The sequence below is a fragment of the Molothrus ater genome, chromosome Z (genome assembly GCF_012460135.2).
Source record: "Molothrus ater isolate BHLD 08-10-18 breed brown headed cowbird chromosome Z, BPBGC_Mater_1.1, whole genome shotgun sequence".
NCBI lineage: Eukaryota > Metazoa > Chordata > Aves > Passeriformes > Icteridae > Molothrus > Molothrus ater.
In genome coordinates this window covers 49,931,607-50,075,785 of record NC_050511.2, presented here as the reverse complement: position 1 = coordinate 50,075,785, position 144,179 = coordinate 49,931,607, and the positions used below count along the sequence as shown (strand labels likewise).

Sequence of the window (144,179 nt, the reverse complement as noted above, 5' to 3'; positions counted from 1 at the left end):
TTCCAATTACAATGGAAGTTTTAGAAGGAAGTGAATGAAAATAACTACTCTAGCATTCTTTAGATAGTCTGCATTATTTAGAAAAAAAATACATTGAGCTATTTGTTTTATTTAAAAATAATAAGATTCCAGAGAAAGGAAAACCAAAACCAGTAGCATCAGCAAAGAAAAAAAAAAAAACCAAACCAAAAAAAAACCAGGGAGCTGGATGTAAGCCTAGCTGAAGTTAAATAAACAGTATAACCTAGCCTTTGTTTACAATCCTGGAAGACTGAACATAAGATAATGCAATGTGTGTAATAATCGTTAAAGAGTTTCATAAAATAATGGGTTTGGAATAAAAAGATAATATAAGGGTAGAAGTATGATAAACCCATGGAGATCAATTAGCTCTGCACTTGAACTTTTGAATGCAATGAATACTTTATCGAATTTGGGACTGCACTGGATAACTCAAAATATTCCATATGTATTCATATGGAATACATCTTCCATATGTATTCATATGTATTCCATATGTCTCTGTGCTATGTTATACTCCAAAAATCATTACTGTCTCTTTAAGGCCTGTCGGCTGGAAAGGGAATTGTGGCACTCGGAAATGCCAGGACCTTTTTTAAGGTCAGGGTAGCTCAGGCAGGAGCTCTCTTGCCTTTATCTTTCATTCTTGTCGGGAAGCTGGGATGGTGCAAGGCACAAGCCTGTTTTTCCTCCTTCTGGGCTCCCGAGCAGATTGCTTCGGGCAGATCTCCAAGCAGCAGCCCAAGAGGCCGAACTTCGCAATCCTGAACTCCTGAATCAGGCAGATTCCACAATCCCTCTCCACAGCCAGGAGCTGGGGCTGTTCAGGGCCAGGCCATCGTCCCTCAGTGCTCAGTGGGACCATTCCATTCCCCTGCAGAACACCAGCAGCTCGGAATCACTGCCAGCCAAGGGAGAGGCCTCAGAGAGGCTTGAACTGCACATTGGATGAGTTCTTCTGTTCCTGACTTCCAGACGTCAGAGCCTCTCTGTCAGTTCATCAACAGAGAGACTGGCAGACAACAGCCACCACCAGAGAGACTGAAGGGGCATTTCCCTGGTTTTGGACTCCAGCTTTTCTTTTTGTTTGGTCCTGGTTCCCTCTTGTTTGGGGGAAGTGGGAGTTTTTGTCATCACAGTGGTCTCTCCTTATTGGTAAAAAAGGGAATGGTTAAAAATGAAAGGGATGGTAACTCATTTTGGAGTGTCTTCCCCTTAAATTGTGTTAAACCCAGACAGGCATCCACTGTACCCTAAGAGCCCAGAAATATTTAACATATTTTCCATATTATTACCCACTTGAATCCCTGCAATGCTTTGTGGTGTTGTGTATGTTGGATGTTTAGACCATTGCTGCTGCTTCCTTGTGACTGGCAGAGAGGTCACTTCCAGATCCACAAGTGACACAGCTCCCACTTGCTCATCACCTTCTTGGAGGCAACATTTCATAAATGGATAATGGAGTGGTGGTTGTCTTCAGGGCTGGATCATGATCCTTACAAAGCCAACAGATGCTACACCACCCACCTGGGTATGAGATGTGATTTTGGGCTGTGTCTTGTACGTGAAACATCTGACAGTGGTTTTTTACATGGGTAAACCATGGTAAATCCAGTGCAAAGAGAGAGGCTTTCTGCACTACATCACACAGAAGCCTTTGGTGTTTCTGGGGTTGCTTTTACTTTTCTGGCAAGCAGTGATACCAGTTGTGGGATCAGACTCCCCTGTGCTCAATTTCCTACTCAAGCAAAGACACTTTTGGCACTCTGACCAAAGGAAAGTCCCAGCCTGGGAGTACACACAGCCAGAGGTGGAAATGGAACAAGTCCTTGGCAAATTATGTTGCCCATCTTGAAAAAACTGGGAATAAAAAAACCGACAAAACCAAAACCCCCTAAGAATTCAACAGTTGCAACAGTTTCCAAGAAGCTGTGCCTCATTACTGCTGACCAGTGCTGGATGCTGAGGCTGTCAATCACATACTTTTTCTTGCAAAAGTCACTGCCATCAAGGCATGTTACCTGTTGTGGTGTCAGCATGACATCAGTCCAACACCACCACCATGGCCCCAAGTGCTAATGGTTACACCAATATTACGCCATTACTAATTAAATTGTGCAACAGGCCAGGAGCACAGGCCTCACATCCTTCAACAGAGGCTCATGTGGATGGGTGCCCTCCAGCCATTTCTGTACTGGAAGGGAATCAGTGGCCTCATGCAAAGGACTCTCTTAATTGAGTGGCTACAGTCAGGGACACTAGAAGGCAAGTAAAGCATATGCCAGTTGATCTGTTCCTTTTGTCTCCCCAGATCTTTCAACTGTCACTCTATCCAACCTGCTGCATCAGACATCATTCCAAAACACAAAATCCTGAAAAAAAGCCTCAGGACACCTAGATTAGAAGAAAACACCCTCAACAACTTTTGGTACTATGTAGTGACTTCCCTTCTCTTTATTTTACAGTTGCTAACCCTGCAGCAATTGCTTTATTCACATTTTTAAGCTTTTTTTTTACCACTGTGAACAGTGGAAACCTTGTAAAAAGGCATTTCCTGGGGCTTCATTCATGTTCGTTCATTCAGTGTAGCCTCAAGCAAACAGCTGCATGAGACAGAGGACAAACAAGGGAAATACAACTCAATTTGATTAAAAAAAACACACAGGAAAAAACCCAATAGTAATATAAAATACTTATTTTTCTTCTCATTTTCAATTTGAATTTTGGAGTACATTTATTAACCACTTTTTCCCACTGCTGCATATCGTTATGAAGGCTACAATGGCAGCAGCAATGCATAGTCTGTGAAATTCAAGAAACAACTTCATGAGCAGAGATGGGCTCAGAGCTGTGTACAGTGCTCGAGAAAAGGTGCAAAACTTACCATTTGTGATGATGGGCAGTCAGCTCAGGATCATAGTACCACAGAGTTCGTCTGGTGAAATTACATCAATCTAACCAAATCCATTTCTTACTGTGTCAAAACAGATATAACACTTTTGTCAGATATTTAACTTTTCCAAATGGATTTGGATCTAAAACAAGCCCTAAAAGACGTGTAGTGTCAGTGGGGATTCTTTTTTTTTTTTTAATGTGATCTAGGAATTGCTGAATTTTCTGAAATTATTTCTTACCGACTCTGTAGAGTTTTTACCACAAGCTGCAGGACTGAGATGACACTGACATCTCCTGATTTTTAGGTGCCCCTATTAGTTTGTATTCAGTGTGAGACAGTCAGGATGTGAATCAATGAAGTGGTGTAGTTCACTTGTGAAAAAAAGGACATTTTTTGAAATGTTGAATTTGGTGGTAAATTTTTCTAAAAGCTTAGGCTTACACAAGGACTGTCATGATTGTTTTATTACTCAATGCCAGGTTTGCTATTCCCTTTGTCCATTTGATCTTAATGAGACCCACACTGCAAAACCGTCGTGCTGTCTCTAGGGAATACATAAAACCTTGCATGTTTATTTAATGTCAGTTACTTCAAGACCACTTAGGATGAGGAGAAAGAAGAAGGCTTGATTCCTGCATATTCAAAAGTAAAGCCATATACAAGCTGTGTTATGAGATTAAGGGAATACTTGGAATTAATTACTTTCTGCCTTACTTTGAGAATATTATATGCTGGTCTTGAGGAGTGCTGCTGATGTCATCTGCCATGAAAGCACAGCTGGAGCACAGCGTGAAGGCAGCAAATCCCTGAGACAGAATCACACTCTTGGTATTTCAGACACGGCCACGTGTGGTTTTCTGGCAACTGGGCTGTCTTACAGAAAGGAAGTTTGTTTGGAAGCAGAAACACAGATCTGCCTGTACAGGTAGGAGGGATTCCTGCTCAAAGGCAGGGTGGCCCTCAGAGCCAGCGTGGCACAGCCATGCACTGGCTCCCACACACTCAATCAAGCCATGGCCTTTGGGGTCTGTCTGCACCTGCACGCTGACTGCAGCATAAAAAACAATGAACATTTCTCACTTCTGTGCTACAGAGATGTCTCTGTACCCAAGCAGGACAGAGGTACCAACATAGAACAACAGATTGAGAGCAGCAAAGAGGTGAGGAATGATGGTCCCAGTTTAGCAAGAGGAAGGAAAGGTGTGGGCTGAAATGATATCACTCCAAGTCCTGCATGTTGCCTTGAACCTCAGGCTAGGAATCTGAGCTCTGAATGATGGTAAATTCCCCACCTGGCATGTAAATCCTAAGCCAAGAACCCTCTGTGCCAGGGTAGATCCTAACAGAGGCGTAGAGAGAAATACCTTGTTGAAATGAGGGCTAGCTGTACTCTGAATTTTCATGGTTTAAAACTTGGAAAAGGAAAGTCAGGCAGAGCTTAGTATAAATCAGAATGAATTAGGCTGTACATTTAATCAGGGCAAAATTACAAGTGTAAGTGCACAGCAGTTTTCTACAGTGCTGCCTCACATCTTGTTGATGAGCAGCATACACCCTTCCACTAGCTCCCTTTTCTTATGACACTGCTGTATCCTGAGTCACTGTCTTGAGTCCCATCTTCTTAAGACTGGACTTCCTCTAACCTCAGTGCAATAAAGAAACCTTTGCCTAGGAGTCTATTAGTAATGTAGCGGTCTTTTCAGAAGTGGAGGCCATTTCCTCCTGCTTCAGCCCTTTATCTTCTAGATCTTGGGCTAAGCATTCTCTATACTGTAATGTGAAATGCTGTTAAATTAATGATATTGCAGATATCTTTACTCATTTTGATAGAGTTATGCTTTCTCTTTCCCCATTACTTCATAAAAGAGCAGCATATCATCTGTATTGACAGCTCAGTAAAGGCAATGTCATCTTTCAATTGATATTTGGCTGCACTGTGAATTGTTCTGCTCTTTTCTCTTTCTTTTCCTGCACAGCTGGAAATTAATTCCTTTTCGGTCCTTTGGGATGAGGTGAAGAGTGGAGAGAGAAAAAAAACCAAAACTGGCAAGGACAGCGCTTGTTCTAGATAAAGTGGAATAAGCTGAAGTTAAACAAGGCAGTGTCTCCTCCTCAGGGTTAAGCTGACAGTTGGGTCAATGCTGGATTTGTGGAGCAGCAGCTAAAATGTGGGGAGCATAAACTAGAAATGTTCAGCAGTTTGGTGAGAAGGGGGTTGGCTGCTGACCAAAGGTTTGGGCATAGGGCTGTGAAGTGCCCACACGACCTCCTTGGCCTAAAATGGAGGACAGAGAGAAACACCCTGGTGTTTCAGACAAGCTGTGGCTGACCCCTCGTTTGCACTCACTGGAGGTGGTGAAGCCTGGGTGTAGTAACGCAGCCACCTCCCTCCCTCCCTCCCTCCCTGGGAACAGGGTAAAAATTACAGCTCGTAAAAGGCATTTGACACAACTGCAAAGGATGAGAACACAGACTTGAAGCGGAGCTGAGATGCACAGGGCTCCTCCTGAAGCACAGCTTGATGCGGCAGAGGAGCTCCGAGCGTGACTCAGAGCCGGCTCCTCCCCGTCAGGGCTGCGGGACGGCTCGGCAGGCCGCGATCGGCTGAGTCACCAGCTCCCCTGCCTTCATGAAGCTCCGAGGGGAAGAAATTAAATCAGACCACGAATCCAGTGAGGTTTTATTGGGGTTTTGCTTTTGGAAAGTATGCTGTGGGTTTCTGTTGGGCCTGAAGTTTTTCCACAAGCCATCTCAGCAGCTTCCCTGCCTACCTCTCCAGCCCACTCATTCACATATACTAGCTTGAATGTGTATTCTGCTACCAGCTCAGAAAACATAAAGCTTCCAATTAAGATTTTAAACTTACAAGCAGCAGAAGCAAAACCAGAAAAACAGACGTACTGGCTTAATTACCCTGAAGCTATTTAGAGTAATGTTAAGTGACACCAGTTGTGAAGATTCCCAAAGGTTAACCACACACCTCCTAATTGCTTTGAAATTCTCCACTGTTCTTGCAAGAGAATTCACAACTGCGAGGGCTGGTACAGAGAAGTCTGAGGAGCCACAAAGAATGAAAGGCAGGCTAACAAAATGGGGAAAACCTGTAGCTTGTTCAAGGCGGGACATGGTTATTAACAGGAAATCCCTAAGGTTCCATAAAGCCCAAAAAATACTAACTCAAACTTTGAAATGAAAACCAATGCAATGTTTTCTTCTGTTTGGCAGCATACAACATGCTAATTAGGACACATCCTCCTACATGTAAATACTCATAATATTCATTAGAAGTTAATAGGAAAATGCATTACAGCTCTTTGTTCTTTCAGCAGCTCCTTACATTGGGAGCATTTCCTTGCAGTGAGTACTTGTTCTTGAATGCCAGCCTTGGTCTGTGTATGATGCTTCCTTAGGCTGATGTGTAGAAATGGCACAAAAAGAAAAGAAAAATAGCAGAATGTAAGCAAGACTCAAACACAGAGGCTGGGTTTTGCCCCGTCTGCCCTGTCTGGGCTATTCCAAGCAGTGAAAGGAGAACTAGAAAGTTTAGAAGTAATACATTGTCCATTCTTCTTATTTACAGGGGTTCTATATTGATTTAATTGTTTAGGTATAAATACCCTCCAAGCAACACTGGCCCAGCATTCCACGTGGACAAAACCTACAGAAAAGAGGGAGAAAGAGCCAGAAGTTACAGCTGCTAGTCTTTAGATTCACTTCAATGCAAAACCCTTCAATGGTCAAAGAGAAGGGGTTGTCAGTGAAATCTTGAAAGGGACTGAGATTCTCACTTGAGTTGAACATATTGCACCATACAATGCTTTCTTGTCCTTTGATACAAGTTTTTTCTCTTTGTAATAACTCCATTCATTCATATTTAACTTTACTGTGTCATTCATAATTTCATCTATATTCGCACAATTACTTTTTCCTGAACATGCTTACTTGCCCTTTTTTCCCAGAGCTCTCCAGCAAGCCGCTGTCTTTCAAGCAGAACAACATATCAACAAGCCAATACAGCCATAAAATGATAGCCATAACTTAGAAGAAATCTGGCAGTCACTGGTAAGCCTCTGATAGCTGTCCCCTAAATGCCAGTCTAGTAGGAAAGGATAGGTATTTGCTTCTGTGAGCCATGCGTGACTGCCACATCACTTATTTAGGGCGTAAAGAAGAATATTGGCACTGCACTACTGAATGTAAAAATTACACAATGTGATGTTTTGGGTTTTTTTATTCTTCAAATCTTAAAATCCTCTCTGCATTTGCAAAAGTGCTTTGGACCTATGATTCCACAGCTATTTCAGTTCCTGTATCATCATCCAAAGTAGCAGTTTAACAGGTTAAACTGTTCAGCTGTCACAAAGCATAAAAAAGTGGCATCACCCATGTGTGTGTGCAAGGATATATTTTTCTATCACCAATGACATTTCCAGTTTGCTGTCACTGTCTGAGTGCCTCTGGATTCACTCCCAGTAGAGGGCAGAAATCAACATGAGGTTCACCAGGCACAAATTTGATATTCTCAGGTTTTGCCAGAGATGCTCAGCAAAGATGTGCCCAGCCCAAAATTTTGCATCCAAAGGAGATTTGAGAGAGTTTGTTGTCACATGTGGTGCTAAATTCAATATTCACTGAAGTAGCAGTGCTCTCATGAAAAGTTCTTTATCCAAACATCACCAGCTTTTGAGCATTGCAGTTTGAACTTGATTCCTGTCATTCAGGTCTCTCTCAGCTGTAGAGTTCCTTGTTTCCAGAGAAGTGAAAAGCCTTTTTTTTTTTAAGCACTTTTTGCAGGTAATGTATTTTTAAGTTCTTAGATATAATGCCATTATATGGTCTGTATAGCATACTGTTCAATGCTTCCTTTCAGGAGTATGGTACTTGTAGCATCTAGATCCTAACAAGTCAGAAAACAAAGAGGGAGTTACATTTCAGAAAATAGTGTCTGTGCAAAGCAAGTACTGCAGGGGCCCAAGCCTTTTTCATTCAAACTATACTTCCAGAAAGCAAAGTTAAAATACATATGTGAGAAACTCCAGATTGGGAATGACCTGTATTTCAAAGCCATTCTTCTTCCTTTCCTTTTCCCATGAGAACCATTCCCCATATATCTTGCTTTCATCTCCTGCCTACTGGTGGTGACCCTGTCACTCTTGCACCAGAAAAATATAAAAGGCCCACAGAAGGTGTTTTTTCTACCTCTAAGGACTACTGATGATCTCAGAGAAGCCCAAGATCCTCACAAGGCAGCAAATTCTCTCACCCTGTTCCCTGAAACATATTTCTTCTTTAATCTCGTTTAAAAATATGCACAAAAAGTAACACATAACTTGCATCCCCTCAAAAAAACCTGAGTCTGTAAGTAAATTATATTTCTAAAAATTATCACAATTTTCTAAATGTTTGGTTGTTATCCTTAATATTGCATAAAATCTAGAAAATCACTGTGGCTCTTGATTTTACCTTCTCTGTGATCTCAGTCTTGCAGACTTCATTTCACAAGAACGCTCTCTTGTTTAGGCTTGGCAAAATATGAGATGAAAAATTAACCTCTGCATTTGCTCTGCAACACTAATTTGGTGAAATTCTTAACTGCATCTCTTTACCTGTGGTAATGGTGGCTGATGAAGAATACCAATAGCTGAATACCTTCAGCAGCTGAGGTAAGGAACGGTCTTCAAACAGGAAGGAAAAGAAAAAAACCCCTAAAACATGTCTAAACTAAGAAGAGAAATGAACATTTTTCTGCTCTATATGATAAACTGGGTTCCTCAGTTAAAATGAGGAATAAAACACCCTTCAATAAAAATTCTTACTTCTTTATATTTTGCAATAGTTTTTTCTTATTTGCACACACCTAGTCACTGTGTATCAGATCAGCAGTCACAATCCTCACCTGTAAACTGTGCTTCAACAAGACATTTTGGAAGGAAAACAGGGAGAGAGGTTCTTCTTCAGTTCTGTTTCTATGTCTAAAAGCTTATTTCTGACAAGCTTGATTGGCAGTGGTGTTCAAGCTGAGAACTGACTCTTCTGAAATACTTTGCAGATGTGTTTCTGGGGGCAGCTGCTGTTTGGAAAGAGAGGCAGGGAAGTCAGTGCTCGCTCACACCACACACCCTCCACCCTTATCAGTGGCTTATAGATCTCGGTGACTGTGTCTTCCAATTTTACCAGGAAAACCATAGTCAGAGGTGAGTGTGGAAGAACACTTTGCCCACATTGGCTCACCTGGTTTAGCCTGCCTGTCTGCACAGTTGAGAGCAAGGGTCCAAGGCTGCAGCTGAAAACATCTCTGCCCTGATATTAAAGGCCACAGAAACCTCACTGGCAGAGGAACTGATACCTAATGTGAGCTGAGCTGTTGATGTCTTAGATACACAAGACTTCCTTTTGTGGTGCGAAGACTCATGCTGCAATGCAGCTCTGTGTGTAGGAAGTGCACTGTGGCCCTGTAATAACCATAAGCAATTGCTTGGTCATACATCATTTTGCAAATAAAAGCCATTTTTGTTCTCCAGTGGCAGTAAGTTAATGAGATGGCAGGTGATTTACCAGATGATGCTATCACATTTGGAAACTTGAAATGTCTTACAGAATCAGAGAAAATTTACTAGTTTCATGGAATGGTGCTGAAGGAGGGAGTTGTATGACATTATGTGTCTCTGTCCCTTCCTGCCTTCCTTCCTTCCTGCCTTCCTGCCTTCCTTCCTTCCGCCACTTCCACCACTTCCTTCTGCCACTTCCTTCCGCCACTTCCTTCCTTCTGCCACTTTCTTCCGCCACTTCCTTCTGCCACTGCCTTCCACCACTTCCACCACTTCCTTCCTCTTGTTTAATATATGAGATTTTATGTGCTTAATATTCTCCATAGTTAAACTGGTCTGTCCAAACCCGCACGAGTTCTGCTGCCTGCTCCTCTTGCTTCTCTGCTCCTTCTGATGTATTTCACCCTTTAGGCTTTTATTTGAACACAGGGCTGGACCCACGGCAGCCTCCACTCGAGCAGGACTGCCTGCCAGGCTCTGGGAGACTTCCATCAGGGGTTATTTGCAAAGGAGCAGCCTTTGTTCCATGGTGGAGGAGCAAGAGAGCGCCTACCTCCTCAGGCAATCAGCATGGCAGTAATGACAGTTGTAAGAGTGAGCTTTTTACAGGGCTACAGAGATTTTTAGTAGGGACAGGCCTGATGACAGCAACCTCAAGATGTCTGAAATACCACAGGGATCCTCTAATGGGATACAGGAATGCCTTTATCCTCATTGACTGGCTACAACTGGAAAGACATATGATTTTAATTTTAGCTAGCTCTGCACCATTTCAGAGAGATATTTACAAGAGTATAAATAGACAGAATAGCTCTGCAGGCCAGGTCATTGAAGCACCCCAGAGCATAACCCCCTGCCCCCAATGCCACAATACAGGGCCTACAATAACACCTGATGGAATAGACAAAAACAACCACTGAATGGTTTCATGCTTAATACATGCAATTTCATTTATTTTTTCCTGTCTGAGTACATTTGTGCCTCTCTGCTGAACAGCCAGGGGAAGATAAATGCTGGACTAAGATAAATGCTGGACTAGTCATCCACAAGGGGTTTTTTATTACAAAAGCATGTAAGCTGCCTTCCCCTCTAATAATTATATTGTATTCTATAATGGATATTTTGTTTGGTGGGGTTTTTTGTTTGTTTGTTTGTTTAATTATATATATATTTTTTAGCAGGTGTTCTTTTAGGATTGGTATGGAATTGCAACACCATGATTATACTGAAGGAGATAGCTGAAATAGTATTCATGTTTCATGTGACAAAGAAATGATAGACTGTTTTGAGGAAGGTGGCCCTACTAGTGCAAACCTGAAGGTTTCTGAGTACAGTAATGACAGAAGAGAAGCAGAAAGTAAGACAGTAGCATTAAAAGGATCCAATTAGGAGCAGATTAGTCTTATTGCATTAGCAGAGCAACTACAGAAGAGTGTCTGCAGGTCTAGAAAACCCCCCAGGAATAGTTTGTCATTGGTGTACCTCCTGATGTCCAGAGCAGAAAGGATGCCTTATGCTTTGTGAATTAGTCCTGCTAGCGAGAATCAAGGCACAAAAGGCAAAGCATCTAAGTCCCATGAGACATTTTTCAGACTTTTTAAAATTTTATTTTTTTAACTGGCTGTGTTTTGTCTATGTAGCTGAAATCTACAAAACCAATAAATACCATTTTTAAATAACATGTTGAAAGCACTGGTCAGCTCCCTCACTGTAGGACTTTCCGGTTTTTCAGTCATGGCTGATACATCTGATAGTGTAAATATGATATGACTTTCTTGATAGAAACAAAACACTCTTTAAAAAAAAAAAACAAACTTTTTTTTTTAAATCTGACACTGGAGAAACCCAGAGCTTCGGGGAGAAGACAAGGCTCAGTCTGAAAGCTCACATTGGAGCTGGACACTAGGGAACTTTGCCTCTGGCTGATATGTTGCTGTTTGGAACGACATTTAATTGTCCTTAAATTTTATTATGAAAAATATCTTGAAACTGTGAGGGCAGAAAAAGAGCACAGCAGGAGGACATGTGGCTCATACATCCTCTCAGTAGTCTGGCATTCTGCAAAATTGCAAGCAAACAAGGGATAAGAGGATTTTATTGGTCTTGAATTGCAAAGATCTCCTTTTATATCCCCCTAACCAGACTTGCCAGCACACTGTTCTACCTTTCCTTATCCTTCTTTTACTCCTTGTCCCTGGAAAGAAGAGTAAAAGAACCATCTATCAACCCTTTGATGCTTTTTCAGCAAAATGCCACCCCATCCCCAAATTGGCCACTGCAGCAAAACTTGTCCTAATGCTGTTGGTCACTGCTTTCTGTTATATGAGGAGGTCCTGAGTCTCCATGCAGTACCTAGAGAGGATGACATGAAGATTGTACCTACTTTGACGACTTGTCTGGCAGGGCTCTTACCATCCAACATTCCCACTTTTGCTGGTGCAAGTGGGGCAGTTGTGCTGCTCCAGTGCAGGCAGGGTTGTGAGTTGAGTGACATTACAGGCATAAAAGTTCTCAGGCCCTGCAGTGAGAGAGGTCACAGTACTTCAGACAGGTCAGCTAAGTTTAAAACCCTAAGGGAAATCTTACCTTGTAGAGACTGAGAGGGATAAATAATGAATGGCTGTAACTTACCTAGATACAGGTAGTGTGTAGTGTCATATCTGTCTGTACAAAGCAGGGAACAATACTTGTATTTATATATACTTGAACAATACAAAGCAACAACATACTCTTTGGCATGTGATGTCATGTCTTAACTCAGAGTTGTAACCCTGTGGGAAGGATCTCTGTGGGAAGTTTGGTTATGCTTTTGTTTTGTTTGAACCTGGAGATTGTGCATGTGCTGCCTTGTGCACACTGGTACATATGTGCGCATTCAGAAGCACACTTGTGTTCCCAGGAATGCTGTGACTTGTCCACTAGAGCTGGGGAATCCCAGGCCACTCCCAGTAACCCCATTCAGCAGGCAACAAGTAAGTGCCCAAGTGATATCAGAGAATTTGCTTCCTGGAAGTACTGGGTTACTTTCACTTCACAACTAGTCAAATTTACCTTCCTGAAGCCCTACTGGAAAAGTCAACAGAGTGTCAGGGCTTTGTTAGCTTGCATTCTTCCAAAGGATTATTTGGCAAAGCACAGCACCAAGCTGGTAGCTGCCTCCCTGAGCCCATCAATATGGAATATCAAACAGGAAAAGATAACTGAGGTTGACTCAACACAGTGTTCTATTTGCCATATTAGTAATGCTATAGTGAAGACAATATTCTGTCTCAACTGTTAAATTGCTTTATTATCTGAACACCAACCACTGCTAAAAACCCAATGACAAAGTCACTTTTGGCTTTGACCACTCAAAACTGTCAACTTTAGCCACAGCACTCCCATACAAAGGACACCCAGAAATGAGGTACAATCATCAAGATATCCAGAGAATATCTTTGCCTTTGTATCAGGTAATGGTTCCCTGGGTCCTGCAGAGTCCTGCAGTATTTAATGGTGGATTGCCAGAGGAAAGCACTGGGTAAAAAGCAACAAAATTATGAGGAGAAGTCGCTTTTGCATGATCCTTCCTCAGTGCCTGATCACAAAGCTACAGGGCCCTCAGAGTCCCTTCTGATGGCCATCCCTGAAAGCCTTACAAAGGAATTTAATTGTCCAAGACAGGAAGCACACAGATCTTGAAGACAGAGAACAATTACTTGCACTGGCAAAAATCTCCATTGTAACCATTGAAAAGTAACTCAGGAGTCAACACAGTGGTGCAGGGTCTCATAAGAATGTAAGAGAATAAACTCACCAGATAGTCAGGTGCTGAAGCAGTGGAAGCACAAAGAGGAGACCAGGAACAGCCATCACCCATGAGAACAATGCCACCAAAGTATGGCAGGTCTGGGTCAAAGCAAGGGGGGCAGCAGTAAATCCCAGTGTAGTTTTGGACACAGTAATTCCTGAAGATATTAAGAAGGAAAACCTGCTGTAGGGATGTATTATCTACACAAGAGCATTGTTTATAAATAAACAAGATATTTGCAGCTTAGTGAAGTAGAAGCTGTACAGTGAAAATTGGAATTCAGTTAGATAAGAGACCTTAGATGCACTGAGCACTGTACCCATGAGGTTTCTTAGGGAGAAAATGGGATTATTTTTTTCCACGGGCTATGTAGATAGCACCTAGTACGCTGAGGCTTGGTGACAGAGCAACAAGAAGAGCTGCCCAGCTACCCAACTGACTACAGAATAAAACCATATTGGTGAGGATTAGCACAAACCAAAAACTGGGATAAACACAAACAGATTCTTCCTAGGAAAAAAAACAGGAGGAACTTATTAAATACAGTCACTTCTGACAACACAGATCAATAATAATAATGATGAGACAATGAAAAACCTCCTCTCATCTGGAAAAATGTTCTTCTGACCTTAGGTTCACTACATGCTGAACTTCTCACCAGCGGGTACACTGAGACCCCTGCTCCCCTTCAGAAAAAAAAAAGATGCAATGGTAAATAGAATAGTCATCTTTCTTCATATTTTGAAGTTTCTAGGAATTTAATTACTAAGTTTCAAGTCCTTTTGTATGTAAAATTGTATTTCCTGGCTATTTTTTCATTAAATATTAGTATTCAATAACTGTAATCATTCTGTTCTGTTCTCCAATTATCTTTTCCAGTAAAGATGTTTCAAAGTCAATTCTTTAGAAATTAATCATAGAGTATTTCTGGGACAACCAAAATTAGGTTTATCAGTGAAATAACAAAAGTGTCACTGCTTAAATTATGGCTGAAATTAAGATTAATTTGCAAGTTGTGAAGGTCAGGGCTGTACAGCAAAATTAAGCGTGCCACTGCAAAGCAGATCCACATTAAGTTTACAAGAGCAGACTTTTAGTCTTATATTTTGCAATGAAAAATTAAAGATTTTGTATCTCTGTCTCTAGAGCAAGCATAAATTTAGGAAGAGAGTTCAGGCAGAAGCACTCAGCATGCCAGTCAATAGACTTCACAGAACAAGATCTTAGGTCTTACCATAACAAAATTAGGAACTAGAATAAGAACTCCATTTGAAAGGTATAGCATTAAGTTTATAGAAGAAGAGAGCCTGCCAAATAAACATAGTACAAAGCTGCATCATCTTAAGAGAGGAACTGCAGAAAATGAAGCAACCTATAAAGCAAATAGTAATATTTAAAGCAGAAAAGGCAAGGCAAGGGAAAGCAAAAAGAAAAAAAGAAGAGAAGAGAAGAGAAGAGAAGAGAAGAGAAGAGAAGAGAAGAGAAGAGAAGAGAAGAGAAGAGAAGAGAAGAGAAGAGAAGAGAAGAGAAGAGAAGAGAAGAGAAGAGAAGAGAAGAAGAAAAAAAAAAAAAGAAGAAAAAGGAAGAAAAAGGAAGAAAAAGGAAGAAAGAAAAAAAGGGGGGGCAGGGGCTGGGGAGGGAGAAAAGCTTACAATCAGGCAGAGAGCTTTTAAAAAATAAGGAGTTAGAAGCCAAAGTAAAATCTGTACCATTGCTCCAAAATAAAACAAAGCAAAATAAACCCTTCATCGTTCACAGTCTGTAAGAGTTAAAAAGCTTTCAAAAGGAACACATTGCATTTAAAAAATGGAAAGGTTACTCAAGTGAAAACAACAGGAAAGTTTTGAAAAGGGATTGGGGCAAATTGACAAGTGACAAGTCTGTCAGTTGGCTCTATAGTGCATATGGAGGTGCTCCAGAACATCCCTACAAAAAGCAGATATGTTCCCACTCCTCTCCTCAAAAAATTTAGGACAGTAGATTTTTCCTCTAGCGTCTCTGAGAAACTTCTCAGTCCTCTGTTTTTCAATCACATAAGGGTTAAGATAAAGGTTCTATTCAGTGAAGCTGAAGTAAGGGGGGATATTCATTCATGAATTCATTGTATTCTGCTCTGTCCTAACTCTCTCTACCCTTGTAAAAGCCCCTCTCCCTGTGTTTTATTGCCCCCTTTAAGTACTGGAAGGTGCTATAAGGTCTTCCTGGAGCCTTCTCATCTCCAGGCTAAACATCTCTGACCCTCTGAGTCTCTCCTCATAGCAGAGGTCCTCCATTTCTCTACTAACCTTGGTGACCTCCACTGAGCTCACTCAAACAGATCCATGTCCTCTCTGTGCTGGGACCCCCAAGCTGGATGCAGGGTTCCAGGTGGGCTCTCACCAGAGCAGAGCAGAGGGGCAGAATCCCCTCCCTCCCCTGCTGCCCACACTGCTCTGGATGCAGCCCAGGACACGTTTGGCTCTCTGGGCTGGGAGTGCCCATGGCTGGGTCATGCCCAGCCTCTCATCCACAAGAATCCCCAAATGTTTCTTCACAGGGCTGCTCTCAATGAATTCTTGTCCTAGTTTGTACTTATGTCTCGGATTACCCTGAAGACAATCCTTCAAGTAGAAGAGGTAGAAACTTTATTCTACAGGATGCCACTTCAATTAATGCAATACTTAGCTTAAGATTTATTTTTTAATTTACTAGAGTGATATTAAAAGAACAATGGCAGCAATAAGGAGCAAGCAGGAAATCCATGACAGTAGATTCTGCTTCCAAAAGACAGAAATACAAATTTCATTAGGCATCACTGTGTTATGTCTGAGTCTATGTCTCCCGTTAGTCCAGATACATTAAAGAACAATCAGAATTGCAACAGTAAAGATATCACGGGAAGCCAGCATCACAGGTTAAAAGTTTGGGCTGAAATGTATAAGTGATCTATAGAAAAATCTATGCCAAACTCCTTTTGACTAGTCCTCAAAGCACATTAAGAGTAAATTGTTTTTTAGTATCATATGTTTAAATTTGCATTTCCATTTGAGTTATATAAAACAAAGAAGTTCTAAGAAAGCTACAAAAATTAAGGTGTGGCAGTTTCCAAGATAGTGAATTTATGTCTGAGAATGAGCTGTTTGCCATGTGAAATCCAGGAAAGTAAAAACTCACAAAGTGACAAAACTCTCTTTTTAAAACATATCTGGGACACATGGATTATTCCCATGGATTACTGTGGAGCACCAAATGGGAACACTGTGTGCTCCCCATAAAGAACTCCCTACACCACCTCTCTAGATCTTAAAGCAGTACTGCAGTCAGATGGCAATGTCTGCCTCAGTAAGGAGACAAAACTTGCTCTTGGTGAAGTATATCCTCAGTAGCAGAAAAAGCTACACAGCTTAATAATCAAAAAAAGGGGAAAAATTCCCCAAAGGGCTGGATCTAGTGTTTGCTTCATGTTTCCTAAAGCTGTCTTCCGACTCCAAAGCAAACATGATTAAGATGGCTATGATGTGTCTGCATGCAATTGCAGAGCAAACTGCTCTTAGTTTGTTCTCTGCCAATCTGTGACTTCCAAAGGTTACCTTACATTTATATTTAGCTAAGACATGGAAGCTCTGTTGCAACAGGATTTACATACTCTCAATAACTCTGCAAGCAATTATGTTCTTTGCCATGTGACTCAGTAGGTTAAAAGCACAGGTTTTTCTTATTCCTGAAGCCCATTTTTTTCTCTCATAGCAAAAGGAAAAATTTTAACTCTTTATCAATTGAAGCTGATCCTTATTATATAACTAATGCCTTTATTAAGCAAAATACTTTTTTTTTGTTAGTGTTGTTTATTCCCCTCTTAACATAGGAAATGTGGATTGAATCTTCAGAGTAATTTTTTCTGATACTGAGGGAAAACTTCCATCTAGGGATTAGAATGGAAGGGCTGTATATCCAATTTCATGCAGAGCCCACCATTACAGTTTGCATCTAGTATCCGCTTGAGTCCAGACAACAACAAAAGGGGGTTTTTGCTGTAGAAGTTATTTCTGTTGAAAAGGTTTGTGCCATACACACAGGGAAGAGAATTTGGATGGAACATATTTTTATTTTCTGAAAACTACCACCCCTTTTTTTTTTTTTTTCTTTTTTCTTTCACAAAAGCATCCCATGTGACTGGAACTCTGGTTTTGAGCTTTTAGGACTAAATGGGAAGCGGAGATATAGTCTAGAATATATTAGTCATGAAGCTGCTCAATTGTGGATTGTGAGTATTGCTGAAGTTGTTATTTCCATACTAACAGTCTTCTCAGCACTCTTTCTCTAAAGCATTTCTTAGATATAGGCTGCAGTTCTAAGGTACCTCAGACTGGGCAAGACTTTAAATTAATATTGGATGAAGAGGACACAGGGAGCTAGGGGGATTTGGACTTCTAACAGGAAGAAGAAACTAAATTTACTCAGAAACTTCCCATGTTGAAATTCTGGAATTCTCCTACAGTTTTCTTTATCTTTTGAGTGACTTCAAGATGGCGATATGAAGATAGAGAAGGGAATTGTTTCCATTAGACAGGAACAATTTGTGCTTCCAGACAGTTTAGTCTTATAGAAAAGCCCAATAAGGAAGGATTTATTTTGTCCTAGCCCAATTGCAGAGACTAAGAGACTCTGTTAGGCATCCGTATATTTAACTGCTTTTCCAAACAGATCTCAAATGTATTAAGGCTGCAGATTACTCCAGACCATATAGAAATAGCTGCTGAAGTCAGATGGAAACTTGCTGCATTCACAGGTTTCCAACTGCTCCATGTCCTCATGGAATGATGAAGCAGCAGGACATTAAATGGCATGAAAAGTATTTGTGGAACTGTGATTTGTTACACTTGTTACCTCTGACCTACTCATAATTCATGCTGAAGGCACAGAATTCACTCTTACCCATGACCCTTTCCTGTGGTAAGAGTCTTTAACCTGTATTGCACTTGGATGCATGACTTATTTTCCCAGTACATCAAAAATATTGTTGACCAGATGCAAAATATTGGAATATCACAGTTCCTGAACAGCATCACATCCTTTACTGAGGAATCTCTAATCCAGAGATTATGCCATCCTTTCCTTGCTTGGAATGTGTCTTTGCTCTGAACATGAAAGAATGTCAACTCCATTCCTCCCTGCTGTATTCCTGGTCTGAACTTAGGCTCATGTCAGGATGCTTTAGTGTCAAAATTATTATTTTTCATTGGCTTTCATTCTATCCAGCACTCACAAGCCACCCAGGGTAACTGAGAAGGAGCTACCTTCAATTATTTTTTCTACTTTGCTGCACAATAGGTGCTCTGAGGAACATGCTGTTATTCTTAGGGATGGTGCTGTGCAGGACTAAGAGTTGGGCCTGATGATCCTTGTGGGTCCTTTCCAACTCATATTGGAATATATTCCAACATATTCTGTGACATTGTGATTTTGTTGCTTTGTTCATTAAATCAATCAAATTAATACCAAAGTGGCTGTATCATTGAGACAAACAATATCCAGAGACACAGACTTTTAAGTTCTTTGTGTGTGAAAGAGTTTGGGCTTGTTTTCATGTTATTGGTTCTGAGAATACTGAGAAAACTTTTGCTGATGTACATGCTCTAAAGATACTTACCATCTTAGCCGATGAAAGGAAAAAAAAGATGACTTCTTTGCTGGAGGAAAATGACTTATGTTGTAAAGGACATACAGCATTCTGCTGAGTGAAAAGCTTCTTTGTGCTAACAACTGGCAGCCTCTTCCTAACCTTCCCAGTCTTTGATCAACTAAAGAAAGTATTGCTAAGGCACATGAGCAGTTTTCATATTTTCCTAGTGTCTTGGAATCCTCTTTTAATTCATTGGTGGCACAAAGTTTCCTTGCAAATCTGTTGTGCAGAAGCTGCTGAGGTCATGCCAGTACATCAGAAACAGTTCTGCATGCATGCAATAGGCAGAGCTTGGCTCTTTGGGCTGAAGATTGAGGCAGAAAGAAAGGAATGGCTTGTTTCTTCATGGGATGAGCCAGAGACATAAAATTACCCTGTGTACACATTATATTCAGTGCAGGGCCATGAGTGACAAAGAGGGGGCTCTTGTGGTGTTATCTGAATGAAGAACAAGCAGAAGGCTTCTTTATATGCATTCTGTTTTCAAACCATAAGGTGATTTTCCTTTAAGAATCTGGGTTCTGGAAGATACAAGCAGAGGCTGAAAAATTCAGACTATTTTCTGTTCTAAACAAGAGTTTCCTTCCGCTACTGACTGATTAAATACAATGGCAAAATACAGCAACCCAGCTGTTTGGAGTTCTAAGGATTGGAAGGATTTAATTAATTTTGGGATAGTCAGTTATACAAGTGCAACGTATAAGTGATAATTAGTTGGTGAAGCAGTGAAGCAAAGCAGGAGGAGTTGCCTTTCTTTCTCTCTCTGCTGATAATCTTCCACAAAATGAAAAGATTCAAGGCTGAGGAAATGTCCATTACAGAATGTGCTCACCTTTCCTTGCAATACTGTGTTTGTCCCACTAAAGCCAATTGGTGGTTTGGCAGTGTTTAAGTGTTGGAAATACAAATGCTTGCAATGGCAGCTCTGCCTGTTGCTTCAGCACAAGCAGAGCTTTCAGTCCTAAGTGCGACCCCATTTTTCCCTCAGGGTCTGCTGTCTGTATTACAAGCTGACAGAGGAAAAATATCCATCAAGCAGAACCACCTCCCACAGAAGTCCACATGTTCACCACATGTTATCCTGCCTCACCCTTTGAAGACTCTGCTGGGAGCATCTGTAAATGTTTCCTCTCCATATAGGAGGAGGCAGTGAATTCTCACTTCCTTGAGTCAAACCCTGCAAACTCCGCAAGAATTTCAACCTGCTACTGACTTAGACCTCCAGTGTTAAGCAGCACCAGTGGAAGAGCTGCAATAACCTTTCTCCAAAATTATGGACCTTGTTACAAATACTATTGTGTTAGTAAGGAGTTAGCTGACATGGTGCACTGAAGTGATCACAAGATGAATATGAGAAGCTGACCATCACATCCTACACACGTTCACCTGTTCTGTGAATTTACAAAAAAAACTGCTCAGAAATGCCACATTGCAAAATGGATGGGAAAAGGAGTGGGATGGATACAAAAGAGCTGCATCCATGACAAGAGTGCTCTATAACCTAGCTGGCTGAAAGTCAGTGGAGGAGAGCCTTAGGAGCCATCATGAAGTTATAGCAACTCACCTGTCAGTGACTTGTGGCAAAGAAATCAGGAAGTGCATTTATGACAGTGTCCTCCAGGAGAATAAGCACTCTTCCATTGATTCCGGCAGAGGAATGCAGACAACGTAGTCAACTAACTATAACTGCAATTTAAGTCTTACTTGGATCTGATACTATTTTATAACCAGAAAATGAGTCTGTCATGTGAATGAGGAGGAGTTACAGGACTCCCCACAGTGACAGTAAATTGATGTGTGCTGCTGCCACAAGATAAATATATTCAGCCTACTGTCAGGTGCATAAATAAGAAGAGGACCTGAAGAAGTAGCTTGCATGTGTTATTCTGATCGTTGTCTGCACTTTAGCTTTTCCCAGAGGCCCTTGAAAGCATTCAGGATCTTAGCTCTGGATATGTGTAGCTCAGGCAACTTGAGGATGCATGAGGACCCCTTCAAGAAACTACTAGATGCTGACCACATGAAAAAGGTATGATCACAGGTCACAGCCATGGTATAACATCTGCCTTCCATCACTTGGCCAGAAACACTGGCAATTTTAGGGTGGTTAGTTTTGCATATATCCTACCAAAGAAACATCTATGTGGAATGCATGCACACAGGCAGCCATACAAACACAGGCTGCTGAGACCAGCTGAATGAATGAGTTCAACAAGGCCGAGTGCCAAGTCCTGGTCTTGGGTCACAACAACCCCCTAGAGTGCTACAGGCTGGGGAAAGAGTGGTTGGAAAGTGGCTCAGCAGAGAAGGACCAGGGGCTCCTGGTTGGCACATGAGCCAGCAGTGTGCCCAGGAGGCCAAGAAGGACAATGGCATCCTGGCCTGTACCAAGAACAGTGTGGCCAGCAGGAGCAGGGCAGTGACTGTCCCTCTGTAATTGACACCAGTGAAGTCACACCTTAAGTCTTGTCACCAGTTTTGGGACCCTCACTGCTGAAAAGACACTGAGGTGCTGGAGTGTGTCCAGTGAACAGCAATGGAGATGAGAAAGGGTCTGGAGCACAGGTCTGATGAGAAGTGGCTGAGGGAGTTGGGGCTGTTTAACTTGGAGAAAAAGATGCTTGAAAGAGACCTTATCACCCTCTACAACCATCTGAATGGAGCACGTCACCAGGTTGGTCTCTTCTCCCAGGTAACAAGTGACAGTGCAAGAGGAAATGGCTTCAAGTTACAACACATTTAGAATGGATGTTAGGAAAAATTTCTTCACTGAAAGAGTTGCAAGGCATCAGGTTGCCCAGGAAAATGGTGAAGTCACCATCCCTGGAAGTGTTTAAAAAATGTGTGGTAATGGTGCTGGAGGACATGGTTTAGTGGTGAACATGATGGTGGTTCTACCTTTACAGCTGGATGATTTTAGAGATCTTTTCCCACCTTAATGATTCTATGACCTAGCCCTTCTTTTATGACCATTCCTGAGAAGCTGGGCACTGTGACACAACGTGACAATGAGTTGTACCTAGGGACATTTGTGCTGTCAAAAGTGTAGAGGCAGTTTCCATACTTACACAGGATTAGTATTGTCAGTGCACACTGACACTGTCCATCCATGACAGCAGGCAAGCTTCTCTAGGACCAAAAGAGCCAATAACAAAGATTTCTTCAAGCTATTTTGGAAGCTTTGAAAGCCAGTGATTTGTTTTGCATATATCTAAAGTGGGCTAAGTGGATGTATCTAGTCTGTACAGGGCTAAGCCTCTATCCAAACTGTTCACAAAACTTTCCATCCATTGCTCCTTTTACTTCATGGAGTGCAGCATTTGCAGAAAACTTTTCAGATTAGATATAGTTCACAACTTGTTTCTAGACATCATGGTTCTTGCAATCCCAGTTTGGAGCATTTTGACAGTAATTTTATGTTTTCAGCATGTTAGAGGGATGTCTTTTTTTCCCTCAGGCATCATTGCTGAGCTCTGCCATAGTTTCTTTTAAGTTGTGGATGTCACATATCCTTAGCATTAGTGCTACAACTTTTTTGACTGTTGCTCTGTTGTTTTTCATCTTCTCAATGCAGCTTGTATTGCTGACATTTCTATTAGAGTGATATTAATGATATCTTGGCTAAGTTCCCACATTTCACTGGAAATTGTATTAAGGTGGAACTAACTCTGTTTGGAAGTCCCATGTCTTTTATTTTATTTATTTTATGTGTTGTTCCACCCAAATCTGAGGATGTTTGCTTTCAGTTCAGCCATTTCTTCTCTTGCAGATTGTCACTTGGGAGAAGGCTCTGCATTTACCCACTTCACTGTAGTTTCTGCTTCAATCATTAGTTCTTCACTTACTTCTTTTGCTTTGCATTTGCCTGCTCTGTCTGCTTCCTCAGGCACCTCACTCCCCCACCTGGAGTTTTCCAGTGAGCTTTGCAAGAGTTTCCATTGTGGTTTTTTTCTTTCCTGAGAAGTTCTCCACATCTCTCTGTTTCTCCAGTTCTTGCTCACTAGATTGATATCCAGTTGTTCCACATACAGTTTGATGTCTGCTGTATCTGGATAATGTCAATTATTCTTCCAGTGTGCCTTTTCTCCTTTCTCTCAATCCATTCCTCAGTAAAGAAGGAGCTTCTTGCAGCACTGTCTTTCTTTTCCAGTACATGTTCTGCCTTATATTACTGCATCTACTCTGCATTTTCCATGATCTGACTTTTCTTTGCAGGAGCCTAGCTGCAGTGTCAGCTCAGCCCTCTCTCCCATGCAACACTCCTTAAAATAAAATCATGTATTTCTGAGAACGGACTGTTCCTCTTACTGTGACTGTAGGAACAAAAGTGCAACATGATCTTCTTCGTCACAGAAATTATAATGCTTTCTGGCTGAAGGACAGGAGTCTGTTTCTGCTTTGTGGGTCCTCCTGCCAGTGTTATTTGTGCTGAGTAGTGTCTTGCTCAGCTGATTCTGTTCTTGAAATCAAAACAGGAACCTCAGAATGAGGAAGAGCAAAGGGATTGGTCCTAGTGTTATACATTTATTACTAAAGATTTTGCTTGAAGTGCTGGACAATCTTCACAAACTTCAAAAAAAAAAAAAAAAAAGACCAAAAACACTACCCCAGAACCAGAGCATTAGGAAACCGTTCCATTAGGAACTCAGCAGGAAGGTGAAAAGTTTAATCAAGTGAAAAACAGGGTAATAGACAGCCGTTGGAGATTGTGGTGTAGATGTATTTGTACAAAAATATTAATGAAGTACGTTGTCAAAGACATAATACCTCTAACTCAGCCATATGTAAACAGGCACAGTTTCAGATGAGTAAACCAAACTTCACCCACTTAAACTCTGACTTCTTCCTCGTGTGTGTCTGTACACAGAATCTGCATTTGAGAAAGGAGGGGTTTTATTGGTGCATGTTTTGATACATATCAATCATTTTTAAAGCAATTTTTATTTTCTCTAATCAGAGCAGGGCAAATTTTGGACAAGTCTAGTTTCTTCTTTCTGGCACTTGGGAGCTCCCCAAGTTTTCGATTGCTAGCTCTGACAGCAATTACATGGACAGCTTTGAGCAAATCACTATATTCCCTCATTCCTTAATGGATAATGCACCTCTTCCCTGTCTCCCACTCGCTACTTATTTAGAGTGAAAGCTTTAGAAAGTATGAATATCTGTTCATATCTGGCACAATACAGTCCTGATCCCCTCGGGTGGAGCCTCAGAGGCAGGAGAGATGCTGCTGCAGTAGAAAGAGTTTCCAGATGCACCAGCAAAGGACTAAGATGCAGTGAAAGGTAAGCAAGCAGGTGAGCAAGAAACACAAGCATTTTAGTAGCCATGACTCACAGGAGCTTTCATGCTCACTCTTGCTCACTAACAGCACAAGGCAAGAGCTACTCAGTCTAAGATTAAACAAAAGAGCTGAGATGTGTAATTCTTGGTAGGTTTGGGTTTTTGTTTTTTTCAACATAGACACAAGCTTTTTAACACTGCTATGGTTTGGTCTTGTTTACGTGTTTATAGCTACGGCTCCCCCACTCCTAATGATAAATGATCCCTTCTCCCAAGGTCAGTACTAGTGGCTTTTGTCAGAGCACACCTCTCAAAGACACAAGAAGGTGGTATTGTGTGTAAACAACACTGGAGGACTTTTATTACAAGAGATATTCAGTATGACAGAGGTGTTTATTAGACCTTACTTAGAAGTCTCTTTCATAGTAAACTGACTGGCAATTTGAAGTAGATGCAGATAAAGGGGGTCAGTGTACTTTGAAAGAAAAAGACCCAAATGAGAAGGAGGAATGTGTGTCCTTTGGCATGTACATTTCTGCTTCCAGCAGTTACCTCAACCCTTGAAAGGCAGCCTACCTCTTCTCACTGAAATGTTCAGATACACAAACCATGTATTGATCAAATCTTAACATGAAATCTAAAATCAGTCATGCCTATAGGGCAAAACAAGTCTTTTACTGCTGGCAGGAGAGATTTATGGCATCACCAATGACTCCAGTTTTAACAAAAATGAAAGAGAAATATGCTTGCTTTTAAAACATTTTTCTTAGGTGAGGTCTTCAGATATGGTCTAAACTTATTTTTTAAAAAAGCACAAGTTATATGTTTTTCCCCCACACTGCTGTAGCGTATACATGACTGGAGAGCACCACAATTCTTGGACTAAATGGAAATTTTGACTGATAATGTTGTTTGCAAAAGGAAACAATAAAACATATGGGATAATATTGAAGACAAAAAGCATTTTACTGTTTATTATTATTATTATTATTATGCCATACATTTGGTTTTGCCAACTTCAGTTTTCTTGCTTTTTAATAAATTTTTGCTCTAGAATCTCAGAACATTACACAGCCTTCCAACATTTCTGCTCTATACCCAGTCTTTTTACTCCATGTGATTCAACTAAAGGCATCTCCTTAACACAGTTTTCCTTAATGTGAGCAGCACACTGGCAGTGGTGGAGTTAGAAGAGGGTTTGATAGCCAGGTTTGCATCTTTGGTGTTGTCCCCAGCACCAAGCTATCCATAGGCTAAGTGCTTCATGGACCAGAGGAGGAGGAATGTTCAGAGTTAGCCTGCTTTCAGATTTGCTGCACAGTGGAAGGGGAACTTTATGGGTCACAGCTGTGCTTATTTGATGGTTTCCTGGCTTTTTATAGTTCTGCCACCTGTGAGCTACCAAGTCTGCCATTGCACAGTGGTGGGTGAAGCTTCTACAGAGTGGCTCCAAGCTGTGACATGAGCATTTTAAAATCCCAGCACAGGATTTGTTTTGCTCTTGGAGATCGGCTGCCTTTTGTCATGGAGGTCCCTGTTTTTCCCCCACGTTCTGTGTCCCTGCACCACACGTCCTGTGTTCTGTATCGCTGAGAGTCAGGCCTGCCATTTCCACTGCCAGCTGGCAAAGCAGGGCAGTCTGGTGGCTGTGATGTCATCAAGGAGCTCCAGTTCATGTCCCTTTTGTCATCATGGCAGTTTGCACAGAGCTGGAAGTGGGCAGCACAGACTGAGACCAGGACAATGTCCGTGTCAGTAAGAATGCGTAGCAAGACGTGGTAAGTAGTAAGACACTCTATGCCAATGTATCTTTTATGTTATTTAGAACTCCAAGCCAGGAGTCACATGCTTTCAACAGCTAAAGATGTATGGAGTGGCCATGCACCAACTGCATTTTTGTTGTTTGCTTTAAACTATAGTACTTGTGGGTTCCAGTTAAACTGATGTTTCACTCTTCTGGAGACTGTCAAAGCCTGGTTTCTGCCTTAAGGAGTTTACAAATCCCTAGAGTTACTTTGACCAAGTTTTGCATTGATGCATTTAAATGGAACATTTGAAATGAGAATATGTATTTTTTGACTGGAGTTACTAATTTCAGAGTTTTCAAGGCTCCCCTCTTTATTCCATATTCTGAGGGACTGCCCTCTTGAAACCTCTGACCCTGGCATGCTCCAAAAATCCTGGGAGCTGTTCAGGACTGCAGTAGGTGCCCAGCTTACAGATGGGTCCCAGAGCTGCACATGCCACCCTTCTCCTCCTTTCTCCTCCCTCCAGCCTAACCTCCACTACTCCATGTGGATGAGAGTTTCTCAGGATGATGACGTTTTAGGAAACAGATATTTTTTTACAGGCAGCCGTTCACTATCCACCTCCAGATAAAATAATCCTCCTCCAGATAAAATCCATATGTGGGTAGAAGAGAAGCAGATTCACTGCTCTTGGAGGCAGAGTGGAAACTAGAATGGGATGGTACAGACACAGAGAGTTATGTTCTCATCATGCCAATGATGCTGAAAGGAGCTTTTCCTGCTCTGCACAGGCAGCATATTTACTATGAGAGATAACCTATTTCTTGTACTCAGAGAGTATTTTGTACTTCCAGCAATGTAAAGCCAATAAATTTTTGGCATAACAAAGCCCAAGCTCCTGACTCAGTAGGGAGCAGAACAGGGAAGTCCTGCTGCCTTTTATTCTCAGGCTTCATCCCAGGGAGCACGAGTATTTGTTCTGCTGAATAGGCAGTGTGAGGAGGTTTGCAATTTGAGGAGCAGCACTGTGCGCAGTCCTCGCTTGAATGACTGACCAAAAGAGCATCTGGAAACCACCAGTCCTGAGTCACAAGAAGCACATAGCTTCAGGCTTCCTGTGAATGTGCTAAAATACAAGGCCGTATTCCTATTTTGAATATGAGGGATATTTTCCAGTCACACTCCTTTCAGGTACTAAGGGAACTCACAGGCCAAGCTACCTAGGCATACAGTGGTGTGGACACTTTCATATAAAAGCCCCTTAAATTACATTGGCCCTTTATTGACACTAAGACCTTGATTTTGACCCCAAACATTAACTCATCATTGCCTACATGACCTCTGTACTTTGTGGTAGTTACTGATTTCTGGAGTTCACACATGTTATGCATGTGGCTGTGTGAATGACTTCATGGTCTTCTTCTTATTAGGTACTACATCTCCAAAAAATGTAAACTTTCGCTTACTGCAGTAGGTAAAAGCTTGGCTGAATCATACTAGGCACAAAGAATGGGTCACAATTCAAAAAGGAAAAAGACAATAATAGGGTCCAGAACAGTTTTTCTGAGAATATATTCTTTAATATGACAAATTTAAAAGCTATTCTCGCAAAGTTCAGGAAGGCATAATAAGCCATGGTACTCAAAAGGCTTACTTAGCACATTGTACAGATTGTTATTCAAAATTTAGAGAATGTACACAATGCCAGTCCTCTCAAAAATATTTTTTTTAAATCATTTTGCATCCGTATTTTTCCGATCTCGCACACAATAGGTAACTTCTCTTATTCGTGCTTACAGAATCACATAAGCTCACCTTATCTGAGTCGCAAGAAGATTCACTACCATGCAAGAGTGTTCACCCTTGTCTAGGAAGAGCCCAGAGAAGTGGATTTCACTTGACTCATCCAGCTGCTCATAGTCCTCAAACACTCCTTAAAGAGAAAAATGATAGATTCTTTCCAGTCAAATAAAGGGAATTCTTCTTTTTTGTCATTGCAATTTTCAGAGACATGTATTTTTTACTATGTGTCAGAAAGTAAGACGCATTTCTGGCATGATGGATCAGTGACTCAAAGTGGTACCTGGGGGATTTTTTCTGAAAAGAAGGATTATTTCTGCTTTTTCTGTCTTATTTTTTTCAGGCTATGAATCTTGTCCAATAGATGCCAGCCAAATGGAAAGAGGCACAGTGATATTGCTGTTTCCAGTGATTCAAACCTTACTCCACCTGAGTCAGAAATAATTTCTTTGACCAAGAGATTGGGTCAAATCCATGGCTTAATCGGTTCTTCCCAATTAGAACAAGTTCAACAGACAGCAGTTTGAACAGGGCAGATTTGTGAAGCCTCGATGTTACATAGCTCAAGAAAGTGGCCACAAGTGTGTGCAGTTCAGCAGTAAGGCTCCCAGAATATAGAGACAAACAAGCTTGCACCCTGACCCATTTCTTCCCGTTCAACCTCAACATTTTGCAACTTTTTTTTTTGAGAGGTTTCGCTGAGAAGGAAAAACTCCAAATTTCAATATATCTGTGTAACTGCTAAAGACCAAATTTCTGGTTGAGCAATTTAATAATGTGGAGTTTTAATCCATTTCCCTGTAGGGCAAATGCAGTACATATTAACCTTCACAGGGCACATGCATCTACCTCAAAGAAAGAAAATGTCTTTGTTTTCAGATTTCATGCACAGCTTATGATCTGGAGACTGAATTTTGGCCCAGAATCTTCTGCGGACAGGTTCCAGAACAATTTGAAGATATCAGTCTCAGGTGGTATATTGAAGATTTCCTATTGCATTTGATTATTGCATCCACTTAACAATCATTCAAATGGTGCATGTTCTTCATTAATTATAAAATAATTATAAAATAATTATAAAATAATTTTTAAACATCTTCATAAAAATTACCATTATTCTGCTGATGTTAAGCTCAAATATTCAATTACAAGTTTGACTCCTGACTCCTATGAGGAAAAAAATTAATATCCATGTTAATCACTCACTGTTAACTTTCTGGTTGTTAATTCAATCCCAAAACTAGTGAATACCTTCATCTATTCTACTCTGTTGAATAGTAGTAGTGGGTAAAACCATACAGCATGGCCTGTTTCTAATTATCCTCTCATGTTTCCTCCTAATGAACAAAAAATCTCCATTTGGTACGTTGCCTGTTAACCTCTGCAGAGGTCAGTGCCTCGTTCCTGTAATGCAGCACACTTTTTTCCCTTCCATTTTGACACAGTTATTACTTTCTGGAAGGCAGGATGTTTCTTGTTCAGACTGATGCACAATCAAGCTGGCCCTTTTCACTCAATATATTACGTACTTGTGTACTTGAAGGCTCAGGGAAAAGTAATTAAGTCTGACCACAAGTGCAATAGCTGCCACAGAGGTTGCCTTGGCTACTCATCCTCTGTGTGCAAAACTGATGACTGATAAAACATGTTTTCTATAAAAATATATACATGCTCTTGGCTTGAAGATCTTAAGCCATGTTAGAGCAAGGACTTGAAATCAAATATTGCTAATCCTGAACAACCTGATAGCCATTATTACCATCAACAAAACTATAGGTATCAGCAACCCATATTCTTCTGCCTACCAAACAGCTTATTTCTGTCATGGTATGAAAACCCCAGTTCTGTGACAGGAAATTTGAACCAATATACTCTATTGCCAATTAACAAGCTGTTAGTTACCAGCTGTGCACTGAGAAATAAATAAACGAACACATAGAGGAACATCTCAGCTCTGTGCCTGACATCTCTCCTCCTCCCTTTTTACTCCCTTTGTTACACTCAGCCCCTTCTGACATGTGGGTGATGACTCAGGGGACTTGGTTGTTGTTCCTTTACTTTTGCTTTTCTCATTCCTGACTTCACTGCCCCAGTAGAGGGTCCTCACAGGCTGTATGCCCTCCTGAGCCTCCTCCCTGCCCCTCCTGGGTGACTCTTTGTTCTGTGCTGCTTGAGAGGCTCTTGAAGGGAAAAATTAAAAGCCAAAATCTGATGGGGCCCCAGGTTTGTTTTATGGCACAGAGCTGGAGCTATTTTTTGTTTCTCCCAGTGCTAAGGAGGTCACCATCAGGGCAAGTATGTCTCCGAAGAGTTACTATGGAAATTACCATGCACTTTGAACACCTTTTTCCTACTGAAAGAAAGGAGAGCTGTGCATCTAGAAATCTTGGGAAATCACAGGGAAAGCCAGACAAAATCTGTCAGCTGGTCAAAAAAGTAGATGTGCCACCAAAAAAGGTGTGGTCATCTTTTGAAAATATGGGGTTAGACTTCCATCAGGTTTAAAGTGGCTTTAGTTGATGAGGTCAGGGACTCTGTCCCCCTACTTTGCTGGCATTAAACAAATGGCTTTCTACTTGTTTTCCATTGAAGTCCTTACTCTGCCTGCCTGGTGAAAGAAACACAAAAGAACTACAAGAACAATTGCAAACAAATGCTGCAAATACTGCATGTGGGATTGTAAACACAAGCAGTGATTCAGCCCTAAATGGCAAAGGGAGTAGCAGGCAACCAGGCCTTCAATTATTAACTAACAAGGCTGGACTGACCCCAAGGTTCTCCTCTGTGCTGGTGAAGCAGAGCAGGGGCATTTCACCGAGTGCACAGCACCAGCGTGATTGGGAAAGCAGTGCGGTGGCAGCCAGCCATTAGAGCACTCCTAAGGGTGCAGCAGCTGGATTACACAGGCTTTGCTCCTGGGGAGCTGAGAAAAACCTTCAGATATCTTGATCATCCTATCTTGCTCTCTCTAGGCGGGGAACAGAATCCAAGCCTACACATCTCTTTCCATCTGCGGTGCCCCAGAGTGTCCTCTCCCCGTATTCCAGAAAGACACAGAAGGGTGTCCTGCAGCTTCCTTGTGTGCCAACACCTACAGGATGGGTGTTAGATAATCCTAACAGTGTCTGTGGAACAAGTAATAAGATGGTGTGAATGCCATTCTTATAGCTGGAGATTATTTCCTGTCCTTTAGTGTCCCTGAGACATGATGCTGAAGTTCAGGAGAAGTTAACCTCACAGAGCATCTCAGGAAAAACCTGGGATGTTCTTCTTAGAGAAATGGAGTGCCTTCAAAAATGGGCTTCTGGCTCTATTATCTGGTATCCATGTCTCCTGCCTTCATGCTAGGGAGGGTTGACATGAGAATTTCCCCCTGCCACCTGACCTCTGCTTCTTTCTTGCTGTGGCCCTGCCCCAAAAAGCAGTATGAGAGATAACTAATCTCTACCAATACCATCAGGGGTTCGAAGGAGCTGGGGGAGCAGAGGAAGCAGAGGAGCCCCAGAGAAGAGAAGAACTTGCTTCCAAGGGTCTTGTGAGCAGTCTGCATCCACACTTGTCTACTTCCATTTTTTCCCTCCTGTTTGTTCTTCATTGTTTTTTGGGTTTTTATTCATTTTACTCTAAGTTTAGCTTTCTTAATAAGTGCAACACAAATGAATTGAAATGGAAGTAAAATGAGAGACCTGGGGTCACTTCTGATACTAGGGATTGGAGTCTTTCCAGCCTCTCAAAAACAGGTGTATAGCAAAAGCCCTGCTCTGACAGAAATCCTTTACTCACTGCTATATTCTAATATTCTAGATTTTTTTTTCTTTATGCCTTTTGGTCTGTTCAGACATGAGGATCAGTGATGAGCCACAAAGGATAGAAATATGTTTGTCACCTAACTACAACAGGCCTTTTTGTGACAAAAAGTGTCTGCAGAGCCACAGTGAAGATAGAGCCAGTGTTGGAGTAGAGTATTGAAGTGGAGGGAAAGTTTACAGAGGAGCTGTGTAAGCCAGAAAAATTAAACTTCCTGTGGTAACATACACATGAAGTGGGCTCCTAGACTGTTCATTAATTAAGCTTGGAGACCGGAAAGATTATTGCAATAGGAATTATGTTTAATAAGGAGGCATCTGCTCGGGAGGAAAAGTGTATTTCCTAGTGCCTGACATTGTTCCTGTATTTGCACATATCTGGAAGGAATTTCTCCCTACATACCTACAGCTATGATTTTCTTTTGTCCTACATATCCATCACAGGATAACCCTGTTGACTATAATGGAGTGTCACCTGGAATGCATTTTCCTGTGCCTTGGAAGAAAGAATATATTGTGCATGGATCGTGCATACATTATTTAAATTGAAGAACTACGAAAAACAGCATGAAATGTATTCATCAGCTTGACTGACAGAGGTGTTGCACACCTGCAGGTCAGTGGAAAGTGGGGACAGAGGCATCTCCTCTTTTGCATTCTGAGGAATTCTGAGGTTAGTGAAGGTTTTTAATGGTGGTGCAATCAAATCATTATAAGCAAAAAGCTACAAAATCAAATTCAGAACAATGAATGCATCAGTTCATTAATGGAACAGTTCCAGCCATCTGGTATTCATATGTTCTACACTGGGGCTGCTATTGTGCAGACATAAATGACCCAATCTTACCTTCCAGCAAGAGCTTTCATTAACTAAATATATCCAAATTCTTTATTGTTCAGCTAGTATTACAGGTCCTATCCTGTGTTTTGGAAAGGCTGGGTTTTGGGGTATTTTGTTCAGTTTTGGTCAGTTAAATCTTCAGTCCCACACTATTTCCTCTTTGAGTTTGTGTGTGTGTTACCCATCTCATTGTGGACATGGCAACTCTTGGAAAACTTTTAGTGACTTCTGCTGCTGAAGCTCTAGAAAAGACAGAAGGGGTCAATTATTATTTCAGTAAAAATAAAAACATTAAGAAACTAGTAAGAAATACTGTCTCTTGAAGGAAAAATTCTAATGTAGCACTGAGTTTTTCACTTGGCATTATTTACTTTTTCAAATGATAGCTCCAGCAGCTTTTCAAAGCCCACAGAATCCCAGAATGGGTAAGATTGGAAAGAACCACAGCAGGTCATGTGGTGCAACCTCTTTGGTCAAGGAGAGTCATCCCAGAGCACATAACATGGGATTGTGTCCAGACACTTCTTGAATATCTCCAGTGAAGGAGAGCCCACAACTTCTCTGAACAGGTTGCTTCAGTTCTCAGTCAGCTACAGAGTAAAGAAATTCTTCATGTTCAGGTGGAAATTCCTGAGCAACAGTTTCTGTACATTGCCTCTTGTCCTAGTCCTTGGTACCACTGGCACCACCAAGAAGAGCCTGGCTCCCTCCTCTTGGCACTGTGCCTTCAGATATTTATAGATGTTGAAGAGGTCCCCTCTCAGTTGTCAGTCCTTGAGGCTGAACAGGCCCAGCTCCCTCATCATTTCCTTGTACAAGAGATGTTCCAGCCCCGTTGTTGTCCTCTGGACAACATTCCAGGAGCTCCATATAAGACCTGGCATTTAACCAGACCAAACTGGTGTGCAAAGTTATATACAGTACAGAGGCATGGCACTCAATTTATTGGTGTAAAAATATCATCCAGTTCAAAATGAAAGGGCACAGACAGGATAAATTACGGATTTTAGATGCTGTCTATTGACTAAGGATCGCTGTTGGAGTAGGATTTTATATTCATTGGACCTTGAGTTATAGCCAAAGGGGCAGGTGCTGGAGCAATGGACCCAACAACTGCTGCTGCACTTGCTGAAGGTAAAGCTTTCCTTGTTTTCCCTGTATCTGCATTTGCCTCCTCATTAGAAGAGGGATTTCAGCCATTTTGTGGCAGACCAGAGCCTTGTGCTTGATGAAAAGACAAATCAGAACATTCATTATCTAGTCATCCCTTAACACCCTACAAACAAAGATTTTTTCAACAGCTTGGAAAGAGAAGGCCAAATGAGTAGCAGTGTTCAGGCAGCATAAATGAAGAGCTCCTCTGAAACAGCAGTGGTGACTCAGCCCCAGGCTCCAACACAGGAGTTCCATAGAGCTGAAGAACACGTGGAGGTGTCAATGCTGCAGCCATCCCATGGGAGATGCCTGCCCAGCCTCCCCCCAGCTTCCCTCCATGGAGCCTGCAGCCATCCCTGAGCCCATGCTTACCACAAAGCCAAAGCTCTTCCTCATTGTCTCGCCTCCCTTACCACAGTGGAACGACAACCAACAGCTTCCTGGCCTCCCATCCAGGAGCCTCCTGGCACCCTTCTGCCCCCATGCATGACCCAGACAAACCCCATATATGCTTCACACAGCCATCAGCTCTCTTTGATGCATCTCATGGCACGTGATCCATAAGACTCCTAAGAGTAACACAGAGGTTTATGGTTCTCTATGAGTTGTTACTGGATCACTCACTAATGCACTGAACTCCTTTGCATCTCTGGCCATAACTACCTGAAGCATCTTGCAAACCCTAGTCCAGTCATCTCAAGGCAACATGGATGATGAAAGTGCCAGGACAAACCCAAACCTTCTTTCACGAAGAGCCCTGAGCCCTGGTCACTTGGACAGACACTGCTCTTATTTCTTGTGCAGGCATTGTCTAAACAGCCTGATCTGACCTAGATTTTGCCAGAGAGGCTATGACAATCAATCACCTCCTCTGCTTTTGTGGCTATATTCCTAATCCTCAACATGCTCAGGCACCTATGGGCATCCATTTTTCCTTCAATCCTGGCCTTGCAATCCTGCTGTTAGGGGTTGGGCATGGGCAGAAATCCATGAAGAGCCAAAGCTTGGCTTCCAGGAGCACTATGATCACATTCACTTTTCAGCAATCTGCTACTCTTCAGAAGGATTAGGATATCCTCAGGTCTGGATAACAGGAGGCTGAACTGGGGAGAGACAGAGTTTCCATGGAAAAAGCTGCTCTTTTGCCTTGAGACTTAGAGGTTTTAGAGGAGTTTGTGGCTCATAGAATGTCATGCACTGCTGTTGCATCATAGCAGCAGCTCCGAGGAGACTGAACCAAGGCAGAAGCACTGCCACAGAACAAAGATGACATGGATAGGAATGCTTTCTTTCTGTGAGACTTCTGATGTGTCTGAAGTATCTCTGGAAAACAGCATGTTTTCTAACTGTAGGTAATATCATTTGCTCAGTTTTCTAGCTCTAGGTAATGTTATTTCCTCTTCATCCTGTTCTGAACAGAGATCCCCAGCATGTGAGCATTGCGCTTCAGAGAGTATGTACATAACAAATGAGCAAAAAGTCAAACTCCAGAGAGTGCTTTATTCTTTGTGAATTGTTGGAGCTGTTCTTTGTAATGTACACATGCTTTAGCAATCTGGGACTCCCACAAATGGTGGGACTGTAAAAAACAAAAGCTGATCAATAAAAAGTGACTATACTGTTCAAGTGTCTAGTTATTCCTATCTCAGATAGAGCTGAAGCATGCCATTTTTTTTCCACAGGAATTAGTAGTGATCTCATCAAATGTTTCGTTCAAAGCACTGAAAATTGCACTGAAAATTTCAGCACATTTCCAATCCAAAATGAAATTATCCACTGCTACCCACACCAGAGTATGCTGCATAGAGAAGTGACAGAGTGAAGAGAGATCTCAAGTGTAAATTCACAGAATTTTTTTTAAATTAAAAAGACCAGAGGTACTTTCCAGGCCCAGACCAAAGAGGAATTAGATGTTTAACTTTTCTGGGTTTGTATGACTAATCTTGCAGCCACTCAATTGAAACTTTATGAATGCTGAGAATGAAATATAAGTATATCAATGTCTGCACATGTTAAGCATACTTATGATTTGAATCAATTCACTAAATTGAGCACATGGAACTTACATGGTTTGTTCTGGAAACAGAAGTTTTTCCAGACTGAAGGATGTGAAAACTACTTCCCTATCTAATGCAATTCAGTACATCTGTGTGTGATTACATAAACACGTCTCAGACCACAGAGCAACACAGCCAAGTCTCATAGCAGTTACATTCATTAAACATCAGACCACGTGATCTTCCCTGGACCTTCAATATTTGCCTGTTTGTAAGATTTACTGAATATTCCCTATATCTTCTATTTAGACCAAGAGTGGCTGACTGAGAATTAATGATATTATCCTTGAATAAACGACAAGTCAATGTTTCAGGGCTGAGCAAGCATGCCTGAAGTCACTAACAGAAAACAAAATAACTGAAAGAACATTGCTGCTTTAACTACATCAGTTCACTTGAACTGGACTCAAAAATAGTTTTCTATAAAATGTTTGCAATCATTTTACCTTCATGAAATTCCATCTCATGCTCATTTTCCCATGAGCTCGGGATGCTATTTTCTGCTATTTTCTTTCAGGGGTCAGTAGCTAGAGTTGCTGCAGAGGACATCCTAACCAGCACTTTTTGAGTAACCATAGGGATGCTAAACAGTGGTGATTTCCAATGTGCAGATGTAGTAGCTCTTAGCAGCAAGTACTGTCCTACTGAAAAAGACTCCTGCATGCCTGAGGTTGTAAGTCCCACCCACAGAGATGTAAATCTTGTCAGATTACCCTTTGCTCGAAGCTTTGATTGCTTTCAAGTTAATCTTGGCTCTTATAGTGGTATCTGGGCAACTGGCTGAGGACAGAACAGATTCTGTAGACATGTACAGCCAGTTTGTGTCCCAAAAAGATGAGTCAATCTGGTTTATAATGAAGCTACAGCAGATACACTGCCACAAGACTGGAATAATCAATTCTGCATTCTGAAGATCTGCTTTCTAATCAGTGACTCATGTATGTCATCCCTTTTCTGCCATCAGGAGAGGACACATGCAGTTTAAGCACATTGTTTCATGACTGGAGTTGTCCAGCCCAGATGTGGCCTGTGCATAGGTGAGAAAACTACTAAAACCTGTCACCATAATTGGTGTATAGAGGCTAAACAATCTATTAGAGCTTGTAATAGAACATGCTTTTTGGTCACCTCTTGCAAACACTTGGTAGCTTGCTTTGAACAGGTAGAAGATGAAATCTAGCACATTCCAAAGTTAATAGCCTGCTGAGTACTTAACAAAACTTTTCAGCATGTTCAAGTCTAGTTTCAGAGCAAAATTACAATGCTGAGTACAAAAACAAGGTCTGTGTGGTGACAACTTCCTACAGAGAAAGCATCTCCCCAGCCATGACAGCAAGAGACCTGCTCTCACTGGTGCCAAAACCTTTGTTAATAACCATACCTGTGGTGCAGCAGATATTGCCAGTAGCTATAGCAGACAGTGTCATCACTTTGTTGATGCCACACAAGCAAACATCAGAGAATTGTCTCTGCTGCTTTCTGGTTCCTTAAGAAATACGAGTGCTTTTAGTGGTCTTGGTGCTTCATGATAGGCTTTTGTGCTGCTGGAGGCACTGATGGCTTGCATAGCTGTAGGTAACCTCCCTAGAAATCTCACTACAGGGGTTAGAAATGCTTAGCCATTTCAGCTACTGAACTCTAAGTGTTGTGCAACATTTGCCTTTTCACTTGATGAAAGTACATGCAAAAGTGGCCTCTAGAATGAATAAATCCAATGAAATCTGGCTATTGCACACTAAAAACTTATGGAGGGCAGGAGGTGAGGAAGAAGAAGAAATTTGAACCTGGTTTTGTATAATAAAATAGTTCTTCTAATCTGGAAAAGTATCTGTTGTGCAACCCTGTCCCTTTCCAAGGACGAGTGCTTGGTGAACCTGTAAATTGACTATTCCTTGACTGGGGCTCCCAAACGCCTCTTGACCACATCGGCAGGAGACTCGAAAGTTTCACAGGACGAGAACTGTGGCTGTTCCAGAAACACCTGCATTCCACCGCCGCGCAGCCCCAACCCCACCGCACGTGCCCGAGGCAGCCTCCGCGGCCGTCGCGGAGCGAGTGCGCAGGCCGGGCACGCGTGAGCTCCGCGGGCCGGGCGGGGCGGGCACACCTGGGCCCCGCCCGCGGAGGCGCGCAGGCGGAGCGGGGGCGGAGGGAGGCCGTCCCGTCCCGTCCCGTCCCGTCCCGTCCCGTCCCGTCCCGTCCCCTCCCCTCCCCTCCCCTCTCCGTCCCGTCCCGTCCCGTCCCGTCCCTCTCCGCTCCGCTCCGCTCCGCTCTCCTCTGCTCTGTCCCGTCCCTCCCCGTCCCTCTCCGCTCTCCTCTGCTCTGTCCCGTCCCTCCCCGTCCCACCCCTCATTCCTCCCTCCTTCTCTCCCCTCCTCCCTCCCTCCCTGCCTCCCTCTGTGTGCGCCGGCGGCGGCGGCGCCGCGCTCCCTCCAGCCGCGCCCGCGCAGCCCCCGCAGGTAAGCGCAGCGCGGCGCGGCGCGGCGGGCCCGGGGGCGGAGCGGGGCGGGGGGTCCCACCATTCTCGCCCGCGGAAAGGTGCCCACTTCCCATTCCCCGAGGGCTCTGTGCCCACGGCGCTCTTCGCCTGCTCTCTTTGCCTGTTTCGCTCGTGTTTCCGAACCTGCTCCCGTCCCGCGGCGCGCAGTGGCGTGCCGGGCGGCGCGACTTGTCGGGGTGCTCTCCGGCGAAGGGCTCCTGCGGGGTGGGCTCGAATGAGTTCGAGGCGTCGGGTCAGGCTGCTATTCCTGCTGGGCTAGCGTCTCCGGGGCTGGCGTGGAATAAGTGATGGGCACTTGTTTGATTAAGGAACACTAACAGGACTTACTTAGGGGCTGCCCTCATATTTTTATATTTTTCTTTTTTTCCTTTTTTTTTTTTTTTCCTTTCCTTTCGTCCCCCCTTCCACCCCGAAATCTCTTTGGATTTATTTATACAAAATTAAGGCAGTGGAAAAAGTCCTAGATAAAAAATGGTTGCCACCTCTCTCTCCTGACTTCAGTCCTTCGGACGAAGAGCCTGCTCAAGTCCGATGGGAGTAGTGTCTGTGTATCCATGATGTTTACAAAGGTAAAGGACGGGGAGAAGATGAATGACAAGCACAAGGGTGTGATTTATTAGAGAAAGACCGGGAGCGGGGGGGAGCAGGAGGGAAGCTAGAGGACAAAAGCCGTTAGCAAACTGAAGTGAGAAGACAGAGGTGGAACCAGAGGGACCAAGTTTTTTCCTCTCACTTCTTTCCTATGTTCTTTTAAAATAGCTCCACAGTGGGAACGATACCTGCTTCCTATGGAAATATGTGCAAAGTTTTCATTATCACAGAAATGTTGGAATGTCTAAATTTCATTTTCTTGGGGATATCTCTGTGAAACAAACTCACACCTTCACAGATTGCAGTTGTCTGTGAATGTTAGAAGCTGCCTAAATCCCCCCTTTCTTCTTTTTTTTTTTCCCCATCCTTATTTGCTCCAGGTTTAGGTTGGTTTTCTGTGCATTTTTTTCTTAATTGTTGTTGTTTGCTTGTTTGGTTGGGTTTTTGTTTGGTTGGGGTTTTTTTGAAGTTTCAAGGCAAAATAACTTGGGGGAGACCCTGAAGGCAACTTGTTTTCTCGAAGTGTGGGGGAATTGTTTTAGCAATGTTTAGCAAAATTGTTTTAGCAGCAATGCTTTTGCTGCCAAGAACTGCTGCAACTCTTATCTTTTCAAAGAAAGTTTTTGCATGCTAGTTCAGGTTTGCAGTGTTGTACCATTTGGTCTAAAATGAATCACTTTCAGGTCTGAGAGTCATGTTTCAATTTGGCGGCCAGGGCTGTGTGCCGTGCAGCCTGTTACTCTTGTGTGAGGATGGCTATACAGCAGCACTAAAATAATATTTCTGGCAATTTCAGCAGTGGACTGAAGCAATACTGTTTGTGCACAGGCGTAAGTGAAGCTCTGCCCTGCAGCTTGCTATTACTGGCTCTAGGCGTGCCGCGTGTTTTTCCTTAACTGATATGGGCTCGGACTTACAAAGCAACTTGATAGGCCTGTGTTTTACTGTTGTTTTTATTAAATATTAACCACACAAAATTAAATGCTGTTCTGCTCCAGAATAGCTTGACTCTGTCTCATCCTGTACAATTGTTCATGAATGGTGATTGTTTTCCTTTTTCTACGGCAAATAACTAAGGAAATGTTTCTTAGGAATACTGGGAAGCACTGCTGCATGATCAGTGTGGAGCTGTCTCTATCACTCCCTATTACAGACTGCAGTAGTTAGACCCTTGGCTGTTATAAACCTTGTTCTGAGAACTTAGCAGTAGCGGTGCTGGTTGAAGAGAGGAAAACATTGGCTGGTGTCTGCTTTCTCTTCCTTTGCTCTTCAAAACAAATATTGAGGGTCAAAAGGTTAAACAGCTTTTGAGATGAACCACATGGAAAATGCAAAATTAAAGTAATGCTACACTGCATACCCAGCTTTAATATGTGAACTCCACGTGTGAGTAACGGACAATCTTATCACTGTGAGCAAAAATACTTTATGGTCATGTGGTTTTAATCAGTAGCTCTGGAAGATAGTAGCTAAAATATAACTCCTTCTTTGCTTAAAAATGGGAAAAAATAAAAATCTGACTTTAACTTGGTCTTATAGTGTTACACAGTTAAACTATTTGGGGAATCCAGGAGAGGTTGATGAAGAAAGTGCTTTGCTCTGCTTTGTACTTGCATGGGATTCACTTTGATATCACTGTGATGAGCTCTTAATAACACGTTAATGAATAGTTTGCTGTTTCTCAGTGGCCTATCCATATTGAGCTTGCTCTGTCTCATATTCAGAGGTTTAAATTAAAAGGCAAGTAATTCTTCTGAGCACTTTATTCCTTTGGGAGACCACCAAAGGAATACTCCCTTTGAATACCCAGCAGTTTGAGCACTCTTAGAGGTGAGCTGCCTTCTCCAGATGTCAGAAGAGCTGGCTTTGAGCACCTCTAGGTGGTGACCTGCCAGCACTTACTGAGCACTCTTGCTGTGTATCTGGTTTTTTGTATCATATGGATGCAGAGAAAATTGAATGCAGCTCTTTTGCCATCAGGGCTGAGTGGGGAACCCTTCAGAGGCCATTACTTATGGTCTTGGTAATGCTCAAGGATATGTGGAAGAATTTGAGAGTGGTAACCAGTACTGTATGGCAATTGTCCTTTTCACTGCTATTTCCCTCACAAAATTAGAATTTGCTACACAAATGCCATTTCCTCCCTTTCAGAAAGAAAAGTGCATGTAATTTAAGGGACACTTAAATTCAGCTTAAATCCATCTAAGTGGGATATTTGAAGAGCTCCTGCTACACATAAAGCCAAGAGAAAGATGCATTCAACTGTTTTACTGAAAGAAGAATAGAGCAATCAATATTTGATCCTTCCAGCATCTTTAGTTACTGGATTAGTTCTTTATATGTTGTGCATTTCACTACTTCATCTTTCACAATGGGCTGTATTATTTTTTCTGTCACTTTAGTAGGGTGAAAAGAAACCCAACTTTTGAGAAAAGAAAGTGTGTCTTTTCTTTTTCCATCTTCCCATGTCCTTTTCTTTAAGATTGCTTTCAGTTTAGGTATATGGTCCTCATTTGTTGCCTTAGGAGTTTTGATAATTTGAAGGGAGAACACTGCTCTCCAGAAATGTTTGATCATGAGGGACTTGAGGCAGTAGTGGCTTCAGCTGGCAGGGGTTATGTAGCATCTGATGTGTTTTTGACTTTTCCAGATGTCACAAGGTGATACCGTAGAGATGTGGCACTCCTCAGCAGTGCTGCATGAGGGCTGAACTTACACACTTCATGTTTTCTCCCCTGTGTTTTTCTTCATAGCTAAAGCAGAAGCTTAAGACTTCATCCATGGCCCATAAATGTCAATGGCAAAATCTGTAGTGGCACTGAATTACTTTGGATCATGTGCAAGGCTGATGGGTTGCTTTGACAGAAATACAAAAGTATTCCCAGGGCAGAAGAAAGTTCTGTCAAGGAAATGAGAGCTGCTGTTCTACTTACATGTCAGGGAACTTGAATTTTGGTTTTCTCCGTTTATGTTTTCAAGCTTAGATTTTAACATGTAGAAGCATTGCCTGTGCTTTCTTGCACTTTCATAGATGTATTGATATATGTGATGGTGAACATCTGAATGTCTGGTACCTTGGTTTGATTTTTGTTGAAAGTAGGGGAGAATTCTAAGAAGGGCCTGTCTTTGTGTACCCAGACCTCTCCTTCTCATCTCCATTGGTGTTTCTTGACTGCCTGACACACTTTCTGTACTCCCAAGCTGATTAACAGCACACCTGGCTTGCAAAATCTTGGTAATTGCTTGGATGAATGTTGCATTCTAGGGTCAATTTTCATTTTTAAATGGCTGGTGTCTCTAATTGTTGAAATACTGTTTCTATTTGTACAACATTGAGCAACCAGAAAAGAAAAGGGCTTATGTGCTCGTGCTGGTTTGGGTAGTATATGTGTGTCCCCATCTCACATGGCAACTCAGGTGACCGTGGTATTTCTCTTATAAACTCTTGACAAACACCTTTGAGGTTGTTAAGGCATTGTATTTCTCTACAGAGGAACAATAGCCTAGCTTGGATTAGTGCAAAGTGTCCAGAATTTCCCGATAGGCACAGCCTGGAATAGTTTGTGGATCATGTTTTTTTCAGTCCTGTCCTGATTTCCTACTGGATCTGGGTCCTTCTTGACCCAGATACTGTAGGCAGTTAGGTTAGTGCACTTAAAGAGGAGAGCACTGGTGCCTTTTCCTCAGAATAAAGATGTATTTCTTCTTAAAAAGAAAGTGAATCTTCTCCCTTTGCTTCTGGCAGGCAAAAGCAGCCACAGACTTGCGGGGCTGCTGTGGTTCAAGGCATCTGGGTAAGGCATGCCTGCCCCTGCCAGCAGCACAGCCAGAGAGGGGGAGCCACATCCCTCCTCCTCAAGCCACTCCCAGGATAAATAGCCTGGACAGGGTTCTGGCCTGGGGTGTGTGCAGAGTGTTTTGCTTTCCAAGTGCCTTGAAGATTTGTGCTCCTGCACTCTTTGATGGATAATGGCCTGGCTGCTGGGGAAACAGGAGCAAAGGGTTGTGCCTTACTGTTTCCCACTCATGCATTGCAATGTGGTCTGCTGCTGAAATGATGGTAGGCAGTGTGGATCAGTGGCACAAGAAATGCCTTCAGTTGCAGAAGTGGGGAGGCTGGATCTCTTTTAGAAGGAAAAGTATTTTGGGAGTACAGATACTATGATGCAGAGAACTATATGTAGACTTCTGTGCCAACTGAATTACCTTTATTTTAGACTTACTTAACTTGAGAGGAATTGGAACTACCTTTTTTTTTTTTTTGGCTTCCATGTGATATACTCTAGATAAAATTCAGAGGTCCTCTTATTTTCTTTTTAAAAATACAAAGGTGATAAATATGAGAGACCAATATTATCTCTCTGGTTTTGCTTCTTAGTGTGACTAAGAGGCAAACACCTCCTGAAGTAGATTTTTGAAACTGCTGAAAAAAAAGTCTGCGAGTTTGATAGTCACATATGATAATTCTTAGTTCAGTGTGGGCCTCATGTTGCCAAATTACAAACCATTCTGGCTTTTCTGTAGGAATTTACATGCCACAGTGACCTTTGGAGTAGGATGAATTTAACAGGCACTAAATGCAATACATCCATTTCTTTGCCAGCTAGAAAATGTATTGCATATTGCAGTGCTTGCAGGAGCAAGCCTGAAAGCATTGGATTGACATCAAAGGCAAGATCTTTCTGTACAGAATGCTGGAGATTGTGAGAGGGGTAAAAATCTGGCAAAGGAAATGCATACTGTTTTTCATTGCAAGCCCCTTTCCCTCCCTCCTCCATCTTTTTAGGGTGTGTATGGCAGATATGAAATGGTGCTGGTACATTATTTATGGGAGCAGAAGTTTTCCTTAGAAGTATTTTTGCCATTTGAGGAGGATTGTTTTCATCCTCCTCACCCAAAATATAGCTAAAATAGTATCCATTTTTTATTTAGAAGAAGTTAGCTACAGCAATAAATGTTGGATGAGTATTGAATGTTTGCAGCATAGAGAAATTTGTATCTTCTTTGAGTAAGTGGGTGATTATTTAATAGCAGTGAGCTGAACATGAGCTCTAGCAAAGACTTACTGGAATCCAAGCAGAGAAGAGAGATGCTGTACAGGTCACACCTGTTTTTAAGGTGGTAATACTTCAGGTTGGTGTTTGTAGGAAAGGAGAAAGGCTGATAAACTCTCAAGCTTTCATAGCTACACAGCTTTTGAGTGTGGCAAGTGTTGTTTTGTCTACTCTGAAGGGGTTTTGATAAAGGGACTGTAGTTGCTGGATTTCATTAAGTGTTTAGTCTTTGATAGTGCAGTCTGTTTCTGACCTGTTGTGGTTGTCAGATCTGCCAAACAATGTCCTTGAGCTGCTGCTGGTGACAGGGCAAGGGAGCTGGGATGGTATTGCAGAGCTGCAATGTGAGAAGGACAGCCAGCCTCACCCAGCCAGGATGTGGGTGTCAGGGTGGGTGTCACGCCTCACACAGCCAGGGTGCTTGTGCAGAAGAAAACTCAAGTTTGCTTGCTGCTCAATTCTGAATCAGCGTTGCTGGTGTCAAGTGAGGTGGAAGGGCTGAAGGAGGGGTGGAAGGCTCTGGGGGTGCCACCAGTGCAACATTCACTGTCCCTTCAGCTCAAAGCACAGAAACCCAGGGGGTGTTGAGCACCCCTACCTTCCTGCTGCTTTGGATCAAGGACAAACAAATTGTCAGTCGCACCTGCTGCTGCTGCCAGCTGGATGGCTGGTGGCAGAACACCTCGGGGGAGGAGTTCAGGTTAGTACCTCAAGCCAGTGGCAGTGTCAGGAAAAGGTCACCTTGCCCCTAGATGTTGCCTTGCACTGGGAGGGACTGTGGTGGTCGTTATTGTGGTCTGTTTTTTTTTGGTTTGTGTGTCTACCTTAGGTGTTCACTGACTCTCCTGGTGGGATCTGTTTTCTCATGGCTACTGTGGTTTTTTTTACAATCTCTTACTGCAACAGTTGTGTCGCTTCTTGGGCCCTGGAGCTTTCAAGGTTTTGTGGTTGTGTTACTATTTTCACAGTTACTTGTAACCAAATATGAAGTAGCAAAGGGTGGCAGTGTGTATGTGTGCCTGACTCCAGACACTTCCGAGCTCTTTCATTGATACTCCAGCTAATATAAGTCAATTGTGTGCTTTTGTGCATAATTGAGTTGTTGTTTCAATGCCTATTGTGATAGGTGTGTTTTCAGTGATTGTCTGTAGGGACTGGATCAGTATTTCAGTGATTGTAGGGACTGGATCAGTATTTTACAAGATATGTACAGTCCTCATATGAGTTGCAGTGGAAGGGGTTTCATGTGGTTGTGAAGCTGTAATGTAGAATGTAAAGTGGAAATTTGGCTACCTTGCCTAAGGTTGTGCTTATAGGAGTAAACTTCATAGCGTGTTTCTGTACTTGCATGCTAACTTTGAATATATAAAACTAATTATTGAAGTAAAAAGCACTTGGGAAATTGGGAGGGGAATGTTAGATACAGAAGCATAAATTCAGACTGATAATGGTCAGTTTGTCAATCCCAAAGGAGAGTAAAGTGCAGCAAGGTCTGTATTGCTACTCTGTTGCAAGTCAGTGACTATTGCACTTGGAAGGTGTCTTTGCAAAAGTGTACACAGCCCTGCTAAAGTGTTGTATGTTGTACTGGCAAATTATTAGTACAAGAGAATAACCTGAACATTTCCTGCATCCATCTGAGAATGTCTACAGGAATTTCTGTCTTGTCAGGATGAATCAGCCAGCTAGTAAGAGCATGATGTCCTGTGTGCCTCAGTGACACTGGGATGTACTAGGAGTGGTGTTTGAGCATATGTTAACCATCCATGTAAGCATTAGATTTGGTAGAGGAGCAAAGACTGGGCTATCAGTGAAGAAGTCATTGGGATTTTCAGCTGTGGCTCCCTGTTTGTTGTTCCATTCCTGCAGACACAAGTCCAATGCATCAATAGGTCATTGCCCCTTCATTCCTCTTGCCAAGGAAATGGAATTCCCAAATTGTTTTCCTGAGATACTGCAGCAGGACAAACAACTTCAGGGAAATGGATGTGTGGATAGGTACCCAGCATTCAAGGAGTATCATCCTGAATGTGACTTGTACTTGAAATGTCTATATTATAAATGTCTATTGAGTTTGTTGGTCTTTCTGTCTTTCCTTTTCCTTTCTATCCCACCCAAAGATGTGTCATATGTGGAGAGCAATTCTGTGGAAATGAGCCACGTATCTTTGAGCTGCCCTGGGCATGGTTTCTGCATAGGGCTTTGAGAGCTAGCAACATTTCAGGATTGTTTTGCTCCTCCTAAATATTTTGATGGAACTGCTGAAAACTTTACCTCAGAGCAGTGTATTTCCCTGTACAGAAACCTTGCAAAAAAAAGAAGACTTTTCTGAATTATTGTTTGCACCCCTAGTGTTTTAGCTTTCTTGTTTACAGTAGTTACAGTGTCCTATTTCCATGCTAGTGGGACTGGAAACTGACTGAGACTTCAGGGTATTATTATAATCAGAACAATCCTGCTATTAATGAATGAATTAAAAATGGGTCTTTAGAATTATTCAATTTTGCAAAGAGTTTATAGGAATAGCATAGGTTAATGCCTGCTTCTCCAAGAAGTACAGTGTGTTTTTGTTTCCTGCCGTGGATTGCCTAAGTTTCACATGCAAAAGCATCCTAGGAGGTTCAGCCTAGAGGAAAAAAATTCAGTGGGAGATGTGCAAGCTGATGACAATCTGATGACAGGAGGGAATTATAAGATTTTAGAAAACATAAATGTCTTAAAAATAATGTGCCTGAGCAAAGGCTTATGCCATGGTCCTGCATATTTCCATCCCCAACATCTCTTCCACAAAGTTTCTTGCCATCAGTTGCACAGATTTTTATGACCAACTTCTGTTTGAGAGACTTGCTTACAGCTTTTTCAGTTCTTCTTTCTAAATTGTTCCTAATATGCTATAAATATTAGGAGGGGATCTCTGTGGGGATCTTTGGTGTAATTTTTGTGTGAAAACAGTTACTTTTTCCCCCAGAAGAGCGGCACAAAAGTGCGGGAAGAGCTTTGGCAAAGAAGCCACACTGTGCTCCTTTGTGCTTCATGTGAGAAAGGGGGGAGGGAAATACTGAGTTTTCTTGGAGCTCCCAAGATGAGGTAACATTTCCTAATTGGTAGGAAACCCGAACGTGCACTCGCCATGCATCTGCCTCTTGCAATTGCTCCAGTAGTCATTCTGTGCTCTGTGTATTTCTCTGACTGTTCCTCTTGTGGTTTGATTAACTTTCTTCCCAAGACCCTGCAAGTGTCATCTCCTGCTTGTATTAGCTGTGTCTCCACTAGAGGGGGGTGCCAGTGTTGCTGCAGTGGGAAATTTTGAGGATTTGGTAAGTTACGGTGCTTTACTCTTCCTTCTCACCTGGCAGTGTTGCCTGTTGGGTTAAGTGGAGTATTCTTGGAAGAAGGCTGCTGCAAGACTGAAGGCAGCAGCTGACTAAGTAGTAGATATTGGGCTTCTCCAAAACACTGTACTGGCAGCATGCCATAGTGCATTTTTGTATAGAATTATAGAAGGATTTGGGTTGGAAGGGACCTTAATGGTCAGGTAGGTCCCAGGCCCCTGCCACAGATAGGAACACTTTCCACTAGACCAGGTTGCTCAAAGACCTGTGCAGCATAACCTTGAACAGTTCCAGGGATTGAGGTATCCACAGCTTCTCTGGGCAGCCTGTTCCCGTGTCTCATTACTCTCACACTAAATAATTTATTCCAAATATTAATTTATGCATACCCTCTTTCTTGGTCAATTACCCCCTGTCCTATCACTACATACCCTTGTCCCTTTCCAGCTTTTTTGGTGAGCCCTCTTTAGGTACTGGAAGGTGCTATAAGAACCTTGACTTCTCCAGGCTGAACAACCCCACTCTCTCAGCATGTCTTCATAAGAGAGGTGCTTCAGCCTTCTCATCATTTCTATGGTCCTCTCTGAACTTGCTCTTTCTTCTGTTAAGAGATCCAGAGCTGGATGCAGCACTCCAGGCAGGATCTCCTGAGAGGGGAGTATAAGGTTGGCTGACCAAAGAGAGGCCACTCAGTACTGGGAGGCTGAAAATCAGACCCAGCATGACTAAGTGTGTCAGGGATGAGAGTAGCTGTGCATGGGCCTCTGGCGTTGGTGTCATGGACACAGCTGGTGTGTGCAATTGTGGCATGCCTAAAAAGTCTGGTTTGTGGGTGGATTTCAGTACGTTCTCCTTTTGTGGCCTGGATCCCTTGAACTTCTTAGTTTATTTGTGTGGTCACAAAAAAAGTCTTAGTGGTTCCCAAGTAATGCTTTATGGCTTATGCTTTTGTTACAAAACTGTCTGAAGCAGGCTTTGAAGTGTGCATTGTTTAAAGTTTGTACCCATGCTAATGTGCACCAAGATCCAATGGAAGAGCTGGAGGCAAACTACTAGTTAGTTCTTATTTTCTTTTTCCTTTAAGAATAATCCATTGATATTCAGTTGTGCTTTTGTCCAATAGGATTGGGTTTTTTGCATTTCTTACTCTTTAACAAAGATGCAAAAGGAGTTTATCTAAAAAGTGGTGAGACAGACTAGATAGTGCTCGGACACTAACATTTCGGTCATCATATGTGTTAGAAAATAGGATTTTTTGGTTTTGTTCTGTTTTTACATCAACTCCATTCTGCCTCCTGGCTTTCTATTTTCACTTGAATTTGTGGCATCTCCCAAATATTCTGATTGAATATTTGTTGTTTCTGTTGGGCATTGTATATATTGAGGACTTAGTCAGAGAAGCAAAATAATCACTGAAGTATGGTGTGAATTTACAACAGCCTACTTAATTCATGTGACCTCTTGCAAGCACTAAGAGCCTGTCTGCTAAACACAACTCAGAGCTAATCCAAGTCAATTTTTAAAGTGAATTAGTCAAGCTGTGAGCTAATCCTCTGTGTTTACCTGCTTGTTCAGATAGCCAGAAGCCTAAGTTGCTTTAAACTTCACTTGATAATGGAAAGGGGAAGGGTCAGAGGAAAGGTGATGAAGTCTTGGTGTTTTCTTCGTATCTCTCCCTTCAGGGCATATTTCAATTGTGCTTTACATTTATAAATCTTGAATTCATAGAATGATCAGCATAAGCTACCCAAGGCCAAAACCCAGTACTCTGCTGCAGTTCTCTACTAAGCATCCCTGACAGAGCCTGCTGCTGCTCCCAGGGTATTTTGCAAAGTCTGTTACTTCTTGATCATCCATAACAACTATTCCACAAAAAATCCGACCAGTTAAGATGGTATACTGTAAGCAGCAGGGACTATGATGCAGACTGTGAGGACTAGGAAGCCCTGTTGACCTCTGCCAAGAAATTAATAACCAGCCCCAATTTTACAGCAGGGACTCACAAATTCTGGGTGTATTGTTCTGAGGACACCAGATACTTGCATGATGGACAAGAAGTAATTCCCTTTCATTCGTCAACATCAGGATTTTTGTTGTCTTGAGCTACTGGGTTTGCTCCCCCGCCATTTTGACAAGATCAAAGGTAAGATCTTATTTCTGGGTCATTGCTGTCTATCAGATAAGTTTGTTTGTGGCCTTGGGAAAGAGCAGTGACATGAGAATAGGGAATTTAAATCCTGTCATTAAGATAATTCTTTCTTATTGTTAATTCTAAGCTCTTTCAAACTTCATTCAGGTTAACTTTGCAAAATACAGCACTGCAGAAAGTGTCTGGAGAGCAGTCAGTTGAACCAATGCAGATGTTGCATAAATATTTCTGAAGGAGCATGACTGTTATTTCTGGTTTGAGGGGTTGATAAATAGTTCCTGTGTCTGCACTGGTGGTGGCCTGAACCATGTTAAGCTATTGCCTTAGAGTCTCTAATGTTGTTGTGAGTGAGTGGAATAGTTGGCAAATTTCTGCTTCAGATAAACTAAACTAAACTCCTGTTTTTGTATCATTGGTCATGGCACATGTAGATCTATACTGAGGTGGTGCCTTTGTAATTTGGGATTTGAGGTTTGGCATGCTTAATTGTGAACTTCCTTGGCTTCAGCTTTTCCAAATTATTGTATTTTGTGGTGGTTTATTCTGCCTGAAGATTGAACATCTGTTTTGTGGATGTGGGGTTAAAAGGAAGTATTTGTTTTAAGGCTGGCCCCCCTCAAAGCTGCTTAGAGAATTGTGACACTTTGTTATCATCCAGATGTTTTTTTTTATCTAGCAAAAGGATATTGCCTGAATGTTTAAATACAAACTTGTTTCAGAAGAGTACCAGCCTTCTGCTACTTTTCTGAGTTTAAAACAAAAGGTGGAGTTTACAAATGGAGTCTCTGTTGCTGATCCATGAAGTGTTGAATTTGTTATTTCTTCTTGGAAAAAATATTAAAATTCTTTTTAGAAGTTTTTTAGGAGATTAAGTTCTTGTGCTTTTTCTGCTGAGAAGTCATAGTTTGGAGAAAAGTATCCTGATTTCTGATATAGCTAGAATCATAATCATATAATGGCTTGGAAGGGACCTTAATCATCTAGTTCCATGCCCTCTGCTATGGACAGGGGCACTTTCCCTAGACAAGGTTGCTCAAAGCCCCATCCATCCTGACCTTAAACACTTCCAGAGATGGAGCATCCACAGTTTCTATGTGCAACCTGTGCCAGTGTCTCACCACCCTCACAGGAGAGGATTTCTTCCTAATATATGACCTAAATATATGACTACGCTCTTTCAGTTGGAATCCATTCCCTCTCCTCCTGTCTCTACATGCTCTTCTAAAAAGTCCCTCTATCTTTCTTGAAGACTCTCTTCAGGTCCTTGTAGGCTGCAATTAGGTCACCCTGCAGCCTTCTCTTTTCCCAGCTGAACAATCCCAATTCCCTCAGCCTTTTCCTATAGGAGAGGTACTCCATCCCTCTCAACATCTCCTCTGGACAGAGTCTATCAGGTCCATGTCCTTCCTGTGCTAGGAACCCCAAAGCTGGATGCAGGGTTCCAGGTGGAGCAGAATCCCCTCCCTCCCCTGCTGCCCACACTGCTTTGGATGCAGCCCAGGACACATTTGGGTTTCTGGGCTGGGAGTGCCCATGGCTGGGTCATGTCCAGCCTCTCACCCAGGAGCACCCCCCAGTCCTGCTCACAGGGCTGCTCTCCATTCGTTCATCCCCCAGCCTGTGCTGATATTGGGAGTGTCCTGACCCAGGTGCAGCACCTGTTCTTGGTCTTGTTAAACCTCATGAGATTCCCATGACCCCACTTCTCAAACTTTTCCGGGTCCCTCTGGATGATATCTATCTGCAAATTTGCTGAGGGTGCACTCTATCCTTCTGGCTATGTCATTAATAAAGCTGATTCAAAAGCCTTTGTCCACTGTTATCTTCTTTAATTATATTAATTAATAAGCAAAATAATAATGACAATATATTTTGAGAGAAATTCTGTCCACTACCTTTGCAATTCCAGTGCTCAGAATAATTTTAATGAGCATCTCCTTGCTCTGTCACTCTTTTTCTCCCTCTCTTTTTATTTTTTTTTCTTTCTAATAACAGAAGAGACAGAAGAGGACAAAAGCATGCACCATACTTTCTTTTATACACACATGTGCACATAGTGCTGGCAACAGTTAATAATGTATCTTAGATTATGAGCTATCTATGGTTACTTTGAACTTTTCTGCCTCTTCATTAACTAGTTCAAATTTCATGTCTGTCAGTAGAAATAAACAATTTCAAAAGAGTTTCAGAAACTGTTTTGAAATTACTTCTTTTAGGAGTACTTGGTACTATAGATGTCAATATGATGAAAGTGTATATTTTGAAAATACAGTCACATGACAGCAACTTCATTGTGGTTGTGCTATGAGAGACCATCCATATTGTAGTGACTTGTTTTCATAAGCCTAAGCAGGCATTATTCTCCTGGAGTTGGTGTCTAGCTGTATTTTTCCTGTTTATTTTCTTGTGATTCTGGAAGTTTAAAGTAGTGAGATAATGTTGAAATCAGATGATTGCATGAATTATCACTCTGGAATCTTCCTAGTTCTTTAAGTCTCTTTTACTTGAAATGCAAAAATTAAAAATTCACTTTCAGGAATATCTTCCTGTTCTGGTATTTACCAATTAAAAAAAAACACTGTGGAGCTGCTTCTTCATTTCTTGAAGATGGTGCTTTAAAGCAATTTTTGTATGTCTGTGTGTTTGGTGTGATTATTTTTACACTGACCTGTTCATTGTGTTGAAGAAGCTCCTAATACTTCCCAAGAGATGTGCATCTACCAGCCAGCATCCCTTGCATTAAGGCAGATGCTTACTTTTCCCCCAGGGAGTGGGAAGAGGTTCTCCAGCCTTAATGAGTGGCAAAGGAACAATCATCTCTAAGCAATTCCTAACAAGCAAACACTTATGGAAGTCATTAGGAGAAGCTAGATAATGACTGAAATAGTTCTAGGGGTGCTGGATAGTAATGGGAAGGCAGACTGATGTGTTGGCTTTAAAGGGCAAACTGCAGGAAAATGAGAAAACTGAGGAAGCCATACAGAACTATTTTTGAGTTCTCACACAGTTCTGCTTTTCAGAGAAGTACGAGGCTTCAATATAAGATGAGGTATCATTCTGGGTTGAAAAAACAGCAACAAAATGCTCCCCAAGAGATGGGTGTGGAATAGATACAATATGGAAATAATCAGGAAGGGAGGTTTAGCAAGTGAGAGAATTGCACATAATGGTGCAAACTGACCTAGGTCAGGGAAGTATGGAAAGGATTCTGGAAAAGGACAACTTCATAAAATAAGTGAAAGTTTTGTCTGACTGCGAATGAGAATAAGTGCCTCAATCTGCAGCAGAGAAAAAGGTATCCTGTGTTCAGCAAGGAAAAGGCATATGATTCAGTTTTTGGGAGCACAGTCATGGCAGTTCTAGCAAAAAAAAGTTTAGATGTTACACTCCTAATTTTCTATTGTCTCATTTCCTGGATTTTGGTTAATTTCTCTTCATCAGTATGCAGAAAAAATTGGCTAATCTGCAGGATTGGCCTGCTGCTGATGTGAATCCAGTTTGTATCATTACTGGAATGACTTAGGGTGAATGTGTTCATGACTTCATATGTTACAATGCCATATCCTATGGGTTTGTCCTTTCAAAGGATGCTTTCTGTCACTTAATAAAATGTGACATTTTATTTTCCCTCCAAAAACCCCAAAATAACAAAATACACAATACTAAGACAAAAACAATTCCTGAAAGAATTAACATCTTGTAATTTTGGGAATAATCTACTCACTTAAGATCATCTGGATGTCCTTTCTGGGGCGGGACCTCAGAGCACATAGAGGAGAAGGGTAGACATGTGTAGTTTAATTACAGACTCTTGAGCTGTCTGCCCTTTGGTGGAACCCCTGTCGTGACTGTGGTCAGTCTGCTTTTGTCATCCTCAGAAGGGGTATGAGGCAAATTAGAGTGGCATATGGAAAAGATTACCCTGCAAGGTAAAGGCTTGAGGATATTGTTCTATCTACTGGTTTGTTTGGCTATTTTCATTGAAAATCTGGGAAGAGAGGTTTCTGTCCTTTTATATATTCAGATTGCTCTTCTGCTTTTATTTGGGGATGTGGGCAGGCTCTCTAACCTTGCCCTGGTGGGGTCATTGTGAAGGTGCCTTTGCTGAACCACGTTCTTTGTGACAGCAGATGATCTCTCTGAGGGAGTGCAACTGCATGATGATACTATTTTATTGTTGTAAATTAATTCAGTGCATGATAAATTGTTAAGGTGATCGATCATCTCCCTAATCTTAGCATGGGGAAAGAGGACAGTTTCAGACCACCTTCCCTCTACAGAGTTCATGAAACTAGCTTGGTTAAGGAGGCTCCACCTGGGACATCTTTGCTGAACTTGCAGGCTCTATTCTATCATGGGAAGCCTTAGGAGCAATCTTGCAGTGCTTGTATTATTGAAGCCAGAACAATGATCTTCCCCAGATTAGCCACAGAGCTTCTATTCAAAAAGGTTTGAATGACATAATTATTTTTTTCTTGTTTGAAGCACAGACTGCACTGTGAATGCAAATGGATTCAATTTGAGAGCCTCTGTTGTAACCTTGTGTTGTGGAAGAGCCCACTGAATCTAAGGGCAGTTTTTAAAATTTGTATAGAAATAAATTTCTAGCCTCTAATCACTACTGAATTCTTCGTCTTTTTTACTTACCTAAGAAAGGCCAACAGCCGTATTTTGAAAGTAAAGACTGAGGTAATGGAAACTGGAAATCTCTTTTAGCCCCAGGAAGTTGCAAGCATCCCTGCGGCAGCTTTTAAAAAGTCTAAAAGTCTTTGAGGTGTACAGTGTGATTTGGTGGAAGACAGAAGAGAAGATAGGAAACATGAGCTTCTTTTTTTTCTTTTTTTTCTGGTTAGTAATGCACTTTGGAACTTCTGCAGTTTAGTTTGATCTTTAAGTGAGCTTTCATGTACGTTTTGGTTTGGGGTTTTTTGTCAGATGCTTTTCAGGTACCTGGGCATCTTGAAGTTAAATTTTCCAAGGTGTTGTCTTGGTTTGCTGAAATAAAAGCTGAGTGCTCTGGCCAGCTGATGCTGTTTCAGTGAAGCAATCTGCAAGCTGATAGACAGCTAAACATGCTGCTGTTCTGCTTTTAATGCTGTTCATGGCTAAAGAGGTGGTTGCACTTAATATTAAGATTAATGTATGCTTTGGGTGACAAATTGCAATCAAAGCAGGCATCATACCACACAAAAGCAGATGCATTACTTATATGGAACCATAGCAGTAATAAAATCCTTGATTCTTTGTTGTATCACAGAATTACTTCCAAGACAATTGTTTAAGACACTGTCGTTCTGAAGGGGCAGCAGTGGTGTCGGCATTACCTGTTTTGACATGTTCAGTGATTAGGTTTCATCTGTAATTGGGAGAGATTTTTGTCCTGTTTTTCTGGTTGTCAAAGTCCTGAGTGCTCAGATTGCTGAAAACAAAGAAAAAGAATCCTACAAAACCACACACTCATACACAAAAAAAAAAAAAAAAAAAAAAAACACCAAAAACAGAAAAACAAGAAAAAACCAAAACAAAAAAATCCCACACACCACAATTTATTTTTTTAATGACAGTGAAACATTCAAAACACTACATTATTCTTGTTGCAGGTCTTCTTCCCTCTCCTTCCCTCCCTTTTAAGCCTCAATGATATTTTGTTTAGGCAGTTTCTGTGTTTTGTATTTATTATGCCAGTTGGAAAATGACAATTTTTAATAATTGCTCTGGGTATGTTTGTGCTCAAAAAGTACAATGCTTCATCAACAGCATGAGTTCTGTGAGCAGAAGTGGCCTGGATAGAAATTGATGCTGTTGATTCTCATTCTCAGATTGCAAGAGAAAATTCTGGTCTCTTAAACAATATCTGCAAGGAATTTAGATTTAATGTCAAAGTGAATGAACTATTGACAACTGCAAAGAAATTACTGGGTCCCTAGAGGATTCCTCCACAGAGACAGGGATTTAATGGAAAAATGTTTCTAGATATAAATTGATTTCCTGTTGTGGTTTGGGTAAATATATGCACTGTGTTTTGGGGATGAGGTATTATTTATATAAGCATCTTTTATTCTGTGTAATTATTGCCTGTCTTTGGTGCATATGTAAGAGCTTTTGCCCCTATATAGCATGCTAGTCCAACAGCAGCATGAAAAATTCACCTTGTTTCCTGTGAGTATCTCAGTTTCTTCTGCAGAAGTGAACAAATAAGCTCAGTTTTGTTGTAACTTCAGTCTGTCTTTGATCTTTAGTCTTAAATTTAAAAATCTGGCAAATTTCTTAGGGTTTATTGTAACTTTTGTTAATTTTGTAAGTTTTTGTAACTAATACCAAAAGTATCCCACTTTTAATGCTGGGAAATGGCAGAGTCAGGTATGTTTTACTATCAGTTTCGGTTTTGTTTTGTTTTTATTTCAGTGTTTGCAAGGTAGAGATTTCCTATTGCTGTGTCTGAACCTTTTCATATGTTAGCAAATTCCATTCTATTTTTCTAGACAGTGAAGTTGGAGTCAAGAAATGTCTGGCTTTACTGGCAGGGACTGTTTCCAGGAGGGTCTATGGTGCAGCCTAGCACAGGAAATGTGGTGAGCTTGTCCCTTGTTTTTGGAACTCCCCTTCCAGACTTCCACAACCCCTCAGCAATACTTCACAAATCCGTTTTCACAGTGAATTTATTCATTCTTATGAAGAGCTTCCAACTGGGTGAGAAGTTATAGCTCTGTAGTTTTTTCAAGCAGTCTGACCAGTGATTAGAAACAGCAGACAGGAAGGCTTGGGGGTGGACATATTTGTAGAACTGGTCTTCACTGGGATGACGGAGGCACTGAATGTGCTGTAAGAACAGGTGTAACCTGCGCATTTTGTTGGTAGTTGTACCAGTTTGATAGCGAACCAATGAGAGATTCCAAGTCAGAACTACAGTTTAAAAGGAAAATTGAAATAAAGGCAGAAAACACTGCCTTAAACTGACAGAGTCAGAATACAACATGACACTCTGTTGGTCAGGGTGGTGATAGCAGTCCAGTTAAATGGTGGCTGTGGTTCTGTTGAAGTGGTGATCCTGTAGTAAAGTCTCGTCCTGCTCCAGTGGTGGTTGTGGAGTTCTTGAACTCTGGGAATCCAGCAGTAGATGCTCTGGTGTTCCAATCCTCAGAGTATATCCAGGTAGGAATGCTTGGTTCCTCCCTCTGGGCAGAGCATCTCACAAAGGGCTGATGTAATTTATGAGTCATGCAGTGAGACCTTGATGTTCCATTAGCAGAAGATATCCCTCAGAGAGAGCTATCAGGGATGAGTCATGGAAGAGATAAAGAGCACTCCCCCACCTGGTTTTAACAGCTTATGAAAATGGTGATCGAATACATACTTTTGGTTACATCTTACATTGTAACCTAAGACAGTAATTGGTCTGAAGGTGTGCTGATTGTTGCAGTCACCACTATTGAACATGCTTAATCAATGCCATATACTAGATCTATTTCAGTACTTATTGCCATGGTAATAGATAGTGGATGTGATGACACTCTTTATCCTGCCTTCTGGAGAGGGATGTCAGGTAATAGAGCCAGGCTGATACCAACCACTATGCAGAATTTGCTCTGTAAAATATGTGTATCCAAGCACACCCTATCAGCAAAATTTGACGGGGACCGTTAATTTTGTGCTAGCTTCCAAACTGTTAGTGCATCTGCTGAGGCAAGAGAAACCATAGTCTCTTTGCTCAGACATCAGAAAGTGATGGGGAGATGGTAGAGAGTCTCATTAAATGGAAAAAAGTTGCTCACTGTTGATCAGAAGAACTCTAGGGCAAGTGTACAACAATGGGCTTCACCATCTGTCTGGAAATCTTCTCTTTTATTTCTTTTCTGCTTCTTTTGCCCAACACTGAATCACGGCTATTACCTTCTTGCAGCTCTTTTAAGTACTGAACAGAGTGCAGGGGGTTTTCCTCAGCTGCATATACAATATCCCATGGAAGAGAGAGAGGGGAGAATTAGGAGGAAATTGTAAAGATCATAACCACTTCCACTGAAGAATACACTAAATGCCGATAGCTTGGCTTGCAATCTGCACACACTGAGCTATCTGCATTAAATATATTCAAAACAACTTAAATTATTTTGGCTTGTCCTTATGCTTTGGTGGTATCATGGTTTTTGGTGAAGTAAACTCAAGGGATCTGCCCAGGAAATTCAGTTTTTAGAAGTAAAATGACAAGATGGATGTTGTCAAATTAAACACTAGATTGTTCATGCAGTAGCCCTTGGGCCAGACTGGACGAGACAGGATGTAAAAAGTGTCCTCTACACTGCGGCCAGGGAGAATGGACCATCCTGGAATCTCTTGCAAGTACCTGGAGAGACTCAAGGACTCAGAACCTGTGGGATTCTGAAGTCAGCAATACAAAGGATCCAAGGCATCCTACAGCCTGGCTGAAAAAGCATATCTGGCAGCTTATGGGAGGGATTAATCTGCTTCAGAAGTGATTGGCACCAAAGTATAGCTCCTCCTGGCACACTGGCTGCCCAGTGCTGGGCTGGATATTCAAAAGGAAAGTCCCTTCCACACTTCATGCCACTGATGCCATGTGGAATAAGTGGGGTGCGCTTGATCACACAGCAAAATCAAATAGGAAATCCAAATCACTGGAAGTAATCATGGACTGGTACAAAAGCAAAAATTTCAGATTATCATCAGAAGTGGAGGAGGAGGTAGTGGTGATGTACTGAGGAGACCTTACCATATTGTCAGCTACCTGAAAATGGGAAACTATTTACTCTTTCTTTACTGACAGTTTGTGCCATGTCTTACGGGTATGTCAAAAATGAAAAGCTGCTCTATGGAGTCCTGTATGGCAAGCTGCGAAGCTGTTGATGGAAAAGTTGGATCAAGTCAGGTTGCAGGGCTTAAAGCCATCCAGCTGGCTTTGGATATCACTGAATGAGAGAAGTGGCCAGTGCTCTATCTCTGCACTGACTCATGGATGGTGGCAAATGCTCTGTGGGGATGGCTGGAATGATGGAAAAAAGACAGTTGGCAGCACAGAGGGAAACACATCTGGGCTTCTGAATTTTAGCAAGACATCTCTGCCTGGGTAGGGGAGTTGCTGTAAATGTGTGTGCTGTAGATGCACATGCACCCAAGAGTCAGGCTTGTGAAGAGCATTGAAACAGCAGACAGGTGGATGAGCTGCTACGGTTGAAGTGTCTCGGGTGGATCTGGACTGGCAACAAGAATTGCTTCTGGCTCAGTGGGCCCATAATGCTTCAGATCATCAGAGAAGAGATGCAACACACAGTTGGGCTTGTGATCTAGGAGTGGATCTAACCATGGCACTACCTCCCAAGTTATCCATGACTGTGAGACCTGTGCTGTGATCAAGCAGGCCAAGCGAGTGAAGCCCCTATGGTACGGTGGGCGATGGTCCAAGTACAAGTATGGGGAGGCCTGGCAGATTGACTACATCCCACTGCCCCAGATACGCCAAGGCAAGTGCTACATGCTGACCGTGGTGGAAGCCACCACTGAATGGTTGGAAACCTACCCTGTGCCTCACACCACTGCCTGGAACACCATCCTGGGCCTGGAAAAGCAAGTCCTGTGGAGGCATGGTACCCCCCAGAGAACAGAGTGTGACAACAGGAGTCATTTCAAAAATAGACAGCTGGCCTAGAAAGCAGAGGATTGAGTGGGTTTATCATAGTCCCTCCCTATCATGCACCAGTCTCTGTGAAATTTGAGCAATGCAATGGACTGCTAGAAACCACATTGAAAGCAATGGCTAGTGAGTGGGACCTTCAAACATTGGCATCTACATTTAGAGAAGGCCACCTGGTTAGTTGACACTAGAGCCTCTTGTATTGGAGGCTCTACTGTTTGACCTGGCCGTGCCCAATCCAAACCTCCACGTACTGTGGAAGGGGATAAAGTTGCTATGGTGCATATGAGAAATGTGTAAGAGAAGACAATTTGGATTAGTTGCTGCCTCAAGAAAAGGCAAACCCCTCCATGGGATTGTTTTTGTTCAAGAACTGAGTGCACTTGGCAGATAATGCAGAGGGATGGGGAAACATGGTGTGTACCTCAAAAGGATTTGCTTTTTGGGTGAGAAGAGTCTGTAATGTTGGTTGCAGAATGACACTGCCACTATATTCCATAACTACCAAGGACAATGGGTATGGATGCTCCAGATACAGCAGTTGTGAGCTCCTCACAGAGCCCACAGTCAGGGACTAAATGAACACAACAAACATCTTGGAGGGACGGCCACTGACTATGGAATTGATACCTGTGTTTGTCTGTATATGAATGTGTGTAAAGTTGGAAGGTGTAACACTGGGGCATGATGCAGATGGCATGGAGTAAGGAGTGGATAGTACTTGATTTTTGGCCAGGACAGTTAATTTTCTCACAGGAGCTGGGAGGGGTCAGAGCCCGGAGCCCTGTGGGCATGCCTAGGTGGTTGTTCTATGGCCCAGGTCACCACAGGGGGCTGGAAGTAAGGGAATCTTGCTTCCAAGATACAGGAGAGGCTTGCAGTCAGGAGGAAAAACATGGGCACAGGCAGTCTGTGCATGGTTCATCATCTTAGGGGCAGCATGGGACCAGGTTGGTCTTTGAGCACTTCTGCATGTATATCACCTTCTCTATGTATACTTATGTTATTAACAGTGTTGCTGTTACTGTTTGTATTCTTATCTCAATGCTGTTTCCAGTAAATTGTTCTTATCTCAACTTGAGACAGCAGAAAAACACCCGTTGTCCTACCTATCACTTCAACAAGTAGTAAAATGAAATTACAGGACAAATCATTGCTGTTGCCCTTCCCTGGATGGCATTCACTTGTCCTTGTGACTGGTAAGGCTGCCATGGTGGGGTGATGTATTTATTTGTGAGCTGAATGAATTAATTGCAAGCAGGATTGTTTAGTGAAGGCTGCCAGAGGCAAGTGATGCCAAATGAATACTTTCAGATGGCAGAAATTCAAATGTGACATCTGGAAGTGTGACATTTGTGTGAGATCTTTTTCTTACTTTCTCACCTTTTTTACATGGTGTTCAAATGTTTTATTTTCTTTGATGAGTTTACAGAACCTAACCATCTGGGATCAATTAGTGCTTTACACTATGAGCTGAACAGACTTCAGAATTTTTTTTCCTTAGTTTTTCACTTTTTTTCCTTTATGATGCTCCATAGTAAAAATATTTGTTTTCTCTCCTTTTTGTTTGACAGACAGGATTCTAAGCATACCTTTGGTTTTGGTTCTGACATTTTTCTCTAAAGTCAGCTTTAACTGTAATTATTTCCCCCCCTTCATTATCCAAAAATGGCAGCATTTCAGAATTAAGAGAAAAATTTTAAAAGAAACTAACAATGACTGTTGTAAAGTAGGTGCACTGAAACTACTGCTTTTAAGCATGCCATAAGAAGAATGGAAAAATTTCTTCTGAGATCATATTTAAGTTACAGTTGTAACAGTTCACAAGACATTGATGAGATATGTTGGTTGAGGATTTCAGGCTGTTGATAGAACTTTACTGTCAAGTTGCAGAAACTTTCCTAAGTCAGAACTCCAAGCTGATGCTATCTGTTTCCCTTATCTGTCCATAGAAAAATTAGTGGATTTCAGAAAATTCGTTCAATTCTCATTTTTTAAATAAAACAGGAAGCCCGAAGGTTGTGTTTGTTCTTTTACTGTGTGGAGACTATCTTGGAGAGATGCTGCAGCTCCATTTTCTGCCCTCCCCATGAGTATAGGAGAAGAAATTTGGAGCAGGGAGTGGAAAGAATGAAAGGTTACTAGCCAGAATTGAGTAGGAAAGAATAGGGGTCACTGGAAAGCTATATAAAGATGGAAAAAGTGATCCTAGAGCTTGGAAGATGAGACAGCTACATGTGACGTAAGGCATGTGGGGATGTGTTGAAATGTGAAGCAGGCATTTCAAGATGATGCTTTTTAAGAAGGAGGAATAATTTCCACAGTGGCGTGCAAAGGCTGAGTTTAAATTAACAAGACCAAAAACAAAGACATAACTGAATCAGAAAAGCATGTGGAGCATAACTTTCCTACAGCACTTATCTGTTCTTTCTTGGCTTGGTAAGTGTTGCCTTTGAAAAAATGAGCTTATGGCAAGGAAAGTTACTGGCATTGTCTGTGTAACTATAGCATGTCCTCAGTTTGAAAAATACCACAGAAGTTTGGAGTAATTTTTGGTATGTTTATTGGATGCTGATTACACTTTGCATGAGTAGATTTCTGCAACGACTTGCAGAATAGGAAGTGACAGATGAAGACAGCAATATGTGTCTCTCCAAAATCCTTTCTGTGGTGACTAATTTGTGGGTTGTGTTGTATATGTCTGGTCTCACTAAGGGAAAAAGCCACCAGTTGTCTTAGTCTACTTTAATTTTTTACTTTACTTTAATATTTTTTAAATGGAATTATTATCTTGGACATTTACAGGGGTTTCCCCCTCCACCTCTTCGTTAGTTTGCTTTCTGTGCACACAAGAGTAGAAAAAGAGAAGAACATATATATGGAAGCTAGACTGACCTTGATAAACATGATAGCTGTGGAGATAACTTCATTCTGTTAAATCTGCTGAGCAGATTTTACAGTTTGGTATATTCACGTACTGCAAATCTGCGACTACCTGGGAAAAATGGCTGTCATATTTTTAAGTCATAATGTGTAAGCTGTTTTTCTTAACAAAGAAGAAAAGTTCATGTGATCACTTAACTGAGGGAATAAATGTCTCCTGAATTCCAGAGAGCAATTCTATGAGTACTCTTTTGTGGGGACTTTTTTTTTTTCCTTTTTTTGTGGGGGAAAAAAACTCAACACAATGTTCTGTAGGTAACCATATTTCCTTGCAAAAGAAAAGCAGTCTGTGCGTTAGCCTTCTTGCTGATTTCAGTTTGTGTGAGTCTAGTTTGTGTTGCAAAGTGAATTTTTTTCCTGTTCTGGATCAAATTCCAGTATACCTATTGAGACTTCTGCAAATCTGTTGTGAGTGGTCATGTCAGCAAGTGGAGCTGTACAAACTCAGAGTGGTTTTGCAGCAGCCCAGGATCTTAGGTGTTGATTGCCTACCCAGTTCTCTTGTTATTCTCAACAGGTTTTTTTTCTTTACTTTTAGGAGTAAATATCAGTATGACTAGAGTCTGAGGAAGGGCTTCTGTGTTCCTACCAAAAGCTTGCTGGTGCAGAGGAACAGGCAAAGAGAGCAGCAGGGGCGTTTTGAGCTACCATGGATGTCCCCACCGATTTGGTGCCATCATCCATGATGTCCCAACCTGAGGTGATTGAGGTGAGTACACATGATGAAACTCTAGCAGGTGAACTGATTAAACCTCTTTTTTATTTCCTCATTGAATCCTAGCCTTTTCTCCTCTCTTATTTTGAGTACTCAGGGGACTTTTCTGGAAATACTGTATTAAAGACACTCAACGCTTACTAAGACTGTTGTTATACTTTGAGACATGACATTGCTGTGTTATAGTACTATTTGTAGTTTTTATATCTGAGCTGACATCAAATGCCATGGGATATAGCTTTGGGAAGTTTGGGTCAGCTGGCCTGGTTGTGTCCCCTCCCAGGATCTTGCCCACCCCCAGCCCCCTTGATGGAGGCAGTGGAATGTTGAAGAGAAAGCGCTAATGCTGTGCCAGTGCTGCTCAGCAATAGCCAAAACAGCGGTGGGTTATCAGCACCTTTCCAATTACCAGTGCAAAGTGCAGCAGCGCTGTGGGAGCTGTTAAAGGGGAAATGAGCTCCTGCTCAGCCAGACCCATTATAATCTCCACCCCTTATTCCATACCATTTATGTCACACTCAGATCCCACATAATTAATGTATCTTCTGACTGTTCCTTTGTATTTATTTCTCATTACTGGAGCCCCTTCTTACCCACACACACAACTTAAACTACATCCTTAAACCATCTCTCTACCAAACATACGTTTTCATTAACTACTGCTCTTTTGCAGATAGATATTATTATTTTCCTGTTTCATGGGCTTCTTTCATCCCTCCAGATCTCCAGTGCATCGGGATGAGTGGTCAGGACAGGACCCAATGGTATACTTGATCATTGAACACCAACACCATCCTAGCCTGGGTTGTCATTGCGTTCTCCTTGCTCCTCACAAAATTCATTCTTCATCAGTTCATGTCACTCCTGCTACTTTACTTCCTGCAACATACAACTTACACCACAGAATGTTTTCTCCACCAGGATTAAATCTCCTTGAGGCACACACCATGTCCTTCCACATTACCCACCAATCATTACCCACCAAGTACACCTAGGTCCTTGGGTAAAGACAATCCCACAAATGATTTTGCTTTAGTGGGAGGAGAAACCCACTCTGACTTCCCCAGCCACTTCCCTGTGTATTGCAGGGACTGTATCTCTTCCCACAGTGTGAAGGGATTTTGTAGCAGATCCCCTAGTGTTTACCAGCCAAATGGCTTCTGCTAAATTTGCATCCCAGTGCTACCATGCCCGATTCCCTAATGCTCTTAATATGGTCTTCAGCAGTCCATTATACCTCTGAATCTTCCCAGAGGCTCCTGGGCTATAAGGAATATGATATATCCATTCAATGCTGTGTTTCTTTGCCCAAGACTTTCTGAGGTTTTTTTGGAAATGAGTCCCATTGTCTGATTCAATTCCCTCTGGTGTACCATGTCACTACAAAATCTGTCCCTCAAGGCCTCAGATGGCATTCCAAGGAGTGGCAATGGTTTACAGGGCATGCTTACAGCCAGACAGTTGTTGCCTCTACCATGGTGAATATGCAGCTCTTGCTTTGGTGCGTTTGTGGCAGTGGCACAATGTAGTCATTTTGCCAGCCCTCACCATTTTGGAAACCTAGCCACCACCCTCTATTCCGAGGAGATTTCACTCATGTAGTTTGCTCGATTGCAGTATGTTTCATATTTGTGTGCATCTAAGGATTGTTGTTCAAGACAAATGCCTTCTCAAAAGGAGAATAAGAGCAGCTGTAGTGTGAGAATGAGCAGAAGGAATGCTATCACTTGTAAGGGACTTGATGATCAGCATGGTCACCTTTCTGTTGTGTTCTATAAATGCACATATCCTGGGTCTACAGAAAGTTTTCACTCAATAAATCTGCCTGGACTTAGATCACTAGGCCAAAGACTAGAAATAAATAGGTTCATTGATTAGTAATAGAGAGGTCTCTCTCCACACTCAAGGTTTAGGATCTCTGCTTCAATGAGGTTTGACTTGGGAGCCAAAAATAAATGACAACAAGAAGCAGAGGAAAGACTAGTATCTCAGTGTAGGAGATTATGGTAGAAGAAGTACCATTCTCTCATCCTTAAGTTGCAAAAGTAGGCTCAAAATAGGTGTCTGTACAAGAAGACAATGTTTACATGAATTCCCACAGATTTCAGTAAATCGTTGTGGATATGACAGTTTATAAAAGTCTTCAATCATATATAAATATCTTCAAGCATCTCCAGACAATATGCTGGGAGCCATCTATATGTTTCTGAGAATAAGGAAGACCTTTTAAACACACAAGGACATAGTGAGATACATATGTAAAGAGACAATTACTAGATTAAATATTGAAGTAAAGCACTTCTTATACTTTCGCTGCATGGGCAGCTTTTGCCTTTCATGTTTGGAATGAATTTTTGGATACAGTTTAGAAAACAACATTGACTCAATTTTTATTTTTTTTTCCCCCAGAAGACATTATTTTGCCTTTTGAAATTGAGGTGCCATGGTGTGCTGCAGAAGTAATTTAGAGACTAGTGTTTTAAGGATTTTTTTAAACTTGGAAATAACCTTGCATGCCTTTTGCATGAGCTAGACAGCATCTTAGTTGCAAAAGAAGAGTTTTGCGACTTTACTTTTAATTTTCTTTTTTTTTTTTTAATCCTTGTTTTTAAACTTTCCTTTGGCATTGCCAGCATAGTTGGCTTCCTTCCCATTTGGTCAATTTAGACTCAGAAGTAAATACTACCTATTTTGCATACCTTCATATGTATACGCATACATGTTTACACATTGCAGTAAAAAATACTCCACTACTTATCATCAGTCTTTAACTCCACCAGGCAAACAAGTTTATTTCCCTGGGAGAGATTCTCAGAGACCTCAGCAAGACCTTTTTTATAAGCCAGAGCTCCTTCTGATAGATTTTTGCTTGGACTTCAGTCTTACAGCTGCTCATTGTGGCACCACAATAAGAGAAGTTTCTGTTAATTTAGCGGCAAATGGCATTTTCCCAAGATTTGTGTCCTCTGAGTCAGGTAACAAAAGGCTCACATTTTATAAAAGTTTTTGAAAGTCACTCCTGGGTACCAGATGTACTGCAATGTGAAATTGCTAATACTGTCTTAAATATTCTTACAGCTAGTGTGTCAACATAGGGCCTGCTTCTGGTGCTGCTCTACAATCCTCTATTGAAGCAATGCATTTGCCACAGTCATGTTTCTTCATATCCTCTCACCACACTAATTTATTCAAATCCCCCCTCTTCTTTTCCACCCCCAGAATGTTCTTACCAGACACAAGTAATGGTAAGAGCAGAGGCATCCTGGTCATGTGTAAAGGTGAAGGATAAGTAAAGTTTCAAGGAAGTTTACCTGTCTATAGCTGTGATCTGAAACAGAAAATAGTTAGGGGACAGCATTCACAAAATGTCAAAGAAGTCAATGAAACAAAAAATTTCCTATATATGCTTTGAGCTTTTTGCCACAGGATGTCATTGTAAGGCAAAATGATCTCAAGTTAATCACAATAAACCACAATCTAGTGACTTCTGATTAGATAAGCTGTTCTGTTCTTAAAGAGAAATAAAATGTAACAGAAATTTATGATTTTTAATTTGGAGATATTTTCATACATGTTATGACTTCATACCTCAAATATGGATAAGTAAAATGATCTCATAGAAACCTGACTAGTCTGATAATGCATTAAACAAAGTTAAATAATTCTGTAATAATTATTTAGCATCCCAGAGGGCTTTGCTGTTTGCAAAAAAAAGAAACATCACAAGTAGTGACCAATACTGATTAAAGTATTCTCTGAAGTAATTAGTATTTTCTCTTTGTGAATGGCATGAGATGAATTCTGCAGTAAAAGCTTTGAAGAAGTAATGATTTGAGCTCCAGTTACTTAATGAACCAGGGACTTCCAACAGTGCCTCAGAAATGCTTAAAACAAGAAAACAACAAAAATTCATCATTCTCTCTTTGCTTTTGCCAGCAGTGGATCCTGCCAGCCAAATACTAGAAGCAAATGAGTACTGCCTTAAATAACTGCCTTGCAGCTGTTCCAAAGAGAAATCCAGAGCAGTTTCCATTAGAATGGCCTTTCATGGCCAGAGCCAAAAACCACTTCTCCCACTCTGTGCCATTGAACACAACATCTCTATTTTCTCCTCACTTTGTTTGAACTGGGGGGGAAGAGATTTAAGCTATCATTGCCACAGAATGGTTATCCTTCTTATAATTTGCTTGAGAATTGTCTGCCGTGAGCTGGCACAGCTTTCCCCAACGAAGTGCAACAAAATTTGCATTTTGAATTTGGTGCCCAAGTTTCTGCAGTCAACAAGTGTGTGGATTTTTTTGTCCCCCTTGAGCTGAATAAACAAATTAGCCTTGTTACCAAAACAGACCTCTTGTGGTGGTAAAACAGCAAACAGGAGAACAAAAGGAAATGGTGGGGCTGGAAGAAACAATTTGTGATTAGCTGTATATCCATCCAGTTACAGACATCATAGGAAAAACTAAAATACCAGTACACCTTTTTCAAAAATTATTTTACTAGATGAGATTACTGGAGGTTCAAAATGCATCTCCATTTTGTTTAAAGTAGACCAATACTGCCTTAAACGCAACTGCTCAGTAAAGTGTGTACAAGTTAGTTATAGAGACCACATTGTTTCTAAAGTTTTGAGACAAAGATTTTTCTATATTGTTTATATATTTCACAAATATCTCAATATATCAAAGCAAAAGAAACCCAAATTGTCTAGCATATATTTCATTAAATAAATGTACTTGTTTTACTTTACTGTATTGTAAATACAGAACAGTCTTCTTATTTCCATCTGTAAATCTCTATTTTGAGTCCCAAAATGAAATTTGTTATGCATTTTGCTTGTAGGTTAAACTCTCCCAAGTGCTCACTTTGCTGGTTTGCTTGGTGAGGGGTGATGGGAGGTGTGCCCTGGAGGTGGAAGCAGCCCCAGTGTAGCCCATAGCATTTTTTCAGCATAAAATTGCTATCTTTGAGCTGCTGTAGCCAATAATTAACTCCCAGCTTGGTTTACTAACTGGGCTTAAAGGATGCACATTGTAAATAATGAAATGATTTATGCATGAAAACTCATTTGGGATGTTATAGGTGCAGACTTTTTTCCTCTCCGACTGCTTTCACTCTGGTTTTCGCAGTGCACAGATAGGACTCTGTGCTGCACCTCTCTCCAGAAAATCCGTCCCAAGGTGGGGGTCTCCGATAAAGGTCTGTCCTGCACTGCACTCATCCTCACAGCAGCATTCAGGGACACACAGTTGTTTCCAACAGGGCAACAGGGGGTGAGCTGGGCAAAAAAGTGGAGCAGCCCAATCAGCATCATGGCAAAGACATTTTCTGAAGGCATAAGAGGTGGAATATTTCAGTCGCTGAATGAGATGATGAAATATAATTGTCTTCCTGTGTCTCCCACAAAGCCGCGAAATGTTGAGCCTGTGCCCATGTTTGGCTAGTTTTTGTGAAGCTCAGCTTGTCATGAAAGCTACCCCACAGGAAAAAAAGTTTTAAGAGCTTTGCAGAAGCCCTTTCTGTACTTTGGAGCATTTGGACTTAAGTACCCATTTTGGGCTCAATTTGCTCTACCTGCACCACAGCCAATTACTTTTTTTTTTGCAAATATCTCCACATTACAGTGAGGATCTCCCTTTGAGCTGGGATGACAGATAAGGGATGGCAGAGAAAAAATAAATCCTTAGTAATCAACATATATAAGCCATTCTAGGAATGTAAGTGAGGGTGTGATATGTAGAACTATGCCCTGATTCAAACAGTCTTCATTTCCTCCTCTACTGGAAAACTTCTCTATGAACATTTATGTAGTACTTGGGAGGGACACAGCTCATGAAAAAATGCTGGATCTGTGGAAAAGGAGCAGCAATACAACAGTGTGTGAATTGCTGGCTAAGTTGTGGCTGGATAAGGCCACTCTGTCTTTTCTTTTTCAATTCTTCTTTTTAATTAATTCTAGCTTTTAATTTCTTAAATCTCCTTTTACTTGCAGAATTTTGGAAGGTCAACAACCTCTCTGGTTTTTTAGCCAATCTGTATAATCATAGTTAATCAATGGGATCTGTGTCACTTGTGAATTAAACCTTCCAAGAGTAAAACTGCCTGTTTTCTCACTGTTGCTGGGAGCTGGGTCTCTTTAATACACTGAGTGCCTAGAATGTTAAGCTGCATTTTCAGGTATAAACTGGAGGATACAGAGAAATTCTCAGTTCAATTTCAAGTAGTTGTCAGCTTGACAATTTGTCAGCTCTGAGACTCTGTAGTAATACAGTCTGCTACGGAAGCATCCTAAAAATTACTGGATGTACTAGCTACACAATCCTTAAGTATTGTTGCCACACAATCCTTAAGTAACTTTATGCTTTAGGATGTTTTAATAGCATTAAAGGGATCCCCTTTAGAGATTAAGAGAGAGATTAATTTGCTCCTGTCTTGTCACCTTTGTGAAGGCCAAAATGAATCTAGTGAAATGAAGTAACCTGCTGTGACAGACCCACCCCATCTTATTATACAGATTTATCTTTAAGTCTGTTGAATGGTTATGTTGGGAAATGCAATTTTGAAGAGGAGGAGCCATTCTGTGTTGGTGACAGGGTTTCCTACTTCCATTGTGCAGATGAAAAATATGTCTGTGCATAAGGCTATAATGAATCAGAACCCTTGTCTTGTGACTTCATGTTGGTTTTGTTTTTACTTCTACTTTTATCTTTGAAGGAAACACATCTTTTCTGCCTTATTTTAAATCTTTTCTTTCATGTTCTGCAGTTTGAAAAGTAGTCTATGTTTCTCATTAGGTAATGGACAACTGTTTTTGCAAATTGGATTTTTTTCCTCATCTGTTGCAACTTTACTTTCATAAACCCCATGTTTAGCAGTTGTGGGTTGATGAAGTATTTACATATTGATTCAATTATGCCTATACTTACTTGCTTGTCCTTATTTTAAAGACATTCTTATTTTTACCCTTCTTTGGGGATTTTTGAAGTTGGTAGTTCCCTGAAGTTTTTCAGCTTGACCCCTTTCAATATGTTGGTAACCTTAAGATATTTACACAAGCTGAAAGCAGGGATACTGATTTCCATTCACTGCTTCTCAAAAAGTAAAGATATAAGAGAGTTATTATGGTTTTTTAGTCTTAGTTTACCACAACAATATTAGAAAAATTGTTTTTCATCTCCTCTGTGTTCTGGGTTCAGAATTCAGCAAAAGACAAAAAAGAGAGGAGCAGAGTGTGTTTAGAGGGTCTAGGGTTAAGATATTTTTAAGAGATTTCCTGGATATGGATTCTTTATTTGTGGCTTACAAGTTTGAAAAGTGCTGTAAAAGTCATACCTTAGTATTCTAAGAATGTTCCACTCTGCTTCTCTCAACAAGAAATAGGTGCACCCATGGGTACTGGGGGTGGGGAGACAGTAACCTGCCTTTTTTTGTTTTGTGGATCAAGGAACTCTCAACCTCTGAGACTGCAGAGGGGTTTGTAAACTGATCATCTTCCCCTCTGGCACCTCATGCTAATTAATGCTTTTTTTAGGCAGGATCAGTCAATGGTATTTGAAAACTTTGTGATGTTTGTTTTCCACCCCAAGCATCTCTCCATACACCTTACCAGGTGAGCAGCCCTCACTAGGTGAGCTGTCACTCACTATGGAGCTGGCAGGATGCAGAGATCCCCTCTCCCCTTCTGCTCCAGGCAGGCTGTGTGTTCTCCACTGCTGTCTCTGCCCCAGGAGGTGCAGGTAGTAATGGGCTGCTCTCCCAAGGACATCCAGTGGTCAGGCTATTGTGGATCCAAATCCTCATCCTGTTCTTTGGGGTGTGATGCAGAGGCGGCACAGAAGCAAGATGAATCAGGCACAAAACATGGGAAAGCTTACATGGACTCTTCTTCCCAGTGTTCCCACTGGCACCCCTGTGGTGTGATACCATATAACCAGAGGAGAGAAGACAACCAGGCAAATAATGCCTGAAAAGGCCAGTGCCAAGGTGAATTGAATGACTCATTGCTGAAGAAGAGTGACTTTTATTTATTAAGTCCTGGTCCCAAATTCCCTGGTTTGTGTGCACTGTGCTGTGGTTATAACTATGTCTCATGATATTAAGAGATTGAATTCCATTTTCCAAAGAAAAGTACATTTTCTTCTTCTTTGATTTGGGACAAATGTGTCTTGGGTCATTTTCATACAGCAAGAGGAGACTTCGCTTTTAGCCTGCTTTTACTCTATTTTTCTTTATCTGTCTTGTTGGTTTATAACTCAATGTTTACTTCTTCCACACAGATTCATCCTAGAGGTTTAGTTAACATGGACAATTTGCAGCTCAGTTTGTTTTAAACTTCTGTTGAGATATACTGAATGGATGAGGTAAATCTCCGGGCACCACACATCTGGCTTACACAGGCAGTGAAACACACTGAGTGAAACTTCAGGAAATTAAAATATAAACTTCCCTGCCCCTTTTCCTGCAGAGGCAGGAGAGGAGATGGGGTCTGCCTGCTTGGATATGCCTTTGTGGTATGTTAACACTTTGAGTACTGAGGGATATAGTGCATTTCTCTCCTGCTTGAGCCTTTCCAGTCAGTATCACAGCTAAATGTGATGCCTTGGGATTTTTATGTTTGTGACCTGAGAGGTCAAAACCTTCCTTTAAGATACACAGTGGCATCCAAGAAAGCTGATAATCTGGAAGTCCCCTGCTGGAATTTTTGCTAGCAAACTGTCTCATCTTCTTCTCTTCTTCCCCTTGGGGGGGTGGGGGGTGCAGGGCACAAAAAGATTACTTTTACAGGAGATCCTAGATTTTAGATTAGAATGCCTTAAAAACAAAGCTTCTCCAAAATCCCTTACATGAACACAGCATTTTGTTTTTCTGTCTTCAAAATGAGAGAAGCAGCAAGTGAGCCTCATGCTAACTTCTCTGAGATTGCTCAAGTGCTGTCATAGTTTTAAATTGAACAAGTCTGGCTCTGTAGCATTTTACATACCCTTATGTGTCCATGTTCATTCCACCTTGGCTTGGCATTTCATGATTAAGTCATATTTTTTGTCATACTTTGTTTCAGATTTCAAACTAAAAGGTAGGGGAGAACATTGCACAATCAGGGAATAATTCACATTTTAAGCCCATGTGCAAAACAAAACTACAAAGAAAAAAAGAAGGAAAAAGAAAATAAAAAGCATAATACTGGCCACATTTTAAATTTTTGAATTAAAAATTCATGTTTTTCCAGGTGTAGCACGCCTCTTTCCATAGGAGCAACAGTGAAGCAGGAATCATTACATATGGGCAGCAGACATCTGAAGGAAAAAAACAGAGTGATAAATACACAGGCAAAGAGAATTTATTCAAGATCACAAGTGTCCACTAGATCCTGCATCCAGATATCCCTACAGAGACTAAAAATCCTGTGCATTACATAATTAATGCAGATGTTGGCAAGCTTTTATAAGGGCCACTAATTCATTCATATTACTTCCTCTCTCCCTCAAGGGTTCTTATACTTGACCTGTTATTACTACAAGGTCTTTAACCAAAGAATTAAAGCCAGATGTCTTGTAGCTAGGTCTCCTTTTGTTAAACATCCCTTATAATAATTTTTTTTTTTTTTTTATATGCAACAGATCCTTCATGAGAACTTTCAAAATTTCTTAAATAATTAAGGCTAAAAGGCTTCAAACCCAAGGGTTGATGTATCCTAGAGGAGCAATAAAGGTATTATACTCACTGGCTGAGAAATACTATTTACTCTAACTTTTTATTATCCTGGGACTGCAAATGTTTCTGGTCAATGTTTAGGCTGGAGGCAAAATCTTTCTTAAAAGACCTTTTTTCTTTAACATAAATTTAAACGTCATATAGTCCATTTGGGATATAGGTGGAAAGTTTTGTATATTGCTTTATTGGAATTGGCTTAATTGCATTGACAAATGTAGAAATGAAAAGAAAGATAAACAGTTTTGGGTAATTCTAAGGAGATCTTTATCAGATACTATTTTCACTTCAGTCAAGCTATGAATTCTGTTTCCCAATTCTGTATGTTTTTGTTTTCAACAAGAAGGTTAGGTTGGCTGTAAGACTTCCTGCAGAGTAACTGGAGCTGTCCAAAACCTATGGTTAACTTTGTATGTTTTAATGGGAAGAAATTGCCGTCTTTTAGTGTTGTTGATCTGTTCCTTGATTTGGCTTCTTACCTGCATTACTAAAACTGGTCCTGTTTTTGTAAAAATTCAAGTTTAGTCAATAGAGTTCCAGAGCAATAAAAGCAGAGAGGCAAAGGCAGATCGTATATAGAAAAAGACTTTTTTGACATGTGTTTCTTGGTTTGATTTTTTTTAATTATTATTTTTACATATTTGCTGTTTACCCATGCTAAACAAGAAACCAGATTTTATTCAGAGGGGTTTCTTTTCCTAAGGTTTGCCTTTTGGGAATTGCACCTTCAGAAATTAAATGGAACTGGAAAAGGAAACTCATTAGACATTTTCTTATAAGCCAACAGTTTTATCTAAAACTTCCACATTCCAGTGTGGAATATGGGCTGGTTTGTTGCTCCCCTTGCCGTTCTCAGCAGAGTACTCTGCAAAAAAAATTAATCATGTGTTCTCTGACATAGCCACAACAATAGTTATTGCAGGAAATAAGGGTGAATGCTTTTAACACTAGTTAAGCCAAATATTACTTTTCTTATTTCTTGGCTTACTCCTATTTCAAATTGGAATAAGTCAGTTCTGGTGGGTTATATTTAAAAGCATTGTGTATTTCAAACCATTTCTAGAAACGTGGCTGGTGCTCATAGAAATGCTATGTCATGCTTCCTTTATTGTTCATAAAAGCACTTTTTACGGACATACATTATCCCTTGTAATTCACGGTCTCAGAACATACTGACAATCGTTATTTAGGGTGCTCTTCCCACATTTTAAGATGGGACAAGAAGGAATACCCATGATGGAAAATGGAATGAGTTAAAACCTACTTGGGAACGTAATGCATATTTCCTCCTCTTTGAAGAACTATTCTTCCACTACAATCAAACAACAGTTCTGTGCACTGATAACATAAATAAGGTGTTTAGCAGAGTTAATTTTTCTTAATTATGAATTGCATGCCTTTAACTGAATCTCTCTGCAGAACTGCTTGGCCAGAAGCTCTTTTTCTATGCAATTTACAACTACATCAGAAATCATGCTGGCTCCCAGAGCAGATGGAACCATTTCTGGTTGTTTCTAATCTGGTTGCTGTTACTAGATTCCTCAGAGCAATTGTTTGTGAGTTGTGGAATACCATGTAGTCTGCAACAATTTATTTGTTCTGAGGCATGTTCCTTTCCTGTCCCCCTCCCAGCTCTTTGTGTATGTCTTAGCCATGAAGGCAATCATGTTCTCAGCTCTGATGTCATCTGGATTTTTTTTTTCTCTCTCTTTTTTTTCTCTCTTCTTTCAGTCCACAGCCATGAGTGAACCACAGTGCTACTACAATGAAACCATTGCCTTCTTTTATAACCGAAGTGGAAAATATCTAGCCACTGAATGGAACACTGTCAGCAAGCTTGTAATGGGACTGGGGATTACCGTCTGCATCTTCATAATGCTGGCCAACCTCTTGGTTATGGTGGCTATTTATGTCAATCGCCGATTCCACTTTCCTATTTATTACTTAATGGCCAACTTAGCTGCTGCGGACTTTTTTGCAGGGCTGGCCTACTTTTACTTAATGTTCAACACAGGACCCAACACTAGAAGACTGACTGTAAGCACCTGGCTTCTCCGTCAGGGTCTCATTGATACCAGTCTGACAGCCTCTGTAGCCAACTTGTTGGCCATTGCCATTGAGCGGCACATTACGGTTTTCCGAATGCAGCTGCACACTCGGATGAGCAACCGTCGGGTGGTCGTTGTCATTGTTGTTATCTGGACTATGGCCATCGTCATGGGGGCCATCCCGAGTGTCGGATGGAACTGCATTTGTGATATCACCCACTGCTCCAACATGGCACCGCTCTATAGTGACTCCTACCTGGTCTTCTGGGCTATTTTCAACCTGGTCACTTTTGTGGTCATGGTGGTCCTATATGCTCACATCTTTGGGTACGTTCGCCAAAGGACTATGAGAATGTCCAGGCACAGTTCTGGACCCCGCAGGAATCGGGACACCATGATGAGCCTCCTGAAGACTGTGGTCATTGTGCTTGGTAAGTGCCTACTTTGCCCACCCTGTTCTCCCTGCTCTGTTTCTTATCAGGTGATTTCAGTAATGCATGCTCAGCTCCTGGGGGTCGGCAGAATTTGGAAGACACTGGAAGAGGTGCAGACAATAAGGACACCCAGAGTTCACTACTGTGACCACTAGGACTATCAAGCTTATTTATGGAAGTTGATGTGACATGGTCACTCAGCCCTGTAACATGAAACCAGTGAAAATGTAATGTGGTGGTTTTTTGCAGCAGCACATGTTTAAAACCTTTTGTAGCAACCTATTACATAATGTTTGTCCTTTTGCCTTTGAAGATGCCAATGGCTTCCAACTTAAAGTAGTACAGGGAAGGCTTGGTATTCCACTGAAATATCTGTTGTCTCCTTTTTGCCACCAAAAAAGGTGTTGTGTGTATTCATGTGAAATTCCAGTATATGGAACACCTCAGGAGCTACAGGCTATTCACAAAAAGATTGTGTGTTAAGCAGGACTGCATGTACCCAGTCCTATAGTGTTTGGTGCATTTGCTATTACAGGAAGGTAGCATGTGAGATACTGGTGTTCAGCACACTGCTCAGGAGGTGCGTAGGCTTCAGTGTTTGGCATGAGGGAAATACCATAACACATTTTGGATTCAGGAGGTTATTGTAATCTTGTGTATAGTTTTACTAGGGTTTTGTCTAGGGCTCCCAGTTTCCTTATGCAGAAGCACAGCCTAAAGGCTGAGTACCATTTCCTGTTGATCTTCTTTACTGTTTGTTCTGTTCTTTGTTCCTGCAGATGATAGTGATTGTGCAGGTTGTCTCCTTGTCCCAATATGCGTTCTCACCTATTAGGTCTCCCAGTACAGTACATGTGTCTCCAGGTATCCCAGTATCCTGTTGCATCAGATGGTTGCCCTAACAGTTCATAAATGCAATTGTTATGCAGTCCACAAAACCCAAAACTTAGCCTCATTTCTCTCCTTGACATTATGATTCCCATAGGTTTATGCTGTGACTTGATCTTTCTATCACAAACGTAGCAGAATGGTGGCAGAGATTGGGTGTGAGTCACTGTGTCAACTCACTTTTTAGTTTAAGAATTTACATGTTGTACTCTGACCTAGTAATTTGCTTTCTAACCAGAATATGAATTGTGCAGTTAACTAACCTGCTAAACCATTGATAAGATGTATTCCTTCATGTCCTGCTCTTCTCTTCAAGGAAGGAACTTATATGAGTTTTCCAAGGGAGACTGTAGTGGTTGGTGAAACCTCTCCTGACCTCCAGTTGGTTCAAAAATCTGTCCTTTCCCATCTCCATGATTCTTATGGCAGAATGAAAGATGAGCTTAAGAATACCAAGAAAATTTGGGGGTTGCAGTCCTCTTTTAGGAAATAGCTCTTTGTTTTCCTTCCTGAAGACATTATTGTTCATACAGTATTTCCTATGAGGTGAAAGACTGGCTCAGACTTAAAAAAAAAAAAAATAAGGCAAAAGACCCCAAAAACACCTACTAAAAAAGGTGGATGGAAAATAGTAGGCATTTCTATCAATGCAATGTGGAGTTGTAGCAGTAAGCAGTCACTGAATAAATGGCAAATGTCAGCTAATCCCAAGCATGTATGGGATTAATAAGTTATTTTATTAAATAACTTACTATTTTATTAAGTAACTTACTATTTTATTGAATCTGTTCAAAGGAAACAAAAGTGCTTGTAGACACTCTTTATCATTTTTGCAGCTCCCACCTTGGTATTATTTTGCAAAGAGTTTGGGGTTTGGTTCGGTTTGGTTTTTTCCCTAAGCAATGTGGTTTCTAGAGGAAAGCTAGAGGAGGTCAGTCATAGGCCTGTAGTGTAAAGAAGCAGCAGTGCTTTCACCTCCTTACCACCTGGGAGGCACAGTTGCAAAATAAAGATGGTTGGGAAACAGCTGTGGGTTTGCTGAGTAAATTCTTTTAATTTAAGAAATAAATAAATAAAGAATAGACTGAAGTCAAGAGTTAGGCTTTGGGGTAACCACAGAGACTTTGAGGGAGTTAAATATTTGTGCATCAAGGTGTTACCAGACTGCTATGTACACCATGAGAAATTTTCATTAGTTGCCATCACCTGGGAGTATCATCCCATATTGCTGAATTTGCACTTCAGGGGAGGATTGTTTTGTGGTTCTAAAGAAGAAAAGCTAAGCTTCACTTCAAAGGACTTCTGGGCAACAGATATCACAGATATCAGCAGGTATCTCTCAAGCAAATAGTGTGGTCACCATGTTGATCAGGCAGGTCTGGTGATGCTCTATCACTGTTTACAGTCTACTTGTAAGTCTGGCTTAAAGTTTTCTTAAGCAGAAGATTTAATTTCAAGGGTCATACATCCTGAGTGCCTTCTTGAAAAGGTAGTGCTTCATGTTTATCTACTGGAGCTTTGGGAAGGGCAGAAAAGGTGAGTGTGTTAGTCTGCATGGAGCAATTTGCTGAACATTTATCTCATGTTATCTGGCTTTTTCTACATCAGTGAACCTCAAAAACATGCAGGAAAAGAATCCCTGCCTTTCTTAACGGTGCAGATCAGAGTAATAATACATTGCTCAATACATTGAGCAATGAGGTTTGAGGCAGAAACCAACTTTTTTGCAGGAAGTGAAGCTGGGAAGGAGAGTAGTTTATTCTGAAGATGCTCCTCCCTCCTCTCCTTCCCCACAGTTGAGTGGGGAAGGGAGCTGGTTTGTGTCAGCTTGCTTTACACAAGAGAAGACAATTCATTCTGGAGGAGAGGGAGGGTGCCCTGGGATTGAAAGGAAAACAGAACTGGGGCTCTGGGTAGCCCTGTGAGCATTGGCAGAGGGAGGCAAACCATTCCTCATTTTAGAATCTTTGTTAAAATGCTGCTTAGCCATAAGTAACCCCATTGTGAATTGGGCAGCAGTGAACTGTTCATTTGACTTTTAAACTTCCATAAACGGGTGTCCTGGACTTGTCCTGCTTACTCCCAGGCAAAGCCATGCTGCTGCTGCTGCTGCAAGCAGAAGAGCATCTTTTCCCCTGCCTGCATTCTCACTGTGTTTGGGAGGCAGGAGGGGGAGGGAATAACACAAGAGCTTCTTGTTTGTTAGCTGCCTAACACGGCCTGCCCTCTTCATGCCTTGCTGCCTTGCTCCAACAGGAGAAGAGCTGCCCCAAAGGGGTACAGTCCTCCAGGCAGTGATGCTGTCAGCATGTGCAGGGAGGGTGCCAGCTGCCTCTGACAAGAGGGTGATTGTGTGGGGAGGGCTATGGCCGCTTGACGCACTGACTGGAGCGGTCGGGATCTGGCACACTGCATCATCCCACAGAGCGGGTGGGATGCTGAGTCCTAGCAACAAGTCAAAAGCAGAGAACAGATTTTTATTTTTTTTTCATGCCCTCTTGTTTTTTTCCTTGAGTGAAATAGTTTAAACAGAAGGAAGTGATTTCATAGCTGAGCTCTTTTTTCTTTTAACAAGGCTGCTTTTGAAATCTTTCAAAAGTAACAAGGAACATAAAGCTCTTTCTCTAAACCATGCCTTTCCTTTGCATTGGAACTAAGGAAGAACTGATCTGTGTACTGCACACAGCCATAAAATCATGTCTGGTTTGGCTTGCAGCTCAGTGACACTTTGCCTTTCACCACCACCATGTGTTCCCTTTAAATGAGCAATCAGGGAACTGGCAGAAACTGAGCAGATACATCAGCTGAAACTTGGCATCCTCTCTTCTGTTCTCCACTTTTTCTCATGTTACATTTAAAGACAAAGCTAAACTGTTTTTCTGCTGGGATCATAGACTCTGAAAGCATTTGTCGGGGCCAGTTTGGCCCAAAAATGGATGACAATATCTAACTATTGTTTTAAGAAATAGTGAAAGCACCAACTTAAGGATTTCAGAGCCCAGGCCTAGATAAACTAGCTCTGGTCTGGATTTCCTTGGCTTTGAATCAGTCGTGAAAGGCTAGGGTCTTTCTGAAGTTTTCAGGTGCATACCTGCATTTCTAGAGAAGTACTGGCTTAGAATGTTGCTGTTGAAAAGTTAGTCTTTATTTCTCCTCCCTAAATGCTGATTAAATATCCATCCTAATTTGTCACCTCTCATTTTTACAGTGTGGATAACTCTGCCATATACCCCCATATGCATATTTGGGCATTTGTCTCTATTTAGAATTTAGACTGTGAGATTGTGATACTGAGGGTTTATAACTGAATTTCAAATAAGCACGATACCAACAATCCTTATTTGTATTTTACTAATCCTGATGATTAACTTTCGATGTTGGGTGAGCTCTCAATGTTGTTTGGCCAAAATTAGGCATGCCTGTTGAGCCAAGAACCACAGCTAGCCCCCAGGATGTAGGGAGACCAAACAATGAAATCAGAATTGTTTACCCTTTATGTTCCTGGGAAGTAAAAAGACACTTAGGACCTTCCTGCCTGTAGAATCATCCCCTTTGTTTGCAGAAATGTGGTTTACTCTGTAATATTGGGACATTAATGTGGGCACAGATAAAAAAGCTGAAGGTTCTTTTTGTATAAACTCTGAGTTTGTATAAATTTTGATTTAAAGGAGTCTCACAGTGTTTGAAGACAGTCCTTTACTTATTATAATGAAGAAATAAATGTAAGAAAAACATCTGGAAGTTCAGTATAAACATCTGGAAGGGTAGAACTGCTCAGCAACAGCTTTTTTCCTGCCCTCTCTGCAGCAGTTATGAATTGCATGAGACTTATTTTTGAACTTTTCTAGCTTTTCTTTCACATCTAGGTACCAAATGGGAGTGGAAAAAAAAAAAAAAAAAAAAAAAAACCTGTTAATGCACATGAGCATTCACATATACTGTAGCTACACCATTGAAGAAAATAAAGTACATTATTGATAACTTTACTTTTCTGAATGGTTGTTTTGACAGGCAGTCTGCATTTTCACTTCCTTTTCCTTCTCATGCACTAAAAGCACTTGATTATCAGTAAAATATAAAAAGACTATGAAATAATGCTACAACCTGACTGACAGCACATGGTGTCATGACAGAGGCATGTCTTTGTTTCCATATTCCTCATGCAGCCTCAGTCAAGTAATTAACTGGAATGGTTTATCTTTGTTGGCCTTAAGGCTTGAACAATATGAAATACATTTCATCAGTTACCAAGGCTGTGGTCCTGGACTGAGATGAAGATGATCATATCTAGACAGAGCTTGGTTATGGCATCTCTCAAACTTTGACAGACCTTCCCGCCTGTAGAACATTATTCCTGTGGGCCACAGGAAGCATCAGCCCTCTTTGCACAGCGCAGCTTAAAAGATGATCTTTTGGAGAAGCCAGGGTTTAACTCTGAGCCCAGTGACTGTAAGAAGACAACTTCACCTATTTACCTCCTCCTTGAGGAGTCCTGCTGCTGTTGGGAGAGATGAGCTTTGCAGCAGCATTTTTCCTGAGATGACTGAAATTGAGGATGTTGTCTTAGCTTGGAGATGTCCTTCGACCAGGTAGCAGTGGCCTCGTGGGGAGAAGAGCAGCATCCAGTCAGGTGTTTTTCTTTGTAATTATTACATTTTTCATAGAGAGTTGGGCTGGGCAGTAACATCATGCTGAAGTTCAGATGAGAGCAGCATTTTTCAAGGGTTCTTGTCTGGAAGTGGTGCAATGTGAAGCCATAAATACTGTGTTACCCTGTGGTCTGCACAGGGGGCCAGTTCAGAGTCACCAACCCTGCCTGACCCCTGCGCCACAGAAATGTCACTTGTGTATTGATTTAATCCTGACAGAAAAACAGGGCAATAAACTCTGTAGTTGCTGCAGACAATACAAGTCTAAGCATCAATGAATTTCTGTTCTAGCATAGAGGTTGCAGTTATGTGCAGTCCCAGTGTTTTTAGATCAGTATATTTTAAATGTGCATATACTGTGAATTTAACCCTACAATCAAGTAATCTGGGAAATTGTTGCCCATGACTGTAGCCTAAATGGAGAGCTCATAAGTTTAAAGGATAAAATCTTGTTTCATAGTATGGAGAGCAAAGGTTTGTAATATGCTTTCAGAGATGCAGTGTGACAGCAGTACTTTCAAGCTGTATCATCAAATATTTGCATGAAAAAGTGAAATCTTGATTAAAATTATTATTTTAGCACACCTTATCTATCCTACTGGATTTTGGATGACTTGGATTTTTCACTCTTCCCCCTCTTCCCCCTCTTCTCCCTCTTCTCCCTCTGGCCTTAGGAATAGTTCTGATTGCTGCTCAAAAGCCTCCTTGAGGGAAAAAACATGCAGTTTAGAGAATCCATGGTTTCCAGGCCTTGCCATTTCCACTTACTGTGAATTATGTATTATCTTTTTGGTTTTGTTGTTGTATTTTTTTATTTCCCCTGTGCATCTTAATGACATTTTAGTATTGACTTAAGTAACAGTGTACTTACAATTTGCCAGTAGATGAAGGGGGATAAAATGTATTCATTCATATTTGTTAGAAGGTTTAATTGTGAAATCATTGTGATTTGATAACAAGAACTTTAACTCTTAGTCAGTGATTCATAACAAGTGTACTAATATTTTTATGTTTGTAAATGTAAATATCTGTTTTCTATTTTCTTGATAAATACAGCTTGATCACTATATTAGACAGGTCTAGCACTGTTTTCTAACAGGAAGAGAAATTTTCACAAAGAATTGTTAAAAATCCATTAGGTTTTCTTTTCCAGTTAAAATAGTGGAGGCATGAAAACTTGCCAAGGATCTATGTACAATATGTACGTGATTATGCAGTGATTGTAGTGTGTTTTAAATTTAACACCCTTTGTAGGATTTTTCTTGATTTCTTGATATATTTCATGCTGCTGGTAGAAGCAGTACAGAAGTGTGTGCTCTGTCTCAAAATCTCAGTCACTAATCATTTTTATTGTCATTTATAGTCCAGCAAATGAATTCTGGTGGATCTTCTTGAATTTTTTCTAGTAGTCCCAAGCCAAAGTCTTCCTGTTACTGGCTGGCTGGTGAGAATGCTGAAAGGAAAAATAATAAGGAAGCACAGGATCTGGAAATTAGAGTGAGGTCAGTTTGTTTGTGTGAGAAACTTCATAAGTAGCTTTCTTTTCCAAAACAAGCCCATGCAAGCTCCACTTGATGAAGCAGAAGTTACTGATGCCTTCTATTCAGGCAACTTTCACCGAACCCAGAGTACGGCTGGATGTGTGGGAAGTCTCACTGTAAATGTTTTGTTTTATTTCTTCACTGACTCTCTCAGTTAAAGCTGATACATCCCTGGTGAATGTCTTTTCTCTAAAGTATTCCAGGTATCCCTACAGCATTCAATGCTTCGCCCTGGGGAGTCCATTTAGAAGTTTTCTCCTTCTTTCCCCCTTCAGCTAAGAATCAGAATTATTTATTTTCATTCAAAATCCTTTGAAAATGCACTTTGAGGACCCTCCATCATTTCCCAAGACAGGAATGTGGTTTTATTTTATTTTATTCTTGAGAGGGAAAAATGTCTCTAGTAAATACATTCTTTTAAGTATGATGAAAATGAGGCCTTGTTTAACAAAAGTCTTTCCCCTGACTTCAGTATAATTTATTACCTTTTCAGGGAAAAAATAAATTTAAAGGGCAGATGAAAGATCTCTTCATTTTTCCAGGAATGGCCAGAAAGGAGTAAGCCTTAAGTAGTTCTTACACTTCACATTTTGATTTTAAAAAAATTATAAAAAAAAAAAACTGATTCTTCTTGCTTGCATAGGTTTTGACCTTTACCAAGAAGCTTCTAAAAAATAATTGCAATGGCAAAAGTAGGTATATTTCTCAACAGGCCCTGAGAATTGATTTGTATTTTCCTTTAATTTGATAATAGGATTTGGAAATCACACCTTGACCTTGAAAAGTAGAATCCAAGATTTTTCACTTGGATCCAGGTAAAATAACAAAATGCTGACTAAGAAGTGATATTCACTTACTGAAAATCCACACCAAAATCAAAAATTAATTGGTAACCTATCTTGCTCTGATATCAGACTCCACTTAGCAGTGCTCCATCCATGAGTAAGGAATCATCAACCTGGGCTTCTGCAAAACAATGCAGATGGGCATGTTTTGTGGGACATTTGCCCTAAAACAGAGGCCTTGGTAAACTTTGCTGAATACCCAGGTCAGAAATTGTTACCAAGAATTTTGAAAATCAGCATGTACAAAAAGGCTTACAGTGAAATGCCAGCACATGGCCAAGTCCTGCTGATCTCTCAAAATTTGAGAATTTTGAATTTTTTGGAAGAGAAGATGGGAACCCATCCTTTCTTTAGAAAAGGCAACAACAGTGCTTTTACAAAATGGCTGCTCACAAAATAACATTTTTGTCCTCTAGAAAGCACATGGTTGCATGGAAAATTTTCTTCTAAATGTTTTGCTTATTTTGTTCATGGACCTTCCAGATTATATTTCTTGCCCCCTCAGCTAAAACTGATATATCTTTGGCAACTCCTAAAGGAAAGCATTTGCAGTCTGAAGGTATGGGGTAAGGTCCTTGTCCACCCACTGGCTTCTGTTTTCACCTTTGTGATACCATTTGTCTTTCCCTTGGTTCAGCACACCATCCAAGTGCTAAGTGCTAATTTACAGCTAGACCTCAGCTTCAGAAATTTTGTGAACAAAAATGCCAGCTGTTAACTAGTCTCAATGTAAAACTGCATTCAATGAGGAACTGAACTCTTGTTTGTTTCCACCAGTGGAAAGAAAGCACTGACAACAACAGACTGTTTTGTGCAAGAGAAGCAGTGGTCCTCCTTCTGCATTGCTTCATTGCATATGAGCAGTATGATTAAGTATTCTAGGCTTGTTTTTTTCTGGGATTATCTGTGAAAACAGAAGAAAAACAATTTTCAATATCAAATTTCAATTTCAATTTTCAATATTACTTTTGCCTTTAGAGTTTCAGTGAAACTATGGCTCTTAACATCAAATCACAGAGTTACTGCTGCTGACAAAACTTGCTGAGACATTTGAGGTACAGCAGCCAGTCAGTGCAGTGGGAAGTGGTCAGCAATGATTGATAGCTTTCAGACAGCAGCCATGGTTCTATCCTTCTAGCCTCAGCATAAAAAATGTTTATCAAAAAGGCTTAGTTTCTGCATTTTTTTAAATTAAAGATATTTAGAATCTGAATATGGAAGGATTATATGATTGAGTTCTTCTGGTGGCAGCAGAACAGCTTCCTCTTTGCATGTTTCCTGCTCATGGGGATGCTGTCACTGAGCTCATTGATGGGCTACTTTTACTTTCTTTTTTTTCTTTCAAAGATATTTTTAGGATTTTTTCCTTCCTTTTTTTTTTTTTTTCCCCAGCTGGTCCACCATAAGTTTCTCTCAAACACTTACACATTTGGTACCCTTCTTTAAAGCTGGAAGCAACAATCACAGCAGAAGATCCCCGTCCTTTCTGTAGTTCTTGTTTGGGAAAACTTTGTGTCACACTTCCTCAGCATAAGATAATGTCTCTGAAGTTAATTTTCCTCTATCCATGTGGACAAATGCTGATATTATGTCCAAGCGTGCTGCTTGTGTAGTGTGACAGGTCCACTGCTGGACACATATCCTCTCCCATCAATGCCTAGAGGACAGCAAGGGCTCAGAGTTTATATGGAAGGTGATGAGACTTTGGAAGCTATGACATCATTTGTTAATCTGAGGTATTTAATTTGCATGCTCTGGTGTTGTCCATCAGTCTGCACTACTTAGTGACGTACTGGAGCAAAGGGAATTGCTCTAAGTGAAAATCTTTTATTTCCAAACCCACTAGCAAACAGGAGGAATTTGAACAGGGATGAGCACTTTGAAGTTTGTGGATAGGGTGATGTAAAGTTTTGCAACTGGAAAAGTGAGAACTTGGTCTGTAAAACTGCCCCAGACATATCTGCCATGGGGGTGGCCATCTGCTGCTGGTAGGAGAGTAGCCTCTTGTGTGCTGCAGAGGTTGAAGTAATTAATTCCTTGATGTTGGCATTAAAAGACTGTGAGGTTACTATAAAGAAAAAAGGTTGAGACGTGTTTGAGAGAAGTGAAAGAGTAATTCTGTTGCATTTTTTGTGTTTGAGTAAGAGCTATCTGCCTGGGTCTTTCTGTTTTAATAAAGTACTTGGTATCTGATTACAAGTTTGTTAATATAACCATAGATATGCGAGAACAGTTAAGATTTTTGAAATACCTTCCTTCATTAAAGAAGTCATCTCCTGAAGAAAAGGGAGGGGATTTAGCTGTTAAAAGGAGGAAAAGCTGCCAAGCTCTCCTGGATTCAGTACTTTTCTTGTTCTTCTAAAAGCAGTTTTAAAGGAACTGTTTCACATCTTCTGGTATTGATATAACCTTAGAAAGAACTTGTTCTGACACATGGCATTGATAATTCTCATCTTCCTTGTTTTAAGTTGCTTTAAGGTGCTCATTTTTTACTTTTCTAGAAAAGTACAGAGAGTAATTTATAGATGAATTTTCTAAACAAAAGTTTAGTATATAGAAAGTAAAAAAATATTGTGTAAAACTATTGTGGTTTTGTAGAATGGTTGGTACTTTTTCTGTAGACTAAAATTGAAAATGGATAGATGCCATGTTGGGAGACATAGCTCTAAAGGTGCTGGGTGCCCAGGGATCATTGCTAGCAGCCTGCTTGCTGTCTGATACTCAGCCTTGTGAGCACGTCTGGCCTTCCAGTTGCATTTTGTATTTACCCCCCTTCAGCAAGGACAGTGTAATATCTGAGTATATTGTAGCATAACTTCTTTCCTATTGTTGTTACCCACACACACAGAAAGAAAAGGTGAAATGAATGCATATTGGTTAATAGACTGTAATGCCCCTGTAAACCATAGGGGCTGAAAATGGTCCTTCATTGAGGGTGATCTGCATCTGATCCTTGCCTATTTAGCTAGAGTTCTGCACAAGATGAATTGTGTGGGTATCTGTCTTTCCAGCAGAAAAGCTTGGCTTGGTTCACTCTATGGGGAAGAGGGATCAATTTAAGTAAGCAAAGTACTTAGTTTGAAATAAGTAATGTAGCATTCTTTAGAAGAACTTTCAGCCAATTCAGCCATCAAATACCTGAGTGCTGCACTCACCATGTATAGTCCTGTGATAAAGCAGAAGGCGTTCAGGTACACTGGCCTGGCCCCAGCAAGGAGGGCGAGAGGTGTGGATAAAGCCATATGCACTCCAGAAATACTAGCTTTTAAGCACATTCCAGAGAACACAGTACTGATTGATGCTGTTTCCCTTGAGATTTTCCTTTTATTTATTTTTTTTTATTATTATTCATATACTCCTGCCTCTCCTTTCCCTCTGTTCCCATCTCTTCTGCTCTCTTTATTTCTCAGTGTTGCCTTGCCCCTGTTTGGCTGGCAGGCAGGAGCAGCACCTCTGACAGTCAGCTTAACTGCCAATGTAATTTGTGGGAGCCTGAGCTGTCAAAGGATGTTCTGGGGCCTTCACAGTAGAGACCACCCTGTCCTGGAGAAGTGGTGCCCCATATCACATGCCTCAGAGCTGGATTGGGCTGCCAGACTGTCCTGGCTTGTGGCATGGCATAGAAAAGCAATTCCAGGCCTATTTCCAGAAAACAAAATGTAGCCACCTTCCTGCAAACCACTATCGTAGGCATAAATATCCCATATATAGAGATTTACCCTTAGAAGAAAGAACAAATGTGTTCTTTCCTGAATTATTGGAACCAGGTTGTGCAGGCCCATCTGTTCCATTTTTACCCTGGCAGTTCACCGTTTAGGCCTCTGATTGATTTATCTCTCTGATTGTAGGAGAGAAGTACCTCAGTGGGAGGAGTACTGAATGCTTTGCCTGCTGGGTAGGCAGCCATTTGCTTCCCAGCTTCCCTGACTATGCTGATCCAAGAAAGGGGGGCACCAGGATGCAAAAGAGCCTGCTGTCTTTGGCCACTGGCCAGGCACAAGTTAATTTACTACTGCTGCTGAGATTTTGGGGGTATAGGGGTTGGGTTTTTTCCTTAGCTAGCTCCCTCTGCATCCCACAGGAGTTCAGAGAAACCAGCTGGGGCTGAGACACATCCTCTGGTTAAAGGTGTAGAGGGTACATGACTTTCCAGGGCTATAACTTCTCCTCAGTGCCCTGGGAAACCCAACATCAAAAAGATACTATTTTATTTTATTTTCTTTTATTTTATATTATTTTATTTTATTTTATTTTATTTTACTTTACTTTATTTTATATTATTTTATTTTTTTTATTATTATTTTTTCATTTTATTTTATTTCATTTCATTTTTGTAGTTGTCTTGTACTTTCAGTTCCTAAGTCCAGGACTTCATTGATCATCAGTACTTCAAAAAGTAGATTGCCCAGAAATAATGGCCAGTTAAGGTTTGATTCATAAGGAACTTGCATCTGGGAGGCATGTACACCCAGAGATGCAGCAATTTTCTAGCATGCAGTGCCTACAACAGTGCCTCAAATTCCAAAATCTCCTGCATTTAAAATGAGCTGAGAGAGCTGGCTGAAGCACAAGTTCTGCATTTGTCTGTATAAACACATGGATTTCTCCACGTGTACTGTTGAAATCTTTGCAGGGACATGAACCAGATTTCAAACCTGGCCTTGACCTTGAAACCAGTGATGAAACACATTAAAACCTTGACCACAAAGTGTTCATAAGCTTTGTACTTTATGCACTTCACTTTAAAACAATTCACCCCAGAGTTTGCAGAGTGTCTTCTGCATCCAGAGGCTACCAAGAATTACCTTTGACTCCTACAGTAGAGGGAATCTTGCAAAGTGTCTCTTATGGGATGTCTTCATGGCATATTGCACTGTTGAATGCAGATTTCCCCCAAAATAACAAAGAAAATGTTATACTTGCCTTTATTAGAGAAGCTTGACATGCTTTTCATTTGAAATTTAGGTTCACTGCCTCTTTTTGCTGCAGTTGCTTTCAAACAGAAGAGATAAATGTCTTAACAGATGCAGCAGTTTCACTGAGCGTTTCCTCAGATGTGTGTAAGAAAGCAGAAAGCACAAGTAAAAATACCAGCCCAAGCAGAAAGCTTCTGTTGTAAAGAGTTAAGTTGGATTTTTTTAACAGGAAGTACTGTTAGTACAGTGCACAGCCTCTAGTCCTCTAGTACCCTGATAGAATTGCCTAAATATCTGCATGTAGGTAATTTTGAAGGCAGCATTTTGCAGCAGTGTGTTATGGTAGGGCTTCTGTGTGTGCTGACGTCTGTGATAGTAAGAGATGTTTGTTGCCACATCTTGAAACAATATCCTCCACTTCTGTGACACAGACTGACCGCTTTCAAAAAAACGAGAGAAGTCCACATACTTAGAAGATGGGTAGTGTACTTTTTTTTTGTTTAAACACCTCTATTTCTCACGCCTCGGAAAAATGAAACACAGAGTTATTGGAAACACGAGGCACATTACCAGCTTTTTTAAGACCTGTGAAAATAGTTATTAGGCTAGCTGTGGGTTTGGAAATTTGATGAACCAACATGAGAGGTATCAGCAAGAGAAATATCTGGAAATATTTAATGATTCAGTAGCTCAGTTCATGTATGAATTGTTCTTTAATTTAGATGGAGGACTTGTGTTAGAATATTTTCACCCTTTTTGATTAAAGGATGTGTAGGCATATTGCAGTTTGTGCCCTTGGTATGAGGGTTTTCAAGGAGACCCCTTATTGCTGTGACCACAACTGCCCTCTTCATGGCAGTGTCTTCTGGCTCTAGGACTTGCTTGGAGTTCAAAACACTCAAGAGCTGATAAAGACACTTCTGTGGTGCTGTCACATTAAGAGTAAGGCAAACCTTTCTGACACATGAAGAGTAAAGAAATTTAACAGGGAAATAAACGCCTTTGTGTTCCAGCTGGTCCTCAGATGTCAAAGGGGCTGGTGGTGGCTGGGCTTAGATTCTGGGTCATAGACAAGTCCACACTAAGTAACAGAAATGCAGAGACAATGCAGCACTCTAAATCCAGCAATGTCCAATAAGCACTACTCCTATTACAGACTCACAGGTAGAACAATACCATGCAATACACTGTAAGCCTAGTCATGCCCAGTGAACCGTCACAGCCAGAACAAAAAGGTCTGGTGGCATTCAATAGCACTCACCACCAGGTACAAAACAGTATCATTTCATGAGCAACAGAGATGTGAGTTCTTCTTGGATTGCTCATAATCAATACACTCTCTGTGAAAGCATGCTTGAATACTTAACATACAAATAATGCAGGTGACAAAAAATGCATTAAGTTGTGAGAGAAGTATATGTGCTAGAAGTGTGATGACAACATAAGCTAGCTTTCTGAATTTCCCCTTAGTAAAACACTTAGTATAGCCGAGTCTGACCCAATAGGTGTTCCTGTGGGTGAGGAGATGTGTACAGCCCATTGACCATGCCTGGATACATTGAGAAAGGACAGTAGGGTTAAAGATGGAGAGGTGGCAAGTTAGAAATGGCTCTCTTCTGACAAAAAATAACTCTTGGGTTTTTCTCTTTCCATCTGGCTGACACAACACAACATTTCTCTGGAAAAGACCGAGTTTTTGTTGTGTCCATAAACTTTTACATGTGTCTGTTGCAGTGATATGCATTGTTCTTGCTGGCATTGCCTCCTCTGCCTCTCCCTTTCTCTGTGCTCTTGGACAGTGCTCAGATGGTGACCCCTGTATATGATCATCTCACTGCTTATCTCAAAGCCTCCTGACAATGTCTACTGCAATCAGCTAACCAACTCATTTCTTTACTTATTGATGATTTTGCTCTTGCCTGTGCACTGCATCGTCTACTCTGAACATGTGAATTTTCCACTGAGAAAAAGCTTGCATTGCAGCAACATTCAAGCTCAGACTTCACAGCTAGCAGCCGTGTTTTACAGCCACAAGTGAACCTTGGGAGATCTCTGCATTAAGCCCTTTCCCATCAGCCCTGAACTCCTGCACAAAGTAACCCTTATGGATATGGGAATTAGTCTGTCATGAAGAATAAGGAAGAGATGAAGGCTGTGGGTCAGTTACAGGTGCCTTTTTTATTGGTTTTTTGTTTGTTTCTTTTATGAATGAAACATACAGCCGTATCTGCAGTAACATGCTGCCATAATTGCATAAACATGGAACACATCAAAGCCAGTGAACATCCAAAAGGTGAACTTCAACAGTTGCAGTTTTAATCTGTAGGGAGCTCCCCTGGCCCACAGAGAAAATATGAGATCCAGTACCATTTGAGACAGTAACACTGTTTATAACTTACTGGAACAAAACTCTCCTGTCTGGGGAGGGTAAGAGGGGTCCAGCAGTACTGCTTCTCCCCATTCTCATTCATTCCCTCCCCCAGTCACACACACCACGGGTTTTACAAAACCCCATGGTTCAGGGACTGATGCAAGCTTCTCCAACCATGGGTCAGGTGGGAGGAGAGCAAAGTTCATCTAAAAGCCATGTCAGTAAGGGGGAAGGGTGGCTGGACTGTAACCAGGATATTTTGTGCACTGGGGCATGGAACTCACCAGCCCAAGAGACTCCTGTGGCATCCCAACACTGCAGGCTTTGCAGAGTGCTCAGCCAGGTTCGCACATGAGCTCCACAAAAAGTGGATTAAAGTGTCAGGGAGTGAAAACTGTCCTGCACAGACCATGTTACTTGCCCCATACCTGTAACTTAGCCACTGATGCTGCATTCTTAAAGGACTTCCAGGTGGTGAAACTTGAATGAGCCTTCTCTAATAAATGCAATTAAAAACAAGAGGACACACAACGAAAAATATAATTAGTGAATGCTTGTTTTCAGAAAAATATGTACTGGAAATACTGTGAAATCAACAAATTTGCAGTAGGTCAGACTGTTCATGGCTATGTATTCTCATGCCCATAGATAATTAATGAGCAGGATTACAATATCAGGGTTTGGATAGCATACAACAGCAAGAACACCAATGACAGTAAAATGCTTGTGGTGTCACAGGATGCCTAAGGAAACTGAGTGCTCATTCTTTTGAAGGGCAAAGAAGTGGGCTCATACCTTGTTGCTTGTCTCTCCTAGAAAACACCAGGGACAAAGAAATCTCTGCTCCTTTTCTCCCCTTGTAGCTTGCAGAACAGTTAGAGCCCAGCAGATAAAAAGCTTGCAGTGGTGTTTGGTTTAGCTCCTTATTATTTAAGGCACAGCTGTGATCGATCTCCAGGCCATAAAGTTTATAAGAAGGAGCTGGAAGCATGGGCTTTTCCTACAGCACTGAAATGGCCCCTCTGCCTTGCATTTGTCTCTCATTTAGCTAGCCTGACTTTGGTGTGGCCGCTGCTCTGAACTCTGTAGAAAAATGAGGAGAAGCCAGCAAGTATCACCAGGAACTTCAAATGAAGTCCAGCAAAAGCTGATCTGAGTTTGCCTCAGGGCTTTTTCTTTATGCATCTTCCATACACACTGCGGCTTTGTTGGAGTTTACCTCAGTGTTGCTTGAATATTCCATTGTTAAAACATTTTAAAAGAAAATAAAGTCATTCCTGAGTGGTGCCCTTCAGCACATTGCTGAGTAGTTAGGAGAATTTTAATCTTTTCTGAGAAAGAAAAACTTTGTATTTCATTTAGAACAGCAGAGGTACTTCTTAGAAGCAATTAAATTGCTGAATAGAAGGATTTTGCAAGCGATTTTCTTTCAATGTACTAATTGCTTGTTTATCTCTTTTATTTTAAACCCAAAAATTCCTCAGTGGAGGGCCTTTTTGCCTGGAAGGTCTCATTTTATCTCATGCAGTTTCCTGTTTACTTTAGGCGCAAGCCTACAAGTATCTGCTAAAACAAAATAAAAAACCACAATCCTGGAGAAGTCTTTCAGATTCATATATCAGCATGTCTGTCCCAAAATAATCTGACTTGAACTACTGTGGGCTAATGATGAACTAAAACATCAACGTGAACTAAAACTAAGAATGATCTTACAGGGACTAATTTGGGGGGGGGGGGGCGGGGTGGGGTATTGGAGGAGGAGTATTCAGTGGAAGAGCTTTGATTAGTTAGGACTGCAATAAAACATATTTCCTGTGTCCCCAGGTTCTACCTCCTGGGCATGTGCTGGTAATATTGAGCAGTGCTGGCAGGCACAGCCTTTCTGCTTGGTGTAGTGCTTTTTTTTTAACATGGAGCAATACAAAAGCTGGGAGCAGGGATTTGAGGAGGTGTCTTTTTTTTGATCCTCTCAAAATGCTTTTAGATCCTGTTTTACTCCTTCTGCTACTCTGTCAGTTTACGCCTTCTCAGCCCCTTAGGTGGGCTGCAGCTGAATGTGCAGCTGCTGAATGTAATGCAAGTGGAAATGGTCTTTGTGGTTTGGTAGCAGTCTTGGTCCTTTACTTCCTCTTCCATCAGGCAACAACTGACGTGTGCTAGTTCGGTTTTCTATTTCACAATCCTGCATCCAATGTATTGTTTAAAGCAGGACACAATACAGTAGATAGCCTATGCATACTAAGACCTTCTTTTGAGGACTGATAACTATGCCAAAACTTCTTGTGGGTTTCCACAGAGTGTGGAGGAGCCTTTTGTTTTCCTTTCAGAGGCTAGCTTTCAATGCAGCTGTGGTGATTGCAGTTGTTTGTTTTTGCAATTGCTTGTGGGAGTTAGTGGAGTGCAGTATCTTTGATGGCTGACTCCCTGCTTTTATGTTGTCCCCTCCCTTGAAGCCAACATCCCAGCCCTGCACCTAGAGCCTGTTCACACGGAGGGTCAGGGCAGAATGCTCCACAGACGTGCCTGGAGATGGCACAGGATCAGACGGAGGGGATTAGACAGCTATAAGGGCCATCAGATGAGACAGAACATATTAGGCTTGCTTTCTGGATGCTTCGTCACTGTCTGCACAAAGTCTCAGGCATTCCAAGTGTGAAGCAAATCCTTTCACGAGTATTTCCTGTCTCTAGCAGCCATGGTGTGATCTGCATGGTATGTCATTATCTGCCACATCTTATGGAACTGTTATTAGCGGTTATTTTTAAAAGTAGAGTTCTACCCTGCTGTACATAATGGTGGTCTGCTTTTTTACCAGATCAGCTTGGTCTGCATCTTAAAGAGTTGTTTAAACTGTCTTTTCTGTTTTGAAAAATTCTATATTGTTTAATTTTCAGCTGGCAAAGATTTTACTTTGGATGGCATATAAATCCCTCATCACTTGAGGACTGAAGTCCATGGCAAACAGAGTGCTAAAAGGGAAGAGTGTTCAAGTTCTTGCCCTGCAGAAGCAGCACATTCACTGGCAGATCCATGGGGACCAGCCCCTGTGTGAGCATAGCCATGAGCTCTGCCCTGGCAGCAGCATCTCTTCTCTGTGTCACTGTGAGAAACAAGTTTGCATTGCCCTTGGGCTGAAGACAGGTGACAGAAGAGAATGATAGAGAAGAGAATGATAACTGTTGTCTTTGACAGCCTCATTAGAGAGGCCAAGAGTTCAGTGAGAACTCCTGCTCGTGCCCAGCAGCAGAAAACCCAGGACAAAGGCAAGCAGCAAGGAAGGCATGCTGCAGAGAAAGCACCAGTGTTAACACCTCTGCTTTCCTTGCATGGTAGGAGAGGGGCTGGATCTAAATGACCTTTGTCTGGCACTTCTCATGAACACCCCTGAAAGAGATGAAGGTGGCTGGGAGTCAGCCCACTTTTAGCACAGACAGTTATTTCAGTTTTTTGTTGCTATTCAATTGCTCTTTCATAAGAGGGTGGGAGTAAGGGAACTGAAAGTTAAGAGACTTAGCACCTTTTTTTTTTTAAACTTCATCATTGTTGTCCCCTGTTATATATAGCCAAAATGTACAGTTTTTTATAGGGACACTGGAGCAAACTCTCTGCAAGAGGTCAAAGGAGTCATATCCTCAGAAATATGCAGACTGAGTAACCTTCAAAAAAGCATGATAATGTGCTTTTTTGTGGTTTCAGAGGCTATTTATATGGCAATCTTTAAGCCAAGCAGCCAAGGATGTGGTGCTAGCACAGTCCAAGCACTACTCTTGGGTACTTTTAGATGCCATACTTTTCTTAGCAGAGGTTAAATTTAGAACAGGAGAGCAGACTGCCAAAGGTAGAAGACTGTTCCTGTAAGCCAATGGAAACACAAGGATCTGTTCTGTAAGCCAAATCAAGCTCACTTCTCCAACAAATGCAGTGATTTTGGGGAAGCTTAGTTGTAGGGCAAAGGGAGAAGGCATAGGGGGAAAACATGTCCCTTGTCTAACCCAGGAGCAGTTTTAGTGACTAATCCTCTAAGTGGATGAGACTGGGATGCCCTCATTTGTAGTCATGAGGGTGTAGCCACATACCCAGGGTTTTACACCAGTGTGTACTGCTGAGAGAAGGAGCTAGCTGAAGATACACCCTTTTCTCCCCAGATAATGCGTGGCAGTGTGATTCTTGATGATATGACATGAAAGAAAGGCTAGGTTTTATTAGAGCTCTCTTCTGTATTTGTCTGAAAATTTTAAATCAATCTAGATTCTGATATGGTAAATTATTAGAGAAGCATCAGAGAAGCTGCCCCTGGAATCCATCAGCAGCAGTTAAACATTTCCAGTCCTATTCACTGAATTTCTCATTTGAAGTATGGAAAATACTGTTGTTACTACACTGAAATTATGCAGCAAACATCCTAATGGGGAATCCAGAGAAATCTGTGAGAGCCAAAAGGTAGCTGCATCCCTTTAAACAATGTCTTATCTTCACATTGTGGAAATGCAGAACAAAACCTATATTTTCTGCCCTAGATACCAGCTTCATCCAGATAATTTTTAAAAGGTACATGTAGAATTAAGTGCCAAAACCTAGAATTTACCCTTTTGATAATCTGTAAGTATATACTTCCCACAATCAAAACACAGGTGGTTCTGTACTCAGTGCTTCTCCTGTGATATGCAATGCCACATCTGTCTGCTCCCCTCCGTTTTAGCAGTGCCATTTGTAGGTGCCTCCCTGATGGTCTGATAGCCTGAATAATGTCTGCATTACCTTAACGCATCTTGGATGGTGAGGTGTGCAGACAACTCAGGTGATAGTGCCATTCATGTGCAGTCTGTCCAAGGCTGCTTTTGCTTTAAGGCAGTAGTTTGATTTGTTACAGTCAGGTGAGGACTAGAAAGGCGTTTCTAACTTGTCCAAAGGCAGACAGATTTTCCCGAGCAGGTTTATCCTAGAGTGGCATTCCCTTATCCTTAGGGGTTTACCCTGTTGCCTATTTCACTTTGGAGCTTGTACTCTTCATTTTCTGAGAAGCACAGCTGTCAGCATGGATTCGCTTCTTAAAATCACTTTGTGTGACTGATCTTAATTCAGTTCCCTCAAAGGATGTCTACCACAGCTAACCAGATAGCTATAATCAGGTAAATGTTAGTATGACTATATAAATTAAAAGCACACACAGTTTTCTTGCAGTTCAGGTAGAGCTGGTAACACTTGGTAACGCTTTCTCCTACTCAGAGTCTGGTATTAGCATGTTAAATAAAATAAGTTTTATTCCTATTAAGCGAACCAACAGAGGCTAATATTTTTCTTCTTATATTATTATTTTAATCTTATGTAGGAATCAAGGCAGTCCTTTACATATTAAATTGCATCCACCCAGGCTTCATTTGGAATCTTGTGTTGCAACTGGAGCTTATCCAAACATAATACCAGTTACACTTAATGTCCTTAACAACAAAGGAAAATACAATTAAACAATCTCACATAGCAAAGTTGTTTGATATCTGCTAAATATGCTGTATTGTTTGAGCGTAGCATTCTGACTGTGTAGCAGAGTACCACAGAAGTTATATGGATTTCTGTAGGAAAAGTGGACAGGGCTTTTACAACATGGCTGTGAATTCTTTTTCTGTGATTGGAAACTGCAGCTGCTAAAAAAGCAGTGAAACACCCAAGTCCCGAGCACACTAAATGTACCTTGCAGAAGCAGGCAGAGGACAATCCAGCCTGCGAGTCCCCGCATATGGGACCTGAAAGCCTCACCCAGACCCTTCAGACAGGGTCCTCTTGCTGTTCAGGGAGAGGTCTCTCCCCCACCGGAAGTCCCAAGTCATTCCTATGAGCAATCAGGGCCCAAAGAGAATCCTAACCGAGTTTGGACTAGGAGGTGGAAACAGGTTGCCAGGTATGAGCTAAAGGTTGTTTATTGGACCCATTAGAGCAGATTCAGAGAAGGGCCAAGATGATCAGAGGGCTGGAGCAGAGGCTGAGAGCATTGGGCTTGTTCAGCCTGAAGAAGAAAAGGCTCTGGGAAGAGCCTATAGCAGCTCTCAATACCAGAAAGGGGCCTTCAAGAACACTGAAAAGGGACTTTTTACAAGAGCATGGAGTGATAGAACAAGTGGGAATGGCTTTAAATAGAAAAGGAGTAGATTAAGATTAGAAATTAGGATTAAATTCTTTACTATGAGGGTGATGAGGCACTGGAAAGTTTGCCCAGAGAAATTGGCCCATTACTGGAAGGGTTGGTGGACAGGGCTCTGAGCAACCTGATGAAACGCGTGGCATCCCTTCTCATGGTGGGAGGTTAGAATTAGATGTTTAAGGTCCTTTCCAACCCAAGTCTTTCATGGATTCTATGGTTCTTGCTTCTAGTTTTCCCCAGATATCTCTTGCCTGCTTTTCTTTTTCCTGTGACCCAGGGAGACCAGTACCAGGAGCCTGTTATCAGCTGGGCTTACGTGTTCATTTTCCAGCCAAGCTACCAGCACTGATTTGGGACTGTAGGAGTATTTGTTTTCAAGTTAGAGCATAAAGACTTGTCTAGAACACCAGAAAATTGAAAGAGACACCAAAATTTCCTCTGTGTGTCAGGTTTTTTGGCAACAGAGAAACTCCATGAGGACTACTGTTTTTCTTTACACAGAGATAAATAATCAGATTGCTTTGGCAACAGCCAAGCTTTTATTCAGACATGAGCTTCACATATCTTTATGAATTTAGAAATCAGTTGAAATGCTGACCACTGGCATTTAATGACTTCCTGTTTTTGTTTAAAATGCTTTCTATAGATAAAAGCCTTAGTTTCTCCCTTTTAAGAGGGGCAGTGCACCATCTCTCTCCTGCAGTTACTAGGTCAGGAACAAATTCCATTTTTCTTGTGTTGAGTGATTCAAATGGATACAGATAAATTGCAGCAGGATTAAGCTTTTGCTTTTATTTTTAGAATACGTTTTGCACATTCCTCTGTGCAAGTTGTTCTTTAAAACCATTACAAGTATGTTCTACAAGAGGGCTATTCAGACACCTTTGGTTTGCAGATGTCAATTGAGAAACCCTCCTGGTCTCCTCCATTTGCATTAGCACTGGAGTTCTCCTTCAGAGATGTCAGCTGCGGAATACTTGAGGGCAGCTGGATCAGCTGGCCAAAAACCAGTACAATATTTGCAAGACTGTAAGCATCAGGTGGGGAATTACGTCAGGTGTTAACCTGGGCTAGAGTTTGGCAAGTACCCATGAAATAAGTAGATCACTTCTGGTGGGTTGCTACTGCCCAGTTTCATTTTCTCTTCAGTTAGTTTTATTCTCTTATTGGTCCTCCCCAGTCTTTTCTGTCTTTTTGCTGTTTCACACTGTCAAAGCTTCAGATGCTACAGGGATACCACAGTGCTTGGAGACCGTGCGGTATTGGAAACATCCACATCTGGTACCAGGCTCTGTGGAAGGACCACCTGGTGGTGTCCAGGTGGGAAGCCATGCAGCAGGTAGGATCTCCAGAAGGAAAGCCAGGAGTCTGAATGTCAGCATACCCTGCCTCCAGCACATGCCAGTGAGCACTCGGGGCAGTAAGCACAAGGTGCTGCAGAGAGCAAGGTCACAAAGATTCCCACAGCTGCCACTTGGGGGTCTGGCTGAGGGAAAATCTGCTCTTCATCACCTCTGGTCTGGATTTGCAAAGTGAAGCAGGGAGAGAAGATGAAAGATGTTGGCTCACTCTGAGGTAAGGGAAGGTATGATCACTGTAGATGCAGCCCTACTGACCACAGGCATTTTGTGTCTGTGTGTCTCCATGCTGCTCAGAGATGGTGGCCATGCAGCTAGCAATGCCAGTGGGATTATTGGCTAATGGTTGTTGTCAGCTCCCTGTGTAACACCATAAAAGGTCAGATGTTTCTTCAGTTAACCCTTTGTGTAGCAGGTATAAGTGCCAAAGTGTGTCTGGTTTAAAAGAAAGACTTTGACCTAAAGATTTCGCCAAGATATTTATGTGTTTTCCAATGGGGGCAATGTGATGATGTGAGTGCTGGAAGACAGCAGGTAGAGCAGAGGCCAGCCTGTAGCAAAGGAGTCTAGGTGCCAGCAGAAGTATCATTGGTAGTCAAGAGAAAGAGTTTTTTACTTTCTTTTATTTTAAATGAAAGAAGGTGATGAGGACTGGATGGGTGAAAAGACACACATGAAATACTAAATATTAAGGCCCAGAAAGAAGTGATGGTAATATACACAGGATTTAACTCTTTGGGTTTGAGGCTTGCTGGTCCTCCCAGCTCAGCCAGAGCACAGGCAGAGCCCCAAGGCTGCTTTCATGTTAAGTCATTAACATGTTTTCAACCAGACAAATGTGTGAAGATGGAAGCAGATGGGTTCTTCTGAGGAGGGATGGTTTGTTGACAAAGATAGCCATGCCTTAAACACCAAAAAATTATGTGCACCTTCAAAGGTGAAAACAAATGTTTGAAGCAAACACATTCTGAATTCCTGCTGAGAAGAGGAAACACATTTTTGAGCAGGACATGATTTCTCTATTCCTACACAATCCTGCCATTATTTTGTACAAAGTCTGGCCAAACTTGCTAGCTGAAATTCCCAAAACAAGATTCAGCAAGGGGTTGGACTGAGCATGTGCATGTATCTGTGGAAAAGTAGGGAATCAGGGATCTGATGCAATACTAGCATAACCAGTTTATTCCAAAATCTCTTTACAAACCATGGGTACAGTAGACTGAAAAATCTCCCAGACCTGACAGTTACAGAATTCGTGCAGAGTTAAGATATTTGATAAAGCTGAGGATAGGGTTTTATCTATAACTTGCACATTTAGAGCTGCTCAGCTCCCAGGAGACTAGAACACAGGTCCCTAGGGACGGGGCTAGATACTGTCATGAAAGACAAGATAGTGGCTTGTATCGCCCAGCTCCTTTCATATGGTCTCTAGTTGTGTATTTTCTCTTATGTGCTCACATTATGTGCTTTAAATCATCTTAGAAAAGTATATGTAAGACAGTGTTGCATGAATATTAATGTAGTTTTTTTTATGTTTGCATTGTTTCTCATTTCCTGTTTTACACTGTTTTACATTTTTCTTTCTGGGGATATTTCCTCTTTCTTTCACACACAGCCTCACAAGATGAATGTTTGGCTTGAAACACAAAGGCACCCATAGTGTTAAAGTCTCCCATAGGCACGTCAGAGAAGGCAGCATTTTACAATCAATCAAAAACTGCAGGAGTGTGCTATGAATCTCTCACTCTTTCATAATTCATACAGGTTTCTTAAATAAAGACAATAAATAATAATATAAAATAAAAATAAACAGCTTCAATAAATGAAGCTGTTCTGATAGCACCTTTTTCAGCATGGCCATCATTACCTCTACCCTGTAGGCAGTTCTCCCCCACCAGGGGTATTTTTCAAGGACTTTCCTTCACTGTCATCCTTCTCAAATCTTTTAGAGTCTGTGGATTGAGAGGCAAGCCTTTCATATATCAAGTTCTTCATAATTTTTCAAGTTTAGCACACAATTAAATCTATTAATCTGATCAAAATGTGGTAGTCACATTTTATCTCTTCACATGAAAATTCCATGGGTCAAAGCAAACATTACCTCTAGGTTAATTATTTCCAGCAAAAAATACGAAAAACAACAACAGTGTTTTCATCAGCTAAGAACTATTAGCATATATTGTAATAGTGTTGTGTCAAAATTGGGAAAAATTAGGTCAGACTAGAATTAGAAGAATCGCTTCTACACTCTGTATGTTTAGAGCATGATAAATACTCTTCATGATCTTTGGCATCTATAATCATTCATTCATTTTAGATTTCATGCTGTCATGTTTGTGTCAGGGGAAAACAGTACACAGCTGTAAACAGGCACTATTGCAGTACTTGCAGTACTTATCTCTCTCTGTTCAAGCCAGGCACAAGAGAATGCTCAGTGTGATAAGAATGACTATTAATACAGTTTACAGATGGCTAGGACATGAAGAAGTGCAGTTGTGTTGCAGCTGATGAGCTTGCACCTCAGCTAGCATAGCAAGTGGCTTTCCCTGATGAGGGTGGGATTGAATCAGAATGTCGAAAATGCCAAGCACTTCTACAGCCCTTTTTGGCTACGGTTTTGTTAATTAAAACAAATCATTCTCCCAGGGCATTGCATTTAGCCTGCACCAAGTGCAGAAGGACTCTTCTCCCTGCTGGTAGCTGTGATAACAGTGATAACAGTGACCTTCAATGCCCTTTCCTCTCTCAGTCGCTGTTGTCCCAGAGGAAGAGGGGGTGCAGCTGCCTGCCACAAGTACCACTCTGAGGGCAGGAGGGGATCTGGAGAGGACAGCAGATGGACAAGAGTAGAAGGGCAACAGCAGCAGATTATAAATGTTCCTGCAGTTCAGCTGGAATGGATCTTTTTTGCTTTTCTGTCTTTGATATGCTAGTTCTTTATCCTATTCCTGTAATCCTTAAAAAACTGCAAATACAGGAGAGATTTTTTTTTCTTCTCTCACTCCCTAAAAGAGGCCCTTTCAGTATTTTTCCTCTCCACACAGACTGAGGAATTTGCAGGCTGAGTGTGAGCCCATGCCAGATATCAGGGTTAACACACAAGATGAATAGAAGAGAGCACATGAAAGGGACACAGTGTGGTTAAGGCAGAGAAGAAGGGTGTTTCAGAATAGGTGTGCATTGACAAGAGCTACATCCCTCTGGAGCCTCTGAAGGACAGCAGTGTATGACTTGGCAGAAGCAGAAGTGCTTCTTTTATTTTGCTTTTTTGAGTTAGAGGAAAACAAATGTTCACAGAATAAACACAGACATAGGCTCTCCAAGGCAAAAGACAAAAAAAAAAAAAACAAAAAAGAGTGCTGCTTAGGAAACACTTTGCCTGCTAACACAAGAAGCTTCATGAGTAGCCATCCAGTCTGGTATCCTAGTAATGAGTGACTAGCTCATCAGTGTTTATTCTTGTGTAGCTCATTTCTTTTCTGCTGCTGGTTTTTGGAGTTGTTTTCTCTTTTGTTCTTGCTCTCACTGATTTTTGTGTGATTTATCATGGCTGGTTTCATATGCCTACTGCCTACAATAGTTTTTAGTCTCTTGCAATCAAACCTAGCTATGAGGCCTTGTCTCATTTACCCAAGGGTTTTCAACATCCAGCTACCATGGAAACATAATCTGCACTGATGCACCAGACAGAGGCTCAAGACAGATGAGATGTAGTCATATCATGGACACTGGAAAGCCTCCAGTGGACTTCTACCACAACTCCGCAAGACAGACAATGCACAAAGAGTCAGAGTTTCATTTCTTCTTGTGACGAGAGGTATCACACTTCAGCAGAAAATTAGATTAGGTCATAAGTGCTTTTTTGTAACTCATTCCTGCTGTAAAACATGCTTCTCAGTCCATAGGAATCCTTCACTCTTTTAAGATGTGCTATTTTTCTGGTTCCCTCAAGTTTTCCTGTCTAATGGCTAGCCATTCACCCCTGATGGGCATTCAGCCTGATTGGCATTCCTTCTTCACCCAGCCCTCTGTGGCCTGACCCACAGGACAGACCTTGGCCATGCTCCATGGGAACGCTCTTCTGCTGCAACTGAAGAGCTCATTTAGCTTCTTGCAGTGCCATCACCTTTGAAGGACTGCCAGAGCTGGAGGTAATATCCCAAGGTGCTCTCTGTCCACTGCTCTTCAGCCACCCAAAGACATAAAGTCTGCACGTTTTTTCAAGTGTGTTGGGCTCTCCTAGTGCCAAAGACATAAATTTGGTACAACTCTGGCATATCCACAAAGGTTCAAGTAACTGAATGCAACAGATCTTCGTTTGTTATTGTAATTTAGGTTTGACCAAGTTTGTAAAATGTTAAGATGCACCTGGAAATTACTAATACTGTACTTTAGACTGCTCTTAGTTCTGATCCTGAGCAGAAAAACATCAATATTTTGGTGTATGATTAAGGCTTTCCAGTATATGGCAGCAGGAAGCTTTTGGATGTCTCTGTTTTATTAAATGTGGTATTTTTAGATCTTCATTCTTGGTGAAGTCAATTCACAACAGATTTCTGGGAGGGGAAGAATTTAATTTCACTTCCAGCTTACTTCAACAAATATTCTAAGTAAGAGGGGAAAAAAAAAATCAATCCTTGTTTTCCTTTTTCATGCAGAAAAAGAATTCCATGTTTAACCAGATGAAGTTTCCTAAATCTGAAGTATTAAGAGCCTGACATTTATGTTTTCCTCTGTACCTAATTCAAACACATCCTTACCTGAGTGATGCTTCTCAGTATTTTCCAGTGTACCAACAGTTAAATAAAGCAAAGCTGAGGCATTTTTGTGTCACCATTTACAAGCACTTAATAAGCTGCCAGAGCCATTAGCATGGGGGGATGTTTTGCTAGGAGCAGAAGAGTGACAACTTGCACAATGGTGACTTCCTTCCAGAGCTGGGTGGGAACACAACTTTTGTTTTTATCATTTTTCAGTGTAGCCTGAGCTGCACAGAGCAAGTAGTTGGTTGTCAACCACAGTCCACTTTTTCTTGAGTGCAGCCAATCAAGCCTCAGCACATAGGTTATCAGACCTGTCTGAGATACTGAGGAGCCCAGAGAGGCTCAGGAACTCCATCTGAGACAAGTGTTCAGTGCAGTGCAGTGCAGTGCATGTGGATTTTTCTGGATGACTTTGGGACTTTCTCAGGAGCAAATTCCTATTTGCCTCACCATAGAGCTTTTTGTTGCTGTTTCTAACATATCAAAAATTATGCCAACAGAGCATTCTGTTATTCTTTAGCAACAGATTTTTAAAAAAATGGAAAATTGGAAGCCTTCAATTGCAACTTTGAACAATGCTAAGAGAGCTTTCCTGCTAGTTCCATTGTTTCCACATTGGACTTTCCTGCTACAGGCCTGGTGAGGTTGCTGTCATTGTCTTTTGTCCTTCACTGTAGATCCCATGACTCGCAGTGTTCCCATCTCTGATGTTGTTCTCCCAAGGCAGCCTGTAGTGAAGAAAATATATGCTTAAACTAAAACAAAGTGCACTGCTGCCTTACTAGCTAGGAGGCTGAACACAACATGCACAATTTCAACAGTGACTTGTTGAATTTGAATTAATGACTTTGTTTCTGCAAAAAGCAGCTCAGCAGAGCTTTTCTGTGCAGGGGGCAAATTCTATCAGCATGGACAATGCTGCAAATAAAGAAATGCAGTTTTCTACTCTTATGGCAACAGGAAAAGGAAGGGACAAAAGCCTCTAGTCCTTTGCATGGGTTTCAATTACTCTTTTCTAGGACTGCTGGAATCCAAAATAGCTGCAAAAAGACAAAAGCTATGAAGCAGGTTCATGTATTTGATTCCACCTCAGACTGGGAGAGTTTCATCCCCATGCTGTCAAATTGCTGCCAGGGACCCTAACAAAGTCATTTGGTGAAAGAGCTCAATGCTTTGACCTGGCAGCTGGCAATTCATCCATCCCCCAGCTTCTTTCCACTGATGAGCTTTGTTGGTCAGCAAAGTGATAGGCATTGAGTGGCACCATTAGTTGCAAGCAAACTCAGTTTAGGGATGCTTTTTGGTGTGTAAAAAGCCTGTGTATGTGGTTTCCTGGCTGGTAATCAGTGTCTGTCCCCTGGTGTATATTGCAGGCTTGAAGACCCTTTGGAAAATCTTCTTCTATTTGATCTACCTGGGTTTGCTGTCCAAACTGCACAGTTTACAGTTGTCACTGACCAAGCTGGAAATTGCTGGCACCTTCTTGGCAGGCATGGCAAAGTCTGCCTGGTGTGGGAATTGACTTAGGTGCTAGTACTGCAAGAGGCCATCACTGTAATAAAAACGGGAGCAGTATATAAACAAATAAATACCACAGTGACGGGAGAACCAGTTTGAAAGCAGCGCTCTCAGCATAGTGCTGGGAAGTCCTTATTGCTGCTGCCCGTGCTAATCCTGCTCAGTGTTGATAAGACTTTGGTTTCCACCTCAGTAAAGCAGCCTGGAAAATCTCAGGAGCCCTGTCTTTGTTCTGACATGAGTGGTGTGTAAGGGCTTCCCCAGCAGAGCTTATATTTAAAGTCTCTCTAACCTCCTGTAACTCCTGCAAGGAGTTACAATCTTCCTTTAATTCAGTATTCCAAATAAAGTACAAAGCATTTGACTTAATTTCTGCATTGAGCTCTGAATTTTTTTCTGGGCTTTGTTCTCCTCAGAGCTTTGGAAAACAGAGAAAGGAGGGGGGAAGCATTTTAATCTGGGTAAGACTCTGTGGCTTTGACACTATTGAAGCCTGATGAGCCTCTGAATTTTGATTGAATAGACCCATAAGAAAAGAAGTAGATCCGTTGAAGGACGGCATTTCAGTGCAAGAAGGATGTGTGTTTAGGACTTGCCATTACATAATGGGGCTGAAATGGGTTAACAAGAACCAGGCTTTCTTTTTCTTGAGAATTGCTGCCTGCACCACTCTTTTTCTTTCTCTTTTTCTTTTTCAGCACTCACAGAAAGGTTTTCTTTGTTGTTATAAGTTTGAGAAGTAAATTGCAGTATTATTTCTTCTGATCAAGAGATTGATTAGTCAGAGGTCTCTAGCTGAAGGGAAAAAATGTTCCTCATTATCAACTTTAAATGTAAATGTATTTGCCAAGCAGAGTTTCAGATGGTGGGGGGCTGGGGCTGGGGCTTGGGGGTGTGTCTTGCTCTTTTGATGTGCTGCCCATAACCATTTACAGATCTTTGAAAGGCATCCCTCTCATTGGGTCAATGAAAAGAGAGTGTGGGAACAATGGTCCTGAAAGAGAAAATTAACCATTGCTGCTTCTGTCTGGATGGTTCTTTTGGAATTTTGACAAGTAATGGTGTATTAGTATATTTGTAGACTTTGTGTTTTGTCCATTCTTTCTCTTTCTAGGTGCTTTCATAATCTGCTGGACCCCAGGATTAGTCTTGCTGCTCCTCGATGTTTGCTGTCCCCAGTGCAATGTCCTGGCCTATGAAAAATTCTTCCTGCTCCTGGCAGAGTTCAACTCTGCCATGAACCCCATCATCTACTCCTACCGGGACAAGGAGATGAGCGCGACGTTCAAGCAGATCCTGTGCTGCCAGCGCAGCGAGAGCGCCAACGGCCCCACCGAAGGCTCGGACCGCTCGGCCTCCTCCCTGAACCACACCATCCTGGCTGGCGTCCACAGCAACGACCACTCCGTGGTGTGACACCACGGCCTGCCCCTGGCCCACACAGAGCAGCAGGCGTGGCCCCAGGGAAGGTAACCCACTCACGTTTTCTCAAACACTAATGGACTACAAGTGCATCTTTTCCAGAGGGCCTGGCATACCAGCGCAGATTGCCCTGTCCACAGGATTGGCCATGCTGCAAAGCCTTTGATTTCTGCTTTGAAAAAGTAGAAAGTAGTTGCTTTGCAGAAGAGGCCATCAGTGACCCGCAAAAGCCTTGCTGAGACTTTGTTGGACTTTGCTGCATCTTGGTGCCAGTCTGAATAAACTCTGATTAATTAAGCTTATACCTGCTTCACTGCATTTACATGTAGCCACTTAGTATTTTTAAAAAGGGAGTAAAGGGGATAAAAATATGCCTATCATTTAATAGACATGTAATATGTATCACCATCAGCATGCTTGTGATGAACATTTTCTGTGCAGGGAGTAAAACTGTGCTCTAGTCTTTGTATCCTTAGCCACACTGTCATAACTACAGTAAAAAGAAAAGTATTTTTTTCTAACACAGGCAACAGGAAGATGAGGGAAACTGACTCTTCTTACCTTCATTACTGGTGTTAGAGAATGCATGTTCTGTGTGTATGCAGATTGTTTTAATTATGAAAAAAAAATCTCTTTGTAAAGTCTGCCAGAAAGTAGAAAAACATAGACTGTATTCCAGTGTTTGTTTAGATTATGAAATAAACAGTACATTAGTCACAATGTATATAAGGTTCTTCTTTGAAGTACAGTATGAAATTTGTAACATGTGAGGGGTACCAAGTTTTTTATGGGTAAGTTCTTAAAGTAGGACACATCCCTAAGGCTCTTAAAGGGCTACAGTCAGGTTGGTAGATTAGAAAAATTGTATTTATGGCATATTCTTGGAATGCTTTTCTTGTTCATGGCAAAAAGCATATGCATTTTTAATGGCAAAAAAGAAAAGGTATGTTTTTATGGAACCTTTCTTATAATTGAAAACAAAACACCTTCTGCATTTTTGCACTGAGAAATATTGTAGGGTACCATTCAAATGATGCCTCCTTCATTTCAGAAGCAGTGGGCTACTAAGAACCATGGCACAATTTTATGTTGTGAAGTCAACACTTTATAAGATAGTCATCCAATGCAAATGACTAGACCATATTACAGATAATAGCCACACATGTACACTGTTATAAATACCTAAGCTAACAGGTGTGTTTTTTTCATATGAGACTGTTTTGAAGAGAAATGTCACTCATGTGAATATCAGTTACCAAGAATCACTGATAGTAAACAAAACTCATCAAGAGGGATACATGTGAGCAAAGGTGGGATCTTGCTGATAAAAATCTTGGGACCTCTTTCCAGGAAACTCTGTTATCCTAACAATGTAAAATATATCAACAGTAAATTCCTGGTGCTGTTCTCGTCATTATAATTTGTCTCTATAACGAAAAGAAAAAAAAAAAGGGGGGGGAACAAACAAACAAACAAAAAAACAAACAAAAAAACAACAAAAAATCCAAGGGAAAAAAGACCACACTCACAAAAAAAATAACCCTGCAAAACAAAACAAAAAAACCCAGAGATATATATCCTTCATTGTACCATACAGGAATGTAACTTAAGGGATGATATTCTCCCATTTGGGCAGGGAAAAAATGGAGGGTGGAGGGTCAGCTCAGCAAAATCCAGTGTTTTCAGCATTTCTTGCTTTGAGGAGATGCTTGGATTTTGTGCTTCCAAGCAAAAAATTGCTTGGAATAGGCAGTTCCTTGCTTAGAGAGGGAAGAGAAACAAGTGAACAAATCCTGCCTCCACGGAATGAAGTGAGAGTTATGACACTGCTTTCAGTAAAACTGAAATCCACCTGAACAGTCAAGCTAGTTTTTTGTGGACGCTGTGGAAGGTGGAGTAGGCAGAGAGAATAAACATTACATTGTCTGCCAGTTGACCAAAGTTTTGAATATATCCACTGGCTTTGAACAAAACCAGTCTTTTTTCTGACTGTATTTGAGAGCAAGTGAATGTACAGATGGATTTGGTTTTATTTGCAGAACTGTACTGAGAAACAGAAAAGCAGTCTGCATGAACTTTTTCATTTAAAAGCATCTGCTTGCTAATCCACTCATATTTTTTCCTTAGTGCCTGCTTGATACTTGAACTAGTGCAGGTAAGCAGAAGAAAGGAGAGAGTAAGACTGCCTCCAAAGACAGATATCTCAGTAAAAAAAAAATTCTTTTTCTCAAGAGTGCTTGGAGTTCCTTTCTTCCTTGGATCCAGCAAGAGCACTTTTTCCTGTCCCTAACATCCCCACGAAAGTAGAAGATCGTGGACACTTTAGGCTAAGGTTTGGAGGTTTTTGAGCTGAGGGTTGTCCTTTCCAAGTGTTCTTTTCACTGCTATTTGCATGCTTTTATTGAATCTCATCTGGATAGGGTGGGAGGATGATGTTACAAAATAGCAGCAAATCATTCACCCTAGTTTTACCTGCTGGAAGTCTGGTGGGTTTTGAAAAGCCATGGGTGAATAACTTGAAAACAGGAGGGGTGTGGTTGTTTGAACATGGGTGGATCCAAAGGCCTCTTGTGAAGACAGATGCCCAGGGAGGTTTTCTGTCCTCACTGTAATTGTGACAGAGGGCAGTTACTGTCCAGGTACATAGTTCAACCCAAGGAGTCACTCAACAATTCAAGAAGGTGAACCTTTTGAACTCTTAGCAGCAGTTAAATTCCGTTGTCAGGTATATTAATCCAGGAGCATGTCTGACAGCAGGTGGCTTTTCTTCTAAAAGGTGAAGTGTGATGTTTCAGATCAAATGCAGCAGGAAGAATATTGCTTGTACAATTCTGCTAGAGGAGCTCACCGAGCCTATGGCTGCTGTATAACAATTTGATTAGTGCTTTGTGTTGTTGACATGTTGTTCCTATATCCTTAAGAAATCTGATCTGTGAATTGAGTAGTTCTTTGCAAGCTAATGAAATTAAAGCTCCAGTGAGCAAAAAGAATAAAAATCAGAGCCTGGAATGGAAGGACCCATTTCCTGTGTTCCTTAGAATGGTTCCCAGCCATTTGTTGTCATCTCAGAATTTTTTTTAAGTTTTGATCTTCTATTCAGTTTTTCCAGCCACATTGTGCAGTTGTAGAGCTCACTTCTGCTATGTGAAAACATGGTGCAAAGTACTTAGGGAAAAAGATTGCCCCACTTATTTTTACTTATCTCAAATTCTTCAAAAGGTTTTAGAAGACTTCTTAAAATACCAACGATCCTCCCACAGTCATTAAAATTCTTTTGTTGCTGATTGCTTCTGGTCCAAGTAAATCCTCTTGAAGTTCAAATGTAATGGTGTTCATGTCAGCAATTGTAGTGGTGGGAAGTTGTGTAATAAAAGGAATATGCAGATCAAGGAAAATGTGTTTTTCTACTTCATGTATTTTCAGTGGCAGTATAAATCTGAAAACTAATTAAAAAGATGGCCTTTGAATTTTAATTCCCTGTTGCTGTGATATATACAGAAGCTAGGTAACCCATTGGTCAGAAAAAGCACAACTTTTTCTATAAAAGATTGAAAATATATTCTATGTATGTTTGACACATTGATTTTCTTGTCAGCACCTTTTTTTTGTTCTGAGTTTTCTGGGATCCCTTGGCAGCTTGAGGCTGGCTTCTGTCTGAGATACCAAAAGCTGGGCAGATAGAAGAGAGGGCAGACCGAAAAAAGGCTTTTGCACTGATTCCTAAAAATGGAATCTGTCCATAGTGCACCAGTAATGGAGTTTTTTTAAATAATTGCTGCATTGTTTGTTTTTAACTCTGCCTTTACCAAAGAGTCACAGCTGTAGCAGCATTTAAACAATCAGGCAGCAAAGGCTTGGAGTAGGCCACTTGGTGAAAAGGAAAGGGCAGGCCTGCTATCTTCATGGGGCAAACTACACCTGGGTTTGCCTGGGTAACTTGGATGTCAAAAGTTCTCCTTCCTCTGCTATGTAACTTCTGAATATCAACATAAATTTGTCCCAGTATAGGATTGCACTGAAATTAAACTTTTCAGGTCACAGCATGGGCTATCTTTTGATCTGTACTGGTGTGGTGGGCAGGGGTTTAACCATGGCCAGCCTGGATTCCAGGAGCAGTGTGTCAGGGGAAACTGAAGTGGGCTCTGCTTCTGAAGCAGGTTTTGTAGCTTTTTCTGACCTTTGTGTTGCTCCAGTAGCATACTACCCGATACCATATTTTACTGTAAAGCCATCTAGGGTTTCTGTCTGTGACACTGCTGCAGCCAGGTCTGTCTGCAGTGGGTATCCTCAGACAAAAAACATGCAGATTTTTCTGTGAAAGAAATAGAAGTCCACCATGCAGATTGGTCTTACCAGGTGGAATTAGAAAGAAGACCACCAATGGAGAGGCTTTGATGCAAACACCTCTGGTCTGTCTTTCAGTCTGTGTGAATCGAGGTGATGCAAAGCAGAGTGGGCAAAGGCATTTCTCTGGGCATTGTCCCCACCCTGTGCAGGAGGCATGACCCCGTCCCTGGTGTTCCTGTCGTTGTCTCTTCTGACTTCAAGACTGGATGTAGCTGGCAGAGGTCAGTCTTAGCAAACTGGCAAATTTTTTCCACTCACTGCAGAGGTAAATACAGGCTTTTCCTTTTTCTGGTCCTGTTAAGGGCTTTCCTGTTATTGCAAGTGTACCTGTCGTGTCCTTTCAAACCAGTTCTTGCTGTGAGGCATCAGTCTGTGCTGTACTCTGATGTCTGTAAGGAGGGGATTTGCAACTGCAATCTCATTTGTTCAGACAAATTGCTTGGCTTTTCCATTTTATTGGAAAGGCCACTTCCAATAGAGAGTTAGCTTTACTGGCATCTACACCTGTCCAGCCACAGCTCCTTAAGAAAATGTGCCCTTATCTTTCCTTCCATTTTCCTCTCTTAGAGGATTTTCTAAGAAGCTATTGACCCAGCTTCTCTTTTCTAAATCTATCAAGAAGACAAAAAAGAGGTTTATGTTTAAAGAAAACAAACAAAACAGCCAAACCAAAACGAAACAATTACAACAAAAACCTCACAAAACAAACTAAAAAAGCCACAAGAAAAACACAGAGCACATGGATATTAAACTATGCTGCTGTTTTCTGTGGCACATGGAAATCCAATACACTGATAGCTGCCAACATTTTAACAAGAACCTCCATGAAGTGTTCCCTTTTGCCTGTGATAAAATTCTGATAACCAGAAGTGTTTGTGGGAGACTCAGGAATCTGTTAATTTTTCCTGTTTAAATAAAGCCATGTTTGTAATTCAAAAGTATTGAGAGAGCCAATGAGCTTTGGAAAACAATTTTGTTACTAAGTGCACTTACTGTAAATGTTTAGAGGTTGTATCTAGTACAATAAAGTATTTGGCATGTGTAATATGGAGCGTGAAAGAAATACCCTTTTTCGGGAGAGCTGGTATTTTTGAATGTGGAGGGGAATTAATCAAAAGCTGTATCAAGACACAGGCTTGTCTCTTCCAGGAGATAGCATAGGGCTAAAACACAGGGGCAGCAAAGGGACAGGTTATTTCCAGTAAATCACTTAATCCACTCTGTGATTTTTATATGCCCACCTTCCTTTCTTTGAAGTCCATATTTGCACTATTTAACCTCAGACCTCATCTTGTTGCTATAGAGAAAACATTTCCTGCACAGAGAAAACAAACTTACTGCTTCTTTTCCCTCTTCCTATTCCCTCCTTCCTCCCTCTGCTTTCTTCCTTTTCCTTTTGCTCTTCACCTTCCTTTCCTTTTTTTTTTTTTTTTGTGCATGGACATTTTTGTCCTACAATGTGTCCCCAGTTTGGATTTAACCACAGAAGGTTAACTGAACCAAATCTGGTTGGCTTATGTATAGAAATGGATGTGTGCACACATAGATCTGCATAGCCATAAGAAGAGGGCAGAAATGAAATAAAATTATTCTTTCAATGCTGTTTGAGTATAGGTCTTTATGACTCTATTTTTCTGCTAAATCCTAGTTCACATTTTGAAGAAAAGAGGATTTATGTAAAGGGTTCATTAGCCCCCTGCCTTTTGCTAGAGAAGCCAATCACTTACACACTGATGGGAGCCAAGTGTCTGCTTCAGCAAAATAACAGAAAAAGAAGTTGGTGTTCCTAATCACTCTAAGCATTATTACGTACAAAAATAAAAAATGAGAAGAGTTCAAGTTTTTTCATCTCCCCAGATCCTGGTGATTCATGACTAATGCCTTGGTGCTGGGCTTTCCATGGCATGGCATGTGTAATGTAAAGAAGCTGCATAGAGCTTGATTACTGGACATAATGAGCAGAAAGCCAAAACACACAATTCCAAAATAAATCACGTCTCATGAAAATGCACTGCAATACCTCTGGGATTTTCTGCTTCAGCCCTGGATCACCATTTGCTGGGAAAGCCAGACTGTTTATATGGCTATCTGTTAACAATAAATACACAACACGTGCAGTGTTGCAGCTCTCAGCCTCGGCGCACAGTAGGAGACGCGCAGAGCTGGATCTCTGAGAGCAGAGATCCAGAGCACATTTGAGATCACAGTGCCCAGAGCCCGCAGTGCACTTCCCTGCATCGCCTGGGCCAACACTCCCTTCCTGCTTTGTTCTTTTTGTGCCCCTTCAGAATAGGTGTGTCTGGGTTGGCAGCACTGCCTCTCACAAGCTGGACCCAGCAGGACCAAATGCAAGTCAGCCTCTTTCATGTTAATCAAAGCCCTTCTCTCCTTAGCTGCTTAAACTTCACATGGTTACAGATCTGCTACTCACTCCTCCAGTCTTTGCATGCCCAACATCTTGCTGAACATTTTTTTCCACCCTTCAGAGTCCTTCCAGTTCCTCATTTGTGTTGCCTTTCTCTGTGCCTCCTCTAGAAAGCCTAAACCATCTTTGTGGCAAGATTCAAGGTGACAGCCAGGCATTTTACACCACAGATGCAGTTCCTTTGTAATTCCCTGGAGGACAAGGTGGAAATGGAGTTAAAGTCAGTAGGCAGCCTGTCTCAAGTGGTGTTCCCCAGGGCCCAGTTTTGGGGCCAGTTTGGTTTAATATCTTTATCTATGATGCCTGAAGGGTGTCACTATCCCTGGAGATATTTAAAAGATGTGTTGATGTGGCACTTAGGACCATGGATTGCTGCTGGGCCTGACAGTGATAGTCAATGGTCTTAAAGATCTTTTATAACCAAAACCATTCTATGTTTAATGGGAAATAAATAAATACAATATATAGAGAAAAAGGAAATGAAAAATTGCGAGAAGGAAGAGACAATGCAGAGGATACTCCCCTACCTTCTGTGCAGAAGCCTTTCAAAGGCTTTCTGGCAAGTTCAGGAAAGAATTCTTGGTTGTTGCTTTTGTTCAAAAGGAAAGAATAATGTCCCTTCCATGGCATTACTTTTTTTGTTTCTGATGAAAAACTTTGTTGGTTTAGGTGTATCTAATTTATTAAGAGATCAAAAGGCCAACTGAAACAAGTAGAAGCCTTCCCATTTACCACCCACACTGAGTACAAAATTAAACTGTTTTTATATAAAGCGTGTTTACCACTCAAAAGATTGAACGATGCTTCAAGGATCACTGATATAGGTTGGGGTTTCTCTATTTCTCTGTCTTTCCAGAGTTCATGACATCTGGATATTTTGTTGCTTATTCTGCGACAGATTTTTAAGTTTGTACATTCTTCTTGTCCTCAAGTGTCTCTTCGCAATCCTGCTTTTCAAAATATGTAAACACTCCTTAGTTCAAGGGAGTTACTCAAAAATGTGCCTGATTTGAGCTAGTCCAGCTGCTACTGCCTTCCAGACCCCTCTCCTGTCTGATCACAGTGAGGTCTGATTTTGAGCCACAAATATATGCTAACAAGTGACAATTATTTTGTTTAGAAATTCTTGTGTCAGGGCAAATGTCAGTATCATATATATGTCTCTACAGCTAATGCAATGTTCTTCGGGCAGGCTGGCTGCCCATGTTGTGTTTCTTAAAGAGACTCATCAGGAAAACAGACTTTCCTGAGCTGGACGGGATTAAGAATTTGATAAAGGTGACCGACCTTTCTTTCATTTTTGAAACATCATTCCTACATCTTTGCATGAACATGCTTAGAGGTGAGCTGTTGTTTAGTCTCCAGATCATCTGTCCTTTTTCCTGCTGTTCAGATGTATGCACATTCCTATTTGTGCTCCTGAAAAAGCCTGCATATTTTCTATAAAGTGGAAAACCTGATTTTCAGTCCACATGCTTAAAAGCACAAAGCATTCACACCTGATCTACCAGAGAGTGCACAGCAGAGTGGGAACTGTGAGACCTTGACTGTCAGACCTCTTTACTTGACAGCTGGTCACATGCACAGTCTGTGTTTTGAGGTCTCCTTTGGTCTGAGAATACCAGACGTGTTTAATGGCTTATTCTGAGGGTACACATAAAACACAATTGTGACACAGGCAATTATTTTGTTTAGCCAAACTCCATGAAAACTTGCAGGACTGGAAAACTTTCAGGGAAAACTTGAAGGGTATATTTTTTTATTTCTATTTTTTACTTCTGTGCAGAAAACTGGATAACAGTGGGCAGCATTAATTTTTTTTTTTTTTTTAGTCAAGAACATACCCTGAATCTAAGTAAGAGTTCCAAAATCCTGAGAAAGCAGAAACAACAAGACTGAAAGGAGGAACTACTTTTTTCTTTTTTTAATTGCAATCCATGGATGACAGCTTCCTTTTTCAAACAAACCATGTCTAACCTAGCTGCTGTAGGAAGATTACTGTGCTTGAAAACTGCTGCCAGCTTCTGAACCAGCCCTGCCCCCTGTGAACTCAGGGAAGGGGAAGCAGTCAGGGAGGTTTTGCTCACCCCCCTGCCATGGCTGCATGGTGTAGCGGGCAGCAGGGACCAAACAGGCTGTGGAGTGGGGGGTCACTTGTTTCTCTGAGGTGTGAAATCAGCCCAGGTGGGCAGCTGTGCCAGAGCAGCCCGGCCAGGTGAGGCAGCCACAAACGAGCCACAGGGCCATGTTGCAAGAGGGACATAGCAAAAAATGTTTGGAAGGAGTTATATGAAATGGAGACAAGCTGGACTACCCTCTTGTCTGCCTCTAGCACTTTACAAAGAGGTGGAATCTCTGTAGAGATACAGCAGAACACCACTAAATTGGGATTGAAGGACTATGTGGTTATAATGAACCCATAAAATGGATTGTAAAGATTCAAGACCTGGCCCAGAGAGCAAGGATATAAATTTTGTCTGGGATGAGACTTGAGAAGGAGGAGGTATCAGAGTTCTCCACAATGAACTCAGGATGGGATCCTCTGCACTGTCCCTAAATCGTGCTTTAAAAGCCAAAAAGGACAGGCGAAATAATTGCAGCGTGCGTCCAACCACCAGTGATCTCTGACCCGGCTGGAGATGGGCTGGCACCAACACCCCGAGGGATCTTCAGGGCGTGCAGGAAAACTCTCTGGTTCTGGGAGCTCAACAGTGGTGTGGTCATGGGCAATAAGAAAGGGACGGGTACAACTAAAGTGCCAAAACTGAAGATATTTATTAAATAAATAAAAGGACACAAACAAGGGTGAAAAACAAAACATAAAAAGGGGATAAAAAGGCTGCTTCAGAAGACCCTGATGTGAGGCTGACACATACACACACAAACACACACACACATATATATGTGTGTATATATATATATAGAGAGAGAGAGAGAGAGTCTCTCATAGAATGTTCTAGAAGCCTTCTGGGCTGTTGATTTGCATGGCCACCCCCAACTGGTCCCAGAGTCCTTGGTGAGTCCTTTGCTCCTCATCATGAGCTGTCTGGATGTCATCAGTTGTGGCTTCTTATTTCTTGAGGCTCACTGTTTCTTGTCTGTGATGTGGCTGTGTGGCCAGTATCTGGCCTGTGCCCTCCTGGGCAAGCTCCAAAAAAATAACATATATGGCTTTGAAAATGTGAGCGGCTTCTTCCAGGGGTGTGTTAAAAATGACAGCCTCCTGGCCCCTCTGCCTCTGCAGTGTGTACTGCACAGAGGAACAACTCTGGATTGCTTGCCTGCCCCAAAGGCTGCACTACAGCAGCAGAATCCATCCCACAGCAGGTACTGCCAGAAGGATGCATGTATCCTGCACATAGAAGCACATTGTGGGAGGTTTTTTTCTGTCTAGCATTTGAGTAACATTTTAAAAGTTTATTGCAGCACAGTAACAGCCGAGGTAGACATTTTATTAATTAATTATTAATTATTTAATTATTACTGTTTAATTATTAATTAGTGAGCACCAGACAGTGGTGAAAGAAAAAACATCTAAGTCATCTCTGCAAAAGTCAAATTCTTGCTTTTTCTACTCATTTTCTAATGAACAGTGGTATAAAAGGAAGCCTTTATAGCATTGTTTTTTCCCTAATGTCTGTGTTCTGTTCTTTTACTTGCAAGGCTAGCATTTTCAAAAAGCATTTGCATAGCTGAAGAAGCATCAAGTTTTATTAGAGTAATTTGGCTCTTAAAAAATTCAAAAACAGTTTTCTTCACAACTGCCTTAAATGTGCACAAAGGTGGCTGCATTCATTTTACTGAGTTTGATAGAAGAGACACAACTCAGTTTGTGTCAAGGTATCCATGTTAGTCTCCTATTGCTTGTGCCAGTCCAGGTTAATCTGGTTCAGGAACTAAAAGAAACTGCACTAGTAAAAGGCACTTTTGTTCCAGTGTCTTGTACTTCTATCTGAAGGTATAAGCATTGAAGAAAAAACATCACATCCAGTCCAACATGTGCCAGTGAAATTTTTCTCGTGTAAGCCATGGACTCCTAAGTAGCTCAGACACTTTTGAAAATATTGCTCTTCATCCAAATAAAGTAAAAGAGCGGCCAATATTCAGAGTAAGTGGCTTTACTAGTAATGTTGCTTAAAGCAACCTCCCACATGCTTCACCTTCAGTGAGTAACTCCATAACTGAAATGCCTGGAGATGGTCCAAACAAAACAGTGTGTTTTCCATTAAGAGTGAAAAAAAAATTACACAGCGTATAAATTTACAATGAAGCCATGTTGTTTGCTATGAACTAGCAGTGACATACATTTGATTTTAGTAAGAAACCCCATAATTTCATTAGTTAACACTGTCTGCAAGTCAAGCATACAGTGAAAAACAAAGCAGATCCAGTCATTCATCAAAGAATTGTCCATCAATAAGCTCCTAAGCCTTTGCAATCCCACCACCGGTCTGGGTGGGCTTCTGCCTCCTCCCCCTCCTCCTTCTTCCCTAATCATGACCAGCCCATTCCTGGCTGGATTTGCCCCCACAGTCAGCAGTGAAGCACCACACTGAGGAGGTGGTTCTAGTCCCAGTGTTTGCCCCTCTCCTGGAGCTCAGTGCCAAAGCACAAGGCTACCACATGATAAAATGCAGAAGTCCAGACACTGTGCCACCCCGTGCCTTACCTTCTGGTCTGCCTCTAGTCCAGACACCCAGGACAAAGTCAACAAATGCAAGGAATAATCAAAAGAAAGAGGAAATACAGCCAGATGAATAAAATACTGTGCCAAGAATCCGAATGCAGAAATTACGCCTGGCTCTGCCACATGTTATATACAACTAGGCAATTAGCCTTCAGTATTTAAGTTTTCCATTTCAGTAAGGGGTATTAGGTTTATGCCCTCTGCTCCCTTTTTACCATGAGTTCTACAGTACGGGAAATACCTCTTTGTAATGTGTTTTTGCAGAACCCAGAGCAATAAATGAATGTGTTCATGGGAAAACATTTCCAACAGCAGATGAGGCCATTTCTACATCAGGACTCGAGTCACTCTGTTAAACAGCTCTGTCACCCCACTGACTCACTGTCAACTCGGGCGTGAGCTGGTTGGTAATATTTTTACCTCATTCTTGGAGGAGAGTTTGGACAAGAGAGAGAGAATTACATAAGAATCAGTTGGACACCAAGAAGTAGTAACGAAGGAAGAAAGCAAAATAAATGTTCAGGGATTATAAACTAAAAGGAAAATTGTAGAAAAAAATAAAATTAATGGATTAAATGTAAAGGTGAGAAACTCCTTGCAATTAAGCTTTGCTGAACCACAGACAGGAAACTAATGGGCTGCTAAGCTTGATTTTCTGCAGGCCTGGAAATGAGGAAGCCATCAAAGGACTTGCTGAAAAGTAGGATGCTGAAGTAGAGTCCACCAGGAAATGGCTGTTTCCTGAAAACCTGGAAGGATTGAGTTACTCAGCAGGTTTATCATTTAAACAAACCCCTTACAGCTGCTGAGGAAGGTTATGGAAAATCAATGGGACCATGTAGGCCTGTGGAGTGGTGTTGAAGGGGGAACCTGTGGTGCTTGGGAGGAGAGAAATAAAGGAATGGGCTTTGCTTGAAAAACAGGGAGCAGAGACATTCAGCTCCAAAATATGACTAAAGCACAGAGCAGCATCTGTTAGAGCAGACGTAGTTAACAAGAGATCCATTATGGAGGATCTTGGCTGGAGCCTACAGCATCAAACTCACCAGCGGCTGAGATGGCTGCTGGATGGGAGCATGAATCCACAACACTCTATGAAAAAACATGACCTGAATTTTCCCTGGTTTTCTCCCCTCGGGTTATGGTCCTTTCAGGCTTGGTGATTCCTCAGGGGCAACCAAGAATTTTCATTCACAAATCCTAAGATGAAATGGGATAAAAAGGGCTCTGGTGACCATGTCAAACTGACCCTCTGTGTGCCAGCTGCAAGCTCACTGGGACTGATTTCCACCACACTCTTTGCAGGATGGAGGCCAAGCCATCCAGCTGCCAGCCCCAGTTTCCTGTTGTGTTTAGTTCAGTTGGACTTATTTCTTTCCTCCCCTTTCTGATGGCTAGAAACATATTCCTTGCTTCCCACACCAGAGCCAAGGCCATGGCCAAAGCTATGTTTTGCTGAAATAATCAACCTGACAGTCTCTTGCTAAATTTTGTTGTAACAATTAAATTCAGAAGGAAGGTAGTACATTTGCTCAAAATAAGCCTTAGGACAGAGTGTTTATGTCTCTCTGTAGAGACAGACCAAAAGGCAGAAAGGATATTCCCCTACAAGTGCAAACATAACTGAATGTGAATGAGGCATCCAAGACAGACAAGGTTGGTGCTATTGGAAGGGATTTCCTTCTAGCATAACTGAAAGTATGAAATTCAAATGGTGTCGTGCCACATGAAAGCCTTCTCATTTAAGTTGTTTTGCAAGATCATTGAGTTCAGAGGTCTGTAATCTCCTCCCAGGACACTAAAGGTGATGCAACGAAAGTCTTGCTGATTTCAGGGACTTTTGGGTGGAAACATCCCTGCCGTGGAAGGAAGCAGGAGTTTCACCAATGGCTCCAGGGGCTGAAGCTAGCACAGAGCTTCCCATATTGCCCAGCATCTAGCATCTGTATGGGATGTTCAGGATGCTCGGGATGTCAGTACCCACTCAGCCCTTGGACATCTCCCTGGAAGCAGAAAAGAAGGTAGCACACCAGGGGTTTAACTGGAATGCACAACACCAGCCATTCATGTCTACTTTATAAGCACATTTTTCTGCTAGGTAAAACAAGTGCCCTTCAGGCAAGCCAGTGGCCCTTTTTAGGAAGAAAAATAGTATCCCTTTTTTATCAATTCTCCATCAAATTTGCTGCAATGTTCAGTGCACAGGTGGGAACTACTTCTGCAATAAGATCATTAACTTGTTTGCACAGTTTTGCAGATAGCATACCCTGGAAAAATCAATTATCACGGGTTTAAATTCCTACTAAAATAGATCTTTTAAGCTGTTTACAGAACCTCATAGGATGAAATACAGGAAGTGGTGTTACTATCTCCCAAACAGTCATGGTCTTATCTCATTTCTCTGGAAATGCCAAATGATCCTATTGCAATCAGAAGATCAAATCCAGGTGTGCTCCTAAGACCACGATCAAAACCTGGGCACTGCCTTCTATACTTTTTTAAATAGGAGTTATACCTGTCTTTGACATAATCTCTGAAAACTCATGAAAATAAAAACAAAGGCCAAAGTCCATACCAATATTCAGGACAAGAGCAAAGGTTTCCTGTACCAAGGACTGGTATTAGGACTCTGAGGTGTGTCTGTGACAGCAAGTGATCAGGCTGTGGATGGCACAAGCATGGCTGTGGGTCACTCACAGTAGCTGGGTGAGTGTTGACCTGGATCCTGGATTTCCTACTGTCCTAATCATTATCCTCATAATATTTTTGGGGTTTTTTAAAAGTGAAGATGAAGTTTGTAATTTGAAATTATACCAATGCAATGGCTGAGATTTCTAAAGAAAACCTTTCCACATTATTTTAGATGGAATTAGTGCTAACCTTGTCACACCAGTGAGAATCTTAAACCAACAGTGCAAATGAGTTTCAGAGAAACATTTCCACCCTACCTCACAGTCTCCTACAAAACTGCCACTACAATGTGTGGGCCATTCATAGCAGACATATTTTGGAGAATTTTCAGTCAGGAGTGGTTGTCAAAAAACTGGAGCTCTGAAATCAGGTAGTGATCAACATCCAGTGGAGATAATGCCTGTTCCCTGGTACATTATCCTCTTTGGGGAGGCAAGCATGTGTTTGGAGACCCAGTGACACGGTGGCACCCTTGGCAAGAGACAGAGGCACTGCCAATATTATCAAAGGTAGGTTTTTAGTAAGTGGAACAACCTGCTTTTCCTGTAGTTGTTTTTATATATTGTAGGCATTTAAAACCTTGTGTTCATAGAACCTGAACACAGAAATGTATTTACTTTTCAATTTTTCAAAAGTGTTTGTCTACCCACTGTTCTTCTAGAAATCTAAAGAATAGCTGAGAATAACACTATTTCCCATTTAGTTTGATATTCACTGTTTTTATCTGCTACATAGTCAGATAGCCACCTACAATAAATTTTTCACTGGTATACAGTGACTTTCTGTAAGGTACTTATTTTTCAGCAAATAAGTTGGCATCCAAAAGTAAACTGAAAAGAAGGATGAGCAGAAATACAGGTGCAGTGTTTGGCGTATAAGTTCCTTCTTCACCTCAGTTTGACACTGTGGTGAGCTGTTCCCAGAAGGCATTTCCTGAGTTTGTTCATCTGCTGAGGGGCAACTCACTCCCTCGTGCGAAAATCCTCATGGTGTTGTGATGTTTATTATAAATAGAGGTCATGGGGTGGTGTGGAGAGAGGAAAGCTTAGGGAATGTATAGGAGACTGGCTGAAGGATACTTTTGGTGTATGCTTTATTGGCCAAAAGGATGATCTTAATCAGCTGAAGAATGCTCACAGTTTCAGGCATAAAGATGAGCCATCTTTAGAAAATACCTAGAATATCTGGCCTCCAAGAATTATTTTTGGGAGTTAGAAGGCTGGTTCCAGTATCTCACCAGCCCTAGTAAATCCCAGAATGTGCCTCTCCCATCTCCAGCTGCAGCAGAAGGGCTGAGGGGCCAGAGCTGCTCTGTAATGACTTGTCTTCAGCAAACTCTGAAGCACAAGACAGCAAACTCTGACAGAGTAAACAGAAATAATGCAGTTGAATGAGGACGGGCTGCTGGAGGTCTTTCCAGAAATGATCCATCATACATTAGCACGGACATGTCAGGATTGCTGACTTCATTTCCTATTATTTTGTGAATGAGCACTTGTAGTTATTGTGATAGGGAGAGAACTTAGCTGAATGATGATTCTAGGAAAGGGATGTCACAACAACATTCACAGTATGCAGAGGTGTTAACAGCAGGAAGGGAGAAATTTTTGGAAAAAGGAAGTGTGGGACCCACAAAGAGGAAATGGAAACTGAAAGCACAGCCTTCATAAATGGAGGATTTTCTCTCTAACCCAGGCAGCGGTGTCACTACAAAGTAGTTTGAGAATTACTGCTTTGGATATTCCAATCCAATGCACACAGTTTTTCACCCAGGAAAATGTCTCTTTCATGTAGTTGTTTAAAACAACTTCCTCATTATTTCAGAGGTGTCTTTTTCCATAAGATTTAACACTACTCTGTTTCTGAAATTGCTGCTACAATGCCACTACAGGGAGGAAAACAGCAAAAACCAGTACAAAATATTTGTCTGTTTAGAGTATCATTCATTAACTACTATGAGATGGAAATAAGTATGGAAATGCTGACACAACCCAAACACCAGGAAATGCTTGTGAACCCAGCTGAAATCTGAGCTACCAGCAGACCTGAGAAGGGGAAAGGCAGGCAGGCAGGCATCTGTCCTGAGGCACCTGAAAGGAAAAAAGAAACATTGATGCAGCAAGTAGAAAATGTCACCATCTTCCACCAAGAAGTTCATGCATGCCAGAGGGCCCCAAAGCACTTTACAGAATGTCTGTATTGATGCTAGCCCCCAGGATGACCGTGGGCCTTGGGAGAAACAGATCAAACTTTGTGTTGGCACAGGAGGATCTCTTCATCCACAGCTGTTGTCTTTCTGTAGTGAAACAAGAATATGGAAATACATTGTCATTGCATACCTTAGCTCTGCATCCAGAACAGGCAGATTAATCATCTAGTCTGTCTTCTAAATTATCTTAAAGTGAATCAAAACATGTGCTTCTGAAGAAACTGCACAAAGAACCATAATCATGTGAGATGTGCTGTAAAAAACTATCCCAGTACTTAGGGCTGCTCATATTGACAAGTCTCTTCCTGCAGCTGGAAAATACATATTTCAGCAATGTGATGGCCAAGGGATTAATGGAAATTCTTGTGGAATGGACTCTTGCAAGAAAGGGTGTTATTAAGTGACCTTTCTCCTATAAAAATCTAGAGGTGGTCTGGAAAAATCCGACTGCTTGTAATAACTCCAAGCTGCTAAAACTTAGTTTGACCACTGCAGAAGCAAACTGTCTTCCTTAAAAACAAAGGAGAATTCCTAATTTTCCACTAGCTGGGATGTTGATTGCTTCAGCTCTGTTGCCACATACCAGGGCTCTTCCCTCTTCACCTCTCCATTTCTCCATTTTTCTTTGACCATGCTCCTCATCTTCCAAGTGCTTCCTGACTCAGTGATGCTCTGACAGTCAGTTTACTCCCTGTTGATTACTTGCTTTGACCACAGCTTCTTCACATACTTTCCATTAAAATTTCTTCTATTTCTGGGTCATACCCTCTGCAAGAGCAGAACATGAAGATGAACTCAATCTTTCTATCTTTCAGAACATTCAGTTAATGTACACATCTCTCTGGTTTGAGCTCAACTCTTAGTCTCATGAAAAAACCTTTCATCACTAGCTCTGGCTGTCCCAAGCACAATTCTTCAGGAATATTCAATCTCAGCATTTCATTGTGTCCAAGTGCTGTAAGAAAAGCAAAAGCAGTTTACACAATCTAGGGAGAAACACAGCTCCAGAAGGTGGTCTTACAATGAAAGCTCTCAACAAATTAGCTGCACTTGTCTATCTGAAAATATGGTTTTTTGCTACCTCACTCTCTCTTCTTTCTCTCCCTGCCCTCTTGTTTCCCCATCTGTTGCATGTTTTCATAAATATAGGACAATTTTTTTTCTATTTCCTGAATGCTTCTGCATCACCTAGCACCATAAAGTCCTAACTCTTTACAGAGAGCCCTTGGATACCACCAAGATTTTTGCAGTAAATTTAAACCCCTTAAGTTAGAGTCAAACGATATGTTTTGAGGATTTGTTCCAGTAGGAAGAAATAAAAGGTTTGGCATTTTATACATGCAATGATCATTAGAAAATTATACTGGTTTTTATCCCAAATGAGCCCGCCCTACAGAAAGAAGTATCTGGGAGGTTCTTTTCTGCCCATCCTTGCATGTTAAAGCAAGATAGAGTTTGTGCTGTCAGAGAAATGGCATGCTAAACTCATAAGCTGCATACTTGGTAGTGTGGAGTGTCACATGTGAGATTCTGTCTCACTCTGTTGCTAAGCCCTTTAAAATGCTTTCGAACAAATAGACAGTTACTCCTCCAAGGACTGATTCCATTGTAAAACTGTCTTTTGGATCAGTGAAGATATGAACCAGGCAAGAGATTTTCTGATGCTCTCTGGATTCCACAAGTTGAAATAATCTTGCTGGAGAAAACAAAGTCAGTTCTTTGGGGAGTAGTTAACATGATTTTGGAAAGATAGATTTGCATTTCCTGGCCATTTTTCCCCTTTTTTCACAGTACTTTGTTCTCTTCTTTTGTATGCATTAGAATTTCTCCCTTTTGTATTGCATATGCATTCCTTTTCTGTATCTGTATGCTATTAACAAAGATGCTGCAGTAGGAATAAAAATAGATGCATAAATGGTAATATCTTCCCATTTATTAGACCCATTGATCTGTGACCACCAGTTGTACTGATTTTAGTGGGAGTGAAGGAACAGTTAACCATGACTTGGGCAAGGAGTCCCAGCTTGTCCCTGTTGCAGGTATGGGGTCATTCCTGTAGTCACAGGGAGAAGATGAGTGGCTGCATGCACTTGAACAGAGACTGTTCAAGTCATAGGGAAAGTCTGAGGATTACTTCATATAACTCATTCAAGACTATTCCCAGCCCAGTTCCTATCAGCAGTCTGGTTAATGAATCAAAATTCTTTGAGCTGGCAACTGTTTTTCATGAAACTGTCCTGGGATGAATTTTTGGCTAGTCACAGAGGCCTGTTAGTAAGAAATAAATTTTCTGAGCAAAGAACTGGTCTGGGAATTTTATCATGTTGCAGTGGTACAAACATATGCAAAGATGAAAAATTATTCCCAAAGCCATTCTAAAGAAGAGAAAAAATAAAATTACCTCATACCAAATCTCTTCTCATAGTCGCATGCCTTGAAATTAAAGCTATAGGAAATCATTAGCAGGTCTGGTAATAACTCCCATTACTTTTAATGAAAAACTGCTACAGAACTGCAACAACAATTCCTATTAATCAACACAGCCCCATCAAAGTCACTCTTCAGCTTCTGAAACCTAAAGTTTTATCCTGAAAAAGATTACAGGAAAGGCAAGTCATCCTAGTAGCATGGATATAATCTACAGGATTCTAAATATCCATCCACTAGACAGGAAGGGCATCATGCATTGCAGAGCAACCTCAGTTCTAACTTGGATGGAAATTATATTGGAAAAGATTTATAATAGGTTAATGTAAGATTTCAAATGTTTCATGTTTATTGTGTGTCATGAAGGATTTCCAGTAACTCTGAAATAAGTAAATGCTACAGGAAACTCACTGCCCTTTGGACTCCTTAAAAATTGTTACCAGTCACTAAGGCAATCTAATAAGCATCTATTAATAAACTTTTTAAAGCCATTTTAATAAGAGCCTTCATGAAAACTATGATCTATGTTTAATTTCTAATCCCTCTTCATCCACAAAAGTCCCTGTTTTGCAATATAAAATAATCAATGCCTCTACTTCACTGGAGGTCATGACCAGATTCGCTGTTTCAAAGGAGATATTCTGCAAGTAAAGTAAACTTACACTGATTAAAGAAGGCAGGATAGATCTCACACCCCCTGTTATTCTAAAAGTGGAATTTTTTTCCATAAAGAAGAAGAAAAATGTCTGCAGATTCATGGAGGGATAGCAAGTATGAGATGTTTTCAGACAGTTGCAATGCAGAAGTCAGAGCCAGGATGGGTGAGGCCCTATGCCTGCCAGGCACATAGGAGCAGCAGATAATACATTCCTCCAGATGACAAAACCACCTGCCCTGGCCCTGGCAAATTGTATCTGTACTCTGACTAACTTGTTAAACTTACCCTGCCTTGTCCTTACTGTTCTGCAGTAAAGCAAAAACCATCTGTTTCTTTAACAGAAGGAAAGAGCATAAAAGAAGGCGACAAGGTGGTTTTAATAGCTTGGCTCACAAAGCTAGGAAAAACTTCATCACACAATTAGAAAGTCAGATCTTCTGCACACCAGTTCACATTATTAGAAAACGTTCTGTAGAAACCTCACAAAGAGGTGCTTGGGGTGAATTGGTTTCCACTTTTTTCTCTGTAAAGCTGGGTGGAGTTTTTAAGGACTAAACATCTTGAATTAGCACAGCAGAGTACTAAGGACACAGATGGAAAGGGAGGACCTTCAGAGACTCACTTTGGAGAGGGAGAGGTTAATAGCAAAGGTTGGTCACAAGAGCTGAAATTTGGAAGATGTGTGCTTGGTGCTCTTAGGAGAGCATGAAAGGGAAGCTTTTTTCCTCCAACTTGCCTTCTGTTCAGCTGTAGGGTAAAGAGAGGAGCACCTGTTTTACTATCTTCTTTTCCCAGATAAAATTTCCCTTGAGAAAAGAATTGGGTTTTCTTCCCTTCCTGTTTCCTTCTCCTTTATTAACAGTCCTCTTATGAAAGCCCAGGAGCACTACGTGAGCGCATGGCTGTGGAAAGGTCCTGCACAGCATGCTTTTTCTCTAGTTTTGCATGCTTTTCTGCTTGCTTTTCAGCTGAATCCCCTCTCTGCTCCAGACCCCTCCACTGTGTGTCACTCATGATCCATAGCTGGGCCATCTGTATATAGAGACCTTGAAAAATGAGCCCCTGACATGTTGGCTTCACATTGTCCCTGGCACTTCCCACAGCCCCAGCTGGTCACGTACCACCCTATAGTCTTCATGGGCTTTTAATGGATCAGTACCTGGAAGTCATGGGGATACATGATACCATGTTGGATTTTGCTATTTTGGTTGCATTTGGGTTTTTTGGTATTTGTAAAAAATCTTAGTGTAGTATTTCAGAGCTTGGAGAACTCAGAAATAGTAGTGCCTTCTCCCTTCTCTCCTTTCACCATAGATGCTGTTCCTTTCACATCAGCAGGAAAATGAGGCAGATTAGTGTGATTTATATCTTGAGAAAGCTGGTATTTTGCCAACAATCCATTTTCTAAGTCTTTTGGGTGGAGAGCCCGCTTGCACCATGATTAAATGCCATGTGCTAGCTTGTTTCCTCTTGCAGTCAGAAACTGAACACCAGCAAAAGCAAAAGGAGGAAGCCTGAAGAAGAGTATAAAGATATTTTTTACAAAAAAAGACCAAAAAGCAGGAAGCAGCAGGATGCCCAGGATAAATGATCCATCCCTTACATGTGATCTGCTTGTAATAAAATAATAAAAATCCTGAGCCATTTGCCATGTTTACAGTGCCCAGTGGAACAGGACAGCCCTGCTATTTGCTCCTTCAGAGTCTTTTTGTTCCATGTATTTTCAATATGTTGCCTGTCTGTACTTTTATCTCTGAATTTCACTTTTCTACTCTTGTTTCATTTTCGCGTTGTGCAGGAGAAGCACAGTGCAAAGCAAAGGGAGTAGAAGAGTGGCTGTGGCTCACTCCCATGCTGACTTGGTGCAATGCAGACAGGTGGCAATAAAGCTGCTGGCTTTCATGAAGATGTGTACCTTTTTTTTTTTCCTTTGAAAACATATGATGAGTACCTGTGTGAAGTTTGCCAGTTCTGAATTTTCTCGAGGTGTTTAATACATTAATTTGATTATTTTGCAACAAAGTCTTCAAAACCTGTCCCTGGTTGGCTTATCTTTTAAGTCAGACCATCTGAATAAAGATGTTTGTGGGTTTTGTCACTGTAAGATAGCAGGAATCCACTTGTTAGTTGGACCATTGAATTATTTTGGCCTTAGGCAAAAGGCAGAGAAGGAAAAAAAGAAGATATTAATTTGATACGTGCACACAGACTTTCAGCCATTTTCCATTTTCACATTGTCCTTTTTCACTTCTCTTTTCTCTTGGCTCTCCTGCCATGAAGTTACCTGTTTGCCCTTGACAAATATTGGACACTTTCTTTCTAATTGGCAACAGGTTTGGGCCCAAAGACCTTAAAGTCAGGCCTTCGCCAGTCCCTTTTGCTGAAATAAGGACCCTTCTGACACTGCACCCACATTTTCAGCATCTCTAGATCTTCATTACACTCAGGATAAAAAATAGTCAGTTTCTTTTCTATCTTTTTTTTTTAATTGATGGAATGAAATAAACTGAAACAGTAGGTCTCTGTGAAATTCCTAGCTTGCATGAAGCCACAAATGACACATACCAGAGATCAAGCACACTCATTTCTGTACCATTCTGGAATGAACAAAGTTTCAGCCCTTCAGTGTTTTCTGCAGTAGCCCTAAGGATTTCTTTCACACTTTCTGCTTTTTACTTTTGTTTTGTTTTAACACAATCATTGCTATATAAATCCAGCAATTCAAGTCACCTTTGAGCATGTGACCTTGTTATCTCTTTTAAAATCGTGTATAATATTAAATTTTGACATTGACTTAATATCATTTCTGATTCACTTAATCATCTGATAAGAAAATAAATGCATGCCTAAGTGTTTTTTCTGTTCTGTCACAAAATAGCTATGTCACCTCTTTTTTTTTTTGGATCTTTGGCAGCCTCTTTCTTCAGCCTTTTGTAATTTCATATGGATGGCTGTTTTGACATAATTCTTCATGTGTAATGAATTATTGTGTAACAGTATACTCAAACCATGAGATCAACTGAAGGAATATATGGAGACATTAAAAATCTGTGGTGTGAAGTGCAGCATTAAAACCATACAGTGTACAGCTACGTCTCTGGTTACGTCAGAGGTGTAATGGAGAGCACAACATCTGAGAAACTAAGACAATGCTTTTTACATATTGTTTGAAAACCCATGAATGAATGCATTGCTTTGGTACCAAAGCCTAGCAATAACCCTAAAATCAAACATCCAAAAGTTGTGGCATTGCATTAGAAGTTATTTATAGTTTAAAATAATGCCTTTAGGGCAATTTTGCTTGTCTCTCCTCTTCTCTAGAATTTTTCCAGCATATTACTATCAGCTACAGAAAAGTTCAGAGCATATGTGCAGACTCAGAGTTAAAACCAGCATTTGCAGAATTTGTTATCTTAAATTGAATAAACAGGGATGCTTGCATTTGAAACTAGATGGGGAGGTTACTTTGTGTTACTCTTTCACCTGCTTTTTGCCCTACCCCAATTAATCTCTGGTCACTCAGGTCCCCCCTAGCCTGAAGAGAACTGAATGGCCAGGTTTCACAAGCTGCCTTAAAAGACCCAATCTCTGGTTTTAAACCGTCTTTTTTGCACTTTCCTGCATCAATGGCACCTCTGTGGTAGCCTGCAGTGTCAGATAGAAGTCTCCCTGACACAACTCGTACCTTTGCAGACTTGTTTTTGGACAGACTGTCTTTGCCCTCATATTGAGAGAATTTGCAATGGAGTAGCAGAGAGTTTTCCTGAAGTACTGGCTTGGGGCAGTCTCTACAGCTTGCAGAGAGAGAGCTGTCTCTACAGCTTGGGGCAGTCTACAGCTTGCAGCTTGCAGAGACTGCATTTACTACTTTTGTTTTTTTAAAGGTAATGACAGCAAAGTTTTGAAATTTGTAGCTAGCAGCATTGCCAAAGTTTCCTCTCCTCCCTTTGGAGGCATGCCCATAACTTGCAGTAGTGTGTGGTCCAGAACACTGTGAGAGGTGAAGAGGTGTCTACTACTCTTGTAGAATCTTTTCTGACCTCTGGTCTCAGAGAATGCTTTCTTCAGGACTTTGACACTAAAGTACAAACAATACAGGAGTGGATAATCTGAAGGAAACTCTTGTTTGGAATGGAGGTTGCTGACTTATTGCTGTCCCTTGGGATTTACTTTGGCTCAGCTCAAGTTCAATCCTCCAAAGTCCTGAACATCTCCTGCCAGGGACTGGGCCTTGTTTTGTTTTCAACTGACCACAGTGATTTATGGAACTCCTGGAAAATTCCCCCAACAATATTGTTTAATTGTTTGTTCATAAGTCTCCTTTGACTAAGGAGCTGAGGAAGGGCATCCAGAGCTGCAAACATGAGCACCTCCACTACCAAAGCTCTGTAACAGCTTCCATGTTTTATGATGTGAAACACGGTATGTGCTCCCCTCTGGGAGATGTACATTGCCCCATTGTTTGAGGCACATAATGTGACAGAGGCTGTGACCCTTCTCTTGCATGACAGCCACCACTTGGCCACAGATGGGACCTGCTGAGCAAGGACTGGAAGACCTTGTTCTTCTCACAGTACTGACTGCAGGAGCTCCAGTGCTTTACGCCCTAGATAGGGACAGGCACCTTTTTTTGCCCTGAATAATGCAGGAAGATCACATCTTTAGGGGAGAGTTTCTCTCCCACCTGTAGCAGGACCTCAGCCAGAGATTTATGTGGCATCCTCACTGAATAAAAGGAGTTGGAAAGAACTTGACAAGGTACATGTGAATAAAAGGGTAGGCAGGGCATATGTATCCTCCTGAGTTTGGCCTGCTGACAAAATGGGAGACTTTAAAAATTACATACACACACCTGTAACGAAAACATTTCAGAAATCCAGCACAGACCTTTGTAGATTATATTTCTGAAAAAATTCTTACAATGTCTCTGCACTCTGTAGCATTAATTAGGAGAAAGCACTGGCTGAAGACCAGTTTATTCTGGATTTTTTTGTTGTTGTTGATCTGATTCAGTGCACATTACTGTCACAGAATGAAGACATAAGGCTTGAGTGACAACAGGTTTTCCTCTAAGAACCCATATTTCTACCCATTCTCTCTTAAGTTCTTTAATAAAAAGTAACCTGTTACCAATACAGCCTTAAATATCTTGCAACACCTGATGCTTGCTGTTTCCTCTAAAAGTTTTACATTCCCCCTACAGCATGCATTCCTCCTCCTGACAATTGGGCAAGGGAGCATTTCCAAAGCCCAGGGATGTAGTATCACCATGAGGTCCATGGACCTACAGCTTTGCTGAGGGAAAAGAAGAAGATGTGGCAAAGGATACACCAAAAGGATACAAAAAAGCTTCCTGGGAATGCTCCGGAGTGAAATGGGCAGAGAGCCACATTTCAGCTCCCATTTTCTATTAAAGAGAATAGCTTGACCCCTCACATACAGAGAGATTCCCATGGGGTAATTGAGCAAATTCCTAGCTCTGCAAAAGCCTGTGGGGTAAGATTTGCCAGTTTCCCAAGTACTGGGGTGCCACAGCAGCCCCTGCAAAGGTCAGCTTCTACTATGAGGAAGGTCTTACTGCTCCAGCAAAGCATCTGAGCACATGGTTGGAATTAAACATTTACTTATTTGTTTTGCTGAGCAGAGGAAAGGAGTAGAATTGAGGCCAGTGATAAGGAAAAGGTGATACTTTGAAGTATGATATAAAGGCAGAGTTAACTCATTGAGTTATGCACCTTTTGCAGCCTGTAGAATAGCATTTAGAGAAATGATTTTCTGTGTCTTGAAGAAAGTGCATATCTTGCTTCCAGATCCTTCTTATTTTTGGAAAATATCTGTTGCATTTACTGTGGCTTTTCCTCAGACATCTTGTTTTATCCTTCACATGTATTATATTTCTCCGCCCCTGCAAAAAAATTGCAAATGAAGTAAAATCTGGATAGAGACCTCATCTCTACCCAGAAAAAAAAAATCCTACAATGCCTCTATCTCTATTTCAGAAGACTGAGTTCCACCAAAACTGGAGGTATTTTTTCTTCTGCTCCTCAGCAAAGAAGGAGGAGCACTCTCATGAGTCTTTTCATACTGTGGCATTGATTTTTGCAAAATATTTCAGGTTTTTTTTATCATAACAATTTTCCATCATTTATTCCTCTTGTAAATTTATCTCCAAAATCTCTTCTCAAATTTGTGGTCTCGGTACCCCACCATTTGTATAGTATAAGGCAGATCAAGAGATGTGAAAAGAACATGCTGGAGTCTGTTTCATTATTCAGCATCTTCATGAAACCTCCTGACCACACACAGAACAGTCATGAGTAGTGTCTATACCACGAGTTCAGAGTATGCAGTGTGCACACAGCTTTGAAACTGAAGATTTCAGAGGAGATGCCAGACTGTCATGCTCTCAGGACTCACATCCAGGGCGGAGGCTTTGATACCAGGGGAGACAGGCAACTGCATGCCATTACTTCAGCTGTTACAAATTAGCCCTGTAGATCTTCAGCTCTGTAGCATCTGGTAGGATAACAGAGCTGCCAGTGTCATGCTTTTTGAGAATAGCCTCAGGAGTAGACAGCATGGGCAGCATCAGGTACACTATTCATCTTTGGCAAAAATCTGAGATTGGCTGTCCATTCCTGTTGTGTGAAAGGCTCTGGAAACACCTGGCCTGTCTCTCATCTTGTTTCATCTCACTGGACATCAGTGTCTCATGTGGTCACTGGTGAAACAAATATGTGTGTTGTTCTCTCACAACAGGTTTGAGACAGGAAGTGTAGTGAGGTTTGAAAAATTCCCCAGAGTGGATATGGCAGAAAAAATTAAGCAGGACTCATGATTTTCAGCCTCTACTAGCATGGTCCTTTCGTTCCCAGTACACCTTAAAAGATGTCCAACACCTTGAATTTTTGTGCCTTTCAAGAGCCATGGAAAAATTCACAAAATAGCATCTTTTCCCACCTTTTCATGTATCCACAAAGAGAGTTGAGAGCCAAACCAACCAGCAAAAGTGTGGAATTTCAGAATCTTTCCATAAAGATCCAATGATGTGCAGAAGTACTTACCAAAAAACACCTTGAACATGAGCCATGGCTTAAGACACATAATTACTTTACTGAGTGACTAGTGGATAAAATATGCCAAAATGCTGCTGCACTCATGCCATTGCTTCTTGACTCCCATTCCCAGACTCCAGTGGGGTCACAGATACATGAAGCTGACTGCTGGAATAACACAAAATAAGAGGCAGGTTCTCTCCAAAAAAACTTGCCTTTAAGACCTAATCTCTAAGTTAAATATATGTGGATAGATCTTTTATCCTATATCCAGCCAGGACTTTTGCAGTAGCCAAGAGGAGGCAGGGATACAACCTGGAGATTATTCTATACCACCTCATGTCATTGCCAGGCAAAAGGGTTTGGGGATCTGTTCCCAGGAGAAGGAGTCCCTGCCAGGTTGGCATACTGTGGTGCAGGGAGTGGTTTGGTATCGTTGAGAGGTTTCCCTGTGAATTGTTTGCCTCTTTCTTGCACCCGCTGTAATTAGTATTGTTGCCATTGTGGTTCATTTTCCTACCTCATTGCTGTTTCCAGTAAATTGTTCTTATCTCAACCTGTAAACACTACCTTTTGTGCCTTCTGTTCTCAATTCCAGCCACCTGTAGAGAGAGGGAGAAGGGGAGGGATAACAAGCCAGCAGCTCGAGGTTTGGAGAGTCTCAGTGAGAGTGTTTACTTGGCGAATACCATTGCTAAAGCATGGTAGCCTTCTGTGCTCCTGGGATGCACTTGGAGCATTGCCCCGCAGTCTGCCAGTTAGAACAGGACCTAAGCCATGATCCCACTGGCCCAAAAGGAAAAAGCAGAAGAGAAGGAAGAAGCAGAAGAGAAGGAACAAGCAGAAGAGAAATAACTGGAAATGGAGCAATATACTTTCTCTCTGTGCACTATAGATAGGCTTCAGGCTTTTCCTTGTCTCACAAAACTATGGACTTCTCACCAAACTAGAAGCTCCAAGTTTCATTCAATCTCTGTTGCTGAGCTTTTTGTAGGCAATCTGGTCCATACTCCCAGACCATTTGGGTTCTGTTTGTGCCTCATGTGATTTGGATCAAGAATAAAATTATCATCTGTATCAGCCCCCTCATTTCCTCATTTGCTATAGTCTCACACCTATCCACTGTGGCTCATCTTTTTCTTTCTATCCCCTGGTGGTGAACTGTTGTTCAAAACACTGTGCTAAGCCTTCAGCTCTTCTACCATGGTCAGTTTAAAAATCAATAAACTAGCCAAAAAAACACCCAAACACCAACAGCTTCCTGTTTATCAACACTATACTACTACTAAAAAATCCCTGGCCTCCTAAAAAAAACTATTTAAATTTTTAGGAAGACATTATATTTTCCAAGAGCCTGTCTTCCAAGAGTGTCAGTTGGTTCCTTCAGACAAGGATGGCTCCCAGTTTGCAGCAGCAAATTTCTGTTTTGGCAAATGCCAGCATAGCCTTCAGAGGTTTGATTTAGTGCCTGCAGATGTGGTCTGGCTGCAGGAGCTCCAAGGCAGATTCGGACCAAGCCCTCCTCCGCAGGCAGAGGCATCTTGCTGGTACATCCCTGGACCTCACTGCCAAGAGAAGGTTGAGAGCAGCATGTATCCTTGCAGGAGACCCTAGACATGGCTGTCTTCCCATTAGGAAGCAGGACACTGAGTGAGGTGGGACACTGGGGTGACATTTAGCTCTCTCCTGTTGGCACTGGCTTAAATGGGGCCAGGACTGTGTGAACTGGGACTCTGGGTCATGATCAATTTGATGCATTCAGGCTTGGTTTCCAACAACATGTGAGATTATCAGGAGAAGTTATATAGTCTCTCTAAAAAAAAAAAAAAGGTATACTTACTTATGGATTAAAAACTACAGCCTCAAGGGACATGTTTTGAGCAGTATTGGATTTTGCAGCCATCCTGCAGTGCACGCTCTTACTTTGTTTGTGAGGCAGGAGGAGGAAAACTGCCTTCCTTGTGGTCAAAAATTATTTTGCTGGGCAACTACCAGACTAGATTAGTCAGGCATGCTGAAGCCCATCTCTCCTATTCTGATCAGAGCTGTCTTGCTAATAGTTCTGTAACTGACAGCCTTGTAAATATTTATGAGCTAATTCCCTGCCCTGAAATGCAACGGCTGTTGTTTCTAAGAGTCCATAGATGCTGTGTGTGGCCTGAGACTGCTTGAGTTGACAGTCATTGCCACAAGTTTGAGAGCACACACAAAGACACTCGAAATGTGCAGGCAAAGAGAACTGTGGTCCAGAAACAAAGCATGAAACAAAAGCTGTAAACCTTTTCTGTCCCCCTCCTGGAAGCAATATCAGCTAGCCAAGAGTCAGTTTGATCTCCCTCACAGGGCATGCAAAGAGAACTGAACTGAAGGAGCTGTTAAATGACCTTCAGACAGCTCTTCTTCATGACTTTTGCTTTTCATGGAATTCTGATTTGGAAGGGACTCACAAGGATCATCAAGGCCAAGTCCTGGCCCAGCACCTGCACCCAAGAGTCACACAATGTACCCAAGTGCATTGTCCAAATGCCACTGTGACCACATCCCTGGAGAGCCTGTTCCAGTGCCCAACCACCCTCTGGGGAGAGAATTATTTTCTAATATCCAACCTAAACCTTCCCTCACAGATGGTCCCTCAGGTCCTGTCACTGTCACCACAGAGAAGAGATCAGTGTCTGCCCCTCCTCTTCCCCTCACAAAGGGAGTTGTAACTGCAGTGAGGTCTCCCCTCAGTCTCCTCCAGGCTGAACAGACCAAGTGACTTCAGCCACTCCTCAAACAGCTTCACCTCCAGACCCTTCATCACCTTTGTTGCCCTCCTCTGGACACTCTCTAACAGCTCAATGTGGGTTTTATGTTGTGTCACCCAGAACTTCCCCCAGCACTGGAGGTGAGGCTGCCCCAGAGCAGAGCAGAGCAGGACAATCCCCTCCCTTGCCTGGCTGTGATGCTGTGCCTGATGCCCCCCAGGACACAGGGGCCCTCCTGGCTGCCAGGGCACTGCTGACACATGTTCAACTTGACATTGACCAGGATACCCAAGTCCCTTTCTGGAACACTCTCCAGCCTCTCATTCTCTGTCCTGTCTGTACATCCAGGGTTGCCCCCTCACAGATGCAGAATGTGGCACTGTCTCCTGTTGAACTTCATACAGTTGGTGATTGCCCAGCCCTCTCATTTCTCAAGGTTTCTCTGCATGGCCTCCCTGCTTTGAAGGAAGTCAACAGATTTTCTGATTTCATTCTCCTCCCAAAAAAATATTCTCTGCTGTTGTCTCCATTGTGGCAGCATATTCTGTGGGTGTGATTTGAGTGTGCATCATATTTTGGCAGTCCAGCATCCCCTAAAAAATAGACACATACCTTCTACAAAGCATCTGAACACCAGAAACCTGTTGTCACTTTCTCAGCCCTTTACTCTCTACACCTGTATAGCTTGCTTTTGTTTGACCCTCCTCCACACCACAGCACAAGCCACGCAACTCAGGTGCAGTTATAGCTCCTCTTGGGGTTTTTTTTTGGAGGGAGAAACTTACTTCTTCCTGAAATTTCTTAATTCTGTTTAGATCGAAAACTGCAGGTGATTTTTATTTGGGCTCTTTTTTCTCGTCCATGAGTTTCTAACTTTCTGTATTTCCATTTGATGAAGATGCAACCTGTAGCTTTTTAGGCAGTCAAGAACTACTCACTACTCATGTCTCACCCTCTACAAACCTCAATGCCACTGAGTGCAATTCTTATCCTTATCTTGTCCTCCATTTGCTCTTTTATTGAGAGGGAGGAGAGTAAAGCAGCCTGACTTGAAGAGTCATGTGAGTTACTGCCCTGTTTTCTCAGGATCAGAAAGGAGGACGGAGGGAAGGTCTCCATTCACGGTCAGGACTGTGTAAATTTTGGGCAATCACTGTGAGAGCTGATCCCTCCAGCTCTTCTCTTTCTTTTGCACAACTAATACTGAAACTGAGACAGCATAAAGGTACCCATCCAGGACCACTGTTAGTGATGATGAAGCCTGTGTGATCCAAACCATTTCCAACTCTGCAGCAGTTATAATTTTTCCATTAATGCTTTGTGCCCCAGAACAGCCGCAGAAATTTGTCACTGCTTTGTCAAAGAAAGTCAGGGAACAGCCATTAAATGTTATATTTAAGCCGTTATAAGTTAGAATGAAAGAAAGTTATTAATATCTTCACCCTCTGCCTCAGTTTCCCAAATACTGTTTTAGCAGTTTCAGTTTAACTGATTTATAAATATCTTTCTTGAAGAAGTTATGTTCTGTGCTGGAAAAAGTAGCCCATGAAAGGGCTTTCTAAGAGCCTGGGTTTTTTTGAAAAATAAATTCTCAAATAAAGGTTTAGGTACATCTGTCTTCTTGAACCCATAGGGATGCCAATATGAGGGAAAAACAGCCATTGCAGCACTCCTTATTGCTTTTGGAATGTTTAGATTTGTGTTTAACTTAACTGCAGTTGGTCATGAATTGTAGCTCCTAAGTGAGGTCAATGGAAATTGTTCAACTGTCTTCAATGAGAGCTGGATCAGACCCTATTATGCCAAACGTAACAGTTGTAATGACACATAACATATTTTTGTCTGTACTTTACCCAAAGCAGGGTGAAGAACATGGCTGAGCCTGTTTCAGAGAACTATACTGTTTGGCAATAAGGTTTTGGTTCCTAGTCAGATGTTTACAGCCAAGTCTCTTGTCAAATACTGAACTTCTGTCCTCAGAAAGGGATAAACTGCACACACCCTTAGGGCAAGCTTGCTTAAGTATTCTCACCTATTGACTTCACAGCAGCTCTCAGTAGCTCATAAAAAATACACAACAGGGATTAATTACTATCTTGATCTCAATCCATTCACAATAGGAGCAGAAAATCTCTCCTTGCTCATCAACAGGCAGACTCTCTCATTTTGTATGAGCCTCAAATAATGAGCTGGATGTGGTGGGTCTCACAAAATTTTCATTATGCTACTGTTGGTGTACATTTGATGCTTTTGTTTGGACAGAATTATGAAAATGATTTCTGGACAAAAGCATGTTTCAGTGAACATTGCTGAGCAACTCACCATGACTCTAAGGCCACACATTTGTTTGTCCAGGAATGTAAGTAAAACCAAGAGTAAAGTAAGGGGGACTCAATGATCTTAGAGGTCTTTTCCAACCTTGATGATTCTGTGATCTCAATGGCCACAGTACCTATTGTCTCTGGGTCTCCCATGGGGCTGACACCATACTTCTGGCTACCCTTGGACTGGCCTTCAGTTAGGTCCTGGGGCTGATGGTTTGCCTGATTGAAGCCACAAGTTACAGCATTCCCCTTCCCACCATGCAGGTTTAGGTAACAACTTTGGAATCTAGCCAGATGTTTTATGTCGCCTTGTTTTTCCCTCTTGCTCGGCTGCATTGATCAAGACTGTGTTGCAAGCGTTAGGAGGCAGAGGACTTCCAGTGCCCTCCTGTCATTTTGACTTGGGAGACTCACAGCATGAAGTTGTACTGGTGTAGGTGGCAAACTTCCACATTTTGGCCTTATTGAAACATGCATTTAATTTTAAAAAAAGACAAATCTTATAGGAAGGGCAGGAAGGGCACTTCCCCAGAGCTTGCTGTAACCTATTAATTCAGATAGGCAGGGACTACCAGAAGGCTCTTCTTTATGAAAGAACTTCTGAAGCAAGGGGAAAGAGGAAAGAGGGAGAGAGGAAATTTTCCTTGTCTGTCTGCCACCAAAATTGTACATCTGGAAGATGTGCCTAAGGCAGCATCAGGCTATTTGGAGTCTCAACTTCCCAGAAATATCTATATCTGGAATTTGCTAAACTGTTTGGATCCAATCATAAATTTGTCACCAGAAGATTTCTAATTGTGTGAGAAACTGCCAGAGGAGGTCAAGTACAGGTCATTCTTATATAATTCTAGCATGAATTTGCATCAACTCAAAAAACTGTGTTATGTCCGTATTTACAGCAGCATAGGTGTTATAAATCTTTGTCTTGCGTAACTGTTGATATTACAAAAACTTTGCTGTCAACAGCGAGGCTGGCATTTTCAAGCATGTTCTGGGCAAAGCCAATTTCTCCTCATAGGAAGTTCAAGGGCCAGCAAGCTGCACCAACAATGCAGGGGAGAGTGAAGGATGAGTCTCATACTTCTGCCCCACTTTTTCTGCCCCAGGAAATGGAGCAGATCAGGAAATCATCCCTACTGTATCCCACCATGTCTGTTACTTGGTAACAGCATCAACACGCTGCTGCTTGGCTAGGACAAATTGTGTTCCTCAGAAGGACAGAAAAGCCATCCCAAAAGTAGTCACACCCATCCTGGGTTGCCTTGTGGATGTTGTCCTGCAGTATCACAGTGTCTCTGCAACACAAATTCCCACCATGGTGTGTCCCACAAGTCTTTCTCCTTCCTACCCAGCCAAGCATTGAGATTGAAACAAACAGCAAGAAGTTTCTGAAAATGCAGAGAGGTCCATGCCAGCCCTGGGTTCACATCCTTGCTGGGGCAGCAAGCACTGGGATTGTCAGTTTTTTTGGCTGTGGGTGGAGCTGCCTGCTGATTCAGGGAGCCATCTGCAGATGAATCACGGGTTTCTTTGTAAAAAGACTGCCCCAGGAGACACAAGGCAGCCAGCTGCTTAGGTCAATGGTTTCAGGGTTTGGAAGTGATAGAACTGCATTTGGCTGCAATCATTTAAAGCTGAGGACTGAGGGCTGCTAGTGACTAGATGGAAAAAGTACTTGTAAGAAGTACTGCTGCTGATACTGTGGTGGTGTTTTACAAGTTATGGCATTGCCAAATCTGCAGGAAGACTCTTAGATGATCCTGTGATGTGTGTGACCAAATCAATTCAGTGCAGGGGTTACTTTAGGGACACAGATGGACTTCAGAATCCAGTGGAGTGTTCATCCACCTGTCAGAAGACATTTCCCTATGGCTTGCTCAGAGACAAGAGCTCCAAACACAGGTGTTTGTGATTTTAACTTGGAAAAAGCCTGTGTGCAATCCCATCTGCCACAGTGGAATCACAGGGTTAGAGTTCCCAGCTGAAGTGTAGGTATTGTGTGCAGCTGTAGGGGCATCAGTCCCTAGAAACTTCCTCTGCAGATGGGCTTGGCTTCTTACTCTATATCATGTAGTCTATTTTTCCTTATGCCTTTCAGTTATTTCCCTTCAATGTTTAATACTGTTGCATCTCTGTCAGCTAGAAACATGGCCAAAAGCCATTGACACAGTCAGTGGATAGCAACACTTTGGGTTGCACTAGGAGTTTGTTCTGATTCTTGTAGCCCAGTGGGTGCACACAGGGCAATTGCTCATTGAAGGATGCTCAGGTTTTGGTTCAGAAGGTGTTATAAGCATTGTCCAAGAGAAACAAAAACACAATGCAAGAAAATAGAAAGTTAACATTTTTTCAACTAGTTATATGCCAATGCCAAGGCCAGACCAACCAATTATCTTTTGGGTAAGAAGAAACGTGTGATCTGAGCCCAGATTTTACAACCCAGGCCCTTCTGCATAGGAATCTTAGAATAGGAGCAGTAAACCAGGTTTAGTATCATGACTCCAGCTGTTGCCAGCAGATGGTTTAAGAAAAGCACCAGTTCAGATCATACCAACATCCATAAAGTAGGTTTTTTGCTATTTGTTCCTCCAAAGTGCTCTAGAAAACAGCACTGTAAAGCATTGAAAACATCAAACGTAATGCAAATTAACAGGCCTCTCCCATATGATTTTTTGTAATCTATTTTGTTTTCTTTTCCCTTATATGTGTTCATACTTTGGCATCTGTAGCCTCATGTGCATATTATTGGGCCCTGTGTATGATTTTTTGCCTCCTTGTTTTGAAGTTCATTGGAAGCCCCTTCATATATCAGTGTTGGTAGAAGCAGTGAATAATTATCAGCCCCACTAATCTCTGAGTAGAGTTAGAATTGACAGTGAAGGCAAAGAGGATCTCGGAGTTCCAAAAGGATGAACTGTGCATATTTTTTATTGTAGACAGAGATACTTTTATTTCATGTGTAAGAATTTAATTTAACATTTTGTCTCAAGTAATTTTTAAAAACTTATTGCCAATAGATAATCCTTTGTATGGATTGGCATAAAAGGGCAAATGTGTAGTAGTAGTAGCTACTTGACTGCATGGTAGCTGTCCAAGAAAAATATTTGTGCAAGTCTTGCTGAGTCAGGGTATGTTTCCAAATAGGCAGAGTGTTCCCCTCATTGACAGGATTTATCTCACACAAGATAAATCAAATACTCTTCTGTCCTGTAGGCTCAGGGCAATAGTGCATATTGTCAGCAAAAGAGACAGCAATCCTGCTCAACACAGTGTATAAGTATCCTAGTGTTGTGTCTGTATGAGGTGTGGTACACAGTAAAATAGATTAGCCAAAAATTTACTGTTTTGTCTCGATAGGTGTCACCTGGTGCCCAGACAGTCACAATTTTTCACATCTAAGATTACTGAGAGGACAGATCATTAAAATGCTTTGCTGTTGACTTGAAGATCTCACATGTAAGACACACCAATACCAAGTTGTCTTGTCCATTCCCCTGCCAGTCCACAGCTGTTGGAGTGCAACGTGCTACTGACACAGAGCTATAAATCAGAGCAGTTTCTCTCGAAATGTAGCTGCTCAGCAGCCTAGCGGCATGCAGATACTCCTGGCAAACTTCATCAGGGCCACTAATGACACCCAAACCTGGTGGCTTTGCATTGCTGGAAGTTTTGATCTGAACATTTTGTACAGTCCTCTCCAGGAGCTCTTTCCAAACAAAATGCAGCCTCCCAGCCCCAAAAAGATCTGCACCTATATTGCAGGTCAGGTACCTGCCTGAGGTAGGGATGGTGCTGGTATATGCAGGGGCCACACAGTCACAGCTCCACCACTGTAAGAGGTGTGGAAACATTCTCGTTTACTGGTGTTGCCCTGCTCCACAAAAGGCACCTGTCTGGACCCTGTGATCAGATGAAAGTGGTGCATTGCTGGGAGGAAAGGAAAGAGAACAGGGCTGTCCTGCTGCTTGCCTTGCGAAGGGCATGAGGCGTGGAGAGTTCGGGGTCTTGGAGTACGAGCATGAGGAGATCTCATTGTGTTCCAGAACAGAAGAAAAAAATAACAAAAGCACTGCAAATAAATCTCAGCCAAATCTGAGTTAATCTGGCATGGGACTGACTGTGCCTGGTACTGTACCCCTCAGGAAAATGGTGTGCTCCTCAGCTGAGGAATGCCCTGCTCCTTGCTGCACTTCCCATGTAGTGGTCTCACATCATCCCATCTGCAGCCAGACACAGGAAGTTCCCCTTCTTCACAATAGCCAAAGCCCTCCTGTTCTTCAATGTCACTGCTTTGAAGTTAGCACTGCTTTAAATAAGAAGTCAAATTTAGCACAGCAAGATCTCAACATCCAGAGGGTGAATAACCCCCATTCATTCATTCATCTGGCACTCCTCATTTCTGCACAGATCCCCTCTTCCATTAAGTTTTTTGTTTACATAAAAGTTAGCTAGCCTATATAAACTCCCAAAGTGTAACATCTCTTTTATATAAAAGCCATGGGGGAGGGCAGATAAACATACAAGTGCTCCAACATGTTCACTCATGCCCAGTAGAAATGTATGGTGTGGTTATCTCACAGTCAAAGTAAGCACAGTGGCCTATTACTGGCAAAAGATTTAAAGCATCCCAGCAGACAGAAGAAAAATATTTCTTCAATAAATATATTAAAATAATTAATTGATTGCTTTTTGGTCCAAATTTATCATAAAATCTTCTGTCGATCAGTTGCTGATGAAACTCTTATTTATTTAATACTAAATTTGTGGGATATTATATGATGCTGTGTTAGCATATGAATATGTCAGTGGTGTAAAGTATGATCTTTGCTAAGGGCTACTACTCCAGCACTGAAGAAAATTGCTAGTTCTGGTTTTAAGGGCAGCTTCAAACTCGTCATATGTTCCCCTTTCTACAGTTACAACTGGCCACTGTACCACTAAGTATGGACAGAGGGCTCTAGGGAATGCTCTTGGCTGTGCACAGCAGCACTGTATAAAAAGGTGAGTTTCTAAAGATTTGTCAATGAATTAGTACAAAATTTTTCTCCCAAGGTTGAGAAACTTATAAAATACCCATGACATTATTATGATAGGCTCTGTGGTTTTGGTGGAATAGGTAAATTGATAGGGTTGGGTTTTTTTCTTTTTCCATCTTGTTAATAATAAAATTATCCTAGTCCTACATTTGAACACCACTGAAATCCTCTGGATTCTTTATGAAATATGAAAAGTTGTTACTTCATAGTTATTTCAGAGTTCCACACCAGCAGCAGAGGGGCAGTAACTCCCACATCACTGCAATGACAGAAACTTAGCAAAGGCCTCTTAGGACTTTCCTTTGAGGAAGTGAGATGTCATTACATTTAGCTGAAGATGCAAAGTTTTTAAATTAATGGAAAGACACAACAAGGAATTTGCATAGAGGATTGAGTGAAGCCCTGTTTGCTCTCCCCAGAAAGCAAGCTTCCTCACCCCCTGCGAAAGGGTGAACACACCTACACAAAGACAAGGATATGCATTTACAAAATCACATATGAAAGTCAAGAAAAACTAAATTATCTATTACATGCTTCTGCTTTTCCCAGCCACACATTACTCTTATTGTTTCATGCAGGGTGGCCGAATTACAGAAAATACTCAGGGTGACTCAAGGCACTGGGGGCATCTCATTGTGCTGTCTGGTTCAGGTGAAGGGGCTTGGAAGGAGAAAAGCCTGGCAGAGATTGTACTGCTGAAGACAAGAGGTTCTGTCATAGGGTCAACTTTTTAGCCAGGCTAGAAGAATGTTCCTCTACAGATTCAAAAGTCTATTCATTTGGTGGCAGGAAATGAGTGCACCACTTCTTCTTGTGCCTTGAAAAACTTGGCACATCAACCTTTTAATATAGTTCAACCTCACTGAGAGGATGAAAAAATAATTCCTTTCCTAATTCATTAATGACTTGCTCAGCAAGGACAATATTTACAAAACACTGTTTTCCCTAAGGTTTCTAGCAAGAAGATTTGCAGAAAACTCTTTAGATTGTATTGGGAGAGTGGCAGGGAGAAGAGAGAGAAATAAAGAATGTACTTCCAGTTAGCCTGACTAATTGTAGTCAGAAAGTTTTGATTTCCCAATCCTGATTGTTAAAGATTTGCAATTAATTTTAAATAGTTAAAATTCCCATACATTTGCTGAGTGAGTTCATCTTCAAGGATCATATGCAGAAAAAACAAATTTTAGCCTTTTAGATAAACCCATCAGCATGAAACTTTGCCCAGCTGTGTTCTACAAATGGCAAACTCAATTCCCTTTTGATTTTATATCACATTTTAATTCCACACATCTAGGTGTGAGACCAGAATCCAGGCACAAATACCAGCAGATATTTGGAGGGAGACAGATGTCATTGCCATCTCTGTGAGGCATCTTACACTTTGGGATAGTCATAAAGGGACTCCAATCTACATTGCTGTAAAAACATTCTCTTTTCCCTTGTCCAGCCCTTAATGTGTTCTCATAATGTAAAGTTTCTTAATGTAAAGTTTCTTATTCCTACAGCACCCATCAAATTTAACCCACCAAAACCACATACCTTTGAGCACACATGAAAAGGTAACTTTTTACTGCAACTGCCTGCAGTATAACAACTGTGATTTTAAAGCTGTAACAAAGATATTTTAGTAAAATGAAACACCATTCATTTTCAGAAAAAAAGCACAAAAAGAAAAGCAAAAATCCCCAAGACCATGCTGGAGAAGGAAGAGAACAGAGAGAACAGAATTGGTATTATCCTTTTCAATGCCTCTTTATTTTATAAAATATTGCACACAAGAGTTACACAGGTTGAGATAATGAGAAATGTACATCTCTGCTAGGGATGTATTTCAAAGCCATCATTCATAACAAACAATCACAGAATAATAACTAGTATATTCCCTTGGGTAAACGAGACAAGACAGTTACGTTTAGCCCACATAGTGTTTGAGAGGATCTGAACCAAATTTGATCATGTTGTAAACAGTGTCCAATCATTAATGGAATTTAAGCTTATAAAAGTGCATTTTAAATGCAACTGTCAAATAAGGGCACAGGAACATAAAAGGATGTCTGTGTTGTTCTGTTGGTCAGGTTTCACAATATGTCACCAAGGATAAAGACGTATATGTGCTGGCAGCGCCCAAGGCAGCACACTTGCAAAGGGAATGGGTACATCAAATGTGCTGCAAATCCTTTTCTTGGGGTTCTCATCCAGAGCCCCAGATTGCTGGCTCCCTCTGCTCTCAGTGGGAATGGGAGCCAAAGCACCAAAGAGGTTCATCTTAAACTCATGTTAGTATGGTCCCTGCACAAGGGTGACATGCAAATTCATGAAGCATTCCATATTTTTTGGGCCAGTGTGGACAGAACTAAATGTAGAAAAGTTCTCTACCTTGCAGCACACAAATGTTCTAAAATGAACACAAAAATGTTCATTTTTGATTCATCCTCTCTCTCC

At 41.4% G+C, this 144,179-nt stretch overlaps 1 protein-coding gene across 2 annotated transcripts; it reads left to right on the top strand.

Annotated features, from left to right (window-relative positions):
- The first annotated feature begins 37,910 nt into the window (after positions 1-37,910).
- On the top strand, positions 37,911-106,545 carry LPAR1 (lysophosphatidic acid receptor 1). Of its 2 annotated transcripts, none has more exons than XM_036403657.2 (4): positions 37,911-38,066; positions 62,361-62,531; positions 73,974-74,721; positions 104,824-106,545. In XM_036403657.2, the coding sequence occupies exons 2-4, from the start codon at positions 62,472-62,474 to the stop codon at positions 105,123-105,125; spliced, it is 1,110 nt and encodes a 369-aa protein (XP_036259550.1). In that variant the 5' UTR covers positions 37,911-38,066; positions 62,361-62,471; the 3' UTR covers positions 105,126-106,545. The 2 variants fall into 2 exon arrangements, with proteins under 2 accessions (XP_036259550.1, XP_036259551.1); XM_036403658.2 differs by lacking the exon at positions 37,911-38,066 and adding an exon at positions 49,148-49,227.
- The last annotated feature ends 37,634 nt before the right edge of the window (positions 106,546-144,179 follow it).

Bases quoted from the DNA above. Each gene is read 5' to 3' on its own strand.
- LPAR1 (XM_036403657.2), top strand. From the start codon at position 62,472: ATGGATGTCCCCACCGATTTGGTGCCATCATCCATGATGTCCCAACCT. The intron at 62,532-73,973 runs GTGAGTACACAT...CTCTTCTTTCAG, and splicing joins CCCAACCTGAGGTGATTGAG to TCCACAGCCATGAGTGAACC. The intron at 74,722-104,823 runs GTAAGTGCCTAC...TTCTCTTTCTAG, and splicing joins GACTGTGGTCATTGTGCTTG to GTGCTTTCATAATCTGCTGG.